At 47.0% G+C, this 138556-nt stretch overlaps 1 protein-coding gene across 1 annotated transcript; it reads right to left on the reverse strand.

Moving 5' to 3' along the window:
- Positions 1–10052: 10052 nt before the first annotated feature.
- Positions 10053–58250, reverse strand: LOC146192190 (vitamin D 25-hydroxylase-like). Its single transcript, XM_084600420.1, has 9 exons — positions 58170–58250; positions 38633–38889; positions 34492–34613; positions 33874–33980; positions 26600–26898; positions 21571–21686; positions 17008–17266; positions 13428–13618; positions 10053–10231 (listed from the first exon to the last, which is right to left on the reverse strand). Exons 1-9 carry the CDS (start codon positions 58248–58250, stop codon positions 10053–10055), a joined length of 1611 nt encoding a protein of 536 aa, XP_084456546.1.
- Between the last annotated feature and the right edge of the window lie 80306 nt (positions 58251–138556).

A 138556-nucleotide genomic window follows, 5' to 3' on the forward strand; every position in this document is an offset into this window, starting at 1 on the left:
GCAGGCAGGCAGGCAGGCAGGCAGGCAGGCAGGCAGGCAGGCAGGCAGGCAGGCAGGCAGGCAGGCAGGCAGGCAGGCAGGCAGGCAGGCAGGCAGGCAGGCAGGCAGGCAGGCAGGCAGGCAGGCAGGCAGGCAGGCAGGCAGGCAGGCAGGCAGGCAGGCAGGCAGGCAGGCAGGCAGGCAGGCAGGCAGGCAGGCAGGCAGGCAGGCAGGCAGGCAGGCAGGCAGGCAGGCAGGCAGGCAGGCAGGCAGGCAGGCAGGCAGGCAGGCAGGCAGGCAGGCAGGCAGGCAGGCAGGCAGGCAGGCAGGCAGGCAGGCAGGCAGGCAGGCAGGCAGGCAGGCAGGCAGGCAGGCAGGCAGGCAGGCAGGCAGGCAGGCAGGCAGGCAGGCAGGCAGGCAGGCAGGCAGGCAGGCAGGCAGGCAGGCAGGCAGGCAGGCAGGCAGGCAGGCAGGCAGGCAGGCAGGCAGGCAGGCAGGCAGGCAGGCAGGCAGGCAGGCAGGCAGGCAGGCAGGCAGGCAGGCAGGCAGGCAGGCAGGCAGGCAGGCAGGCAGGCAGGCAGGCAGGCAGGCAGGCAGGCAGGCAGGCAGGCAGGCAGGCAGGCAGGCAGGCAGGCAGGCAGGCAGGCAGGCAGGCAGGCAGGCAGGCAGGCAGGCAGGCAGGCAGGCAGGCAGGCAGGCAGGCAGGCAGGCAGGCAGGCAGGCAGGCAGGCAGGCAGGCAGGCAGGCAGGCAGGCAGGCAGGCAGGCAGGCAGGCAGGCAGGCAGGCAGGCAGGCAGGCAGGCAGGCAGGCAGGCAGGCAGGCAGGCAGGCAGGCAGGCAGGCAGGCAGGCAGGCAGGCAGGCAGGCAGGCAGGCAGGCAGGCAGGCAGGCAGGCAGGCAGGCAGGCAGGCAGGCAGGCAGGCAGGCAGGCAGGCAGGCAGGCAGGCAGGCAGGCAGGCAGGCAGGCAGGCAGGCAGGCAGGCAGGCAGGCAGGCAGGCAGGCAGGCAGGCAGGCAGGCAGGCAGGCAGGCAGGCAGGCAGGCAGGCAGGCAGGCAGGCAGGCAGGCAGGCAGGCAGGCAGGCAGGCAGGCAGGCAGGCAGGCAGGCAGGCAGGCAGGCAGGCAGGCAGGCAGGCAGGCAGGCAGGCAGGCAGGCAGGCAGGCAGGCAGGCAGGCAGGCAGGCAGGCAGGCAGGCAGGCAGGCAGGCAGGCAGGCAGGCAGGCAGGCAGGCAGGCAGGCAGGCAGGCAGGCAGGCAGGCAGGCAGGCAGGCAGGCAGGCAGGCAGGCAGGCAGGCAGGCAGGCAGGCAGGCAGGCAGGCAGGCAGGCAGGCAGGCAGGCAGGCAGGCAGGCAGGCAGGCAGGCAGGCAGGCAGGCAGGCAGGCAGGCAGGCAGGCAGGCAGGCAGGCAGGCAGGCAGGCAGGCAGGCAGGCAGGCAGGCAGGCAGGCAGGCAGGCAGGCAGGCAGGCAGGCAGGCAGGCAGGCAGGCAGGCAGGCAGGCAGGCAGGCAGGCAGGCAGGCAGGCAGGCAGGCAGGCAGGCAGGCAGGCAGGCAGGCAGGCAGGCAGGCAGGCAGGCAGGCAGGCAGGCAGGCAGGCAGGCAGGCAGGCAGGCAGGCAGGCAGGCAGGCAGGCAGGCAGGCAGGCAGGCAGGCAGGCAGGCAGGCAGGCAGGCAGGCAGGCAGGCAGGCAGGCAGGCAGGCAGGCAGGCAGGCAGGCAGGCAGGCAGGCAGGCAGGCAGGCAGGCAGGCAGGCAGGCAGGCAGGCAGGCAGGCAGGCAGGCAGGCAGGCAGGCAGGCAGGCAGGCAGGCAGGCAGGCAGGCAGGCAGGCAGGCAGGCAGGCAGGCAGGCAGGCAGGCAGGCAGGCAGGCAGGCAGGCAGGCAGGCAGGCAGGCAGGCAGGCAGGCAGGCAGGCAGGCAGGCAGGCAGGCAGGCAGGCAGGCAGGCAGGCAGGCAGGCAGGCAGGCAGGCAGGCAGGCAGGCAGGCAGGCAGGCAGGCAGGCAGGCAGGCAGGCAGGCAGGCAGGCAGGCAGGCAGGCAGGCAGGCAGGCAGGCAGGCAGGCAGGCAGGCAGGCAGGCAGGCAGGCAGGCAGGCAGGCAGGCAGGCAGGCAGGCAGGCAGGCAGGCAGGCAGGCAGGCAGGCAGGCAGGCAGGCAGGCAGGCAGGCAGGCAGGCAGGCAGGCAGGCAGGCAGGCAGGCAGGCAGGCAGGCAGGCAGGCAGGCAGGCAGGCAGGCAGGCAGGCAGGCAGGCAGGCAGGCAGGCAGGCAGGCAGGCAGGCAGGCAGGCAGGCAGGCAGGCAGGCAGGCAGGCAGGCAGGCAGGCAGGCAGGCAGGCAGGCAGGCAGGCAGGCAGGCAGGCAGGCAGGCAGGCAGGCAGGCAGGCAGGCAGGCAGGCAGGCAGGCAGGCAGGCAGGCAGGCAGGCAGGCAGGCAGGCAGGCAGGCAGGCAGGCAGGCAGGCAGGCAGGCAGGCAGGCAGGCAGGCAGGCAGGCAGGCAGGCAGGCAGGCAGGCAGGCAGGCAGGCAGGCAGGCAGGCAGGCAGGCAGGCAGGCAGGCAGGCAGGCAGGCAGGCAGGCAGGCAGGCAGGCAGGCAGGCAGGCAGGCAGGCAGGCAGGCAGGCAGGCAGGCAGGCAGGCAGGCAGGCAGGCAGGCAGGCAGGCAGGCAGGCAGGCAGGCAGGCAGGCAGGCAGGCAGGCAGGCAGGCAGGCAGGCAGGCAGGCAGGCAGGCAGGCAGGCAGGCAGGCAGGCAGGCAGGCAGGCAGGCAGGCAGGCAGGCAGGCAGGCAGGCAGGCAGGCAGGCAGGCAGGCAGGCAGGCAGGCAGGCAGGCAGGCAGGCAGGCAGGCAGGCAGGCAGGCAGGCAGGCAGGCAGGCAGGCAGGCAGGCAGGCAGGCAGGCAGGCAAAGGCAGGCAAAGGCAGGCAAAGGCAGGCAGGCAGGCAAGGCAGGCAGGCAGGCAGGACCGGACCGGACCGGACCGGACGGACGGATGGATGGAAGGAAGGAAAGACAGACAGACAGACAGACAGACAGACAGACAGACAGACAGATAGACCTACAGGCAGATAGGCAGATGAATAGACGGATAGATAGATGATTGATAAATCGATACATAGATAAATCGATCGATAGATCAATCGATAGACAGATATATAAGGGATGGCAGGAATGTTAAGCAGAAAGGCCTTTGTGACTCCTGCATCTTTGATGGTTCAGCGGACGCCCGGATTTACCTTGAGTAATGCATGCCGAAGCGCAGCTTTCACTTTATAATGACCACGTAGAAGCCAAGCTGTCTCAGAAAATTAACTTTACTTTGAACATCGCTCTGCAGGATGAAAACACGCACTCCCTAATATGAAAAAAAAATTAAGCCTCTCTTAATCACAACATTAAGGTTAGCGTCACGTGAAATTAAACTTTACGGGAGGCGCACAAGCTGTGCCCTAGGTATAGACTGAAAGCCGCTTTGACAACCTGCGCGCGTGAAGAGAAGTAGCAATAACAGTGATAAACTGCGGGACAAATACTAGAAGACAGGAATATGCTACGAGCGTACAACCGGCTTTAGAAAGTGGAAGAATGGCAGATTGCGCGAGTGAAAAGTTTGTGGGCGGGTGGTTGGTGATTCAGGAAGATAAGTCGATTCTCATGATATATCCGCCGGAACCTTTATTACTTTAGGTTCGTTTTTCGTGAAATGAAGGCGCAGTATCTGTCTCAGCACCAGAAGCAAAGCATTTAAATTTTAAAATGTGCAGCAATGTTAGTACAATAATGAATAAATAGACTGTTTAATACAAAAGGAAAGCCGCAGTGCGCCAACGTTTTCCGTGAGCACCTGCACCATGCCGTAAATGAAGACAGGGAAAGCAGCTGGCGGTGGTAGGAGCATTCAGGAATCGTAATAGTTACTATATAGGCTTGACAAAACCTGTTTACCACCACTTCAAGCCACTCTAAACACTTTTGTTTGTGGTTGAAATGACATGCTATGCGAAGCGTACACAACAGGCTCGGTCAGAGAGCTATCACCATAGCCGAAATCAAGAAAAACGGAGCGGCAGAAAATAGGTGCGTGATTGTGTTTGAACTTATAGCACAACCATCCATTGTTCACATTTCAGGGGTGGTGTTATAGCATTGCGCTTCCAATTTAATATGCATCCGCTTGTAACGTTGGGACGAGTTTGCGATAGAAGTTCGAACTGCCTTCATGTGCACATCTGACTTTCCCCAGAGACCAACACACTTGCTGGGCTCGGATAAGGGCAAAACGGAGAGGCGTCCATGTGCTGTGTGACGTCAGCACACGTTAAAGATACTGGGGGGGGGGGGGATACTCTAGAGCTCTCCACTGCGGCACCTCTTTCCCTTTTTCCGCTTTCATTTCCTCCCTCCTACCGTCCCTTATGACATTAGGTGTCCATAAGAAAATTGTAACAGATATTGCGCCTTTAATTTCTTACAAATCAGGGTATTTATTTACGGATCTTCGGCTAATTGCTTACGAGCGCCATAGAGCACTTTGAAACGGTTGGTTGTGTTCGGCCGGTCGAAAAAGAGCGTTCGCAGTAACTTTGAATGGTTATTTTCGTGCGCTTTTGGTTTGGAGCGCTTTTTCATACGGAGCTCCTAGTTACTCTCACTTTCCTGACATAGGAACTTTCAAAGTCTCGCTTGGAGATCTCATCACGTGACAGGTACACTCTGGTGTACATGTTTACGCCAAGCCAAGCCAAGCCAAGGCGAGCTGCGACTATCGGCAGCGGCGAAATGCAGTGCGAATTGATCTTGCTGCCTCCGCAACGAAGTGTGCTAGTGATTTATTTAGGTCTTCCGAGTTGCAGTTTCGACTCATAATGCAGAATCAGAACCGCCTAGTGGTGTTAGCAAAACTATAGGTAATTATGTTAGCTGCCAACACCAGCACCGGTAACAGTACCGACAAGGAGGACATTCGTATGTTTACAGCAAAGTTCACTTAACTGATCACTGTGCCGGTCAAAATACCCAAAGTGACAAGTTCTGTGAACGCGACGGTGCGATAATATTCGGAATCTGAGGTAAGAGCCAAAGTTCGGAAATGATATTTCACCCGAATTTACAACTTCATAAGTTCGCAGGAATTTTAACCTACCGCGCAAGGCATGCTACGAACTTGTCAAAAGGTTCGCAAACTCCAGGTTTTATCCTTGATGCAGATATCGTGATTGCTAACCCGCCAAAGTGGCAGAGGAGCATTTTCATCTTTTGTTCGGTAAGTTTTCTGAATTATGTCCAGCATGAGAAGACATGGAATAGCGCTCTTGTTTCCAGCATTTTGAATGCACAGCTAGGCATTCAAATTGGGTTTGAGCTGTATTGCCGTCTGAAATCGTTATAGCATTATTTGCCTATAGCTGAATTCCATGGCTGCATTATAGTTTTGTTTGGTTATGTAGCAAATTAATCCTGGGGTTAGCATTTTATGTCATTGGTACTGCGTTTCTTAATCGGGCTCAGTTTAACAGTCCACACTGTTGTCTTTAGTGATTAAATTTTTGCTGATAAATCATAAAACATGAAATATACAAGTCCCATTCTTTATGTTTGCAATCACGCCGACGTCATCTTAATTCTATGCAGCACTTGGAGTGCTTAAGGTTACTCCAAAAAGTGGTAAAATAATGGCCTAATTTTTGCTTTTGAAGTATGCAGCTAACAAACCATCCATGAGAGCGGTTTCTGTACTGTTTAACGTGGCAGAATCGACACAGATGGTAGTGATAGATTTCTTCAAATTTTGCGTCATATAGTACCAGGCGCCATCTACTTTGCAACTCAGTAGGCTGCTATCGGTAAGATTTTTTAAGTATGTACACCGTTCTATGGCGTTCCATGCAAACTGCACAGCAGCAGAGACTTCTCAGCGTGACGAAGGTCGAAGCAGCTAACTATCTCGCGTAGTTTTGTTAGCTGAACTGTTTAATCTTCTCTAACCTGATTAAACACGTAACTCTCTGCTCTACACAGGCATTCTTTAGATCAACACTGATATGCGAGCACTACAATTCAATGCTTCATTCTGCGATTCCTTTATGCATGATAAATATTGCATACGCATTTGCAGAAGGTACTGATTTTATTTCAATATGTTCTTCAGGCTTCCACGATGTGATATGACGAGGGTATGTCATCTACATACTCATGCACTGCCCAAAAAATCTGCGAGTGACATCGACAAGATACCGCATCTCTCTCACTATGCAGGACATTGGGAGGTGAATGCATAATTCTACTATGTCTTCACTGGGACATCTCGCAAAATTTATGCCGGCATGGTGTTCAGTTTACCCTCAATCAATATTGATCTTCCAAATCTGTGAAGCAAACAAATATCATCTGCTAGGTAATGCGGGTTACCTGTCAGAGAGCATCTGCTCACCCAATAAGGACTATGTTAACGAGACTTCGGCAAACACTGCTTATAACAACCGCCACGCTGCTTTCAGATAAAAAATAAAAAAATGCATTTGGGCCGCCGTAGCAGTGGTTTCGGCAACTCAGATACATCCAGCGAAACTCAACTGAGAATACAATGCAACCTCTTATAAGATGCTGCGTCCTTCAGAATGTTGGCATTAGTGCTTAAGATATCTGTAGATGACGTGTTTACAGATGAGGTGGTGGTAGAAAGAGCATCAGATTTTTCCCAGCATTCAACGCTAAACAAAGTTGCGCCTAGCGATGTATAGCTGGTCAGACTACACGCGAAAGCATGCGATGTCATCTGGGGAAAGTAAAACGAGATTAACTGGCCGACCTCTTCTTAAGTAGTTATAGAATGAAGGTACATCACTACAACGTTAACTGGGCAATTTTTCTATTGTTTACAACTGCACTACAAACTTTACAATTTACTTTGTAATAATGTACTTTTCGTTTGCAATCATTCAGACATTACTTTATCGCTTTCATTTCTTGTGTTTAAAAGAGTCGTTTGTACAAGCTGTCATGATGCGCTTTTTAAATCTACCTTCACAATGTGTATTTTACTTTTAAACTTCCACTCAATAAATTGCACCTGGGCGTTTCATTCTAAGCACTGCAATTATAGTGTGCATTATTTGTGGCTGCTCTCGAACAACTCAAATTGTGCTGTGAAATACTGCATGGCACAGAAATGAAAGAGTGGAACATCATCAGTAAGGTTCAAGCCATTGGCAATATTACATCTGCTGCAGGCACAAATGAAACAAGCTGCAAAATTAACTAAAAATAGTAACACGGGAACATGGGTATTCAATAAAAAATACAATACAACTCTGAAGTGCGCCACAAGTATTAAAGGGATGTTGCACGAAAACACTCTGACAAAAACACAGCTGTAACTTTGCATGAATACATAAAATAGTAATAAATATGAAGGCAGTAAACACGTAGTGCAAACTGCGAAGATATTCGTCAAAGCTTTCGTGCGCTCTGCATGCGCCCTAAGCAGTTTCTGACGTAATTCTTCTTGCTTCTTTTTGCTTCCATTTTGGCTTCTATATAATTATTGGCGAAAAAGCCTAAATGAACTGCGGAGTGCTTCATAGCTCTCAGTGGAAAAATGCACGAAAACATGTTAATATAACACCGCTGCCACTTTCCATCAGTAAATATTGTTAAATATCACAAGCGTAAAATAGTGTGCAGACACTGCCAAGATGTAACGTATTCGCAGTCTTCATTATGCAAAATTTTTCTGAGTTTCCATTTGACCCATACGTCCGTGTCCGTGCCGCTCTCTTGCGGCTCACTTTTCAGTAGTACAAAGTCAAATAGTCCAAGAAGCTAATCCACTACCCCTGCCACTTTTGCTTGCTTTCGTCCCCTTCAACAACGGATCCACCCAACATTTCCCTCCAGAATCGTCGCCTGCCAGTAGCCTACTTATTCTATAGCCGTCGACAAGACATAAACTCGCTTGAATCCTATGGGGCAAGGAACAAAAATATTGATAAGTTTATTTACAGAGATGATTCCACTTTAGCTGTTGCGTTCACCGGATGTTGGCGAGCTTCCTTTTCCTCACTCGTCCTTCTTGTGAGCTTCTTTTTTAGGCTTCCTTGTTCTCTCGCCTGCGCTGCATGAGATTTCCCCCTTCGCAGGCGAAGCCTCCTGGGCTGTTCGAATAAAGAGATGGGCTGGGAGCAGTAATGAGTGACGAGGGGTCATTTAGGGTGTTAGCTGTGATGGGCAGTGTGGTGATTGTGGATTGTGAAGGAGAGGCACTTATCTGGGCTTCCAACTTTGTAATCCGTTGGCGAAGCAGGACGTTTTCTCTGCTGAGGTTATGTTGGCGCGGCGGGACTGTAAAAAAGTGGGCGGACGGTGGCGGAGAGCGTACTTTGGACAGAAAATCTGCATGGACCCAGGTTTGTGAATGGGCGTGAGGGCCTTGTTTTAAACTACGATGTGGTTCTGTGCTTCCTCTACACTTCCCGTTGGCTAAATATATACGCAGATCCAGCAATGCATTGTTTGATTACTCTGGTGCCCTATGGCTAAGGTGTGTCAGATTCGGCAACACAGTAAGCTTTTAAGGGCACGGAAACAAAAATTGAATATGGCAGCAGCGCGTCAGACACGACACCTAGAGATGCAGAAGAAGAATAATGCAATGACGGTTCTTATTTTGCAGTAGCAAGAAGGTCTTTAAAATGCAGTTGTAGCTTCCGTTCCGAGTCTGCACTGACTCATACGTGTCACTAAGTTTACTGCTCCTTGACTTCCACTTAGGGATCCTTCCTGTGCATTACATCGCAGAGAGCGGAGAGGACTTTGGGTTTCGCTTCCATCAAACCTCAGCCGATAAACTTCATTTAGGTTCGCCTTAGCAATGGGTGTGAGATTATGGCGCACACCGTGAAATGAGATACGTATACCCGCCGCAACACGGATTAAACCCTGATTATTAATCGTTTTGCTTGACGACGCACTAGGTACCAATCGCGAGCGGCAAAAGCAAGAAAAGCTTTAACTGCTGCTCGTCGTGGTCGGCATCTGGGAGTGCCTGTGAAAGATAAGTGCTGTGGTGACTGAAGTAAAGACTGGTAGTTTCATGACATGGAGTGTAAATAAGAAATGAAAAACTTTAACAAAGCTTCCTACCTGGCTTTTCTCTTCACATTGGTAAAAGTTCCTAGCATCCTCTGTAATTGTTCAGACTAGTGTTACGTTTCGCCACCGACAAGTGGGACAGCTGACGCGGCCACCGCATAGCAACAGGCAGAACCGCGAGCGGATCGGCCATTTTGGCGCTGTTCATTGGCCGCCCAATACTTCCTCCCGCGGGCAAGTCTCGACGTGATCCTGCCACGCGCCAAATGTGTGTGCGTGCGTGTGTGTGCAAACGCCGGCCAAGCCCGGAGCTCGAGGGAGAGTGCGTCGCCCTCGCCCGTCTGCAGGAGGTGGAGAAGATGCGGTCGGGCCACCTGCGATTGAGTCATCCCGTCTTGTCCAAACGTGTTGGGCTCTCTCCTCCCTGTGAGGGCTCCCCCTTTCCCTGTGAACTGGCAAACCTATAAAAAGCAGCGGCCGACTCCGCTGAGACAGACTACTTTGACGCGCCGTTGACACGACGCTAGACACCAGCTGTGTGAGAGCGTCTGTATTCTCTCCGGGTCAGCTTCTCTGCCCGTTCCTTCACGATGTTGTAGTAAAGGTTCTTTCGTTAGAAGACGCCTCGTCTTTGCTGGGACCGTTGCTGCCGTCCGCCGAGCCACGAAGCCGCCAGGCCAACGCTACCGAGCGGCGCGCGACCGAGAACGTAATACTAGATCATTTTCCAAACCATTCAGCATTCTTATAAATCCACACAGACACAGTAGGGTCAGTACCTGGTTGTAAGACAATATGACATCTTGAAAACTACATGTATAATGCGTACAATTCCACGAGAGACTCCAAATGTAATGGGTATTCCTCTGTGATTTTTATTTTCTCAATACTCGCTTGGTTTTAACGAACCTACAAAACATATTATATATGAGCCGTGTATCTTGACACTTCGGTGTGCTGTGTGGTACACCATACGCCGACAGTATGCACACAGTCACCTCTTCAAAAAGCGCAGCTTAACATTGGCCAGATCATTGGAGCTGCAGCTGAAGGATTCTATTTGTGAGAAGCTCTGGACTTCTTTGGGAAGTATGCGGAATTCATGAAGCAGGTGAGTCAGGTACAGGAACATCTCCGTGATTGCCAGTGCCTCGCCAGGGCAATGCCTCTTTCCTGTAAGAAGGTAGAACATACATCTAGCAATTGGGGCTTTTGTAGGGAAAAGATTTGGACGTGAGTTTCTTTACATACACGGTGCATGTCAAAGCAATAATAAATTTCGCTAATCTTGCAACGTTAGGCTTCTAGTTTCGTATATTATACTTAAAGAACGTGCCCCATTGGTTTCATACGAGAGTTGTACAAACTCTTTGTGACCGCAGAACAAAATTCAAAAGCAAACTTGTAATCTGCAAGGAACGCGCAGGGCGTTTATATCGATTTCTTTATAAAATGTATCTGACAGTATTGCAGAGATGCCTCATAGTTTAAAGAGCCCAGCTTATATATGTTCCATGTTTTGCTCTAGGTTCCCCACATATTATCTGATAGCACTTCAGAATCGTGCTCTTGAGGGCCGGCATATCAATAGAACGGCTCGGCAGATGCTCCCGTTTAAAATAAGTAAACGACTCAGGAGTTGTGGAACACCACATATATTTTTAAAGAAGGACCAGACAGTTGGAATATCGTGCTCCGGGAAGCGATCTTGAGGTCTTGCATCTTCGCTGTTTACATAAACGCGGACAAGACTCAAAGCTTAAAGAAAGTAGACCACTAAAGTACAATACTAGAAATAACTCGAAGAATATGCCGGTTTCATATTTTTTGCGGTTTTGTTTCCTCACGGGCTTCTTTAGTTTCTTTGCACTTTCGAGTTACATGAGGATGTTACATAGTTGAGGCGTGGGGTTCGATACCGCAACCAGTGGAGGTACAGCGGGAATAAAGATCTGCCCGGTATAACTTTTGGTTTAGCTGGAGTGAAATGTTTACGGTGATGGTCTCGGACTAAGCAGTTGCGTTCCGTCATTCCGCCGTCACGTACCTTAAATACTTTTACAGCGGTGGAGGCCGCTTGTGTTTTTTTTTACCGAAGCGATCGAGTTGCTGTTCAGCATCCTCATCCAATTCGGAAGTTTCGCAATTCGATCTCCTACGCAGCCAAGTTTCCATGGGTTTCCTAATGGCGTCAGGACTGGTGCTCCACTTTTTGCGGGTGCAAAGCTTGGCAATGGGCTTCTGTCAAAGCTCATCCCTCCTACAATGGATTATTTGTCCTCCATGAACTGAACTTGTTATTGCTCAGTAAAGCCCATTTTTCATATGGCTACACTAGTCCGCCTCGCTAGCGCAGTATCTTAAAACACCGAGCCTCATGTTAGAAAGAATCAAAATTGTATACCGCACACGCTCGCTGCATATATGCGAAAGGCACTGCTATTATGCTTTTGTGAAACGAGAAGTTTTGACCACCTAGCGGCTTTTTTTGACTTGGCGTAGTTTAAGGGAGCGTACCTCTTTTCACTTCCGTTGAAACTTGGCCAAATCGATGTGGTGGTGGTGGTGAAAACATTTACTCGGTAAGGAAGGACAGTAATCCCCGTGAGCATAACTAAACTAGGTTTCATCTAGATTTCGAGTCGTCACTGGTGGATGCCGCCGCTCTAACCCGTTCGATCAGAGCTCGTTGTTCCTCTTGTCTGGAGCTGCTCAGCAGGGCTACCTCCCATTCCTCTCGAGTGGGTTAGGAAATAGAGGGTAGATTGAAACCTTTTTGCCGGGCCTATACCAAGTGACGTCATCACGCTGTAACTTATTGTTTGAGAGGCGCCGTATAATGCGCTCTTCTGTTTTTGATATGCCTTTGAAGGAAGTGAGATAAAATTGGCCCTCCTTGCAACAACAGCCTCGAATCGCTCTTTATACTCATGTATATTATTTTATACCCATCTCGGATCGTCCTGTCAGGGTGGCGAAGTGGTTACGGCGCTCGACTACTGTTCCGAAGAATGCGGAATTGAATCCCGGCCTCGGTGGACGCTTTGGAGCAAGGCGCCTGTGTGCTGTCTGATGTCAGTGCACGTTAAGGAACCCAAGGTAGTCGAAAGTTCTGGAGTCCTGCACTATGGCGTCTAGCATAGCCTAAGTCACTTTGGGGCGTTAAACCCCACAATCCAAACCAGCATCTAGAATTGCTTTTACTACCCATGTTATTTTTGCATAAGATAGTGCTACATCTGTTGGAAATGAGCTTGGTTCTAACTTAACATTTGACGCACAAGTTAGGTATATAACTTCTGAAACTGCATTTGTAATTTGCGTATCAATTAGAAGAGGTCATTATTTTCAGCAGCATTTTCTTCGCTCTCTTTATTATTCCTTCATATATAGCCATCTCCCTTCCTGCTTGTCATCGTGTGGAAATACAGCACTCACCTTTCGTGCCTTCATCCTTTGCAAATGTCAAGCCATCCGTATAATCCCTTTTGCCTCCTTCAAATCGAATACTTTAAACGGATACGTCAGCCTAAACATTCTTCCCCTAGACCTTCACCTTAAGGCTAATTTATCCCTGCTTATACATCTCGTTTGTAATAAGGAACTCAAACTAGATGGCTTGGACCCCCTTCTCCTGTCGAATACAAACATAACAAGATTTTCAGGACATAACAACCTACTTCTTCGGAAAATTCGTACTAATTACGGTGTTTTTAGAGTTTTTTCAGCGATACACATCTGGAATTCGTTACCCACCCAATTGAAACTACTACGCACATCATGCTCATTTCATCAATCGCAGAAGAGCTACTTACTAACTCCATTAGCACTGTGAACATTTTCGTTTTTCTTTTTCTTCTTATCTTTTTTCATCGCTGGCGACATTCCTTGTCAATGGTATTGGTTACTCATTTATTATCGTCTTGTATAATTTCTATAGGTATATTCTTAAACTGACTTTTGTTCAAACATTCCTTACATTTTTATTTTTATTTTACTTTCACGATTTCGGTCATCTCTGTGCACTTATCTTATTTTGATGCCTTATATTTGAGCCTTAACTATTGCACTTAAGCACAAGAAGCTCCCTGACGGTTTTTACCTTGAGACCTTCTTCTGTAGAAATTCATTCACATATGTGTACCTGATCAAGATAAATAAAAATGAAATCAAATCAGACCGGAGTATTCGGTTCGACATTTCGGTTGCTTAGCGGAACCGGACGGAGCTGGAACCTTGCCGAGCTAACTCGCGCCGACGACTGCCATGGTTTTTTGGCGCCCGTGCGTATATGTGTGTGTGTGCGTGTGTTTTTAGTGACCCTATAGGTCTCTGAACCAACAACGCGTATAGGCACCTCGGAGCTTACCCACTGTAAATGGAATCACGTTCTCAGGCTTTGAAGTGAGCACCGATCCATCAGCCTGAACAAAGCGGTAAGGGTCAAACTTGGCTGGATCCTTCCAGGTTTTTGGGTCCATGTTGACGGCCCACAAGTTTGCTACTACTGTGGTACCCTTGGGAATAAAAACACCTTCGATGGTCACGTCCTCGGAAGCACTGCAACAAATTGGGTACAAGTGTTCTGAGTAGCATTGAAGACGGTAAAGCGAAATTTTTCTAGCGTGTTTTCGAAACTCTACTTTGTATTAGCCGTCTTCAATTCAGACATATTTATATTTTAATCATGTTACTGCGACGCGACCAATTTGTTCACTACACCAGTCGAGAATGTTTGCATAAAAAACTGTGCGACGCGAGCGAGAGCTTCCGGCCCGCAGAGGGAGAAAACCATGAAGGCCAAATACGGGAACTGAAAATTCCCCTAAAATTCGAATTCTAACATTTTCATTAGTGCGGCTATTTCGTAGTGCACCCAGTAAAGAGTGAAGAGGAATCGTTTTCTGGAAAACACGCCAATGAAAGCGACACAGAGCAATTCACCTCTGTTTGCAGCCTTAACAGCATATATTATTATATACATGTCCAACCTATCAGACATTTAAAACCTATCTCACCAAGCGATCTACGGATGCACGTGCATTCCGGATGTCCTCTACCGCCATATTAGCTGCCGCTGCACAATCCTCGTCAAAGAAGACATTTTGCCCTGATACCACTTTCTAAAAGGTTGTACATTGTCCCGTGAAGCCGTCCCGCTCTTTGCAGCTCCGGCCACAGCGACCAACTCTAGGTCGTAAAGCAGGCCCCATAGGCAGCGGAGGGACAAGATCTTGACCTTATCCCGTGGGAGACCTAGGCCCGGTAGCGGTAAAGCCTGCTGAATGCTAAGTAAATCGTTACTCTCGCACCCGTGAAGCCAAGAGACCTCGGCTGATGATGCTTAACCATGTGCGCGAAGGAATAACGGTGAGCGGGCACTATCAAGCGCGATGGCGATAATTCGAAACGAACGAGACGAACGACCTAACACTGTCAACATTTTAATATTCTATGGTAAAGTTCAAGTGAGGACTTTTATTACATCGCGAACACTTCCAGTGCATGTTTTTTATTACAGTTTGGGTTGGAACCAAAATTATACTGTTGAAATGTGTTACTGTCAGTGTTCCAGAAGTTTATTGAAGCAGCTTTTAATTAATCATACTAAATAAAGGAGTCGCTTGATTATTACCACAAAAACAGTTACAGTGCGAGCAATAAACGCAGGCTATAATGAGAGGTCACAAGGCTGCAAGGTAGAGATCATGCAGTGTTCGCAGGGCGACAGTTTGAAACATTTTCTCGTAGCCAGAGTGCAGTGTATGCTACAAGTGTAGTTCTTTTTGAGTATTATTGTTCTGAAGCTTCACAGTGTACTTGCTTCTTTTGCATTGTGCATCAAGGTAGGAAAGATTATCTAGTCGCAAGAAACCTTTCCGGTGAGTCAGCAGCAGAAGTCTTTCTCTCATGCATTTTTGTTTGTTCAAAAAATCCTCGACCAGAAAGACATGATTGTTCAGCAAGTTCAGCGACCAGAGACCTGTTTTTGCGTATAGTCTTAGAAGTGCGCCTTAAACATGCTTTGTCATAGTTGGTTGTGTTCTGTTCTAATGTTCTACCTGGAGCATTGTAAGGGTATTTGTGAGTAGTTGTAATCGCATTCTGCATATTTAAGTTATGTTTCATTTTAAAATATTTAAGTGGTGTGAAACCAACAGAAGTATACACGTATTTAGATTTTAGCTGGATGCCAATCGCTTTGTACAGGCTGGAGTACAACCATGGTTCATGACAAGATGTCATTAAAAGGGGGAAAAGTGCTAGTAAATTCCTTCGTAAAGACATTTTTCTTTCAACCTCATTAAAAACTTCACTTCATGCAAATGATATCTCTGTCCCTTCATCAACCAACTGCTTGCTTTGTAACAGACTGGAAACAATAGAGCTCGTTTTTGTTGAATGTTGGGACGCTATTTTACTAGTCACGTCTGATGGCAGACATTTAGCAGCCACGCCTCATGGCTTTTGACAACTGCCAATCAAAACGGTGGTGTGGTATTATACAACACGATAATGATCTTTAACCTCCGCAGCCTTTCAAGTACAGGATTGCAGGTCACGCACGCCGAAATTTTTGTCTTTATTCGTGAAAGCTGCATTGACAGTGTGACATATATGCGGAAGGTTTTCAAAGCTCTGCCCTAGCGACTCGAATGGCTTCAACTCTCTGAAACATTGACTGCATTGCAGACATTTTAGTGTTACACGAAATTAGAGGCTTAACAGCTCCTTGTGTTCTTTGCTGGTTGTACTGCAGGCGATAAATCAACGAATTGAGGCGATCATTATGCTTGATGCGGGTGAAAAGGTGAAAACACAAGCCTTTTCGACTTGGCTTGCGTACAACCGAGGAGTATATTACAAACATCGTTATATGCGAATATTTCACCATATCGAGTCTTTCTTCACCTTGCAGCTGTCAACGGCGGCCAACAAAAGCAGAAACGTGTCACCAAGTGATTAAACAGACATCAGGGCCCGTATTCCAATTTTGCGTCGTTATCGGTTTGTCGCTACCTGACGTGACCTCGAGTCACCTGATTAGCCGAAACACAAGAACCGGGTATTGTCACTACGGAACCAGAAGACATGGCAACATCATATTCCGGCGTTTCAACCAACCAGATTACTGGAGGTCAGTGAGATACGGAGACTTTCGATGACGACGCAAACTCGGAATACGCGCCCAGGTCGTGTTGCCGAACAGCATTCGTGCGCGTCGTTCTTATAACCTAGCGTGAATGCAAAGCGTGGGCCTGGAATCTTATCCGCGGTGTTAGTGTTTTCCTGTTGACAGGGATTATAAGGCGCTGCCCGCATTATTACAACAGAGAGTATGTCCTACTCGCTTCTCTAAAGAGGACAATAGCGCCACAAACTGTACTTCGCGACAATATTTAGCCGTGCGGAAAACAACCATTTAGAAACATTGCTTCACGACTTTTTAAAACTTCTTTCCCCACTCTGATCTTGACTCCAGACAGTACATTTCAGCAGCCACCAACTGCCACTGTAAGGAAATATTTCCATTGGTGCTCAACTGATGTATGCCACCATTCTCTTATCTTATTATATATGTATCGCTGCGGTTCAGCGCTTAACAGCAGAATAATTGCAATGCAAAATCCCCATAACCTTACAACCTCATTGTGTTCATAAAAATAATGCGCAGGGGATAGGCACGTGATCATTCGTGAGGGTTCGGCCGCCCCAGAAGATGAAGTTTGAACGATGCATAGTGTTCTTAGATCGCACTTATAGTTCTTAGTTCTTTAAACAATTTCACTTTCAATTCTATCTTCAGCGCCTTAATTCTGCTCTACGTGCTTAGAATATTTCGCATGTGTGAACATCTTCTGAAACACAAATCCATAAAAAAGTGGGCCTGAGAAGCAGAGAGAAAGGAGAGAAAAGGCACCTCAACAATTAATAACGTGCACCCTCACCATCTGGGTACGCTAAGGGGCGGGACTGTCTTCCAGCGAAACATCTCCCAAATGGTTGCCATAGTAAGCGGCAGGTAAGTGTGGTCCTCCCAGGCTGGTTTGCGACCGCGGCCCACAATGGCGTCGATCTCCTTCTGCAGGTCGGCCTGGAGCGTGTCCGGGTGGGCCGCCAGGTTGATTAGGTGCCAGTGTAGGTACACGGTTCCGGAAGCCGTGCCCCCGATCAGGATGTCGGTTACATTACCTATCAGCCGTGACACTGGGCACCAGTCACAGAGGTGTGAGCATTTCGGAATTAAACAGCGCTGAATGCAGAAAACATAAAGATAAAAAGCACCGACCATAATTTTAACCTCACTTGCTTTTTCTTTTTATGTCGGGTTAATTGTTCTACAGTGCCACGTAGCCCGTCAACGAACTAAGATTTCCATCCTGATTCGGGTGAATGAGTGCATGAGCGTTGCAAATTGCACACTCCTAACTGAAACAAGACGCCGGCACATTTGCGTTTTTGCCTTTAAAAATAAGATATCAAAGCACTAATAGTTGCCGTCGGCTGTTCTATTTCGCCACGTAGGTATTGACACTATTCCGGGCTTTCACAATCATTATGCGAAAGGCCTGACGACAAAAGTATACAATACTATAGCGTCTCAATGTGACTGTTACTGGGTGAGAGTTTCCTACTGGGCGCCTCTGCTCAGCTCCATGTAGAGCTGCGTACCCAAGGATCAGAGAGACTCCCCCGTGCGCACATGGCCAATCCAAGCTATTAAAATTGCCTCGACACCGTAGAGTCATGAAATATATGAACAGTTTCACAAGTATTACGTGGGAAACTGCTCTCGAATCAGCAAAATTTCTTAGCATTTAGAGAGAGAGAGCGAAGAAGAAAGAGAAAAGAACGAAGTGAGAAGCGAGATGAGGCTTTAAAGCTAAGGTTCAGAAACATGGATGACAGTGAGGTAGCCTATGTTGATACGGCGGCGACCAAATCGGGGCTGCGGCAGCTTCGGTCGTAAACGGGCGAGGAGTGCCAGTTTCAGCTGCGGCTATCCGGGGACGCAATATAGAGGCTACGGAGGAAGTGGCGATCGCTTTAGCTTGCGCCGGAAGAAAAGCAAAACTGATCATAAACGACAGTAGGACTGCCGTTCAAAAGTTTGGAAAATGCAGCTTCTCGCCAAAGTCGGCAAATATCATAAGCCAACAACCACCGAACAGGAAAATTCAGATAATATGGGCAACCGTGCACGCTGCCGTCCCTGGCAATGAGGGGGCTCATGAGCTAGCTCGAGCACTCTACTTCCGGGCAGACTTCGCACCCCACTTTGGTTAACGAGGAGCGGCTGCTACATTATGGGGAAATAATCAACTATTACCGATTGGCACGTAGGCTGGTACCCAACAAAGTTAAAAATTGAATAACAAAGAAGCTGCTGCAAGGAGGCGCTTGCAAAATAATACGCTCATGGATCCGGTCTTGACGTAACATGCGTACCCCGAGACGAGAGACTATGACAGATGTAGTGATTGGGGGGCGAGAGGGACACTCGACCACATAATATCGGAATACCCACACTCTCCCGAGGTTGGGAAAAATATAGTTAGTGGAGAGAACTGGGAGATCCTGCTGCAAAGCTCGGACCCTGAGCTCCAGCGATGGTGGTGGTAAGAATATTTATTACCTATACAAGGGCCTGGAGGTATGCTCGGATCGGCCCGTATGGGACTGGTCCTTACAAGCACTAGGTGGAGGTCCTTAGTTTGGGACCCCAGTGGCGGTTGCCGCCACCCGGGCGCGCCCGACTAAGGCTTGTTGGGCCTGTAGGTGGTGGCAGTCGAGCAAGATCGCCTCCCAGTCCTTCCGGATTGGGTTGGGGATGGGGGGAACAGCCGGATTAGAGGGGCAGGCCCACACCATGTGATAGATGTCAGAAGACACCGCTCCATGGTGTGGGCAGCTGCCACTAAAGGAGGGGTAAAAATGTTGTAGTGCTGCCGGGCACAGCAATGTATTGGTGAAAAGGCGGAGAAGGAGCCGCTAAACCGCCTTTTTGAGGCCTTTACATGGGCTGGGGTAAAGGCGATGACCTCCCAACCTGCCTATAATAAGCGACCCCCTTCTTACAGGCCTACGTGCGGGGCCGGGGGGGGGGGGGATCGTCTTCCTCCAGTGAAATATAGTTTTCCAACAAAAATGCTGTTGATGTGGCTGTAGGAAGATGGAAAAGAAAAGGCACGGGCCTGCTACTGGCTGTGTAGCTGAGCCACCTGATTTATTTATAGGAAGGGAAAGGCGCGATAACTGTCTCACTTAATTTCTGTGGACACCTCAACCGCGCCGTAAGGGAAAGAAGAAGGTGGTAGTGAAAGTGAAAAGAGAGCAAGAGGAGCCGTAGTGGAGGGATACGGAGTAATTTGGACCACCTGGGGATCTTTCACGTGCGCTGACATCGCACAGCACACGGACGCCTCTTCGCTTCGCCTCCATGGAAACGCTGCCGCCGAGGTCGGGTTCGAACCCGGGTACTCTGGCACAGTAGTCGGGCGTCTTACCACTGCACCACCCCGGCGGGGCAGCTGAGCCACCTCTGCTGCTTCGTGCAGACAGAAGACAAAATAAAGAAGAAAGCAAAAAGAAGAGGGGGAGAAAGACGCGCGCCACAACAACAGTCGTCGTCCACCACCGAAGCAGTGGCAGGTGTAATGACGGCCTACAACAGACAAAATTCGGTGATTGGCTAGCAACCGCCGCACAGTTAAGCAACACTCGTTGATCTTCCAATCATTGATTCACACTTACATGCAGTAGCGCTTTTTCTACTGCACTGAAGAGAAGTGGGGCTGGGACAGGTGGGTCATTTTTTTTAAACTTTCTTCTTTCTCCCTTTCACTTTTGGCCTGCGCACCAGTTTTGGTACCGACCCGTTTCAAAGGGTATGGCCCTGAGCATCATCATCAGCCCCGTAGGGCCAGGAACTGCCACCCTTCACTCCCAGTCTGATTTATAGGAAGGGAAAGGCACGGTAACTGTCTCACTTGTTTACTGTGGACACCACAACAGCGCCTTAAGGGAAGGGAGGAAGGTGGGAGTGAAAGTGGAAAGAGAGAAAGGGGAGCCGTAGTGGAGGGCTGCGGAGTAATGTCGACCACCTAGGGATCTTTACCGTGCGCTGACATCGCACAGCACACGAACGCCTCTTCGTTTAGCCTCCATCAAAACGCAGCCGCCGAGGTCGGGTTCGAGCCCGGGTACTCCGGCACAATAGACGGGCGTCTTACCACTGCACCACTCCGGCGGGGCGAGACAGAAGAGAAAATAGAGAAGCAAGAAAAGGAAGAAGGAAAGAAAGACGCGCGCCGCAACAACAGCCATCGTCCACCACCGAAGCTGTGGCGGGTGCAATGACGGCCTACAACAGATAAAAATTCGGTGGCGGGCTAGCCCCTGCCGCAAGCAATGTTGACCTACCGTCCCAGCCCTGTAGAGCCAGGAACTGCCACTCTTCGTCCAAAGTGCCCTCTAGAATTTTTAATATTACTTACAGAGTGCCCCGCCGGGGTGGTGCAGTGGTAAGACGCCCGACTACTGTGCCGGAGTTCCCGGGATCGAATCCCGGCCTCGGCGGCTGCGTTTCGATGGAGGCGAAACGAAGTGGCGTCCGTGTGCTGTGCGATGTCAGCGCACGTTAAAGATCCCCTGGTGGTCGAAATTACTCCGTAGTCCTCCACTACGGCCCCCCTTTCTCTCTATCCACTTTCACTCCCACCTTCATCCCTTCCCTTACGGTGCGGTTCAGGTGTCCACAGAGCAAGTGTGACAGATACTGCGCCTTTCCCTTCCTATGAACCAACCAACCAACTTACAGAGCTGTTAAGTGGCCACAGAACAAGTATGACAGATACTGCCCCGTTCCTTTCCTGCGAACCTATTATTATTACTAGAACGCCAGTTATAATTGATGCGCTGAACGGAACGTTGGTCATGTGATATGCAATGCACGGCCACCCTGAACCAAAGTTTTCGACCCACATTCGATTCAGTTGTGCTAGACGCCTGTAATTGTTTCTTTCAAAATGCCATAATAGTTTCTCTCAAAATGATATTTCTTTTACCTGCTCGCAACGTTACGTTTACTACGTTATTGCGTTATAGGCCACAACGGTAAAAGAAGAGGTAAAGGTTATTGCGACGATAGACTTAGCTTTAAACAATTCACGCAATGAACTTTGTCTCACTTTGGTTGGTTGGTTCATAGGAAGGGAAAGGCGCGGTATCTGTCACACTTGCTCTGTGGACACCTGAACCGCGCCGTAAGGGAAGGGATGAAGGTGGGAGTGAAAGTGGATAGAGAGAAAGGGGGGCCGTAGTGGAGGGCTACGGAGTAATTTCGACCACCTGGGGATCTTTAACGTGCGCTGACATCGCACAGCACACGGACGCCACTTCGTTTCGCCTCCATCGAAACGCAGCCGCCGAGGCCGGGATTCGATCCCGGGAACTCCGGCACAGTAGTCGGGCGTCTTACCACTGCACCACCCCGGCGGGGCTTGTCTCACTTGTGAGAGTGCTGTTTTCATCAGGTGCCTGCTTATGCATCTCGCTGAGGTATACATCGATGAGCGACCGGTGGCGGCTCTCATTCTTGGTCTCCTGGGCGATTTTGATCAGCTCTCTGCAATACATAGCGACAAAAAAGTGATGGAAGTGGGTCATTTCCCTTTTATTGTTATGACCACACCATTACGTGGCACAAGTGAGCATCTATTCGCCTCAGTTTCACAGATTCAGAACGCTGTAATGCGTAGGCATTCTTGCACGCACAAGGCAGTGAAGCACGAGCATATTACGCTTAACTGAGTAAGTTCCTTCTTGTCAAATTAGATAATCATCAAAGCATGCTTCTCTAGCGTTACTAGCAGTCATCCACGAGAATCATTCGCCAATGCATGACTTGCACCAGATGTCAAAGATAGGGTCAAAACTAAGGTCTTTTTTCGTGTATAGTATCCTACACTATAGCGCCAAGTGTTCGCATTAAGCCACCGCAATGAGCTCTAGCAAATTGCAAAGTTTTTCTGATGCACAAAAGCCAAAAACATCACCGAATCAAGAGCTGACTTCTGAACAAGGACTGAAATTGTCTTGATGGAAATACTGCCCTATCTTTCGGTTTGTGGGATTTAATGTCCCAAAGCGACTCAGGCTATGACAGACGCTCTTTAGACTCTGGAGGGCTCCGGAAATATCGACTACCTGGGGTTCTTTAACGCGCCCTGACACCGCCCAGTACACGTGCGTCTTGCTTTCCGCCTTCATCAAAAAGAAGCCGCCGCGCATTGGATTCGATCCCGCATCCTTGGAAAGATTAGTAGAATGCCTAACCACTTTACTATTACGTCGGTATATATTGCCCAATTTCCCACCCCTTATGTTGAATGCTCATATTTCGATTAATTAAATTGCCTGTCTTCCGGAGACGCGCCTCCGTCGGAAGAAATAGGAAGAAACACCGGCCACCGAAAATATCCAAGGAAGTCTCTAAAAATTAGGTAGCCAGCCCACGTGGCTACTTTGGAGAAATTAGGAACAATAAAGGAAGCATTGGGCAAAAAAAGGTGAGCTCTAACTTTGTAAGAGAACACATCCGACAACCGAACATTCCGAAATCACGTACTATAAAATCAACTTCAAAACAAATTCCATCGACGCAGCCTATTAAGCGAAAACGACTATAATATATTATAATTCAGGCTTTCCGAGTTATCCCAAACATTTCAAACGTGCATATGACGATCCCCTCCCCTTCTGGTGCGTATCTGTTTAGTCTTCCCCGTGACGATAAGAGGTAGCAATATAAGAAAAGTGCCCGTGCCCGCCAGACGCCATGAATCCACAATCTCGTCAACTCTATTTGCCATTCAGTTTTGATTTCGGCATCCTTCACAACGCTCCAATCCTTCCCTTCCATGCTCATACGTGTTTAAATTATAAATGTAACCGCATTCCTCTCATACCGGAAGAAGAGCCGCGCGAGCTCCTAAGCATCGGCTACTTTAAAAACTTAGAACATTGGCTTGGCTTGGCTTAGCTTTTGGGGATTAACGTCCCAACGTGATTCAGGCTATGAGAGACGGCTTAGTGGAGGACTCCAGAAATTTCGACCAGCTAGGGTTCTTTAAAGTGCACTGACATCGCACAGCACACGGGTGCCTTGCTTTACGCCTTCAGCGAAAAGCGGCTGCCGAGACCGAGATTCAATCCCTCAACCTTGGTGACAGTAGTCGAGCGCCGTAACCACTGCACCACACCGGTGGAGATACCTCAATTAATAACCATTTTGAGTAACCTAGATTTAATGTTGTTTTAATGCCGTCAGCTGTGACCATACCAATGCAGCGGCTATTATTATTTCTTCTGAAAAGATTGTTGTTGTTGTCATATTAGTGTTGCGCTATGTTTCACTCGTATAGTGAGGACATGCAATCAAGAAGCGTTTGCCTAATGGTCGCGATCTCTTTCAGCAGAAATGCGTACAGAGGGAGCACTAAAATGTTTACGCTGATTTCTCTCCAGATTTTGTTGGTTATATCTATGGTTCGGACCCAAAGAAAGAAGGTGGTTGGTGAAAGCCTACAATCGGCAGACAGTTTCATTTGTGCCTATGACGCAAAAGTGCCGGTTCCTGCTCTAGACAGCGGTGCCCGGATGCTCTTTAACAGCCGTTTGCGTATCCAGCACGTTAGTGCTCCTCCTCTATTTCTCTGCAGTCAGTATAAAGAAAAACAGTAGGCATCTTCCCGTTAACGTCTGCCTGAAATATGGTTTCTTTCTTTGTCGTGAATGATAAAAAGCTTTCCCTACACCCGACGTAACAATTGAACCAAATCCAAAACATCCAAGTTAACTAAAAGTAATGCCATTAAGTAAGCTTTATCCCCCAACTCCTCCTCCCCTGCGCGTTTTCACGGCGTTCGACCCAGCCACTCACAGAACGCCATCGCGTGCTTTCGCGAGCTTTTGCTTTCTCTTTAAGTTGTTGCTTCCTCTGGTGCTCTGCCAAACAGCGCGCGCACACGAAGTTTCGCTAAGTTTCCGCTTCGGATGCAGTTTCTATCATATCCTTTTATTCGCGATATTTCGTTTCGGCACTTTCAGGTGCAATGTCAAAATGGCGTCAATAGGCTATTCAAGGTATCGTTATCCAGTCGTGATGCGCTACGAAAGCAATGCAGCGTTTCAAACAATGTGCTGCTTTTTGTGTCAGTGCTAATTTATTTGCACACCATCGCTCTGTGAGGAAGGCGAGCGATGCCTATCCTCAGCAACCTCCTTTTCATCATGTTTTACTGTAATGTTCACCCGCAAAACATGCACGTATTTTCCCCTCGGGACAGACACCTGATGCCAGGATGTAGAGCGTTGCGCGTATTTTGTTCGGTCTCTTGTTCAAACGGCAGCCATCTTTCTCCCAATGTACAGATTCGTTTTGCTTTGTTTGTTTCAGCGCTTACCCGCATCGGTTTCGAAGCACAGATTTAAGTTTATATTTCCTTGCATTTTTGTTGGCTTGAACGCCAACCTCTATCTCGGTTCGACTTATTACCGATAGTATAATAAAAGGAAAATAAAGTGAACTAGATAAAATAAAAATGCTATCCGGCAAGGCTCAAATAATATGGAAATTACATTTTGCATCTGTCGAGGTTCCTTTAAGCAGCTTGCAGGTTTCTAAGAAAAGTCCAGAGTGAATAGTTCTCTTCCCCGTCTCCGAACTGTTTTTCGCTGCAGACACTGCCCATCGTTCATATTCGACTTTGCAGTAACCTGAGCACTTCGGAGTTACTCCTCTTACTTCATTGCCAAAATACTTAGTGCGTCGTCTTGTGTCCGTGGTTGAGAAAATGCGTTCGTGGGTTCTAACATTTGCTCATAAAGCAGGCAGACGCATCTGAAGAACACCGACATTGAAAATGAGCTGCTTCATTTTTCAAAAAAGAAAACCGCTTTGTCAGGGGCAAAGAACCGCCTGCAAATATGCGCGCTTGCGGCCCTAATGTACTTTCTAAATGTAATTCGTATGCTGTTGCGCATATGCTCCCCATGCGCGTTTCTCAACATCGTTGATTAGGTAGGAGCATCGGCAAAGCTTCATTATAGAGCGGACAAGAGTGACTTCCTATACCGTCTGGACGCGACGGAGCACCGTTTCCATTCATCCCACGCTTCATATTCTGCGTGGTGGATGGCTTGCCAGATTGAGTCGTAAAGTTTATGAGTGTGAACAAGCAAAACGTGCCACGACGTACATTCAGCGTAGCGTATAGAGCGCTGGCAGGGAATTCGCGTACGGGATACGCGCGGGTAAGGCTGTTAGATGAGCGGGTGCACTCCCTGCCATATCAATTCGGTTTGTTGCCACGTCTAGCCGAGCAGTCTGCTGCGTCAACTATCTAGAACACGTGACTATAAGCAGCTCAAGAAAGGCGCACGCATATGAATGCTTCATGCCAAGTATGCAGCGTCTGAAAATCTGATGGGCCTTACAACTGTCAAGTTTCCGCGTTTTGGTTTCGAGCGCAGCTCTCATATAATCGTTCATCATGTGATCCGCATTGCGACTGGAATTGCTATGTAACCGAGCGAAACAAAATGTAGAGAATGGATAAAAGAAACGCCATTAGCTCTGCCCCCGCCTTTGTTATCAGTTACCGCTATGCGTTGCAAATAGACAGCGGGAGCTGACCAGGAATGCATGCCTTCGTATAAAAGGCTTGGCTGTGCCCAGATCGCACGTACATTGACTATCCCCGCACGACGGACTGCGATGATTGAACAGCGCGGCCCGATTTGCCTTGTTCACGCTCAGAAAGTTTATGACTGAGCTTGCCACTGGTGCCATTCGGTCGCAAGCTTAATATCACCCAACAGCACAGTTATCTGACCCTGGAGAGATTTTTTATAAACGTCACCTACACAAATATATTCATGTGAATAGGCACAATTTTGCGTGACGTCTTATATATGCCACGTGTGCCCCAGAGAAGTGCTTCCACAAATGCTCTCTGAATTGCTCTCTTGAAGTAGGTAATGTGGCGCGCCGCGCATCTGCCGCTCTGGTCCGTACTCCTGATGGCAATCACCTTTAGATACAGTCTTTGTGAAATTGTAGAGCCCAAGGCTCTGGTTGTGAGCCACTTCGAGTGGCTTGTAATACATTTACCAGCGTTCCGAAACTCCTGACAGTAAGAGCTTTGTCCTGCCCTCTCCAATGGGGAGCATCTACACTGATGGTAAATCAAAGCCACTACGGGACTTGAAAGCAGACTCCCCGGGCTCAACATTTTTGACAGAGGCTGTACATGCGCAACGCATCACCGCGGTTTATCGACGATATCCTTTCCATGCCTTAGCGTCAAGTGCGCAGAGACATGGCTACTTTTATACACTGCGGAGGTCGATTTTACAGTATTAACAAGCACAACTGTAACAACTATAAATAATGCAGAGGTTACTGATGGTTAGCTGACCCTGCAGGACTACCCATCGTGGAAGCAGTGCTGGACAATCCAAATGGGGTGGCCTTACCTGGAGAATTTGGCGAGTTCCTCAGCGAAGTGCTTGCCCCTCAAACTGGCAGGCGTGAAGTTCCGGGCCAGGCGCTTAAGCCACGTGGGCAGGAAATCGACAGGCATGGATGCCGCAGCCACGAAGACGGCGTCAATCTGGCGGTCTATGGCCATGCGCCGTGGGTCGTCCAGGTCGAAGCGATATCCAAACAAGTAGAACGCCACGCAGTTGGCTATGCTGGCCGCCAGCAGGGGTCGAACGGCCACCGGCGCACTCCCGCACTCGGTCAGCTTTTCTACGAGGTGCCGCACTTCGGACTGTGAGAAGTAAAGACAGGGATCTCTGCAACATCGCTGCTGCGTTATAGGTGGTCTGGCGAGCAACTGCACGTTCGGCATGATTTCATTTGCAAGGTAATGCAGTGTCGACGCAGTCTAGCGGGCATTTTCGTGGACGAGCAGAAACGCTTTAAATGCGCATTTAAATGTTTACAGTGGAGCGAAAGCTACGCAGAAGTTGTATTATGACTTCCTCTGAAATGACACCTCAATTACTGGAATGCATATAACAGCATTTGTTTAAAGTCAACATCGCTTAGACGTCCATTGGCAGCACACGAACATTTATCTCCCAAAGAGCCCTATCCGTCAATCGTTGCCAACGATCATACAATTCACTGAAGTTCGGAATGATCTCCTACTTTGCACCAATACCTGCAGCCATACCAATGTAGGATTATTACTTTGCCTTTAAATTCTTTTCATATCGTGTGAAACAGTAATGGAATATATAAATATGAGCCTTCATTATAAGTGCAGAAACTTGACTGCTTTAAAGATTTTGTGTGAAGCGGACAAACTTCCTACTCGATAGCCACATAAAGGTTGCACTGCTGCTTTTCACTGCAGGCATAATTTCGCGTCAGGGCCACATGTACATTTAATTGCCACTAATTATATTATTTACAATATTCATTCTAACTGAAATCTCTCTTTGTGTTTCTGCAACATTTCTGCGACAAACTGAACGTATGGTACGAAAAGTGCCAAATTAGGATGAATAAGCTTGCATTAAGAAAGGAAGCTTTTGATTGTCTGTCTTATATTTATTTAGGTACACCGACGAAATTTTAAGTGTGAGTACCTGGGTGTCACAATAAATTCACACCTGAAGACGTCCAAGCGCCTCGCTTCTGTAAAGGCGACAGCGTTACGCAAAACGATTCTCTTCAAAATAGGTAAATCTGAGCCTCACATCCACGTCAAATATGCTCCACACTTATGCTTCTTTCATTCCACCAGTATTATAGTGCTCTAAATGGTTGGCTCCTCCACCACTCCTTCAAAGGTCAGCGGTCACCTGTGGAGGTCCCTGTGTACGGTAGAGCCATATGCACCGCCATGATTATCAGGGAAGACAACGAAACACATCTTCATTGCTGCCGTCCACTTCGGCACAGAACAAGCTCCATGAACACGCATTCAGCATCACCGCTGGATGCAAGAATCCGCACTCATGTGGTACCATTCTGTGGGCTCTATATCTCTACAGGGATGGCACGCAATCTGATGTCATTCAGTTTTGGTGCACATGTAGGTAGTTGTGATGCACTATTTATTAGGAACACCAGCGATTGTTTCATATCGCAGTGCACCTAGTACAGCTGCGGAACTCACAGTGATATGATGCTCTGTAATGGCTGGAGTATTGATTTCATTGAGTTATTACTGATCCGTCTGACGATTTTAAGAAAATGCCGTAGCTGAAAACACCAACCTAACTCGGCTGTACAAACACTTTTGCTAGTATAGAGGGAGGTCACGACGTAGCTGTATCCATGCTCATATCGATCAGCAATTGGGCATCAACAGGGCAAAAAAATGAATAAATTCGCAACTCCCACTAAGCAAACAGATATATGTTTTTTTTTCTTTTTCCTAAAAATCAAAGCAACGTCGCCCGTTGCTATCTTCAATTGCTAAAACAACCAAAGGTCTCATGATGTTATTGATAGCCTAGATGACGCTGAAGGCAGGACGCATCGGAAAAATGTTTTTTGTTTTATCGCATTGACCTGGGGGAATACGAGACATGTGAAGGCAGCGCAAAAGCTAGAATAATCTTTTATATTACTGCGCTGATGATCAAAATCAATCGATTAGTTGATGAGAGAAAGTGAATGCTATTGGTAGGGGGTCCTCGAACAAAACCGGCATCATTCTGCTGTCTTAGAGCAAAAACAGTTATACGGACGCCTGAGCCCAGCGAAAATCTTGCCTTCTTTTAGCTAGCTTTCATAGCAACAATGACGCAAATGCTAAGCCTAAGCAAAGCTTTGTATGCTGCGATGGTCAGTTACGAATAATCGATGGTTGTGATCTTAGAATTTTTGATCCCGTTGGCACTCGCCCTAAGTGCCGGTGATTGAACTGAGATGACGTTAATGGTTTCCATGGTACCAGACAATGACGTCAGCAGTTGTGTTATTGGGCAAAGCATAAGAATAGTGTTGTCCTCCTCGCATTCTTATACCCGTGTCCCTCGAGCAAGAAAAAGCTCTTTCACCTAAGCGGTCTTTTAGCGAGATGAAATACGTGTATTCAAAAGGAGTGTCACAGCTGCAGACGCGGCGTTGGCGATCTCCTTTTAGCGTTTCCTACCGAGGACGCTGTCGAAATCGTGTCGCTAGATCTTGAAACAAAACCACTCAGAATAAACCGACATATCGAATATATAAATCAAATGGACTTGTTATTTCACGTTGTTTACAGTGAATTTAGCTACAATATGTACACAAAAATTAATTGATTGAAGATGGCTCGGATCCGCATCGGCAGTTAGCATCATGACGTGATATCTTCAAACTGCTTACGAGAGTGCTGTAGAAAAAGTGAATTATAGCACCTAGTTAACCTTTTTCAGAAAGTTTAAACGTGACACAAAATGCACTTTTGCTCCATTTATCCATTAGATAACAATAACTGCTGTTTACTGGGCTGGAGGCTACGCCTTTCCAGCCGTAAAAAAGATCGGCAAGGTCCGCTTTCGAAAACACCGCTTCTAGAAAGGCTATTGAACTTTAATCATTAAGAAAAAGACTAGCACATATAACACAACCACAGTCTTTATTTTTATTTTGGATTCATTAGTGATGACACACAAACTAGCCCAGATTTCTGCCTTGACTGTATTGAACTCTGTCGTGTTTGTGCGGATGAAGCTCATTATGGGAAGGTGTTTTTTATTCAAATGCCCTTAGAGTACCCGTGTGACATGGCTATTAGTTGGAGCCGAAGTGAAGCACGTGCAGATAAGTCCGGATCTTCTACCGTGGTCGGGACTAACAAATACAGGAGGTGCGCAGAAACTTTATAGTGAACCCAAATTTGCTGTTGAAGCTTGCCTAGAAACAAAGAAGGTGCCTAGAAACTTTGGTCAGTGGCTCAGCATGCAAGAGGCCACACAAGATAGCAGAGATATTTTGCCGAGAAAATTACCCTGTATAGCTTCGACTTTAGTGCAGGACGCGCGCGACGACGTTGACGTCGCAGCGGTGATGTGAGTTGGCTGAAAGACTGGCGGTTGTATGATCCCTTCGTAGCTCTCAGATTGCCTCTATGCCCTCGCCTGCATACTAGCTCAGAAGAACCTTTTCATTTTCTTTAAAGACAATATTTAGGTCTTGAATGAAAAGCCAAAAAAGGGGCGTGGTCTTCCCCCGAGTGCCGAAAACGGAAAAAACAGAAGCTAACAAATAGAAGAGACCAAGAAAACTTCTCAGAAGGGTTGGGGGAGGCTATGTGAAGAAGCAGGTGCCTGCGGAAGTTGCGGGTGAGGAGGGGGGGGGGGGGTCGAATGGTGGTTGGTTATGGCACTCCAGGACTGGGAACATAGGGCGGTCGCCCTTTGCGGCAGAAGCCCCCTGGCATCTGTGGATTGTTTCCCTTTTTTGTTCTTCCATTTCTCTCAATTCTACCCTGTCCTCGCGGGGCAGCGGTGGTGGCTCAGCTAGAGCCGCGGTTGGCAGGCTCGTGTCTTTTCTTTATCTTATTGATATAGTCGCAAAAAGACAATAACAGTTGCTGCGCTGCCCTCATATGTGTTGCTCCCTTCAGTGTTTCTTCCACACGCGACACGTCGCATCTGCGTGTTCAGAATCTCTGACGGCGTCATGTATAACTTTAATTTCTTCCTTAATTTCACTTCACAGTATCTGATGTATATTATATCATTTCCCAAAGCATATATACATCTTAGCAGGGCTCTAGTTTTTGTTGTCTGCATATTTGTGATAGAGCTGTGAAATGTCGCCGGTGTACGGAGTACAACAAAGGAGGAAAAGCCATTGCCGTTGTCAGACTCATCAACGACTCTATACCAAAGGACGTCAGTGACGAAGTGAACGTAGTCGTCTTAGACCATGAACATATATTCTTACTGAATGCCTTTGTTTCATAGGTGGTTCGATAAAATATTTCACTACTAGTATAATATTCTACGACTAGATGCACTCTCACCGTGTCCTAAAGCGGATGGTCGAAATAACTGTCATCATGCGCGATTTAAAGGTCAAGGTTGATTTCACCACGAACACGTACAAATGAGTGCTCGTAATAATTTGCTGGCTGGGTGGTGGACAACTACAACTACTCCGAAAATTCAGCAGCCATGTGCAACAGCTCTGTGTGCTACCAACATGCGGCCGAACACCGTAAAATAATTTGCACGTTCTCTTTCATTCTTCCTGTTGCGTGGTACTCTAGTCGTGTTTGACAACGTTGCTAGAGATTAGTCAAACGACATTTGGAAATTGAGAGCAGCGCCTGTGAGTGGCGTAAGGCCAAGCAGAAAACAAATAAGCAAAATTATGCGCCCTCTTCCCTTTTTGCGAAACTCGATGCCCCATGAAAAGCGATTACAGTGGCTGGTGCAAACGCTCAACTTAGTGTGCCGCGGTGCGCAAATGCTCGAAGCGGCACCTGATAATAGTTTCGATTTATGAGCGTACGAGTGGAGTGAGGGTACTGAGTTGCTTGCGAGGCAGGCGATAGCTGGCGTGTGTCATCAGGTGTTGAGGAACGCAGGAGTGCCGCTCGCCTAGGTCCCGCACTATTGTAATCGCGATGGTACACGTACCCATTAACAGGCTTCTTTATAGCACTGCAGTGATGTGCTGTGACACATATATCATAGCGTGCAACTGCTGTGTTTGGGGCAATGCGCTACTTTCTGTGCAGCTGCGCTTCAGCGCGAACACTGACCGTAAAGTTGAGTGCCTTCCCTAAAACTTGCTTTGCCTTCTCTGTACACGTTCGCTCAAGCTGTTACAAACCTACACATTCATTAATCGTTGCTTGAAATAGATACCAACGGGTCGGGGACCGTAGTGTCAGCATGACAGTGCGAGCGAAGTCAAGCTCCAGTTTTTGCTTTAACTCGCCGGTAATCAAATGTCTGCGAGAAAACCGCTTGGACTGCAATTCACCGATGGTGTCTAGTGTGTAAACCTGACCCTTACCATTTCTGGGAATTTAGGCTTGACCAGTCTCACCACTTTGCTTTTTCTTACCCAGCGGCCCGAATGTTTTATAAAAGGAAGGTATTTCTCGCTGCTCCGATTTGTTCACTTTCACGGTTTATATTAAAAATCGTGAAACACGGTGTGTAAAGTTAACGAGCCCTTTTGAAAATGTATAACGCAACGGGGAAACATAAAACAGCCGTCTTTTATTTCAGGGCCGGTTTCAACAAACAAAATACTGCTGTCGTTAGTGTCGCATCGCGATCGCAATTAGAACGACCAGCCGCTGTTTTATAAGGCTATCGGTGTCGTACCTAACAGTATTTTTCAGAGGGCGCAATATGCCCTCGGTTCTATAAAATTGCGGAGGTTTACCCAGGGGAAGCTAGTTATCTGAGTGTAAACTCTGTTAAACACGGCTATACAGTCACACTGGCGCTTCTCTTCGATGCGAGCTCCTCGCTCTTCCTCGATAACTGCTTTAAGCCGTCCACGCTTTGTCTTCGCTGCTGCTTCCCAGCGAGACAATCGGCTGGATGATGAAACTCCGCATAACGTCTGTTTTGGCGCACTCGGAAAGGCATGCACCTCTTCATTGCGAGACTGAGTAACCAAGTGCCGGCGAAGCACTTGATATGCCCCCCGACTATTCACGCGATATCACAGTGAATAGTTTCCACGTCTGTGATCAGGACGTTTGTTCGGTGGCCCCAGACAGTACTAAGGACGAGGAAGACGAAGAAACGGGCATTGGCTGAGCATTAGGAGCCTCAAGGTTAATCGTCGAAATGTATAACCTTGGGAGTATCAGCGCAAAGAGTTGAGCTACGCTCTAAATTGGGCGTGAAGACCTCGAACGCATATTGAAGGTGGAACTTTGGCATTCAGAAAAATTTGATATATTGACACAGAGTACAGTAAAAATTATGCGAGCAAGACATATTTTTGTTGTGTGGTGGGCTGCCAAACCACAGTTCGCGCGTCCAAAGCGGCCTTATCTTCTTGCAGGCGCGAAGTCGAAAGCTACCTGCCGGCATTTCTATGTCATGACGCACAAAGAAGCACGCAGGTGTGCTACCGAGCTATCAGTTGAACACAAGGTACCAGAAACAATATTCGTAGAATGCCGCAAAGCAGCTAGCACCAGCTGTCATTTTTGCAAATCTGACTTAAAAGCTCTCCGTCGAAGAGCATGTGGCACGGCGGCTGTGTGGCTTCCATGGATGTCGATCGCCCCTATTTTGTCAGGAAAGTAACCACAAGAACGAATGACTACGTCGAAGGAGCAGTCGTGAAGGAACAAAGAATGCCGCGGCTGCCGGTTGACTTTAGTATAGTACACAGCATCGCCGGAAAGTGCCGTTTGGTGAATATTTTAGTTAAGCTTTTCAGACTACGCGCCGGCAGCGGGTTCTGAGGAGTTACGAAACCACATGTTTGCGCTAAATGTATTGGTGTTGGCGGTTCTACTTACCGTCGTAACCAAAATAAATTGTTACTTTGTATTATGTATAACCATATCTTACCTGAAGCCACACAAAGGCTGCCTAGTGAAGTGTTCTCACGACCTGAAACAATGTGGTGCAGTTAACAGCTTTAGGAGTATTATTTTTCTCTGTTGAAGTTTACTAGAGAAAGGTCGCTATGGAAGCCTTTTCAGAAGTCCATGACTGAAATACTTAAAATGCATTTACTTGACGCCTCGCCAGACAAATAGCTTAGAGAAATGGCTAAGTCGAAGATTGTGTTCCTTTGAACCAGAGTTTTGTACCTGTACTAGAGTCCGCATCTCGTCCTTCCCATATCCCAGCTCGACCATTGCCTGCATGCAGAGCCGCCGGTTTTCCCTCCACGCCTGGCCATTCAGCCCGGATAAACCTGAAAGCGAGCATTATAAAAAATAAAAAAAAGCTGTCACCCCACTGAAGGGATTTACTTAACAGGGGATAAACGAAGCTCTAAATGGTACCGAGAAAATATATAATATTACATATGCATACTCTGCATCCCATTTAGTACGCGCATAAATCATAACACCATTCATAAAATGCTCGATTAAGCGACCACCCCCACAGCACGACGAACCAGTAATACCGAAGCCAAGAACTCTTAGTTCAGTTTATCGGCTTTAGCTTCAATTCGATTCTTACTGGCCATTTGCATTGTTCGAGAGGTGCATTACTCGGCTCATTTGCCAGCCGGCAAATATATATTTGACATTAATTCGCCAGGTTTGTGTGCTACCATGAGCAAGGAGAGCTAATAGAAATTTGGACGGATTGTATAAAATTCAGGTTTATTTTAGCGGCTGCTAATGCTCCTGCGAGTGTATCGCGTCCCCTTTTTTGTTTGTGTATAACCGGCAGCGAAGCTTTGGTAGGTGGCTTACCCGCAGTCTCACTCCTGAGCCTCCAGTTCCAGGAGCGATCCTGAAGCTCTCTCCTAGTAAGAAACTTCTTGACGGACTCGTAATCGTTGAGGACAACCACTCTGACACCGACCAGTTTGATCCTGCATGGGCAGAGCGAGCAAACGGGGAGATTTTAAGAAAACGCTGCATAGCCTTTCTTCACTTTACTGTTCTCATTAAGTAAATAGTGCTCTTCTCGCAGGACATATTGCCCACAAGTGAAGCAAGTAACTTGTGTGTGCAAGCTATAAAAATTTTACTGATGAGTCAAAGAGTGATGTCGAGTGGTCCCAATGGCAAGTATGAAGTTATGCGCCACTCTGGGAGGATGTAGCGTGCGGAAGTTGGGGGGATTCAACATTCCCCTCACCCCACAACACGGCGAATGTATTCTTCCTCTGCTTCACGAGGATCTGTCCCTTCTTTCTCCGTGGGAGCTGCTGCAAAGAGGGAGATGTGAGAGGCACCAGCGTAGCACGCCGGGCTGTCCCTCTCCCCTTCCCTTCATCTCGAAGGTCAGCATCACGAAAGACGACGGCACGACGCTGGAGCCCGCGGATGCTGCTACGACCGATAAAGCACATTGGGAGCTCCTAATAAACAGCTTGGCCCGCTGGTTGTGCCTCGGTGTGTTATGCATCGCGGTCACGGACGTCGCCCGAGCGAGCGGCGCGGCGTTTGGCTTTGAGAGCAGAGCCTGGGGCCTGTAGAACCTCCACAAAAATATGCGCAATTTTATGAGCTGTTATATATATATATATCCAAAATTGTTTTTGTTGTAGTGGTTATTTTATTATATATACATAAGGAAGGAAAAGATGTTTGCCAGCACTGGTATCTGCTGTCTGATATATATATATATATATATCTGAAGCACCTGAACTGGGACGGCGGAAATAAAAGGATAGCGAGGCAGGGGTAGAGGAATCAAAGACGTGAGCTATAGGCAGAAAAGACAGGGTAGGTAAAAATAAAAATAAATATATACACTATGGCACAATATTCAGTAGTTTGCTGAGGGCCACCTGCAAATGTTTTTCATCACTGAGTACTCGGCACATCGGGCGGGCCTCAGCAATAGCTCTGCGTCCATGTAAGTGTTTACGACGCACGCACGCGCACACTGCACAAAACACTGACCATGTCGAGATTTCTCACTTATGGTCTAGAATGTCACTGGACGTTAATATAGCTCAGGTGATACGAACAATTCATATTGGCACCGCCAAAAGCAGTGTAAAGGTCAGCGAGCATCAGGTACTCAAGCGAAGTAATGGACCACAAGAACCGAATGCGTATATGCCTTGCACTCAGCCTACTAGAATTTTCAAGTGAGTGGACAATTTAAAGTAGCAACTTGATCGCCATCTGCGCATGCATAGTGCTGGACTTTGGTCTTATTCGAAAAGCCATCCATGCATTATTAATGGCCATACTCTTTTGTAGTCATTCTTTCATCTTTATTCGTCTTTGACTATCGTTTTTCCTTTAAGGAAATGTAAGTACGGCTACCAGGACTCCCAGTGGTTATTTACTTATTTCATTGAGAACTCGGCATGCAAAACGTTTCTGATTAGTAACTTTTAGTTGTTAGTACCTACCTCAGACGAAACAAACACGATTTCACTATGACCTGGCCCAAACAGCTAAAATGCCTTCACACGCACCGATAGCACTAAATGCTTTATACTCATCTTGTCGCTGCAAACTCGCGAGAGTTGGCTGCTTTGCTAATATTTGTTCAAGACTTAATATAAATTGCGAAACGCGATTGTGCCCTCCAGCAGTGGCTCTGTGGTTAGGGCTCTTGACTACTGAGCCCGAGAACATAGGTTCGATCACAGAAGCGACGGCGCGCTTCGATGAAGACGAAGCTGAACCGCCTGTGTAGAGTGCAATGTCAGCGCACGCTAAAGAACCCCAGGCAGTCGATAAATTTCCGGAGCACTCCACTATGACTTATCTCATGGCCGATGCCATATTTGGACGCTACATTCCATGTACCATAAGAAAACTGAGTTTTATGTTCCAGCTAATATATCCTTGCTGCTGTTTTTTGGCGTGTACGAGTATGTACATGCAGGGTATAAAAAAAAATTCATTGCTTGGCATGCAGGAGCAACACTTTAATAGGCGTTTACAGTTCTAGGGATAACAAAAACGATCCTTATGCGGTGGTGTTCATTAATAAAGCGCATCAAAATTTGCATGCCGTCATCTTGCCACTTAAATGAATACAAAGCGATAATTTATTAATGTGACAGGCATACAACACGCAAACGACAGCACAGCCTAATTGACGAGGTTCAATCACTGAAGGGAAGGAAGAAGGGCGCATTGGAAGTGAAAGTATTGGAGAATCTTACGCAAGAGTAATGTTTCCCATTGTATCATCACTAAGGGAACAAAACGACATTATTAGCGCAGCTGCGTGATGACCAACACAGCTAACGTGAACGCCAAACAAAACCTTATAAATAACAGCTCGATTTTAAATCCTAGAAAATGCAAACAAACTTGCTCTAATGCAATCGTGCGGCGAAAATATTTTGGTGATGTTCTCTAGCGCCCGAATGCTAGCTAAACGTGGCTACCATGCAGGCGATGCCGCGGCAATACCGCTTACCCACAGTCCCCAAGGAAGCGCCCGCACGGAGGCACGCTGTTCGGCTGAAAATGGCCGCGCCCAGGAGCAGCTAAATACTTCGGTCTATAGTCACAGAGGGTGGCAGAAAGTTGAGGTCGTAGGAATTATCGTATGGATTATGCGGATGCAGCTGAAGAAGGGCATGTTACTTGGAAGGATATGAAAGAGACGAGCAGCAATATAACAGCGCAACCAAAAGGTGCCAAAGGGACAACATCGTTGAACTTACAACTGATTTGATGAAAGAAAGGAAGCCCACATATATACATAGACATACACATCCGCATAGTCAAATTTAATGTTGTGAAAAATAAAATATAAAAACATATAAAAATGCTGCCCAATCACACGCACGTGTTGAACCCACCGGCACACTGTCATTATGAAGCATGAACATCTCTTTTATTGTCAACGGTACAGACGTTTTACTTACACAAATATTTTGCTTCCTGTTAATATGGAAGGCCTCGGTGATTTCTCTAGTAGTCTGATCATTGCGACTAAATAGTATATCAGCGTCTACAAATAAAGGTTATATTACTGTTCTTCATTGTTCACCAACTCGCCAAATCAGCTGGTCTTCTACATGAAAGTGACCTTTGCTTTGCAACGTGTGTACTCAGGCTTATGATGGTGACTTCGAAAGCCCAATTTGTACACCGTCGCAAGTTACCCTGTTACGGGAGGACAGTCACAGAGATAGCGAGGCCGACTCACCGTAAGAGGGCCGGGCGCTCGCGAATTTTCTCCTAAAACGTCGACGAGCACGAAGCCATGTCAATTTTATTCACAACAAAACTGTTCATGCTACCGAGTTATAATTATCAGAAGGGTGTATCGTTACGAAATTAAGTTTGCTGCCGGTTATAACTTGAAAGGGTTAGGAATAGGGCTAGGAGGTAATCAGCTTGACGTTCCATTGCGCACACCAAAAGTGAGATAAAACACGAGCGCTAAGTATCAATAACAAAGTTTTATTTGACGCTGAAAGGTTTATAAGTAACAGGGTTACATTCGAAGCCAATGTGTGTGCAAGAACCCATCTGCCACGCGAGCACTTTTTATATTTGCCTACTGGACGGAATCCAAAAACAAGTGTATTTTTTATATTGAAACAGACGGAGCGCTAACAAGGTTTCTCCTTTCCCATCCTTCTTTTCTATTACAACAGCTTCAATTATCTCTAGATTTTGATCGCCATGTTTGCCTATCACCAATTATTCATTAGTGGGGGTTAGCGTTCATGTTGTGTACCTTTTCTGTTCTGCGCTAGGAAAACTCATGTCAGTATAGTGCATGCACTGCAGTTATATTATTCTGCTACAACTTGTGGCATTCCAAAAGTATCGTGATAGGTGCACAGCAGCTACCACAGAATCTCCTGCATGTAATAGCTGTTTTAAAGGCGGCGGGGGCGCGCAGGGATTTCACACACACGTAATGCCCGTATGCGCACAATGGCATTATGCTCACATAAAGACGGGCCCGTACTGCGCCGCCCACCGCAGAAACTGGTCGCGGTGGAAATTTCTCCTCATGGCGAGCAGGTTTCCTAGCAGAGGCAGTCCTCGAGGACCTGAGGGAAGCATCGGATGGGCCTTGCCGGACCACAACTTGAGTGCCAGCATCGATGCCAGAAGCAGTGCGGCCAACGACCACAGCAGCGTGCTCCAGGAGACCTCCACGACGTCCGAGAAATATCTCGCCGCTAATATGCATATAATCACCGCCTGCAAAACGTTCCACATTATTAAAATGACATAAAACAGCGCAAGGAACGGGACGAAACATGAAGGAAAGGAAACAAAGACACGGGCACTGACTAACAACTGAAATTTTTATTCCATGCAGGAATGTGTTTTGTCCTGTTCCTTGCGCTGTTTTATTTCATTGTGCAGTACCAACTAGCCCGGCATCTTGCACTTCTGAGTTTCACATTACAGTAGCAAAAAGCCCTGGAAGAATATTATCCTATCTCTGCTGAGCACAGTGGCACCACAGCGAAATGAAAGTTTTGGGCTGGTGAAGCAAAATTCTCTGCTTGTGGCTGCATCTGCGCCCGGCCGTGGAAGTTTGCAGTGCTCTGTTTCGCTTTCTGAGGATACATCCTTCTGCGGCTGCTCGTTATACTTGTGGGGATTCACAATCCCCTTCCTCCATTATAACGCCCGCGCGTAATTAACACGCGTGATTACGCGCGCTGGCAGAGAGGTTGGCGGAGGAGAGGGCACGCTGGCCACCCCCCGCCGCCTCCCGGGACTGCGGCGACGCTGCCGCGGGCTTCCCTCTTTCCTGCCGGCGTAACCGGGAGACCTCCTCTCCCGTTCCGTGTCGAGGAGCGCGACTGCAGCAACTCGCTGGGCTTCTTCGGCGAATGGGCGCGCACGCGCGCGGTTCATGATTTCCGCCGAGGAGACCACCGCCGTCACCGAGAATCGCGCACTGACCGTAGGCACCGCAACGGGATGTGAGCGAGAAGCTGTGTCAGGTGAGCAGACACTTCCTCTCACCTACTTGACGCGCTTCCCTATTAGGTGGTTGTTATTTCACCCCCGTACGCGGCGTTCGCTCGCTACACGGTGGTTGTTCTTAATTGCTGTTCCTTTGCCGTGTACTCGAGCAGTGCAATAAACTCTTGTTCGAGTACGCAACTCGGTGTTTGTCCCCTCTGGCCCGAACCCGCCGCAGTGGCGATTTCTCGCACCGCGGGTTGGGGGTCACAGCTCTGTCTGCTAGGGCTGGCACGTCGGGGCTAGAAGGCGACTGTAGCGTCTAGCCCCCCCGTGGCGCATTATTCTTGCGGGAGTAATACCCCCATATTTTGGCGCCCAACGTGGGGCCAGAGGTGCGATAAACCGAGTGTCTGTGTATCGGGTTTTCGACACATAGACTAGCCATGGCAGTGAGCAGGGCTGACTTCTCAGTCTCTTCTAATACTGCAGTGGTGAGTGCACAACGGCAAGCAAGCAAAACCACCTTAACTGTTCTTATTGCGAGAGATCAGGAGCTGACGCTAGCCACTGTGATCTTGTAATTTTCTGCGAGAGCAGGATGTCATACACGACTCCATCGCTCTGTAGCAGGGTGATGCGCGGACGCTGGTGTGATGGGCATTCTCTCGTAGTGTTTTGACTTACCATGCTCTACGTGAGGACTGTCAACGTTGTAGCGTATGTATTTTTGCACGCGCACGTTGATGGCATGAGAAGTGTTATTACTATCCTTTCTGCCGCGCCCGTTAGCCAGTTCGTCGCGATAGCTCGCAGCCTCAGAGAAGGGCCGGCCTACCCGGCTTCTCCGAGTTTAAGTGCTGACCGTTTTAATTCCATCAGAGCAGTGGGGAGCCTAGTCAGCCTTAAGGGAGCTTTAGGAAAGCGGTAGGATCCTGTTTTTTTTTCTTTTATTTTGTCGACCAGTGTTCGACGGGCTCCGGGAGCCGAGCGGCGCGGCCGCGGCGCACAAAGGGCACGCTGGTATTGCTGCCTGCGCGGGCGCTACACAGCTTGTATTGCTGTGAGCGCGTTGGATCCCTGCCGTCAGTACTACAGCACCTTGCGCAATCCTTTCCCCACGCGAAGGATACACATGAGTCCTTCGAGGTTGGTCACGCCACGCTGATACGAGCTATATCGCACGATGTGTGCATCGCTGAGCATGCGAACGGCCCTAAGACTTTTCTTCAAGTTGTGTCATTTCGCTGCCTAGTGATGTGCATGGTGACGTTGTCGAATGGGTAGAACTTCCTCTATAAGTTCGCAACAACGCCACGGTTGCTGCGTTGGGCACACGCCGACGCGCGACAGAGCTGCAAGCAAAGATGGCGGAGCTAGACTTTCACAAAGCGCACCGCAATCCGAGCCCCGCTGCGTGGCCCGAGGAGGACGCACTCCCCCACCAGCAGGCAGCTGCAGCGAGAGGCAAGGCTTGGGATTTCGAGCATCGCGCCTCGTTACGACTTGCGCCCACGGCAGACGTAACTCTGACCAATGCGCAGGGAGTAATTTCTTGTTCTGAATATAGATGGGACGCTCTGTTAATATTCAGCACATTTTGCTTCCAGAGCAAGCACGCGCTTTCTCTTGGAAAAGATCGAGCGGGGGTAGATTTGAAAAAAAGAAAAAAAAATGTAACTAGGGAAAAGACAGCATTGCAGCCAGCAAGGAGGGGAGCCGGCGGAGGCCACGTCGACCGTTGCAGCATCGAGGAGCAGGCCGTCAAAGGAGTGGCGTTCCCGCACCCAGAGCCTGCTGTCACCGTCAACCGGGCCAAGACGGACGGTTTCCGGTCGGCTACGGAGCGAGCCAGTCGGAGTTCGTGGAACGGGCCCCTGCGTCTAGCACGACGAAAGCTGCAGCAAAGAGCCCGCCTTGGCGCCGTTCGGTGCTCGCGGCCGTGACTTCACCAGCGGGAGCAGCTTGGCGCCCCGCTGCCCTCGCCACCGGCGGCGTCAACGACGGAGGGAAAAGAGGCCGGCCGGGAGCGAGCGGACGACCCGCTGAGGGGGGCCTGCAGCATGCTACGCAACGCGAAGACGCAGTTCCTAACCGTTCCCCGGCAGGCTGCCCTGGCTGACCGACGATGAATGCAGTAGCAGGCCTGCAGCCATCGACACTTCCAAGCCTGGCCGAGTGACGGTGAAGAAGCGGGACCTGCGGCCGCCGCACGTGTGCCCCCAGCTCCAAGGTCGTCTCCTGTCGTCGTCGGCCTTGCCTCCCCCTCCGACACCCGTGGCTGTGAGCTGTCTGCAACTTTTTATATATTGGCACTTTTCTTTGGGTTTAAACGGTTTTCTTTTTGTTTAAAAGTTAAACGGCGTTTAGCCGGCCCCCTCGATATATCCCTCGGTGAACGTGACTACTTTTAGCCGTACGGCGGTTTTAAGGAGGGGGGGATGTGGGGATTCACAATCCCCTTCCTCCATTATAACGCCCGCGCGTAATTAACACGCGGGATTACGCGCGCTGGCAGAGAGGTTGGCGGAGGAGAGGGCACGCTGGCCACCCCCCGCCGCCTCCCGGGACTGCGGCGACGCTGCCGCGGGCTTCCCTCTTTCCTGCCGGCGTAACCGGGAGACCTCCTCTCCCGTTCCGTGTCGAGGAGCGCGACTGCAGCAACTCGCTGGGCTTCTTCGGCGAATGGGCGCGCACGCGCGCGGTTCATGATTTCCGCCGAGGAGACCACCGCCGTCACCGAGAATCGCGCACTGACCGTAGGCACCGCAACGGGATGTGAGCGAGAAGCTGTGTCAGGTGAGCAGACACTTCCTCTCACCTACTTGACGCGCTTCCCTATTAGGTGGTTGTTATTTCACCCCCGTACGCGGCGTTCGCTCGCTACACGGTGGTTGTTCTTAATTGCTGTTCCTTTGCCGTGTACTCGAGCAGTGCAATAAACTCTTGTTCGAGTACGCAACTCGGTGTTTGTCCCCTCTGGCCCGAACCCGCCGCAGTGGCGATTTCTCGCACCGCGGGTTGGGGGTCACAGCTCTGTCTGCTAGGGCTGGCACGTCGGGGCTAGAAGGCGACTGTAGCGTCTAGCCCCCCCGTGGCGCATTATTCTTGCGGGAGTAATACCCCCATATACTCTACATGCCTATTCCTAAACAGTCGCTTGATCTCTGTCCTTTCGTATCACTCTTTCTATACCCGCTCTCTATTTCTTTTCGTCTGAGTTGGATCTTGTGCTATTACGAGGCTATGAGGTGGCAGACTTTGTTCATGTGCGCAGAGACGGTGATATGGGCGAACAGTATGACGGCATCGACGACAGTCTGATAATTTGCCCAGTATGAATATAAAGAATGCTTCTCATTAAACATTCTCTTTCCAGGCATCACGTTTCAGTGTAATCAGAATCAATTTCGCAAGTGTCTACCATAGGGCTGAATCCACACCACGAATCCACTATGGTAGGTGGTAAAAAGAGAAATAAAACAGATATTTAAAACAAGGTGATCGAGTTGCAATTATATATAATTTTAGAAGCATCGCCAGTAGGTAATGTGAGTGCCCGGAAATAGTTAAAACATTAGAACGGTTCAATACTGCTGAACCAAATATTGAGCGTAAGCATTAGCTGCGGGTGACCGAGCGTTCTTCTTCTTCTTCTCCCTTTCTTCTTTCTCAGCCAACATATAAAGCTCCGCTTTAACCAAGCCGTATGTACCTGCCTTAGTGGCCTATAGGGGTAACGTGATTGATAGGGTCCTAGCGGGCTAATTCTGACATAACCGTCCTATGTGAAACCAGAGACCCAAGTTGGCAGCTTCTGCCGACTGCTTCAGTTGGTAGCCCAGCTCTCACCCTAGTGTCACGTGGAGTGTGACGTCACAGCGTCACGTGGATGCGGCCGCGCCACGCTGAAGGCTCGAAACCTAGAGCAGTATTGCTTTCGCAATAGAAGTAAGACCAACCTAATATCGCAAGGTTGATTCCACATCCTAGCTAACGTCTTTAAATCGTCGGTAGGGTAGTACATGCTACTTTCTAAGAAGAGCTCTAGGTGAGTTCTACATTAAGGTAACTTCACAAAAGCAACTTGAAACCTCATTATCAGTAGATGCTGGAAGTGACCAGCACAGAGCCATAGCGGTTGCGTACACCACGCATGCCCCTCCAATTACAAAAGAAATACCCCGGGGAACTAACCCAGAGAAGCAGAAAAAAAATTTGGAGGACGCTTAAGCTTCGCCTTCAAGAGTGGAACGCGATAGCGTTATTGCACTTCGTCGAGAAAACTTATTAAACGCAAGGGTATTGGGGCATCCTCGCACCGGTACCCGCGCGGCCCGAAGGGGAGAAGCGGGTGAGCGAAGATAGTGATCTAAAGAAAGGAAAGACGCTTGATTCTACAACCCGTGGGGGTGCACGGCGAAACGTCAGGGGCGAGTGGCGCGCCACGTGTCGGGGCAGCGCCGCACATTGCGAGGAGGGATTCTTCTGTGTTTGCCGCAAGATGGCTCTGCATGTGCGCAGAGCGCAGAAGAAATGTAGCGGAAACGTACTTCGCTACTCGTGTAACTGCGACTTCTGTAAGTAACATGCTCATAATTACCGATATACACCGCAGTATAACGTTCTACGGCACGTTTATAAGGCAACACCGAATTCACTAGAAGCGCTTTTGTACCGCTTTCACGCATCGAAATCCCGGTAGCGACGTTTTAAAGCGCGTAAAGAGAATGCATGTGGCTCCAGGCGCAAAGTCCTTTTTCTTTAGGCTGCACATCGGAACCTTAGAGGTAAAAACCTGGATGGAGGAAAAGGGACTGTACGTTCCCTGGGGTGTGCATTGTTTTTTATGCAGAAAGCCCGAAAGCGTCGAGCACGTCTTCTTGGAGTGTTTGAGTGGCGTGTTCATTTGGGACATACTGCAAAGAACACTGAAAAAAGAACTGCCACTAGACCCCCGAGGAGTTCGTTTCCTAGCTGTGGAAAATGATGAAGGCGTCCCTTGCGACGCAGTAATGCTGGTGGGATTGCACTGTATATGGAAAGCCTGCATGGCAGCGCGACACGCCGACATTGATGCAAGGCCGGCACGCCAGTACTTCTGAGAATCCGTTGCGGCGTTCGTGGCAACCCACAAGAATGTGTACCCGGTGCCCGAATGGGTATCGCGAATTGAGCCCCTTATGCACATGAAGAGTTTTTAGCCCCTTTACATCAGTCAAGGTTTGGCTGGAAGTTTTAGCCCATACCGACGCTATGTACATTCTTCTCAAGTGTTCTTTCACTTTTGTTGTGTAGCGATGTATGTCTAAGCAGGCGATAAAAAAAAAAACTCGTGGCTGAGTGGTAGCGTCTCCGTCTCACACTCCGGAAACCCTGGTTCGATTCCCACCCAGCCCATCTTGGAAGTTGTTTTTTTATTTATGAAGTGCATGCCGGGATTTATCGCTCAGGGCCAACGCCGCCGACGCCGACGACACTGGCTTTTCTGCGACACGAGCTCCTTAACTCTACCGCGTTAAAATAGACATAGCGAGAGCGCTTTGCAGCAGCAGTGCCACTTATAAACTCAGTGATTAAAAAAAGCAGTGCTAAATGCATCTAGGGGCAGAGTCTACCATACCACCAACCAATTACTATCCCAGAATCGTGCTCTTTCTGCAGCACTGAGCTCATCTGTGTGCCCCGCACTCTGGAAACCCCGGAAATGAGGACGCCAATTCTTTAGCCTGAGGGTCTAAAAATTGAGCACAGATGGATCGCATGGAGAGATTCTCAAAGGCGCGTGCGTGTACCTTCGCCGAACTCATTATTAATATATGTGCTGAAAAGCAAACATACCCGCAACCCGACTCTTCCCTTACTAACAGGGAGCAGTACGTATGGCAGCCTCTGTAAATGTACTCCATACCTACCCTCTCGCTTCTTTCTCGCTACCTTCTCATTCCGCCTTCCTGCCATCTGTGCAATGCCCATAAGGAAAACGCGACTCATGCCCTCCTGGCCTGTCCGGCTTTCTTGAGAGTACTTTCTTAAAATAGGCGAAATTCAGCTGCCTTCAGTTATCAGTACTTATTCTCGAGCTTAACATAAGTCGGCACACAGAGGAAGTGAATTTTATTTTTCTAACAGTAATATGTGAACTATAGTATCTTGTGTTCCGAAGAACAAAAATAAAGCCATGAGAATAGGGTTATTTTCTACTGACTATGAACGACACAAAAAAAAAATCTTCCAGAAGAGTCTTATTTCTGTTATTTTAAATCCATATTGCGCAACTTTTGCATGGCCTATATCTAGAAAACAGTTTGGAGGCGAGCGATACCTTTTGATATATGTATTGGCGAATCGACATTGTACTTTCGCAATAGGTCGTTTGTTTCAGCTTTCTTCTTTTTACTCTTATTTGTGCACGGGCCTGATAAAGGATGTATAAATGTCTGCATTATTATAAGCTGTACACAGTACGACCGATATATCGCTAAATTCCTAAAAGAAACGGGTTTTAGGAGGACAATGTTAATGTGTTAATTGTGAACACGAATGTCATCATATCTAAGAGGTTTCAACTATTTCATTCTGTCCATAACATTCCGTTGATCATATGCTAATGTAATTGTGCGCATAGTGTATGTACAGCCGTGAGCAAAAGTGGCGTACAACACTCAGCCGGTGGCAGAGGTCGAGAAAACTGCATGCCAACTTCATCTTGCAACAGCTACCTAAGATCGAGACAATAGCGGCAGTGCCCTGTTTTTTCCACATGCATGTGTCACTGTCGCTAGATGGCACTTTGATGCTATTTTTTCGAGCTCTGTTGCTAGCTGAGTGTTGTATAGCACTTTTGCTCACGACTGTACATGCATGCTGCAGTTTTATGGCTCAGTTTCTCTTAGTGCTTTGTCTAAAGAAACGTCGTCAAAGTGATTACACGCTGCCTTCACCTTTCTGACTGAAAACCTCCTTAACTCATATTCATCCAAGAAGTTTTCTTACCAATAATTTAATCCACAACTTGCCATGTTTCTTTCCATCATGCTTCTCGAGGAACAAACTATGTTTTGCAGTGCACCATATTCATTGTTCAATGTTGTGACCTCCGGATATTCCTTGAACTTTTACCATGCTTCATACCTCACATAGCACAACTCTTCCTTCTCTTGTGTCACCCACTTCTTGTCTCAATTTCAGCTTTATATTTTGAGCATTTATTTGATTTTGGTTTTTACCATTTCGTTTGATTACTCTTATATACAACACAAGATTTTCATAGTCGTTTATGAAGCAATATCACCTAAATCAAAAAGCATGTTCGAATTAACATTCTGATCAATCAGTCCATTTCTTTTCATGTAGAAGAGCACCGCTGATGTACTTTCTTAGTTACTTCTACATTTCTCGGACACGACTTCAATCATTACGATGTAAATATCTGTTAGATTTGTCTCAATAACTCCAGAAAATTTAGATGCTTGTTTTTCAAACGGACTCTAATAAAATCCATAAAGAATTCTGTGGTAGCAGGACTCGAATATTAATCTCAGAATTTTACCTATTTCCATTATCAAGTCCGATTTCAACAACCAAGTTGAAGGAAATTAACTCCTCGATCATTTATATCTCATCTCTTTTTGCATCATCATTGCGAGTGCAATAATATTCCAAATTGAATAAAGTTTATTCTCTTTCTCGCCCCGAACAAGTCACAATGCACACGCTTATGTGTTAGTTGTTTTCGGTAGTAGCAACGTGCGTCGCGTTGTTCACCCTTAAATGCGATATTATGAAAAGTATTTTTGCGCACTTCTTGGGGATGCCGGTGTACATATTCTGTATGTGCTCTAGTCGCTTCGGGCAAAAATGCATCTGGTATAATGTGACGCTTCTAAAATGAAAGTTCAATTTTAAGTTTAGCATTACTGATCGTCATTTCTAATATTGCTTATATATGTTCTGAACACACTGACAAGATACATTAACCTAACTTAAGTGGCACTATAGGAGACAGTAGTGAAGTGCCTCTCTAAAGTTCGGCTGGTGACTGGTGGTACTGCATAGTCAGAAACAGACACGAGAGATAACACTGAAAGACGTTCACACCTATGAAGCGCACGCTACTAACTGGTGGTTGATTTCTATTTTTTTTTTTGGCCCGATGTTATTTCCTGTTTCTTAATTTTCTCACATTTTTCGCTTTCCTTTCCTCCATGCGTATTGTTGTCCTGCGAACTTTTTTTTCGTGTGGATGTATTCTTGAACAATCCCAGAATTTCTCACGTTTACTCCTTTTTATTAGCCTTGGAACACCATCTTGTCTTCCTTCAAACCGGAATCGAAACCATTGTGCGCGCAAAACAGGTTGGAACGTCTCTCAGCGTTATCTTTTGTGTGTGTGACGTACGGCATCTCTCGTGTCGATGACGGCGCCAGAAGTCAGCCATAAGTTAGCTAACCCATACATGAGTTTTATTAGTATTATTTCAATGTTTTGAACAGGCATACACCATTACGTACTTTCCGCTATCGTCCCCTGCCTCCACCTATTTCCTGTAGAAGCCTTTTCGTGCTGGAGGCCAGCGCCATCCTTTTACTACTGTCTTTTAGCAAGCGTGTCGGTGGATTGTTCGTCACCCAAGGAATACATGTATGATTTCCGTCGTGCTAATAGTAAGGAAGGTTGCAGGGTCAGCAATGCGACGGCATCGAGTGCAAAATAAAAACTGCTGCATGCGCTCGTTCGCCAAAGCCGCAACAATACACCGCCTCCACAGGAAGCATGGCTCTGGTGTTGTGTGAAAGAAATATGTCTAGTTTGGGTCCGTATTATCAAACATGTCTAGAATATCAATCTGGCAGAAGATCCTTCGTTGGTGCGAGTTGAAAATTCTCATTGGTCGATAGGGATCGCAGCATATTCCTGACGTTACAAACTGCAGCATTGCGGAGAAAAATTACCGGACGTCCAGAGAAGAGTAAGAGGGGATGCGATCGCACTATGTGCATTAAACGGTGGTAAGTAAATATCTCAACCAGTAGCGCTGCTTGCAAACCAGCGGGGTTATGATTTCAGCACTCACCGGCAACATATTGTCTTGCGACTACGCTACAATCAATTCTCCTGTGCGTCAACAAATATTTTCTTTTTTTGTGCATAGACACAAAAAATACAAAAACAATCCCCTATACCTTTATCTGTTTTGCTGGCTGTTCTATATCTTTAGGTGTACTTCGTAACTGTCCCGTCGTTTCCCTTTTGTTGCCTAGCCATTTTTCTTTCTTTCGAGTTGCGCAGAGTTCGCCTATCCTGAACTGGTTTAAAACAAGCAGTAGTAAAATAGGAACAAAGTTCATTTCTATAAATATGCATGGTCTTCTCTATTCGTAATTTATTACTGCACTATAGTGTCTCATATTTGAAGCGTATTGCTTCTTTGTAACAATTGTTATCCTCCTCCAGGAAGCTTGGATGATAGAGGAGAAATGAAAGACACATGTTTACCCTAGGCAAGTATCATTAAAGTCGTTTCAGCCAGTCTTTCCGCTTAAGCCCTATATTCCTGCAGCCCCGGTTACTGGCAGATGGGACGGCCTGGTAATGAAGTCTAAGGTATGTATAGCAGGTTCCCGGTGTCGATGTTGTTTGCCCTGATAAACAGTTAGACATGAATTGCTTAGAAATGCACAATATTTCGAATGTAATGCATTGATGAACGTTGAAACTTGTGCAACAGCCTGACATCTATAACTTATAATGTGAGCAAATCACTTTTAGACCCGAAGTTAATGATCCCTTTTGTTGATTTTCTGCAATCCGAATTTCATCTTCCATACAGATATTCTTTCATTTTGCAGCTCATGCTCATCATCAAAAAACCCTGCTTTGTCCTTGAGCACCTGGGCTATACATTTATGTAGTTTGGATTGCGGCTGGGGCGGTAACGCTAAATATAAGCTAAACGCAAAGAGCTCGTGTACCGTGTGAAGGCAGTAGAGGTTAGTGCAGCCCAGGTGGTTCGAATCTCTCCTAAGCCTTCCACTACTGTCTCTCTGATAACCTACGTCACTTTGTGGCGTAATATTCCATCTAATAGCGCCATGTGCTACGACACTCGCCTGTAAGGAAGAAACGTGGAGAGTGCCGAACAATGATTAAATAACGCTGTGAATAGCGCAGAGAACTATACTGAGAAAAGAAAGACAGGTTTACGTTACGAAATAGGAAGCCTGCAGTGTGGTTAAGGCGGAACATGCTACGGTAATTTTTCAGTCAAAATAGGAAAGCGTAAATATATACGAACAGGCATGTAAATTCCAAAGGAAGGAAACGAGCGATTACTATTAATTATGAACAGGATTCCAAGAGAACAAAGGTGCAGCATGGGGAAGCAAGAAGTCAGGGGAGTGGTTTATGCCAGAACGTTTTCGGGACAACTTGCATACAGATAGCAAAGGAACTGTTTAATTGGAGGAATATAAGAGAGGCATCTGCCCTGACCCTGGAATATAGGACTGATGGTGGTTGCTATTATAGTGGGACATCATCTCGCTCTTGTTAAAGAAAGTGAGATGCCGCAATAGATGACGGAATAAAAAAGCACCATTCCGCCCAATATTTAAGGTGCCCTAATTTTTTTTTGCCCCTCCTCGTGTGAAACCTATAAGGAATAAATATTCCTTATCCCGGCAGTTACCACAATAACCACCCTGCAGCTCAAATGAATAAATCCTACCGAATTAGTTCGGTTAGGTGCAGGTCCACTGAATACCCTCAACCTTACCATTTTTTTGCGGCAACTTCCACGCCGACGCGTTTTCTGTCGGGGCTCGTGTGGAATCAAACGCCGAAGGGATGACGGATGAACACTGCAGATTTCAACTGAAGGCCCAAGAAAGAATTACCCTTTCGCAGCGGAGCTCTCAAAACGATTAAACGCTGCCGTTGCACCCAAGTACGGATGCGACAGCACAAACTTAAATAGCGTTCGCCAGAGAGTTTCACTACAGGTGGCCAGGCCAACAACCTTCTCGTAGAAAGAAAAAAAAAAATACTACAGCAAACCGGTGAAAACTTCCAGCAGTTACATGACCGCGTGGCAGACGCTGGTGACGGCGAATCCTCAAGTGACAATTTTAATATAGCAACTGTTCAGGCAGGGTTCCTCCTTTGAGAATAAATAAATATTTTCGCCACCGACGGAATGTCTCGGGTGCATAACTGAACGTGCAAGCTAAAGCACACCAAAGCATGTAAGAAAGACAATGTGTCTTAGTTAAATAGAACCATCTGGTGCTAACTGACAGTCTAGCGGTCCAGTGTTCACTACTCGTTTCGTTTTACATACTCAAATGTTTAGGAAAGAGTAATCTGAAAAAAAAAAAAACGCAAATGCTGAAATATTAGGCCATCTTGGAAAGCAGCTTACACGTTGCCATTAAGATACCGATTACACAAAGTATTATTACAAGCTTAAAAAACGACAAGAAATAAAAAGCTTCCATGTGAACCTGTGTACCTGTGCTCCCCTTTGGGGCAGAAACGGGGGTGCTAACGAAAAGGGTTCTACTAAGATGAGAATAACGCAAAGGACTATGGAACGGAAAATGATAGATGTAACCTTAAGAAGGAGCCAATCTGCAGAGTGAGTCAGATAAATAGCTCTAGTTACTGACATTCTAGTAGAAATAAAGCAGTAATAGGCACGGAAGGGCGAATGTAGTGCGAATAGAGGAAAAGCGATGGTCGCAAAGGGTACGAACTTCGATTCCAATTGTAGGAGACCATAGCAGGGGGAAATAAAAAGTTTATTGGACACGTGTGATTAAGAAGTTCGCAAGGGTCAAGTGCATGCAGCAGCACAGGAGCGGGCTAGTTACAGCAATATGGGAGATGGCATTGCCCCGCAACAGCTCTAATCCGGCTGATGATGATGATAATTGCGGGCTGCTTCAGTTATCCAAGGTGCGTTCGATGCAAAAAGATCTTATCTCTGGGGCACTTTAATCGATAAAGTTTTGCGTTTGTAGTAAACGAGAGATATATGGCTGTAGCTGGCTGTGCGATAATTTTCATTTAATGCCAGCGTATGAAGGTACGCAAGTGGTTCCTTTTTTCAAGCACTTGATCCAGTTGTTTTTAAGGCGCTCTGTATGTTCTGAATTTTCCCATTTGGGCCTGGAGCAAGAAACGGAACAAGATTATAACCAGCGACCGCTAATTGATTATCTCCGAGAACAAGGTTAGTTTTGTATACTAAGCCATACAACTCTAAACCCTCATGTGGTTAAACAGAACTCGGATTCTGCGTCTATTTTTGAAAGCACGATTCCATTCAACTGGGAAAGCTGGCATATGCGCCGGCAGGATATGACTGTCTGTGGCATGCGTGTGCTCATGCTTTATGTAGGGCCCAACGCACGGGCAATGAGGCGCAAAGGGGAACCGAGTGATGATATACGCGTAAAAACGGAGAAAGAAATAAAATTGGCGAAACATGGCAATGGCCTAGTTAACAATGCGCGTGGAGCCGCAGCTGCTGCTTCACTCTAGCGCTCCCTATGCTCAAATGCCACCCTTCACACGAGGTTTTTGACTGAGACCGTAGGTCAGGAAGTTTCGCCCGTAATTCAATATCATCGGGGACGGTCTAGCTGCCACGGATTCTTTCAACAGATGTTTGGTTTGGGCTAGTTGGTAGCAGTTTCTTGAAGATATAGCGCAAAAAATACGGGGACAACAGAGATGTAGACAGGATAGGCGCTAACCTACCACTTTATTTTCGGTTTTCCTCGAAAATAAAGTTGTCAGTTAGCGCCTTTCCTGTCTACATCTCTGTTGTCCCCGTCTTTTTTGCGCTATGTCTTCAAGAAACGGATTCTTTGTGGTGCGCCTAAATCTCGCTACTCCACCGATTGTCGTCTCGAACGGCGCCAAGCTCTAATCGGCTTTATCTACACGGACGCTGAGCCCAGCGTGCGCTACGATCGTGCGCCGCATGACCCACTACACAAAGACGCCAATCGCGCGCTTGGTTTTCGGCTTCTTAATTTCAGTCCTCGGCTTCCTCGTGAATCAATGGATTATATGTGCATCTCCTTAAAACTTGCATGGAGGCAGAAGCCACCATGATCAGATAATTTAATTATATCTGTTTATTGGATGCCTTAAACAGACCAAAATATATCAATTTTTGTTACATACATTTTCATTCCTGCACATTCCTGACCTATTCTGGCCTCTCCTTTACAGCCAGCAATTTTACACTTACTTTTTGATCATTTTAACGCAGGTTCATTCGCATCGTCATTGTTAGGTGCGAGCTCTACGCACTCAAAGAGAATGTCTGTGCCACCACCAGCACCAGGATGGATCCCATTCGACTAATTCCGACGTTCAAACGTGTCTCAAACGTGTACTTATTGCATATTCTTTATTAAGTTTCTTTTTTTTTCTTGCCGCAGTGTTTTAAGACAATTTGATTGAACTTCGAATTGTAGAGCATTCCCAATCGCCACTATATAGTCAGCCAAAAGGCGCCTGTGTGAAGTTTCTATTTGTTGGCCCCCTGAAATATGATATGAATTCACTAAGCCCGGCTCGTTGGTCGTAAATAGATACCATGCTGAAAAAACATTCAGTAATTTAAACCCTGAATTAGCACTGCCGTCATATGAAGTACAAATTTTAGCACAGGCTGACGATATAGCTTTACTCCGCAAAGACGAGAGCATTATTCTGGCAGTGGGTATGATCAAGGATGTTTTGCAGGCTTACTGGGAGCGCTGCCAATTTGCTTGAATGTTTGCGGTTTGGCATAGGTAATGCGAAACAAAGCATCACATATTCGAGAATATTACGTGGTTGTCGACACGAAAAAGTATTTCGGAGCCCAAACTGGCGATTCCAAACTAATGATTTGATGAAGAAGGCTGAAAAAGGAGGCTGAAACAATTGTTCATGTTTGCTCCTGCGACAACAAGCAATTTATTTATTTTTTTGAAAAAAGGGTGGTATGTGATGCAGGTTTGTCACTGGTCAATGGTAAATAAAAAAAGATACACATGGTCTTTATAGCTTTCATCTGGACTTCAACATATGAGAAAACAAGTCGAACGAACCCTTTGCTTCGAGTAGGCGATGGTGAATTGTCTTTGCCACATTTAGTTTGGCGTCAAGTTGTTAATCGTTTCTTATTATAATGAGATGCAAAGGATCCGTTTTTAAGTACCATTTGGTAATTTCGCTTGGCAAGAGCTTTGCCAATCTTAGGGGTGTCGACTGCCTGTCACTTCGATGGAGGAACGCTTGCTTACTTTCTTGATATTGTTGAAGCAACATGGTTGTTATGTATCCGATGTTAGTGGAATATTTAGGAAATGTCATCAGAAAAAGTGTCTACAAAAATCCTATTGAAATAGATTTGCCTGTCCTGTGTACCGGCCCTTATACTCTTCTGGGCCGGGGCGAAGCGGATTGAAAACTGTTAACAAAAAGCCTCTACAGCCTGCCGTAGAAATGTCTTCTCTTTAAGTTCATGTAGGGGTTCAGCCTACGAACACATGGCTGGCAAAAAAAGGAAATATTTATGTCATGTGATGTGAACTGTATTTTGCATAGAAAGCCGGATACTGTTGAGCATGTGTATATAAACTGTTGGGATGGGGGTTTCTTTTGGCATGTCCTACAGTGAACTTTACACAAAGATTTCCGTTTAAACCCACATGAAATTCAGCTCTTGGCTGTAGAAAATGGCAACAATGTTCCGTATGATATGGCAATATTATTAGGCTTACATAGTTGCGGAAACAGTGATTGGCTACTCGTCATGCTGATCTCAATGTCAGACCAGTCGAAGAGAATTTTGGGAATTGTATTTGCCAGATAATTGAGGCTCTGCAAACGCATTCTTGCGTACCTGAGTTTAATAACGTATTTGAAAAAGTTAGTAATTTGAAAGTTTTTTAATTAGGAGCATTGCATATAAACCAGGAAAATTTTGCAATACAGACCAGTACGAGTTAATTGTGAAATAAAAGACACAAAACATACTGCCGGTCTGAGCTTTGTGCATTTGTTTTGGTACAGATTGTATCGAATTTTGTTTATTTTTCAGAACCAGAATGATGAGTTCTTGAACAGTGCAAGTTAGACTCTGCGAATATATACCTTAATTTGTCGTTACATTGGGAGAGGTAAAATGACAAGGCTTAAGGGTATATATATATATATATATACGTATATATATATATATATATATATATATATATATATATATATATATATATATATATATATATATATATATATATATATATATATATATATATATATATATATATATATATATATATATATATATATATATATATATATATATATAAATATATATATATATATATAGGGGAAATGAGGGTACTCGTTATAATACATGAAGGAAAGAAGCCGACAGTCGGCGAGGCCAAGGAAAGCATTGGGAATTGTACTTTGTCTTTCTTTTTTAATTTTTACTTCATAATCACGTAAATTAGGAATGTAATGTGTTTAGGGGAAAGATAAATAAACACGAAGTAGAAAGAAAAACAACGTGCCGATGGTGGGAACCAAACCCACGACCTCCGAATAACGCGTCCGGTGCTCTTCCAACTGAGCTACATCGGCCGCTGTCCCCCCTGCTACTTTCTTGGGTATTAATGTTGTCTGTATACGAACCTTGAGAGTGTGCACCAGCGCCACCCTCAACTATAGCGGTGGACGTGGAACGTCCTGTGTTACCGCCAGCGTCACGTAGAACGTGATCACGAGTGAGGGCGAAAGCTGTGCTAGAACCCTCGTACGCTATATATGGTTTCAAGACTGCCAGAACCGAGACCCCCGTAAGCTACAAGCAGATAAATGAAGGGGAAATGAGGGTACTAGTTATATATATATATATATATATATATATATATATATATATATATATATATATATATATATATATATATATATATATATATATATATAAACGTAAAGGAGATGACGCACGGGTGGAATACAAAACTGTAAAACTTTAATCCGACATTTCGGCCGGGGTCCGGCCTTTGTTAAGGAACGTACATTCCTTGACAAAGGTCGGACACCGGCCGAAACGTCGGATAAAAGTTTTGCTGTTTTGCTACCGTGTGTCATCTCCTTCACGTTTATGCCCTACCGGACCGACACCACCGAAATCTTGACAAGGCCTGCGCACCCCAGCAGCCTACGTCACGACAGGCGGATGGCGATAAAGTACCAGCAAATGAAGGTGCGAGCGCAAATCTGAGTCTAGTCACATGATGTCATCTCGCCCCTTTACTCAAGCCTGTACGCGCCGATTCAGTGGCTGACACCTTATCGCTCATGCGCTTGTCGTGACGTTCGCTGATGGGAGAGAAGGTGATGCAAAGGCCTTGTTAGAATCTCGGTGGTGACGACCGGATCATTCAAGCTTCAACCCTCCACCTATATATATATATGCTAAGGGTGCGCGTTTAGTGGGAATATCTGAGCACTGTTTCATGAAAGAAGTTCTATAGGGATCTTGTCGATAGCATGTTGCCAATAACGCCACAAATTACGTTTTGAAAACACTCAAAATGATGGATTTTCCAGCCTCTTTCAAAACATTTTATTTTTCAACTTCATAGTGACACGATCGCTGTAAAACACTGGCTCCAGATTAAAGCAATTTTTGTTCCTAGGGCGGTAAACTGCCTTCTTTGTCGGAAGCCAGAAAAAGCTGATCATATTTTTCTCGATTTTTCGAAGGCCGTTTTTCACTGGGAGATCCTAAAGCCAGTTAAAAAAGAACTGCCCATAATCCCATACGGTATCCATTTCCCGCCCGTGGATGACTATAGGAGCGTGCCCTATGACATGTTTATGGTCTTCATTTTTCATGCCATGAGGAAACTACTTTGTGCACCGCACTGATATTAACATTCGATCTGTAAGAGTTAACTTAATTGTGAGTGTCATATATGTTCGAGAAGCCTTTAAGGCTGAAAAGAAGCCACCATCATAGTGTTTTGTGTTAGATGAGTTAGTATACTCTCAAGCGGTTTCAGTAATGTAACCACAACCAAAGTGTGGTTGTTATTTTTAGAATGTCTCTTTATACGTTTCTTTTGGGCTGTGGAATTGAATCTGCAAAAAATGAAAAACGTCGCTGGTCAAGGGGTTTGACACCAAATTGGGTTGGAGAGCTCCATGGTTCCAATCTCGGACGAACAATTGTTTTCTCTTTCCACGCGATAGTGGCAGGCATGCTTCACCTACATCAAATCATATTTTACGTGGCGGGTCCTTGTAGAAAGCGTTGCCCCTGCACACATTTACTATTCACACGCATTTCTATTTAAATGCCTTTAAGATATTAGTAAAAAAAGATGTATCATTGCCGAAAACTGAGAGATACATTAAACCAAGGGTGTTCACTAACTATGGAAATAAAGCCAGACATTATTATTATCCGGGAAAGTTTAATGAACTAAGAGAAACACTGTATGGGGCAAAATCACGAAAGAAAATGCTGAAAAATGTAAGGAAGTGGTGTTTATCTTTGTATTGTGATGTGTGAGTTTTCACATCATTTTTTCTTTTTTTTTGCCTAGTGATAAACTTGGTGTTATGATTCTGCTTATGTGTGCGTGATTTTTTTGTTTTTTTTCCCTCGATGGTGCATTGTTTCTGGGTTTGTAATGATTTATTTCCTCTAAAACATGCAGCACTGGCTGCCTGGTCATCTCACAAGCACTGCGTGCGTAGATTGACCAGCACACCTTCATGTGTATTTCTGGTTGGAAATAAAGCTGATTGATTGATTAACTGACATTGATGCACCCTTATATATTCAACCAAAAGGCGCCTTTGGTACTGTTCCTCCTTTTTGGCTGCCAGCAAATGTGATTGAAATTCACTAATCGATGAGTGCCTTTCCAGCTCGGCTCGTTGGACCAGGGGTATGTCGGCCACGAAGCGTGTTTGACGAGTTAGTACGGGCTCCGGTACAGCCGTTGAGAGAGGTGTTTTGACTCGGGTGACTATTTCCAGTTCATTTTTCTAAGTCTATAAGAAGGGTGTTTCGTTTTAAACATGGTTTTTTGCATGCTGGTATTACGTCCCGCTCATATCGAATAGGAGATTTTATAGACGCTTTGGCTCAGCTATCACTTCTTCCCGTGTATTGCATGATCCACGTCTAAGCTGCTACTTTCAAGGATGCTTTTGCTGCCAAGAAGATCGTGAGCGAAGATGGAATACCTAACAGTAAAGAAAGCCGCTGCGTTGTTATTCAGCCTGCCAATAAAGATGACGTGTGGAAATACATTTGCTGCTGCACAATGTCCTGGATGAAGATACGCGCCTCGCTTTCGCGGATTTCGGTAAAGTAATCGACGTTTCGAGGAAGCGGTGATGCGGTCACGGTGTATCGAAGAAATATTCAACGACTAGGCTCACGACCCTCTGACTAAAGGATTGTGCGACGCTTGATGAACTTGCGCACTTAGTGAACGTCGCGGTGAGTTTGCCTTTGTTGTTGTACCTGGCAGGCCTCCGCTTTGACTGCATGGTCGCAGACCAGGTCAATCTCGCGGTTAGTGTAGCATATCACGTTGCGAGTCATGCCGCCGGTTTGGCCACAAAGAATGTCAGTGCCCTCGAGCCTACCAAGTGTCTCCGGACCCGTAGCCAGGGAGGACGCCCATAGCTGCCTATGGTAGAGTCGGATGCTGAGCAGGCTACCACTGCAAGAAGTAGTGGCCGGTATAGAGCTCAGGGAAATCCGTTGTAGTGGCTACAGCTGACTCAGATTCCAGCTTCAACGGCAACGCCCTAAGCAACTAGTCAACTGCCGTTTGAGATAACACGGTTTCCAGGAGCACCACATAGATGGTGGCCTTGTCGAGCTCTGCGTACAACGCGATGATACCATGGACCATACTCAGTGTGCTCCCGCTGTCATTCCCGGAGAGCGTCTTATGAGGACGGAGTGGTCGAGACGCAAAAACTCGACTGGGAGAGGAGTTGAGAGTTACCGCCAAAAATGGCCGAGATGAGACGACCAACCATCAAGTTATACCCCAATGACCCGACCGAGCCGAGTCAGCCGGGGGAGCCGCTTTTTTAATGGTGAGGGGCCGAATCGCTGCGACGTTTTTGCACTTTTCAGAGAGCCAGTGAAGGGAGATGGCAATGACCGTGCATGTTTGCGGCAGCGTAATTGTAGCCGAAAGTGTCTTGAGCGTCTACGAGAATGTGTAACGGATACGTGAACGGGTTCTTGCTTACCTGCACACTGCAGGCACCGTGAGTGAACTGCAGTTCTAGGCCCCTAAAAACATGATTCGTCAGGGGCACAATTCAGCAAATCATGGCAACGAAACCTGAAGACGCAATACGTCCTACAACTTTCAATGCAAGAGGTCGGGAGCAAGAAGACAGAAATGCCAACTCAGTCGTCTTTCTGTTGAGAACGATTTAGGCGCTATAGCGAGAAAAGAAAAAAATTGAGAGCAAAGACCTAACTGGCAGTATGATAATGCAATTTTGAGCGCTCTATGATGTCTCTTCTTCAGTTGGTGCGTCAGGTGGTTGGGCTGTCTGTGCTCTTTTTCTTTGCAATAATTGAGGTTTTCATATCTTATGTGTGCATGCTTGCAAAGTGGTCGTCTGCTTCCTGTAGACTTTTTGTTTTTCGGATTTAAGTTTCCGTGTTATTTGGGTTCCGGATTTCAATGCTCAGACTAGGGGAAAGCTTTTTTGAAGAACTGCAGTCATATATCTTGACTGCGATAAAGTTCTGATATTGCTGGGCTGCTTTACTTGTGGTTGTTTCGCTGATGATTGCCTGAAAGAGTTGCTGGTGAGAGATAAAAGTGCCAAAGTGCTGAGCACGCTTGTTCATGGATCACGTAAGAAGACATCGGTAGCGTTCTTGGGATATAAGCATTTTCAGCGTGGCAGTCACGCATGGCTCTATCCACTGGTTGCGTCAGGCGAACTGCTTTCACTTTGTCGGGTGCTCAAGTGGAATGGTCAAAGCTGAATGCGGAAGTTTGGCCGGAGAAAGAATGATCAAAATTCCCCCCCTCCCCAATGTATTCGATGGTTTCCTTGAAGCTGAGATATTGTATAATATATATATATATATATACTCTAGGTGGTAAGTGGAATCACCCAAAAATTTCAGATTTTGCTATTTTTACGTGGGTGTCAGGGAAAAAATTAGACAAACAACTTGTTCTTTCCTCTTAAAGCTGTTGGCTTGGGACTTCCTGACTTGGTCTTGAGGTAGGTTCTATCTAAGTTGTTTTTCTTTTGCGACCAAAGCGATACCTTCCTGCTAACTGCTATGCAGGTTCGATTGCAAAAAACGCTTCCTCAATTCATTGTATCCACCTATTAAAGCATGAACGGAACTTTTACCGGATATATGCGAGAAATAAAAGTTGCGTACAGAATGCTATATGCCCGGTTTCGGGTGGAACTCTTGAGCAGAGTGCCTTATAGAACATTTTTATGAATATTTTGGTTGTGCGGCTTCCTATGCCTATATATCGTTTAGTTCATCGTTGAGTCATTGAGCAGAAAGTACTAGAGCAAGCTAAAGGATGCCAATAAGATAATTGACAAAAACATTCTTCTTGAAGTTGCATTCAAATAGATAACCTCTAAAAACCTGCTTATAGACAAGTGTATATCCATTCCATCAAGGACAAATTGTTTACTCCGCAAGAAACCTAAACCTATAGAGCATTTTTTTTTGGGGGGGCAGGTAAACCCTCTGCCACGGACAACGCTTTCAATTTTTCAAAGACCACTTAAATAATCTTCTATATTGGACCCTTATCGGATTTATTTTTGCCATTTAGGAGTGAAAGCTTACCTTTGTATCTTATTATGATCCTTGTCCTCCACAGCCTGTGGAAAACGAGGATGCTAGTAAGAATTGCAGATCTTGAATCGCCCTGTACACGATAAATTTATTGTAAGTATTGTGCTTCCTGAAAAATCTAGGGGCTGTCCGAGCCACCTGAATGGATTTCTTTTTTTTTTTCGATAAACAGGCTGTTTTGAAACGATTTTAACAGCTGCATAAGTCTAAGCTCGGCTGACTCGTTTTTCAATTATTATTTGTGTAGCATGTTTACAGTGTCCAAACCGGCAATATAAAAAGGCCTGTTTGTCAAAGGTTATGATTCTAGCTTAGGTTACGAGAGGTCTAATGTTGAAATACTGGACAAGCCCATTTTTCCTTTTCTTGCTCTAGTGGTGGTCGCGGCTTTTCGTACTTCGAAGCGCATTTTGTTGCTTGCCTTGTTTTCTACTTCGTTGCATCTGCACACACTTATGTCCCATTATATATTCATAAAAAAACGCTACCGTTAGTTTTCTTTTTTTCGATGGCCTTAATAAATATGACACAAATTCACTGAGGTATAGGAGCCTCTCAACTCTTTGCTCGTTGGTCCGGGGCTATGACTCTCGCTTAGTTTGCGAGAGGCCTCGGGTTCTAATTCTGGACGAGCCCGTTCCTCTTTTTCGTAACCATAGTTGCGGTATCTGCTTTTCGTAATTTGACACGCATTTTGAAGCCTGCATCGCTGTAGGCTTCTTTGCCGCCGCATTCACTCATGCGCCTTTATATATTCAGCTAAAAAGCGCCCCTGTTTGTTTTCCTTTTGTCGTTGGCTTTAATAAATCTGAGAAAACATTCATTGAACGATGGGAGCCTGTCAAGCGCGGCTCTTAGAGATTATGCTTACGCCATGCCAGTGAGCGGACGCAGGACGCAGGGGCTGCTCCGGGGCGGCTTCAGCGGCCATACAAGACTCCGGTAACGGGGCTAGTGAACAAGAAAGTGTGTATCAGGTTGTTTTACCAGCACTGACAACAAGGCGTCTCGTTACGAATACGGTTTTTTGCAATCCGATATCAGGGCCCACCCGTACCGGCTAGACGATTTCCTGGATTCGTTAGCACAGCACTACTCCCTGATGTTATCGCCTTGGAGACTATCGGATGAGCCATGTCTGGGCAGCCACTCTCAAGGATTCGGACGCGAGTACGAAGATTGCGGTGATTGGTGAGCTCTTAATTTAAGGATGGCTGCGGCCTGGTTATTGACCCGCCGAACAAACATGTTCGACTTAAGCTCCACATGTGTTATATAATTGCCGGAAGACAACGTACGTGCCGTTTTTGCGTCCTACGGAAAGGTATCGGATGTTACCTCGGATGTTAATGGTGCGTGCGTGCATGCATGCTTTATTTGACAAGGGGCCGATTAAAAAGCCGTCACGTTCAAGTTGAAGGCGGGCGTCAAGCTCGACGACCTGTCGTACCAATTGGACGTTGTATAGCTTCATTTATCTGCTTGTAGTTTACGGGGGTCTGAATTCTGGCAGTTTTGAAGCCATAGGTAGCGTAAGAGGGTTCTAGCACAGCTTTCGCTCTCGCTCTTGATCACGTTCTACGTTACGCTGGCGGTAACACAGGACGTTCCACGTCCACCTCTATGATTGAGGGTGGCGCTGGGGAACACTCTCAAGGTTCGTATACAGGCAACAATAATACCCGAGAAAGTAGCAGGAGGGACAGCGACCGATGCAGCTCAGTTGGAAGAGCACCGGACGCGATATTCGGAGGTCGTGGGTCCGGTCCCCACCATCGGCACGTTGTTTTTCCTTCTACTTTGTGTTTAATTATCTTTCCCTAAACAGATAGCGTTACTAATATATGTTAAAACCGAAGAAAAAATAAAAAAAAAGGAGAAAGTACAAATGCTAATGCTTTCTTTGGCCTCGCCGACTGTTGGCTTCTTTCCTTCATATATTCCACGACAGATTACTCGAAAAAAATACTTCCAAGTACTTATACGTTGAAACAGAAGATATGTCCGTTCTACCAAGAAAGTAATTTGATTAGAGGAATTGTTTCTTTTTAGTAAAGTTGACGAGATTGCATTTGGAGAGATTTAGTGATTTATTCCATTCTTCACACCAAGAAAACACAGAGCTGAAGTCACGTTGCAAATTAGCTGCATCTTCTTCCCAAGAAATTTTGCGATAGATACAGCAGTCGTCTGCAGAAAGTCTGATTTTGCTTGAAATATTGCTAGTGATATCATTTAAACACAAAAAAAAAGAAGAGGACCTAAAACTGAGCCCTACGAAACACTTCAGGTCACACCCACACTTGCTGAACTGATTACGTCATAAACTACACACTGTTTCAATCCTCCAATATATGATTCTGTCCAGGTCAGAAGTGTAGCAGGGGTATTTGAGAGTGAAAGCTTCTGTAATTATAGGCTGTGGGCAACTAAATCAAACGGTTTTCGAAAGTCTAGAAAAATACAGTCGACCTGGCCAGCGGACTTTAGGGAAGCAGAAATGTCCTTAATGAATTCTACAAGCTGTGTTTCACACGAGAAACCAGACCTAAATCAATGTTGTGTCGAACAGAAAAGTAATTGTCTTGTAGATGGGGCCGATTTTGGTTTTGGCTTCGGACTCTGAGCCCTCGGTGTATATGTAGAGATCTGATTCTGGGGGGATTTTTTTTTTTTTTTGTTGTAGTCTATGGTAATTAATTTGGCGGGGCGTATTTGTCGGAGGTCGGTTCTGGTGGTACTGTTATCTGAGTTGAGGTTACGTCATTTGTGTTGTACGAGGTTTTGTTGTGTAGTAGGTTGAATAGTGTATTTACCCGTTTGATGGTTAGGTGTACAGGAGGAATGTTTGCTAGCATTGGAAGAGCGATGTTGGGTGATGTGTCTGATGTTTTTGTTATTTTAAGGGGTTGAATTCATTGGATGGATTGGAGTTTCTTTGAAATTACCGAGCTAGCTGTATACCAAATTAGAGAGGTGTAAACAATTATTATTTTGATTGCGTTGATGTAAATGTTTCGAAGGTGTGTAGGTGTCATGCCCCATGAGGGCCCTGTGAACCTTGACAAATTTGTTCTGATAGTATATACACTTCCTTGTGTGTCCTTCAAGTGAGGGCGGAAAGGTAGTTTTGAACGAAATGATATAACTAGTATTTTTAAATAGGCTTATGACTTGGAGTTTGATTTCAGAATGTAATTCTAAGAGGCCTTGATTGGTATTTGTTGCGCGGTTATTGGAAGTTTACTTTTTTGAGGACTGGATTCTGTTTTTTGGGGGAAGGCCCATTGTTAGATAGTGTTTAGAATGGAAGCAAAGCGTTCTTCGGGTAGTTTTCGTGAATATCCGTGTAAAGCGATTTTTATGTCGTCAGCAAAAGCTTCGATGTGTGTGTTCTGGGAGAGTAATGTTGAGCAGATCAGGGATTATGATGTTCCAGAGTAATGGGCTTAAGGGTGATCTTTGTGGTGAGCCTTGTGGAAGGTTGTGCGTGACTGTCACTTTCGGATCCCTGTATGGTGTGAGATAGTTCTGTTTGTTAATGTGTCGGCAGTTAGTTGGGTGAGGGTTTGAAGGCAGTTCTGTCGGTTCAGAAATTTAGTTATGTTGTTTTGTTGGATTAAATTGAAGGTGTTTTTGATGTCTAGTGAAATAATTAGAGTGGTGTTGTTTGATTTATTTTCTTTCATTCGTTTAAGAAATAGGTGTAGCGCAATCGTGGCTGATCTGTTGTGAGTGAAACCAAATTGGTCAGGAAGAAAGAGGTTGTGCGTTATAAGAAGAAATAAACACGCGGCGTACGTTTCGAGAATGTTTCCGAATATAGAGTTAAGTGCTATAGGTCGAAATTGTTGGGTGAGGGATTAGGGGGAATTCTGTTTTAATTCGAATTACTTTAGATTGCTTCTATGGAGATGGGAAATGTACCAGAGAAAGACAGGTATTGATGATGTTTATGAAGAGCTGTTTGTGTTGACTGTATAGTGTTTGAATGAATGGCATAGTTAGGTTGTGTGGACCTGGAGCTATGTGTTTTTTAATTGCATGTACTACTGCGTCAACGTGTTCCGTGAAGAGGATGTCATTGGTTATGACAGGGGTGTGTTGGCTGGTATTTGGTTCAGTTTCGAAGGGTTTTGGGCCTAATTGACTTTGTACTAGGCTGGACGGGGTAGAGGAGGTAAAGAGGGTTTCTAGGATAACTTCTATTGATTGTTTTAGATTTGTTTGCTCGCCATTTGGTTTGAGAATTGACGGGATATTGATCCAGGTTTTTATTTTCTTACACACTATTTTGTAGGGTAATGTGAATGTATTATTTGATGTTCGGCTGCAATATTCTTTCGATGATTTGTTTCTTGTGTTTGAAATGTTCTGCTGGTATGTTGTAGGTGATTGCATAAATGCTTTCTTGTATTGTTTGTTTAGTGAGTCAGTGGCTTTCTGGTAACGTCTTCTTGCAGCCTTAACCACTTTCTCTCCATTTCCATCTCTATTTCCACCACGGATTGGGTGAAATGCTATTTCTCTCAATTTTTACAACTTTTTGCTGAAAGGTTTTATTTTTTGTATAAATGCTTTATTACGTGTTTTAACTAGGGTATGTTTGGGATGGATGTGTTTGAGGCTCCTTTCAGCCAGCGATCGTGTTTGAGGTTTTGTAGGAGTTGTGTGTGTGCCGTTCTGTGAGTCTTTTTTGTTGAGAGTGGGTACTATCAAATACTTTAGTTAGGATGTATTTGTGGTCGCTAGCATTTTCGTAATCAAAGACTCCCAATTATGTATGCGAGGTAGTGTACTGAGTGTTGTTGCTGTGATGTCGATACAACTGCGTCCATTTGATGATTCGAAAGTTGGCGGGGAATTGGGTGTGTTGATAATTGCCAAATTAGTTGTGTTCAACAGTTCAATTATTACCTCCCCTTTTTCATCTGTGATCGTTCCCCCCAGCCGGGTTTCTTTAGTTAAAGTATCCTGGTAATAAAGTGCGCCCGCTGATTTGTTGTAGCATTAATTCTTATTCAGATATTGGAAATTCAGTGTTTTCGTTTGGGGGTGCATATACGTTTATTATTAGAAGTTGTTGGTGCCATGTGTTTCGTGGTGCTATGAGTGTTTGTGTGACTTTGAGTGGAAAAATTTGTATAATTTTGTTGTGTACTACGATTTCAATTTTAAGGGTCTGCTTGTATTCTAGAATTTTTTTCTCTTAGTTTAAGTGATGTAATTTTGTTGTTGTGATAGTTCGGTTCTTGGAGCAGTGATAGGTGTGAAAATATCGTTTCTGGAAGACGTGGAGAAGTCCATTTGCTTTAGATGCGTGGTTCACATTAGCTTTGAATATTTTAAGTGTGTGGGGTGCACTGTGTTTGGATGTTTCGTGTGTGTGTGTGTGTGTGTGTGTGTGTGTGTGTGTGTGTGTGTGTGTGTGTGTGTGTGTGTGTGTGTGTGTGTGTGTGTGTGTGTGTGTGTGTGTGTGTGTGTGTGTGTGTGTGTGTGTGTGTGTGTGTGTGTGTGTGTGTGTGTGTGTGTGTGTGTGTGTGTGTGTGTGTGTGTGTGTGTGTGTGTGTGTGTGTGTGTGTGTGTGTGTGTGTGTGTGTGTGTGTGTGTGTGTGTGTGTGTGTGTGTGTGTGTGTGTGTGTGTGTGTGTGTGTGTGTGTGTGTGTGTGTGTGTGTGTGTGTGTGTGTGTGTGTGTGTGTGTGTGTGTGTGTGTGTGTGTGTGTGTGTGTGTGTGTGTGTGTGTGTGTGTGTGTGTGTGTGTGTGTGTGTGTGTGTGTGTGTGTGTGTGTGTGTGTGTGTGTGTGTGTGTGTGTGTGTGTGTGTGTGTGTGTGTGTGTGTGTGTGTGTGTGTGTGTGTGTGTGTGTGTGTGTGTGTGTGTGTGTGTGTGTGTGTGTGTGTGTGTGTGTGTGTGTGTGTGTGTGTGTGTGTGTGTGTGTGTGTGTGTGTGTGTGTGTGTGTGTGTGTGTGTGTGTGTGTGTGTGTGTGTGTGTGTGTGTGTGTGTGTGTGTGTGTGTGTGTGTGTGTGTGTGTGTGTGTGTGTGTGTGTGTGTGTGTGTGTGTGTGTGTGTGTGTGTGTGTGTGTGTGTGTGTGTGTGTGTGTGTGTGTGTGTGTGTGTGTGTGTGTGTGTGTGTGTGTGTGTGTGTGTGTGTGTGTGTGTGTGTGTGTGTGTGTGTGTGTGTGTGTGTGTGTGTGTGTGTGTGTGTGTGTGTGTGTGTGTGTGTGTGTGTGTGTGTGTGTGTGTGTGTGTGTGTGTGTGTGTGTGTGTGTGTGTGTGTGTGTGTGTGTGTGTGTGTGTGTGTGTGTGTGTGTGTGTGTGTGTGTGTGTGTGTGTGTGTGTGTGTGTGTGTGTGTGTGTGTGTGTGTGTGTGTGTGTGTGTGTGTGTGTGTGTGTGTGTGTGTGTGTGTGTGTGTGTGTGTGTGTGTGTGTGTGTGTGTGTGTGTGTGTGTGTGTGTGTGTGTGTGTGTGTGTGTGTGTGTGTGTGTGTGTGTGTGTGTGTGTGTGTGTGTGTGTGTGTGTGTGTGTGTGTGTGTGTGTGTGTGTGTGTGTGTGTGTGTGTGTGTGTGTGTGTGTGTGTGTGTGTGTGTGTGTGTGTGTGTGTGTGTGTGTGTGTGTGTGTGTGTGTGTGTGTGTGTGTGTGTGTGTGTGTAGCGGTCTAGTGTTTGAGAAAGTGACTTGGGAGGTCTTCCGTTGATGGTTAGCCATTTTCCGTGCTCCGGGTTCTCTAGTTTATTGCCAACGGGCTTCTTGTTGGCTCTGAAGCAGTTGGGGAGGGGGACAGCATCGTGAACCCACTGGGTGCTCAACCACGTGCTGTCGAGCTAGTGTGCAGACGTTGTATCTCGCTGTGTCTGCCCTACACTCGTCCAGGTGGTGAGCCTCAACGCAGTTGGTGCAATTTCGTGCTTTGCTCTGACAATGTTTTGCAACATATCTATATGCAGCGCATTGATTGCAGTGGGGGATATTGACATTTAAATATGCTGGATATGATGTCCAGACTATCCTTATGCATTGTTGGCATTTGTGGAGCCGGTATGTTGGGCTATCTGGGTTTATTGTCCCCACCATTCTGTTTCAAGGATTGATATAATCGCTCATGGTGGTGATCCTAGCCTCAGGGATGATGGCTAGATTTTTTGTTTTTTCAGGGGGGGGGGGGTTATGATCTCCTCTCTTCCATTTCTTTTGGGAGCCTTACAACTTTTAATGTCGGCTTTTTGGGGCTCGGGGAGACCTCGTGAGCTCTGGAGTTCTCTTTTATTGTCCTTTGAAGCCTGCTTAGGCCTTGGTCGCTGGCAGATTGTGCGACCACCTTGTCTGAGGAGATTCTCGTTTCCACCTCGATGTGGCCAGATTCCGCCGGATCGTAAGTTCTCTGGGTGAAAGTGGCAATAGCGTTTGTGTTGGCACCACTACGGAACTTGGGTTTGATGATAAGTGTTTTAGTGGAGGCAGGAGGAGGCCTTTGGTGCTTATTCGGTGTCCTCTCGCTAGTCGGAGAGGATGAGGGAGCAGTCTGTTGCTCCAAGTGTGCCCTGAGCGCTCCTTGAAATTAAGCACTCTTCAGCGAGGGAGTAATGAGGTCCAATTTAATGTTATTAAAGACTGTTAGTAGCTTGGTTGCGATCGTTTTGTCCATCTGTCCCCAGTCGGAAAAAACTACAGAAAATTTTCTGATGTTACGATAGAATTTCTGTGCGGTTTTTGACGGGAAACCTGTTGTGACAACAGAACATTCTGTAGTAACATCAGAAATTTCTGTAGTTACAACAGAAAAGTACTGCAGAACTACAGACAATAGAAATATACTACAGAAAAACTACAGAACTACAGAAAAGTACTACAGAACTACAGAAAAATCTGATGGTTACGACAGAACTACAGGATATTTTGTCGTATTTTTGACACAGTTCTGTAGTTTTTTTCGACTGGGTCTAGTCCGTGTGCTCAAGCCGAGGCCAATTCCTTACTGAAATGTGTGTAATTGACTATAAGGAGGTTTGTGGTGTGGTCATGTTCAATTGGAGAAGGCCCACTCTCCTTGATCTGGGCTGTTTGAGTATACTCTTTAGCGGGAGATGGCTGCTGTGGTCTGACGAATTCCTTTCTTGATGCGATTCTACTGATGGTTGCTGGAATCTAATCTGTTTTCTTGGTGGATTGAGTTGAAATGAGGAAGGTTGAAGTGTGTGAGGATGTGTGTCCACAGTGCCGACGGTCTGTGAGTATTCATGTGCCTCTTCCTCTGCCCTTTTTCTCTCTGGTGTGTCAAGCAGGGGCTTCTCAATTTTGTACCTCGCTTGTTTAGGATGGTTTAATGTGAAGTCGCTTTCAGTGGTGGCGGAATGGTTGGAGGTGCGCTTCTCAAGTGGGCGGCAACAAGAGAACACACACACTCTCGCGATGGAAAACAGGAGCAGAGAAGAAAAAAGGAAAAAGCACGTTCACAGCAAATAGTCGATTAGTAAAAACTAAGTATGAAAAGGGACTATTGGATAGTGGTGTGAGAGAAAAAAAAAATGTGCAAGGAAAAATGAAAACAAAAAGAAAGAAAAGAAAAAAAATACGAAAAAGAGGGTTAATTAGAGAGGTGGGGAGTGGAAGAGAGAGGATGAGAATGCCTATTTATAAGTGAGAAAGGAAGAATTGAGAATAAAGCAGTGCTGGAAAAAACTAAGTCGCGCGTGGGGTGAAAATAATTGTCCTGTAACTAGGTGAAGAGTTGAAATTTTTGATTAAAATAGGTATTTCTGGGCTGCGTGGCCGGATATCCGTGTACGAGGGCTCGTTTTTATAAGAGTGATGTTAGATGGTTATGTGGGTTTTTGATACCTAGCGAACGTGTCGAGGTAAAAAGGTGACTACGTGTGAGGTCGGCATGTTCAGATGACGAAAATGAAAATTTTGAGAAAAATAGTGTATTTTTTGATTGGGTGGGCGGATTTCTGTGAAATAAGGGTTCTTATTTTCGGTAAGTTATGGAGAGTCTAGTTTTATAAATGTGGCTGTTCAACTGTGTTTTGATCAAAAGTTATCTGAACACATGTGCGGAAAAGACAAAGAAATCGGAGTTTATTAGCTAACGTTTTACATGAATAAGTTAGGAAGGTGGTAATAGTATGGGAAGAAAAAAATGGGAGGAGGTGGTGGTGGTGAAAACATTTATTCTAATACATGGAGGTATATACACTAGGTGGGATGCCTAGACAGGCACTCCATTGGCGTTTGCCCCAGCCCGGGCGTGCTGCGTTAAGACCTTTTGGGCCTCTAGGGTGCAGCAGCCGGACAGGGTCGCCTCCCAGTTCTCTCGGGTGGGGTTGAGGATAAGGGGCAAAGATGGGTTTTTCTGGCAGGCTCACACCATGTGGTAGGTGTCAGACACCTCCTTACAGTGCGAGCACAGCCCATCGAATTGCGGATCAAAAAGTTTTAGAGTAGCCGGGCACAACATTGTATTGGTGAGCAGGCGCAGGAGCACCCGCTCGTTAGCGAAAAAAGGGGAGGAATCGAGTGGTACTATATGTAAGCTTTAGAGATAATTGAGAGGAGAGTTATTTGTAACTGAATTTAAGATTATGCTAGGATGCTCCGATGACCAAGTCAGAAAATGAAACTTTTTAGAAAATAGTGTATTGATTGGGCGGGCAAATTTGAGCGAAGTGCTGTTATTCTCGGCAAGCTATAAAGAGTCTAATTTTAGAGTTCTATGGCATTATATATGTTCTATTCGAGATGTTCTATATCACTTAGATCAAGACTTAGGTCACCACGTGGCCGGAAAAGACAAGGAAATGAGGTGTTTTAGTTAACGTTTTAGGTAAATAAGTTCGGAATATGATAATAGTATGGTTGGAAAGAGAAAAGGAAGACGAATGGAATGGTGCTATTGGTAATATTGAGAGATAAAAGGGAAGAGAGTTATTTGTAAATAAATTTTAGATTGGGGACATTTAATAACTAGCAAAATGGAAAGCATATCTTTAGTTAAGGTTAAAAGTTCTGAGAAATATTCGGCATGTACGCCTCAGAGTTTGTGGTGACTTGTTTTTTGACTACTTTGACTGGATACTACCTTCCTATACTTTAAAGATACCTGTAAAATATAATTCTCTGTCCTTCCTGTATCAGACCATTTGAAAGCCTTAGCGAAAACAAAAACCTTTGATTGTAAAATGTTTGACTGGTACGCTCTAGGTGGGCACGTAATACAGTATTCCGTGTAACCTGAAATAAAAAATCTAAGGAAACAAGCAGCACAGTGTATCATTACCTTATCTTCCCTGCAAAAGTTAATTGAAAGATTAAAACTTCCACGCTTTTTAATCTGGCAGTGTCTGCACATACCTGTGTGGCTTCAAATGTGGATGTGTTTGATATGCGCCCTAAACCTCTGCGGGTATCAGATGGCATTGTTCGTTTGATGAATACAGCAAACTCCAGCCGACGCATCAACACTTGACAAAAGCCACCGTAGCAATTCATTTAGAGCTTATAGACCGCCACAAAACCACTTCGAATAATTTGGGTGGCAGCAATTCAGGCGAAAATTAAGTGGCGTGGTGATCAGTAATTGATTTGCATTGCATTTTAGGGCAGAACAAAAATTAGCATATGCTTGAAATAAAGTCCTTTTTCTATATCCCGTGACGCAGCTGTAGCTGGTCAAAAACAGACAGGGGGAGAGCCGTAAGAAACAGAAGGGCTTGTGTCGTGCTAACAAGAGTAACGAGAAATATAGGATCCCATTGTGGGAAAACTTTAGCATAAGCATTATTCTTTAAAATTTGCAGCTCCGCGTCGCGATAATGCTCTCGTAATCGAAGTACCTACACCAGCGTGAATGCTTAAAGATTCAGCGGGTGTCAAAGCCATATCTTAGCCCGCATGACACGAGCACTCTCATAGAAGTAGACGACGACGAAAGGCAGCCAATCCGAAAGAGCTTCCTGTTTGACCAATTTCCCTATCGTGGGCATGTGCAAAAGCCAAGGAAGAAGACGTACGCAGCCATGGGCAACGCGGTCAGTAAGGACCCCGTCGACAATACCACCGGTATGTCAAAGCATGACGTCAAGTTGGTGCGGGACAGTTGGCGCCGATTCTGCCAAAAGAACTCAGACTACGGCATGGCACTTTTCATGGCCATGTTCTCCAGCCACCCCGAGTACCTGGCGCTCTTTCCCAGCTTCAAGAACGTGCCCTTACGTGACCTGCCTGACCATGCCAAATTTCGTGCGCACACCCTCAAGGTGGGACAACACTTGGCGGCCTTCATTGATTCGCTCGACGACACCGACGCACTCTTGGAGCTAGTGCGTACGAATGCCGTCAACCACCTGAGCCGACCGGGTGTGTATCCTCGGCACTTCGAGGGCTTCTTCTCGGCGACTATGCAGGAGATGATAGCCACCAACAAATCCGCCATGACACCAACCACCATAATCGCTTGGGAGAAGCTCTTCGAGGTAGGTGGCGATGGAAAACTTCCTCGTTTAGGCTGATGGACGATATATGCTGTGCTCATAAGCCGACGCTTTGAGCAGCGGAGTGTTGGTGTTCGTTTACAATTGCTGGAAGTATTACAGAAACCGAAGTGAGGCGGTTCTAGCGCAGAAGCACAAGGTAGATCAGTTTGTGCGCTGCTATATCCCTGGGGTAGTGAAGGTAATCCTTTGCAACAAATGTGATTATAAGGCTGAAACATGGCTCAAACGTGCATAGGACAAGTGGGTATAAAAGTAAATTAACTTTTCCGATAATAAAATTTGTCACGAAGGAAATGAAATCGGTGAACTTTAGATTCAGTTTAAGACTCGCTACCCCTAAGCCGCAGACACACGTTCACATGGCGTTCTCCAACCTTGGCTCTAGAAACGCCTAGATGCGGCAGCGTGGCTCGTACGCCACTGTTTTATTGGGGTAAAGATGCTGTAGTTCTGCTTCTGTGGCTTCTTGGAAGAGGAGATGGAAAAAGAACTTAGGGTTCCAGAACCAAGGCACAATAAGCATACGGCGACTGCTTTGCATAGATTTAAGCCGAGACCTTCTATTAGAGTTCTCTGTAGGCTTGGTTTTAGCAGTCAGCGTTGTATGTTGCCAGTCGCTTTATTTGAGTCTGCTGATGGGGGGGGGGGGAGGTGTTTTGTGGTACGTAACATAGTTTTTGTATGCCACATATTGTCACGTGCTGGTGACGGTGCCAAGACCAGTAAACAACGAGATTGGCGTTCAACTGAATGAATCCTTATTGGGCTGACTTGCGCCCTGAAAAGAACTTAGCGATTCGGCGGCGACCATAAAGTAGAGAAAGGATTTGATAAAGAGCGGAAACTCTAATAGGGCCCCGCGATTTAACTGATTGCAGCGCACCAAGCGGGGGCTATCACACTTCCCCTCTTGATCTAAGGCGCGTGGTCTGAATGCCGGTGTGCGCTGTGCCCTAGCGAGCAGTTTCAATGCTACCAAGCGCTGCCATCCTGCCATGCCCTATAGGCGCATTATTTGTTCTCCATACGCTCTGTATTTTGTCTATTTGTATCAGCATTGGAAATGAATCCCGTTGTTGTTCACCGGGCATCAACGCCACTGCGTCACAGCCTTTATCAAACAGCAGTATTGCAAAAACGACGCCAGGTGTTTGGGATATGGAGATATGGTATGGGTCATGCAAAAAACAAATCTGATACAATTGTGTCATCATTGGGTGCATAATAAACAAAAGTGAAGACAAAATGAAGCATATAAGAGACCACCCATACATTACAAAAAAAGTGACAAAAAGATTACACAGGCAAGAAACAATGCATAAGTAGACAAATATAGCATGACGGATGTGATGATTATAGCAAATGATGCGTAAGAAAAGAGAAACTATACATTAAGATTCTCACAATGCCCTCTAGGATCCTTGAAAATGAGTAAGCTATGTTTAATTTTAAACACACATTTCAAGCATATAAACTGCAAGTTGTCTTGGATATTATTCTGCAGGGCAAAACTGCTTTGAGCTTAAATGCACACACCGTCCCTACATCGTCACGTGCCTTTTGGCACGACATTTGCTACAAACTTCTACCAGAGGTCACGTCTTTCATCCTCATAACTGCCTTCATCAGAAGTTTTGAAAAGTTTCTGAACAAAAATATGCTGCTAGCCCGAACTAAATTCGAAATCATCCATTCTCATGTTAAAATATGCCTCGCAATCCTTTCTTGGTGAATTGTACTAGCATTCGTTCAATATTTTATAGCCACCATGCACATTTCGTATATAACAGCGATTCCTTTTTTATGTTCGTTCTTATAGCCTCGGTATGCTTAGGCGATAAAACAATACAAACAAACCAAGCTAAGCCTGGAATTATCGTAAGGCCATTTTGTTGGAACGTGGAAATATGCGTGGAAACATCAGGGACATTTATTTCCAGCCTATAACATAACACACTTTTCAGGTTAATTAACAGTTATATCGGTGTTTAAGTACTTGATCTGCACATTAAGTCGCGTGAAATGGCATGCGAAAAGTGAAAGCTGAACAAAAATAGTGACTCGTGGGATGCGGCATATTGCTACGGGTCTCTTGCGCGTATGCTGCAATTATTTCACCAGGACACACAGCAGACTGTTGGGTCCTGGTATCAGCTGGAAAGTTCGCAGTAGAAGTATTTGTCACTATAATGCACATTTTTGCCGATACTGGGTAAACAGGCGAAACGTGGCAAAGCTTTAGAGGAATGAAATTATGAACAGGGTCAATATGATTTACCGAACCTCGCACGCGAACTCGCGCAAAACACTATCAAACTACACGACGAAGGTCCCTGCCAGTGATTTCCAAACATTGTTTCGTTTCCCAATATAAATCTTTTATTTCAAGAAGCGACATTGACAGCCGATTGCGCGTTTTACTCGATAAAAATATTTTATAGAGGGGCGGCAACAACACATGGACTGCCAGCCAGACGTTCATGGTGTGTGTTAGAAGCATTGAAAAATGCGTGGGTGGAAACGATGCTTTGAGGAACGGAGAGGACGGAATTATCGACGCGCCACTTCTTTGGTATCAAGCTTTATAGGAAGACCTCAACGTTTCCTTTTCTATGAAAATTTTTTAAAGGGCATTCCCTTGTGGCGCGTGCGCAATGCGGAGTTTTCGTCCCAGTTTGTATTTTATGTTACTTTTTTTTCGGCCGTGTTAACAATAACGGTCCAATGCAATAGCGTCCTCGCGTAGTATACTACGCGAGGACGCTCACCTTTAAAAGATAAACCTATTCTTTCGATATTCAAACTTGACCCGGCCAACACATAGAACCCGAAAGGAATGATGCATTCGTGACGCTCATATAAGAACACCTCAACACGTAAGACTCAGCGTGAAACCACAAAAAACTAACCACTAGGCAAAACAAGCAAAGAGCGTCAGACGTGGGTCCAGTCGTATCTATTAGGCCGTCGCTTCACAATCACGCCACTCAGAGTGCTAAGCTAAACTTGTTGAAACAGAGCGGAATATGTCGAGTAATCACGAACTGACAAGCCCACCACTTGCGCAAGGACGACTTTTCAAGAGCTGCGCAATTCAAGAGACCGGCCAGCGCGGCCAGTCTAAACAGCTTGAAATGTAGCGTTGTTCGGAAAAATAACATTCCTCGTCTTGCCGTCTTGAGAAAACCTGCAGTAGTTTTGTTTCTATGGCCAAGAGAGCCCTTAAAAATACGCGGTATGTGCTCAGGAGCAAACACGCCACCTGCGTAGACAGCGGGCCCTTCCGCGGTGTACTTTGCAAGTCTGCGCCGGCGATACCCGCGCGCGCACAGCGACTGGTGCTTCTGGCGCCATCCATTTTGAGAGCCTGTAACTATCGTTATCAGTCATACGTCATTTTCCAGTGACAGATTTCGCGAGTGTTCAATTTCTCCAAATAGCTTCTGTATGACTATGAAAGAAACCGGGCTCGTCATTCATCGATCAGAAAATGCCCATTGCCTTCATCATCGCTCAATTTAAAATCTCTGTAGAATCATGTAGATAACAGATTGTAGCGACCCACGTGGCATGCGTCCGGCACGTGCCGAAGAGAAGGAAGCAGCGCCGGCACGAGAGCTGAAGAACGCTCGCAACCTTCACCTCGGCCGGACGCTGCCGTCGTCCCCTCTTAAGCTTCTCCTCAAATAAATGTGGCCGCGGTCGCCCCTGCCTGGCGATCAAAAGAACCTACAAACGATTAGTATGATATAAAATCACCTGTACTTCGCAGCGATCACTCGGGAAATATTTCGGCTCATCTATCGCTACAAAGTGATAAAGCCGCATTTCGTGACAAAGAGCATGAACAACATCGTTCTTCGCGCTTAATCACGATGATAAGGCTGATGGCTTTTGATGACAGCAAAGAAAGCTTTGAGTCGTTCGCGGCAACATTTTCGTATGACTTTCTCTGAGGTAGATATCTTGTGATGGATGCAAAATGCCCTGATATGCGAGTGGTGTGTTCAGTCTGTCCGGATGCGTAAGCTGTACGCATGCCTTTCCTGACGTCTCAATGCGTGTCGTCCGTGCATGTCAATAAACATATCCGGAAGTTTTGATGATGCCTTCATTGGGTACATTCCCTTATCAGTGCCGAAATTTCCGGGACTACTTGCTTACAGCTGTCCGGCGTTACATTTTCCTCGGGCAGCCCCAAAGCCCCGCCCACCAATAAAACCCCTGGGCCAGCCTGCATCTTGAGTTACTCCGAGCGCATTCTGAGTACTTTTCGTGTTCGTGCAGACGATACCGTGCGCTAAATAATAACACGAGCTCCAGCTTTGCATCTTCGCTTTCATTTCTGAATTTCTTTACAGACTGAAGCGTCCAGAGCCGCGAACACAAATTGTTTGTTCGTGCTGTCAAGTTGATGTTCACCTTTACCGCAATATATTAAGCGAGCAGGTATAGGAAAGCTTCACAAGCGAACCGTTGTGCACTCAAGCAGCTAACGCTTATTGTAAGCACCTTTTCAAACGCTTTCGTTAAGTTTCGAATGCAGTGAAGTGTTTCCTTGGAGAAACGTAGCTAGCAGCAACGGCAAAACAACCCTACAATGAGTTTTTCAAAATTCTTCGCATTCAGGCATGTCACGCTCCGTTTGCAAAAAGCACCGACTAACTGGCGCCTCTGTTATCTACCTTTAGTGTTACACGCATGCCAATAGATAGACGTGCGTATGGCATCACTGCGAAAGAACTGAGCGGTGGTGACATGATGGTTGGCACCATCTGCTGAAAGCAAACGATGGAAGGAGCTTGCAAGGTCATGTGACCATAACGCTGCTTCCTCTCAGAGCGGAAGCCGAGACCTGTGAGCAAGTAATCCGAGCCTGGAAATTCCAATGCACCCATTGTGGATGACGTGAACCCTCGCAAAGTTGCGCTGGGAACTCTTTGGTATACTTCGAAATACAATGTTGCCAGGTGGCTGAAGGTTCTGAATAAATGCTAGTTAGCTAGATTCGCGGATTGCCTCTCGTTTTAGGGTGCCCGGTCTTTGCTCTGCGCAAGAAAGCCACGCTATTTTCCTGTGTCTTTGGTCGCCCTAGCTAGGCAAAAATCGTGGAGATTCTTGTGCACTGAAGGCGATTATTTGAAGTTCGTATTTAGAGCACAACGTTCATTTGAACTAGTTTTTACTGATTAATATTTGTAAACGTCGGACAAGAACAAGGACACGGGACGACCACGGACTCTCAACCCTGAGCGTCACGCGCTTCTCTGGCTTTTGCGTTATCAATTTTAGTACGACTTAGGATGTACTTTGTGTTTTTTCCTTTATAAGAACCAAACCTTAGTTGAGAGACAACACTCGTCCCGTGTCTTCTATGTTCATGTTCGACCTTGTTTACGCCGATTTAGAAATATGTATATTGGGAGACCAAGATGAAGCCTTGTGAGGTTTCAGGGAAAATTCATCCTTGAACTTTCGGTTTGGTACGATGCGATATGCAAGAAACTGTATAGTCATGCGCAGAGTGAAGAGCTTCTTTGTTTCCGTGAAGGCATGGCTTTCACTTAGAATTCGTGAGATTACGTGAATGAAGTTTCGTTCTCTAGATACTGTTGGCCATTGTCTCCTGTCTAAATTGAAGTTATTGTGGCAGCCAACAGGGCTAGACGCAACTAAACGACAGCCACCTAAGAACATCAGGAATACCAGGTGGCATTATTACGCTATAATAGCTCTAGGTGATCCTTACCAAAAAGCCGGTGTTTCAGACTTTATTGTGGTAAATAAAAGCTCGAGACCACATTAAAAGCTATAATTATGATGCACCTAACTTTTTTTGCTATCGTAAAACCCATAACACAGGTTTTGTGTACCGTTCAGCGGAGTGATAACGTCGGCCGTGCCATAGAAAATATTAGCCACTACTGTTCGCCCTTTCATCGCGCTGTAGCGCACCTAGGTTGCGTTTAGGTGAGCCAGATGAGCCAGGTAAATCGGGAGCCACTTTTTACGCGAGATATGTTCTTCACCGCATGCTGAAAAGATATTCAAGAAATTAATCTGCTTTGAGTTTGATTTAAACAAATGCATTTTATCGTAATGTTCGGCAAGTAATATCAGTGACAGGAAACTGCTTTATAGCTTATGTCGCGCAGTAATATCAGTGACAGGAAACTACTTTATAGCTTATTTCGCCCTGCGCTACCCAAGTTTATTGGCGCAATTATCAATCCAATATTGCGCGTGTTTCTTAGTGAAATTAGAGCGCATTACCTTGGAGTGCCTGGAAATTAGAGCGCCCGGAAATCTGCTTTCGCTCTTGTGTTATTTTTGATGAAATTGGTTTATTTTGTGTACCTTCTCTTTTCTACTTTCTTTGAATGTGCGTATTGTATGTTTACAATGGGGGCAAGATATTTTTTCTGGATAAACCTGCACTGTGCGCAAATTAAAACCCCTAAAATTGTGGGCAGACCGGATATATAAATGTGTGCTCGCCTTTCTGCAACAGTGATTTCAGACTGAAGGACGTTCAACGTAAGGAAAAGTAAGTCGCCGTAACTATAAGGTGGCTTCTTATCCACACTCCGAAGAAAAGAATGGCAATGACGGAAATGAAGACAAATATTTACCTTTGCAGCGAAGTGAATTTCAGAGATGGCTGTTGCAAAATGGTGATGAAAATAGGAGTCTGTTAATATGGAATAGTCTTGTAGGATGTCTGTGGTTTTACGACACCTCTGATAAGCTGCTATTAGCAACTGTTTTTGAATGAATAACATAACCGACAATACCTAGGAGTGATGTGATATCATTGCGGTGATTCGCGTCAGTTTCTCTCTCCTGTCCTCAAATTGTCTAGTGGGGTGATACCACTGAAAACGCGTCGTTGAACGCTTACCGCAAAGTAATGGCGGCAGAGGATAGCAGCAGATTATTATTGGCCAGCCAATGTTCTTTAAAGTGCGCTTACGTTGCACAGTAGGTACTTTATGAAACGTACCCGAGCAGCCGAGCCGGCCGACGGACCGGCCCTTGGGCCGATTAGCTGCGTGGCGGTCGCCGTCGGTGGCCGCTGCTCCCAGGCTGGGAGTGTACGGCTGACGTAAGGCTGCTCCCTGGCTTTGTTTCTTGGGATGATAAACTGTAAGCGGGTAGCATGTGCAATGTCTGATTTCGTGCATTCCGAGCACTGTGCTAGTCATGGGGGCACAGCAAAACTAGCTCAACTCTCATTTTTCGCTGGCACGGTGAAGCCGCGCTGTTTGTCAAGATACCTTGTACGTTGTATTCCGGCACAAAATTCCTGTAGATGTAATAATTTAGAAAATACTTGCTTTACTCTCTTTTGTCACGTTAGGGCAGTGAGATAAGGTACTGATATCGCAAACCCGGTCTGGTTTTCTCGCAACTATTAGCCATCAATTGTGGCGCGCGTTTTTGAAGAAGAGAGTGACTAAAACAAGATAATCATTGCCGCTGTTTCAAATGCGGATATTCCTGCCTATGTAATGAGAAAAAAAAGCCTGTAATGTCGAATTTAAAGTGCGTGACGGCTTTCGCGATTGTAACTCCAAGCTGAATGTCAAGCATTTGAGCGCAGATTCAAAGACCTCAAAATATTAGGCAATAACGAACGATTTACGAAAATGCTCCCTAACATATGATCCCCCAAGAAAGATTTACTATTGCGAATGCGCGCCTACGAAGAAATATTTCTTTTACTTGCATTGAACCTTCCGCTGTAGCTTCGTCTTGTTGCGGTCAGGATCCTCAAGAAGGGCTAGGATTCTCAGTTTTGCGAACATAATCATGAGTTGAACTCGGAGGTTTCATTCCACCATCTTATTTACCGACTTTCTAAAGGCACCACTCTGCCAACGGGCAATAAACTGCAAATATAAATGGCTAGGCAATAGCCAGTAACCTAAAAAAATGTTCTCAGTACAAATACCGCATGTCCGGTTTCGTCTTCAGTTCTGGAACATATAGCTTTTAGGTTGGCCACATGGTGCCCCCATAAAGAAAAACGGCCGTAGTTACTAATAACATGATTCACATAAGTTAGAGGTGTGAGAAGGACAGTCTTTCATGCAATTCGCTCATCAAATGAATAGATGGCCGCAGGTGATTGCATGAACGTAATTACCGACGCGAAAAGCATTACGCAATTTTTCGACGTCATCACATGGCGCGAGATACTGTATCTAGCAAGAGGGACACATGAGGCGGCTGGAAATGTTTCCTTATTTTTCTCACCTCCAGCTTAACGATGCGCCACGACAAAGCCTGTCGTGGTTACAACACACGATGGGAATCGCAGAAAATGGTCACCGAGTTTTCGAAGTCCATTCCTCGCGTTACTTTTTCGACACTCCGAACGAGCAGAAAACACACTATTTCACCAGTCATTGCCACTACGGGAGCATTGTACTGATATTAAACGCGCAGGCATTCTAAAGAAGAGCGTAGGATCACTGCACAAGTCAAAACATTCGCCGACCATTTGCCGAAGGGATAAATCCAGTCTCCATATTAGCACACATTTGCAATTTTATTTTCAAGAATATTTTACTCTTTGTCCTCTGAACCTAGTCAAGTGGCTGGCAACGCTAAAGCTAATAGAACCCTTGATGTGAGTCTATTTAACACTGCTGTTAGATGAACCAGAGGAGATGACAACAGAGTCGAACGCTGAGCGTTCGACTCTTTTATCATGTGTGTGTGTGTGTGTGTGTGTGTGTGTGTGTGTGTGTGTGTGTGTGTGTGTGTGTGTGTGCGTGTGCGTGCGTGCGTGTGTGTGTGTGTGTGTGTGCGTGCGTGCGTGCGTGCGTGCGTGTGTGCGTGCGTGCGTGCGTGCGTGCGTGCGTGCGTGTGTGTGTGTGTGTGTGTGTGTGTGTGTGTGTGTGTGTGTGTGTGTGTGTGTGTGTGTGTGTGTGTGTGTGTGTGTGTGTGTGTGTGTGTGTGTGTGTGTGTGTGTGTGTGTGTGTGTGTGTGTGTGTGTGTGTGCGCTTCTTATGCTTTGTGTTGTTACCTGCTCTGCTGCCTTCTTCCTAAAGGGCATGAAATGGGATATTACAGGGCTTTGTGAGGTCAGGAGGCGATATGAGGCATATAATACTGTATTAAAGTGCTGGTATGTACTAGGTTACCGAGGTTTACCGGAAAGACAAGAACTAGGAGCAGGTTTCTTTCGCATTAAGGATATAGCTGGTAAAATAGATGAATTCTATAGCATTATAGAGAGGGTGGCAAGCATCGTAATTAAACTTAATAAGTTGTATACACTTAGCGTTGTACAAGCATACGCGCCTACATGCAGTCAGGATTATCAGGCAGTTGAAAGATTCTACGAAGACGTAGAATCGGCAATAGGGAAAGTAAAAAATTATGGGAGCACTGCAGAATCTACAGTGGAGCCTGAGTATTGCAGCTGCACACGGTGCATCGCGCAATCCTCACCGAACATAACCAGCGTTCCCTTGAACGCATCAATGTTCACCAGTGTTCTATAATAGGTTTACAGGAAAAGAAAGTCGTGGTAACTATTACTCGCGGAATCCCGCTACCACCTCAATAACGGTAGAAAGGAGAATCATGATGAGCGTTTCACAATCCGGGGCGTGACGCAGTTGGTTAAAGCGCTACGCTGGGGATCCAAGGGATGGAGGTTCGATTCCCGACGGAGAAAGGTTGGTTGGTTGGTTTGTGGGGTTTAACGTCCCAAAGCGACTCAGGCTATGAGAGACGCCGTAGTGGAGGACTCCGGAAATTTCGACCACCTGGGGTTCTTTAACGTGCACTGTATCGCACAGCACACGGGCGCCTTGCTTTTCGCCTCCATCGAAAAGCGGCCGCCAAGGCCGGGTTTCGATCCCGCGTCTTTGGGAGCAGTAGTCATTTGTACATTTTTGCTATCTTCGTCACGGTAGACTGACCGATGACGTATCCAAGTGATAACGTATCAATCTCGTGGTACACCTGGGTGCTCGCGAAGATGTGCGACACTTCTCGTGGCTGGAGGGACAGGGTCATTGCCGACAGTATAGCTATTAAAAGCTTTCGCCTTCAAACACAGTGTAACTGTACTGATGGGCAACTTCAATGGCAAGATAAGCAGAATGGAGACCAAGTAGCGTGCAACTATGGTCTTGGGTTAAGGAAGAGTAGGAGAGAAATATTAGTTGAGTCTGCTGAACGCAACAACTTGTGAATCATGAACACGTCTTCTGCAACACGAAGAACCGGTAGTGGGAATCGAAAAGGCCTAACGGGTCGACTAAGAACGAAATCGACTTCATGTTGTGTTCTAAACTTGGAATTGTGCAGGAAGTTGAGGTAAGTGGAAAGGTTCGATGCAGTGACCACAGGGTGGTAAGGTATCAAGTTAAACTGGGTGTGCAGACAGGAAAAGAACACATTAGTGGGGAACAAGACAATTAACGATTTATCTGTAAGGGGAAAATCGAATTGAGGCTTTCGCTCAAGAATAGGTATTGAATACCAACCGAGGAATCCGATCATAGTTTAGAAGCAACGAAAAATAATTTCAGAGCTATCATTCATGAGTGCCCGGTAGAAGTGGGCGGAAATATTGTTATAGAGGATACCGGTAAACTATCAAAAGAAGATAAAAACAATTTGATTAAAAAACGCCAAAGTAAGAAAGCCTCCACCCAACAGGGAGGGTAAAATGGCCGAGATATCAAAGCTAATCAATATGCGCAAGCTTGCAGATATGATAAAGTACAACATGAGGAAAATTGATGAAGCTCCTAAGGACGGCCGGAGCCTGACAGTGTATGAGAAAATTAGGCGTAGGAAAAAAACAGATTTGTGCATTGAGGGACGACACGGGCAATGTCATTACTAACATGGACAAGAAAATCAAGGAAGCTGAGTCGTTGTATACGGACCTGTACAGTAGCCAAAGTAGTCAGGACAAAAATGAGACTGGCTGTAGCGCAGAGCAATCATACGTTCGGGCAGTACGTAAGGCTAGGTTAAAGTCCTAAAAGCTATGAAAAGGGGGAAAGCAGCTGGAGAGGATAGCTTAACTACAGATTTGTTGAAGGACGGAGGGGATAATAAGCTAGAAAAACTGGCCACCCCGTATACGCAATTCCTGATGACATCTAAAGTACCGGAATCACGGAATAACTCTAGCATCTGTATTCATAAAAAAGGGGGCACTAGACTTGAAATAAAGAACCAATAAGCTTACTTTTCGTTACGTACAAACTATTTACAGAGGTAATCGCTATAGGAATAGGATAACATTACGCTTTAATCAACCAAAGTATCAAGCAAGATTTCGGAAAGGGTACTCAACCATCGATCATATGCATACTATCAATCAGGTGAGAAAAAAGGGCTTGGAATATAGCCACCCGCTATACATAGCATTAATTGACTACGAGAAAGCATTCGATTCTGTAGCCCCAGTCATGCAGGCGTTGCGAGAAAGGGGCATCTGTCAGCCATATGTTAAAGTACTGGAAGATGGCTGCACAGCAACCATAATTCTGCAGAGAGAATGCGATAAACATCTAAATAAGAGAGGTGTTAGGCAAGCAGACGTGATGTCCTCGGCGCTTTTTGAGCCTTGTCTAGAGGATGCATTCAAAGACATTGAATGGGAACCCTTAGCATCAGGGTCGATGGATAATATCTCAGTAATCTGCGATACACTGATGACATTGCCTCGTTTAGTAACTCTGGTACCAACTGCAACAAATGATTCATGATGTAGACAGGATAAGTAGAAAGGTAGGCATAAAGATTAATGTGGAGAAGACTAAGGTAATGCTGAACAGCCTTGGAAGGGAAAAGCAGTTTAAAATAGGTAGCGAAGCACTTGGAGGGGTGGGCGAATATGTCTATTTATTGTAGATAACACCTGCAGATGCGGACCACAGAAGGGAAATAACTAGGAGAAAGGATTGGAATGGAGCGCATTTGGAAAATACTGACACATTTTAAAACAGTTGTATCCTAACATACTCACATATGGTTCTGAAGCATGGAAGTTAACGAAAATTGTTCTGCTTAAGTTGAGGACGACGCAGGGGTCTATGGAACTGAACATGGTAGATGTAACATTATGAGATAGGAAGCGTGCAGTGTGGGTCAGAGAAATAACTCAGCTTACTGCCATCAAGTAATGGACGCGGGCAGGACTTGTAGTGCGAAGAGAGGATAACCGATGTGCCATGTTCAATGGATGCAGCTAGCACAGGACCGGGTTAATTGGAGAGTCAAGGAGTCCTTCACCCTGCAGTGGGTATGGCCTGGCTGTTAATGATGATGCCTTGTTCAGCAAAACGTTTGCAATACTGCTGGAGGGTGTATCTTCTTGCAGTGTAATTCTGTTAGGTATTTCGCAGAGCGTGCAATGCTTTTCAACGCCATTCTCTGTCTGCAGTAAGTGGTAAGGGATATTTTTTGTTTTTTCCTAGGCATTGAACATGATCACGAGAAGCGTCTACGACGAAGCTGCGACACTGTCACCGGCAGGGAAGAAAGAGTCCCACGACAACCGCAAGTCGTCTGCCAAAGAGCCTGCCTCCTCTGGAAATTCTCCCAAAGGACACAGATCTTTGTCCCCTCCGAATACAAGGCACAAGGATTCCGTCAGCCCGCTTGCCATACAGAGCACCATCAGGGGGTCACGTTCGGATCGCAAGTCATTCAAGCCTGACACCAAGCTCAAGGACTGCTCTCCGAATAGGATCGGAAGGCCCTAATATAGCGTACAGTCGTCTGCAGTGGGTGGAAAGCGCTCTTGCGTTTAAACGACATGACTTTCGTAGGCCGGTGTGCGTTGACGCACTCACTCGCATTTATACGAGTGGTAAAAAACGAGATGCATCACTGTATCAATAGAACCGTTTGCCTAAAATTAAATGGTCAGCATAAAAACGTTTTTCACCACAGGTGCCCTGAAGTCTACAGAAATATGCCATTTAGTTCCCAAAGATTAAACTGCTTAGACAGTTCTTCATTTCAAATTTCAACATAAGCTCACATCTTATAGCCGAGCCGCAAATATCCTACCTTACGGAACAACTGCTCAAATATGCTTCGCCTATGCTTTTACTTAGGACGTACTAGGACAGCGACCACTCACAGCGAAGTGAAACTGAAAAAGCAACCAAATGTGATAGCGAGAACTAAGGCAGCCTATTTTAAAACATATATTCAAAGGTAGAGTGGTGTTCTTTGTAAATGTGAAGTAAGGTCTATAAGGCTACTGACATTAATAATGAAAACTTTCTTGGAGCATTGATTGTGCCCTAAATTCCGTGTACAAAAAGCGCCTAATCATTGTTCCTTTGTGATTATAGCAGCAAAAATGTAAGAGAATTCAGCCAGGCCATTTCGTTTAATGTGCATATTTCTTGTGCCCTGAAAACTTAGTTAAGACGCCGCACTTGTTTCCTTGCAAGGCAGTACAGTAAAACATTTTAATTTCTAAATATACCCGTACCTCAAATTTCCGGCATGTGCAATAGAAGCTGCTACCATCAGGAATATCAAAGTTCTGGGAGCCACGCTGATGCATCACACGAATTCTTATGTTACCCAGAAGGATGACAGAGTGGAGTCCAAGCAACGGCAAGCGCAGCAGCGGCGGCAGGAGGTAAGGTGAACGGATGAGATGAAAAATCTTCCGGGAAAAATGTTGATGCAGCTGCCATTGGGTAAGATTATTTGTAATGATGCTGGGGATTCCTTGGGCTGCAGTGGTTACAATCCGGCCAATAAAACGTCATTGAATGCAAAATATTGAGTTCACAAAATCTCTAATGCGAAAGGCAAGGGTGCATTAAGAATGTAATATTTATTAACGAAATAATAAATGAAAATGATGAAAAGAAAAGGTGAATTAAGAATGTAATATTTATTAACGAATTATTAAATGAAAATGAACGAAATAAAGATGCTGCAAGCCTTTGCGCAAATATTGCAAGCTATTCCGGCATAAGACTCGGTGAGCAAAGATGCACCACAGAGGGGTCATAAAAAGACAGGTCTCGGTTCACGCAAGCATGCATGGTACCGAAGCGAAGCTACACTGGTAAGCAAAAGTGACCGATATGCATTATGAAATCGTTTGTTCATAGACACTAGGATCAGCGGAGAAAGAAAGGACGTGCGCTAACTTATAACTGAAGTTTATTCGACACATATTCTGAAGTAAATAGGAAATACAAACCAAAACAGATTAGGACTGACCGCATGACAATATGTATTACCCTGTGTATCCCGGAAGTGGCCAAGAACCTAAATTGCCTACCAGAGAAGCGGACAAAAGTATGACGTACGTACCTCCACTGATACGCATATGAAAAGCTTTCATAAGCTAACACGCGAGTTGTTCTCTGTGCTGAATATAATTGTTTTATCGAAGACAGGCCTGCATTGGCTCTTCCTTTTCTTGTCATTCGTGCTCTATGTGCGGCATTGTTTAGGGAGGTCATCAAGAGGCTCTATCCAGAGTAACCTCCGATGTTCATCCAATCCATTGATGCATCGTTCATTTTGGCCGACGTACAATGTATCACAGGATAACGACAACTTAAAGACAATTCTCCTTCCATAAGCAGTAACTGGGCTATGTGCCTAATACTGGACTCTTTTTTTGCGTTCTTTTCTGGCTCTGCTTATGCTAATATATTGCTGTCAAATTTCTAGGCGGGGAAAAGTACCACCGGAATGCTGTAACGCCCTGCTGCAGTAAACCCATGAGCCAATATTCAAGCATGGTATAACGGCAGAACTGTGACGTTTCCTTTTCTGGTGTTTAGATCGCAGCCCTGTCATCAATCTTTCTCGCCAGCCTCATACAAGCTACCAAGACTACACGCTGAAAGTACCCACTACCTTTAGCCTTTCCAAATGGTACGCAAGACTTTCATTGATTGCATGTGGGCAGGACTTGGAGATGGCCAGTTTAAGACTGATAGTAACTATCCCATTCTTTATAATTTTGGAATGGAAGACCCATGTTTCAAAAATGTAACAGCAAATAAAGAAATTGGAACTTTCATCTCTATATATTTCTATTATTAAACGAAAACCAAGGGCACATTCTTTAAATCGTTTGAGGACGTTGACGACTATTCGTTGCTAGTTCAATTCTAGAGAGAACACTTAATAGGACATCTGGATATCTACATACCTTTAAAATGAGCCAACCAGTTTTCTGCTCTGGATCTGTCTAGCTTGGCCTGAAAAATGTCGGTAAGGACGGGGGCTACGAGTGACAACATACAAAAGTGACTCACTTTCCCCTCCACCCTATGACCACAGCTTTAACATAAAGCACAAGTATTTCTAAAAATAACCAAACAGATAACCCACACCGGGACGCAAATGTAGCCACGTCATTCTGCTCCGAAACGCAATCCTGGACGCTTTTCATTAGGTCAATATTTTGCATTGACCCAAACAAGTCCTCAATTTTTACGCTGAAGGCGATACACTGCTCTGGGTTGCTGTTGCTAAGTATCAGAATTATCAGTATCAGAATTAGAGGTGTCGATTATGTCCTTCAAAATCAGACTCTCCACCTGGTCCAGATGCATGTTCATCAAAGATTGCCGGGAAATTCCACTCGGATATGTTTTCTAGAAACGCGACGCCTTCCTTGCGGGTTTTCGCGTGGAATAAAGCTGCTAGGCGAGCTTCTCAAGTCTTCTAGATGCCACTCGCTAGTTTCTCCAAGTTGTGGTGGCCCAGCAATACAACTGGATCTTCCTTCACCTTCTTGCCCTTCAAGTCAACTTTTCTGAAGTTTTTCGCGATGAATGCCACGGCTTTCTCCGTGAACAGTCCTTCAGTAATGAATACAAGCCTTCCTCGTTTGTACGCGCGTACGACTGTCAGCTTGGCAGATATCAAAAGTCGGCGAGCCACGCAGTGCCTCCACTTTTTTTTGCTCCTATTTCCTCTCTCTTTTTATCATCTCTCCACTTGGCAGATATCAAGAAGCCGGCAACCCACGAAATACTTCAAATTATTTTTCTCTGTTTCTATTTCCATTAGTGGGACCTTTCTACATCATCGAGCCCGTGTCTTCAACAAAGTAATCAAACAATCTGCTCTCTTAAGCGTGACCGGCTTCCGCATCGCTGTCACGGGCGCCTCCAGACGAGCAGAGAGGGTGCATATTCCTAAAGCACTCAAGCGCACTACAAAATCACGGAGCCCTATCCTGTGCTGAGCATGGTAGGGGCTCTGCAGGACACTAAAGACACTCTAGCTACCACCAGTCACAGTCACGAACGTTCAAGCAGAGGATCAAATTCTCTGATGCTTGCAACAGCAAATGTATGAATGATGGCAGCATCCGTGACCGCGCAAAGTCGAAAAGCATGTCAGAAATTCACCCAGCCAAAAGACTGCTAGAAAAAAAAAAGAGAAAATGAAGACAATGGATTACAAGGACGAAGAGACAGGGGAATCACAGGACATCACATTACGGAGTAACGCAAAGGAAATCAACTGTAAATTGTTACATTCCTGTATAGCGAGCTTATTCCGAGGAGTAATAACGGATATAGGAAAGAAAAAAAATCAAGGAACGCTTAAGATGAAAGACAGCGAGATAAATAAAACATTTTGCATGTGAGCTTACAATAAATGCGAAAAAAATATAAAAAATTAGCCATTAGAGTAGGTATAGTGCTGTGTTGGATCATTTACATCAAAATAGTACAAGCGCAGGGTTTCTCAGAAAGGTCGTGTAACGAGAGGTTGTAACATCTGATGAGAAAAGATTTCATACTAGAAACAAACGTAGCAGTAATGAAACATTCCCGGATGTAGTGACTAACGTCTTTCCATACCTTTTTACAGAGACGAAGTAACAAGGAGCACAGACGAAGTTATTTAAAACAGAAAGATCTACCACACTTAGTGATTACAGTTATAAACGTATTACGGGGCTGAAAACTTTATAGAATATTAGGAGTGTCACAAATTAAATAATTTTGTAATACCATTATTTTTGCGCCATGCTTCACAATAGAAAAGAACAACGATTTTAGCATGAACGTTAACAGCGACGCGAAAGTGTAGAAGTGCGTAAGCAGTCATACAGGCCTCATCTATCAGCCATCAGGTCGACTACCACATCATAATTTTCACAGTTACTCCCGATATAGAATAACATGAATAGAGCAAGAAAACACAGAAGATCAATAAGCATCAACTACATCGCATCAGGCTATGCTTAGTAGTATAAGTACAAAACCTTTATTTGTGTCACGTGAGGTATAGTTTAGGGCGAGGTTGGTCGGGTGCTCTGTCCTGGACTCAGTTGGCTGATTCCGCTGACCGAGCTCCCGCTAGCAATGTCATTTCTGCCTCAAGGTCGTAGCTGCACAGGGCCACCTCCAAATCTGCCCATGTTGGGTTTTCTTTGTGAGCTATGACTTGGTTTTCTTGGGAAGCCCATACCATATGGTAAAGGTCTGCTTCTTGGCCGCAAAATGGGCATTTGGATGAGAAAGTACCCGGACTAATTTTATGTAGTCTATCTGGGCTGTTTAGGACTATGTTTGTAAACGCCTGGGGTGACACTAATCTGAATTATTGAGTCCTTTACTAGGTGCTGGGAATGTTCGTCTCGCTAAGAGAACGTGTTGCAGTATCTCGTGATATGTAATTGTGATTACATATCACGAGTAACGAGTGAGTAACATTACATATCCCCTCACATGACCACTGATAGTGGTCATGTGAGGGGAGTGATTAGGGATCCCGGGAGAGGAATGGTCAGGATGCGGCGTGTGCGCACTCGTTTCGCTCTACTTCTTGATGACCAAGTACCTATATCAGTTCTTAGTCTGAGGCCTCGTGTCTGGCTAGGGATATGGGTTTTGCAGTCCAAAGGGGAAACCCTGCCTCGCATGTAGCTTCTGTAGTCTCGGAGTGGGTGACGATGTTTATGGAATCGGTATGTGTTGCGGCTAAAGCGATCGCTGCCTCCTCCATTTGTGTGACGTCTGAATTTCTAGCCGTCAGCCCCGCTACTGTATGGGCAGACGAGTGACGGTTGCGGTTGTGATGCCTTCGCAAGAACCCGCAGCATCCACAAAGAAGGCTGCTTTGTCCTTGGAGTAGTTCTTATCTATCATCCTTGGTCTTGTTTGTCGTTCTGCCTCGTGATATTATGGATGCATATTGCGCAGTAGGGGCGTGTTGTGGAGTTTCCCCTCCATTCATGGTATGTCCTGTTTCTGCTTCGTGAAGCTGCGAAGGCTATTGCCGAGCTGTTAAAGAATATGGTGTCCAATGGCGGTACCAGGGAGGCGGAAAGTTTGCGTTACAAGATCAGCCTCTATGAGTTCGTCGATGGTATTGTGGGCGCTAAGTTTAAGGAGCCGGTAGGAACGCGGTGAGGGGTAGACCACCTCACCGCGTCTACGCGTAATTGAGGTTTGAGGTTACGTAGGTTATGCGGCTCACAATAAATGCCTGGATTAGTCTCAGCGTGTCGCTCTCTTAAACCATTCGCCTTGTTCGCAATACGTGAGATTATTCTGCTTTTTTAATACATCTTCTGAAGCTTAGCGATAGCTGTCGCGCTGACCCCTTTGTTGCAAATGTACAGGCCGAGGACGCGAATGGTGTCTTTTCGGGAATGTGTGTGTCGTGGATCCTAATTTGGATCTGTTCTGTGCTACCACGGGAACGCATGACTAGTGCTGACTTAGAAAAGTTGGATCAGCTGTCGGCGACGTAGTACTGCACAGATTTAGCGACATCCTGGAGTGCATCCTCAATCTGTCCTGCGTTACCAAATGTTGCCCAGATGGTGATGTCAAATGCATACAGAGCATGGGCGTCTGCATTCTATGACGTTGAGGCGGTCCGGTAGGTGGAAAAGTTCCAGGTTTAAAAAGAAGTGGGGAACACCACGGTTCCTTTTGGTGTGCTCCTTGTGCCCATGTGTATGGGTTTGGATTTTGTATTGTCCACTCTGATGTGTACTTGACGATTTTACAGTAATTGCTTGACGTAGTGATAGGTGCCAACACCGCAGTCCGTGCTTTGTTGATTATCTCAATATTTTGGAGTGCCTGACATTAACAATTCATCTCCTTGACCCGAGTTTCGATATAACGCGTAGGGCTCGTTTCCAGGCTGATTTGATGACCTCATGTTTGAGTTGCAGGCGGAAACCTTGGATTGACAATTGGCTTCGAGACTGAAACATACAGTGGAGCAGCAGGTTGCTGTCTTCAAGGTAGCGAGAGAGGCAGATCTGTGCTGCTTTCTCCATAAGCTTGCCCGTACAGGGTGCGAGGGACATCAGGTGGAGAATAACGGTGCTAAATGCCTGCTCTGGTTTGAGTATGAAGCTCACGTCCTCCATTCTTGTGGTGGCCTCCCGGAGCACCAGCACTCGTTGATAAATGCGTGCGAAAGTGCTTCACTATAAAGGTTAGCAAGGAGGCCAACCGTGATCATGCCGTGGCCTGGGGCTGTCCCACGGCGCATTGCCATAAATGGGGCTCGCATTTCGCTCACGTCGAAGTCGCAGTCGATTTCTGGATTATCATTGCCTCCGTATTCAGTTGGGGGGCCAGACTCTTGTAGTAGAAGTAGGTATCGACAAGGACGACAGTTCATGATCATCTGTCCCCTTGAACCTGTGCAGTGCCTTTCTGAGGTTATGATCTTGCTCTCTTCAAGATTTAGGAGGCATTAGAGGAGGTTCTGGTTGATTTAGTGCCAGGGCTACCATTGAGTGAGCCGCATTGGATGAGCCAGTTGCTTTCAGCTAGAGCGGAAGCATTGTCTTGGGATTTCCGTGTGAGACGTTCTATTTTAGTTCAAGCTTGCGGTTGTGGCATTGCATTTATCATTACCGTGTGAGAATTCATCTGGCCTCTCAGATATGGAGGGGGTGATTAGCAATCGCGGGGTTATCTTTAGAGGTTTTTGGTGTACGTGTGAGGTGGTCGTTGGTGTTGGTGAGGGTTGAGTTCCACGTTTCGTAGTCGTCAATTTTTGTGGTGCGGATGTGTCTCCGCGGCACGGAACCGCATCCAATGCGTGATGCGAGCATGTCCCCGGCGTGTGCGGTGTTGTTGATACAAAGCTTATTCGGAGTATGCAGGGATTGCTGCTTAGTGTTTCCTGCGTATTGGGCTATTCGCATTGTTAGAAATTATTTAGTAACGAAAGTTCAGGGCAGGTATCTCTGAATGTGCTGTTTCCGATTCGCTTGGGATGCTGCGGGTCAATTAGTAACGTTAGGGCGACGTCAGAAATGGTTGTTGGTAATTTACGGCGTTTTGCTGTTTCTTTACTGTACCCCCACATGTAGCCCGTTATACCCAGTGGCACGGGCACCGGCATATTATTTTATATCACTTTTAGGCCGCCTCGCAACAATAATGTTCCCCCACATGAAATCCACGACTAGAACAAGACGATTTGCTTTCGCCATTATGGCAGCCTTTTGAAAGATCTCGTCAAAGGTCGCCATTCGGTGCAGCGGCCAACTTTAGACATTTAGCACATAGGCGTTTTAACTCGTGCGCGTACTTGGTGATAGTTGAATAAAGGTGCATTCTTATGGGTACTAAATCGATTGCAAGTGCTGAGCAGTACATGTGAACGGAAATACACTTAGAAAGGTTAGTTTGCCGTGTGCTATAGGAGGTACGTTTTGCGTCGGAGACAATGTCCTGAAGGGCTTCAATTTCCTGTTTGAGGTTCAAGGCATTAAGTATTTGTAATGCTCTTTTCTTTTTTGAGCCCTCGAAGTCCCAGTACAGGATATGAACCGTAGGTTGAGGTGTCATGGAGGGTGCAGGCTACCCTATTGCAAAAACCAGTGCCAATGTTTTCCAGCGCCCCAGCGCCATACCTGATTATCGGCCCAGTATAACGCTGTAGACTAGGCGCACTGACTCGCGGCATACTGGCACGCTCTGCATTGGCGGCACTGGTCGCCAGGAGAAAATAAGGACTAGGATAGAAATTAAAAGCTAAAAAGTAACGAAGCACTTTAAGCAGATTAAAACAAAAGCTAAAAAAAGTAAAACAAAAAAAAAAAACAAAAAGAAAAAAGGCGGCATTTAGCGCGCTTCGAACTCGGTACATCAGTACCCCTTTAATCTCTAGCTCTCTACGCTAACCTCGGCCACGCCGAGCACTGAAAATCTTTGAAGTATTTTTGAATTTTATGTCATGGCCGCATTTATAAGTTTGGGACTTCATGTTTCGCAGTCTACAGCTAGGCCCCATTACTGTCGCTCTAACAATTACAACTTCTTCATCATTGGAGCTTGCTGTCTGCTCTCACAACTTGTAACTAATGTTCTGGATGCCTATGCGCGCTATTTTGGACACTGGAATCACTTTAACATGTTGAGTTTGACATCGCTGGCAAATTTACCAACGCCGACTCTGCAGTGGTGCTCTGCTATCATGGGCGCAATTTTCACTGAACACGGAGCTTTAGTACAAACCTTCAAGGAAAAAAGTGCGACGAAGCTTCAATACCAGAAAGCGCAGCGGCGAAGACACTAGTTTGCATGTAACTAAACTTATTTGTATGTAAACACTTCGGAAAGCGTTGCGACGACCGAGGGCTCAGTTGCTTTATACGCAGAGCAAGAAGGAGCGCAAAAGCTTGAGAAACACGCAAAATATTATACACTACAAGCGCTGTATGTCGTTATCTTTTTCTCTCATGGGCCCATCGCTCGGTGAACTACTCTATTCCTCGTTTTATTTTTTTCTTTATGCTGTTCATACTGGGCCGCGGTGCTGACGACACTCGCCTGCGATTGAGCCCGCATTGAACATTTATGTTGAGTGCCCTTAAGATCACCTGTGAAGTTTGTTATGCATGGTAGCCCACATTATTCAATTCCAGTTTTAGTTGCACGTTAATCGTCAGTTTTTCATGAGATATCAGAGGCGCGGCGGTCTTGGTCTCTCTCGAAACGCTCCGAAACGACCTATCGAAACATGAAAACTCTACAAAAAAGATACTGCCTTTGTTTTCTTACAGCTGCGCAACGACTTCGCTGGAAAAAGCGCTTACTTGAACCATATATATTATATGCGCACCGATGGTCGATTGCGAGTACGCTGTAGCCATGTTGGCCCCTGAGGGATGCTAACTGGTCGACGCTGCGAGCAGCACCGGCTATACTGGTACCAGTGGGGCTCCAGCGCACATATAGCGCTTCTTCCAGTGTATCGCGGATGCCAACGACACACCCTGCGTCAAAAAGCTAATCCCAGCGTATTTCTCCCATCGTAACAGCGCAACCAGTGTCTTCCCTTTAGTGATCCAGTGAATATCGCAGAACTCCAGCGTACCCAGCAGATCCATTGCAAATCCAGCGCGAAAATCCTACTGGTTTTTGCACTGGAAGATGCTGGGACACGCTGGTGTTTGCAATAGGGTAGTGACGAGGACCCAAGTGTTGATACCCCATTCAAAGTTTTTGTGTAACCGACCTGCTGTTTGTATGGCTTATTATTTTGAGCAGTGTTGTGCGACTCCGAATCTTGATTTCTGAAAGTTTACTGTTGCTGCTCATTTCATGGTGTTAAGCTTTGAAAGAAGAAATAGTTTTCTACTCACCTTCTATGGCGCAAATAGATTCCAGAAATTGTTTTTGCTATCTCTCCACCAGGGGACCGAGGTAGTTGTTTAAGGTTTTGTGAAAGATCGCTTTCACCCATTTTTGAACGTCCTTGGTGTAAATGTTCTATACATATTGAACTGAAAGGGGGCTGCGTTGTACTGAGCGACGACTGGTGTGGTTGGCGATGTAGTTTTTTCTGATCACTGAGAGGCATCATGCTGGGCATCGTTTGGGGGTGGTGCATTGGCTTTAAAATTCCGTTTTTGGTTTACCTACATGGGTTTAGGGGCTTCCAGGAGTAGGAGAGACTCTGCTCTGGGGCTCGAGGTTATGGCGGTAGTGGTACCAGGTGTGTCTATTATCGGCATCATAGCACATGTCTCGACGGGGTATTGGGTATACATCGCTAATTATGCTTTAGGTCGTGCATTCAACCAAAGTGGGAAGTACTAAAGCGACAATATCTGCCCAGCTTGCCGCGTTTCCATTATCTCCGGCAGCTCCTCGGTTGACACTGTGGTGCAGTGGATGACTGCATTTTGGTGTTCTGTGCCTCGCAGCGGGTGCGTATTGTGCGGGGTGGCTAACCGGCGACTTGGTTTAGATTTGGGGTCCGCAGCTCCTCATCCTCCTCTAGGTCGGTGTTAGTTGAAAACTCGCGGCCCTCTTGATTTTTGCTTGTTTTTCGTTCTGTAGGGGTATTTCCACGTGCAGTCGTCTTGGAGCCCGTCAAGTGTCTTTTCCACATACGAGGCACTGGGGTTGTCACTCTTGTTCTGTCGTAGTTATTCCGCACGCTTGGCAGCTGTTGGCCTGTGCTTAAGAATCGAGTAAAACAGCGCTAGGTAAGACGGGAGACGTGAACGACATTGTCCGTCGTTCACGTATCCCGTCTTACCTAGCGCTGTTTTACTCGATTCTTAATCATGTACCAAGCAGTCCTTATTTGCCCTCTTTTGGCCTGTGACTGAAGCTATATATCTGCGTGGTGGCCCACGGTTCCGCATCACGCGAGGACTAGTGCAGTTTTGCGGTAGAGGCGAACTTGAACTTCTCCAACCCAATAAAAAACTGTAAATGGTACCACACGGCCTTCAAACGTGTTTGCCGCCATGTTTGACCCGCCAAGGGTCCGTACGGCCACCACGGGAGCATCGGGTTCTACAGAGGTTTGATGATGTTGGCTTCGGGGTTGTAAGGTAGACTGGAATGTAGAAATAACGTTAGCTTTCGTAAAGACCCGAGTGCGGAACAGTGGGAGAGCCGGCTCTCCAGCGGCGATCTGAGCTGCCAACTAGGTCTGATCCAGCACGTCCAGCAAGCAGCGAAGCTCAGCGGGGGCCTGGAATAGGGGCATCGACCCGGTGCGAAGACGGAAGATTGACCTCTTCTGCTACTAGCCAAGACCTTCCTAGAGAAATTAACGTATTTCATATATTATCCTATCCGCGTCACGCGTCATCGTTTGGCCAATTTGAACTTGAAGGTTATGCTCAGCGATGCGTAGGTTAGTGAATAAAAGGACTTGACTGATTAGTTGAGCATTTCGGATTTTGATGAGAATAATATTTTGATCGCACACCGGGCAAATAAGTGCCTGAGACGAGCGTGGAATGCCAGCAGCAGCATAACGAGCTTCCCCAATGTGATGTCTCCCTTCAAGTTTGAAAGCTTGAGTGGGCCTTTGGGTTTCACCAAGTCGTCGGCTTCTTCGGTGCTGAATTTTGGTAAACCCGGAGGTTTGCAGGGTTTCGGTTGGTGCTGCTTGCACAGCGCCGATTTGGTGGTGTGGCCGTTCCTGTCACTAACCGCGGCGCAATGCCGCCGGTTTGCGCTGAATGACCGGTTTGCGCTGAATGGTCGAAAGATGTGTTCGCAGTCAAAATCTCCAAAATATGCATGCTGTCCGGGTCGTACTCTCGCGCGTGAGGCATGCCGTCTGTGACGAACGCCGCATTGGTGGCTCTGCACTGGTGCTAAGCCTTACGCTTGAGCCCGGCGCCCATGTTCTGAAACAGAGAAAGCGCCGTACATTAGCCAAACTTGGCCCAACTGGTCTTCTGTGGTATCTACGGGTTCTTGGTGGCTTGCTGGACTTGAATCAAAAGGTATTTAGAACATGCGAAGTGACCGACGGGCGAGTGGACATCGATTGAACGCAGCAGGCGTGGAACGCGCCTGCTCTCCGCAATCTTCTTTTCCAAGCCTATGCTTAAGCAAATGTAATGAATAAATGGCAGATAGGAAAGACATAGAATAAGTATAGAAAACAATAGGCATTGCGGAAGGGTTTTTAAGAGCATAAGCAGCATCAGAATGGAAAGCTTCAAGGTCAACGTACTGCATGGGATTTTCAAATTAAGGCAACCGACATATAAGACATATTATGTACATATTATGTACAAACAATCTGCGCCTGCGTTGTGATGTGTGCAGTTGCCATCAGTATAAATATTTAATGCCTATAGACAAACATAGAACATGGCTTTTTGATAGGTGACTTAAAAAATTAAAACGAAAGAGAGTGAATTTCGAAAGGGTTATAGCTTATGTTGTCTTATATCATAGGTTGCTGTAGTGTGTTTTGAACACTACTGGACGCATGAACTCGGCGCATAACTGACCTAGATAAAAGGGCAATGGACGATCATTTACATAACGATGAAGAGCAGCAATAGGCTTGGTGGCCTAGACGCCAGTAAGAGCAAGGAGTGTTATTCGTTGCATAAAGACACGTACTCTGAATCTGGACAGAGGACAAGAAATCTACTATGCCGGGGCGGCAAAGGTAATTGAGGAATGAATTACTCGATAATAAATTTGACTGAAATGAGAAGGTGAAATGCGACAACGTAAATAAAACCATTTAAGGCGCTTAGTAGTAGTGGCTAGACTTTTAGTTTGTGATTCATATCGAGAATAGATGTAGGCAACCAATAATATATACATAAAATAATAATAATTATATGCTGGAATAACGTTAGGAGACTGGTTGCTCTTGTTTATGTTTCGCAACTCGTCTAACTAGATTCAATATTAAAGGAGTCACGAAAGCTAACTTTTGAGCATAAACTGATTATTGCACTCCACTACACACACGTTAAATTACAAAGACTCTAAATTCGGTCTCACTTGGTGCAGTAGATAGTTTTAAACTTAATTTATATTACCAAAAACGTTTTCTGGGCTGGCAATTATTAGTCGCTGACGTCACAACGAGATTTCATCCACATGTCTGCTATTTTCGGTGTCGGCTGCGCTCTTGCATGCGCTCTGTGGACGGTGGTTACTGAGAGCTTGTTTTTTTTTTTTTGGAGTGAAAATATTTTATTCCCACACATTCTTTTTCTTTGACAAGACTTCACTAAAATATGCTACCAGAGTTATCCTCTGACTTGTTTTGGGCTTAGTCTTGAGATTCTCAAGGAGGCCGAAATCGATGGCCTGATGGTGTACTATTTAAGCATACAATCATAAGCATATTATTCTTGAGTTATAAGAGAGAGTTTGTTTAGCAACAACACGCTCCCGCGTAAAAAAGGCGCATCTCCAACGTTTTCTTTTGCCGTGTGCGCAGCGAAGGAGGGGGGGTTAGCGTTGTGTTGCTGATTGCTGAGCTATTGCCCGTCGTTCTTTCCATCCAAAATTAAGAGGAAATCCCAGAAAAGCATACGTTATCGCGAGGCCATATATTGCGATAATAAACAAACAGTCAAAACGTTTGAACGAAACGGTACCCCTTGACTCGCTTTTATATGCGCGTGTTAATCAAACTTAATTAGTTTCGGCTGGTAAACCTTTTTTTTATTTGCAAATTATGTTCACCCTGGCCACGGTGAGCGCACAAAAATGCGTCGCCACTGCCCTTTAAATCCCGTCATCGCAAAACACAACGCGATTCGAATGCGGGCTTCACTGCCCGCACTGAACAAGAGCCTCCCATCTGCCGCCGTCTTTGCGTCTCGCCTCTCCGCGGCAGTGCACGTGACTGCGACCGACTCCCAATTCAAATGATGTCTCGTGAGTGCTTCAACGTAAACGCAGTAAACATCCACCAATTAGTCCGAAAGTCTTGCAGGATTGCGCCGATGAACGAAATCCTCAGCAAGTTTGTTTAACACAAGCGGCACCGACAGTGCCGGTTGCGCTCGCCAGACGGCGACATCGACCCTTCAAGCTCAACGTGCACGCACTTTGTGATGTAAGCAGTCGTCGATTAGTAGAAAGATAGCTTGATTAAAGGCAACGAGATCACGGAACATTATAAGCTAAGCAGGAGGGTCTATCTGCTGCTTGACCGTTCCCTCGGAAACGAGGAGGCAATTGCGTGGAGAAAATTGCAAGGGGGGAATCATATAAGCCCCTTCTGGGTATACGTGACAATTTCTAAACAGGAGAAAGACCAGTATTGCATAACATGCGGGAAGAAGGGCACTTTCATCATCATCATCATCATCATCATCAGCCTGATTATACCCACTGCAGGGCGAAGGCCTCTCCCATATTTCTCCACTTAACCCGGTTCTGTGCTAGCTGCATCCACTTGACCCCTGCGAACTTCTTAATCTCATCCGCCCACCTAACTTTCTGCCGCCCCCTGCTACGCTTTCCTTCCCTTGGAATCCAGTTTGTTACCCTCAGCGACCATCGGTTATCCTCTCTTCGCACTACATGTCCTGCCCATGTCCATTTCTTCTTCTTCATTTCCACTAGAATGTCGGTAACTTGAGTTATTTCTCGGACCCACTCTGCACGCTTTCTATCTCTTAATGTTACCCCTACCATTTTTCGTTCCATAGCCCTCTGGGTTGTCCTCAACTGAAGTAGAACTCTCTTGGTTAGCCTCCACGTTTCAGCCCCATAGGTGAGTACAGGCAAGATGCAACTGTTGTATACTTTCCTCTTGAGCGATACCGGTAAGCTGTTAGTCATAATCTGCGAGTGCTTGCTAAATGCGCTCCATCCCAATCTTATTCTTCTTATTATTTCCTTTTCATGGTTCGGATCTGCGGTTACTACCTGTCCTAAGTAGACATCTTCGCCTACTACTTCCAGTATTTTGCTACCTAATGTAACCTGCTGTTCCTTCCCGAGGCTGTTGAACATTACCTTAGTCTTCTGCATATTGATTTTCAAGCCTACCTTTCTACTTTTTCTGTCTAGGTCATCAATTATTATTTGCAGTTCATCCCCCGAGTTGCTCAGCAAGGCAATGTCACTTTAGACAAGGGGCACTTTAGACCACATAATTTGGGAATGTGCTGGCAGCCCGGGCGCCGAGCAAGATATAGAGAAGCCTGGTAGACCTTGCTGCGGAGCGAGAACCGCGCTCGGCGGCTGAGGCCGTGAAGCAACAATGTCTCTACACCTGACCTTAGTTTGCGAGGCTGCTGAGCAGGGCTCCCTTAGGCCTGCGTGCCGGGGGGGGGGGGGGGGGGGGGTCCAAAAAGGAGTCCCATTTCGGTGGAAATACGTTTTGATGATGATGATGATGATGATGATGATGACGGGGTCACTACTGTCATAACTACACTCGATGGCCACATGCAACCGCTAAAGCTCGTGAATGCGCGTTTCGTAATCGCCGAAACTCTACACCCGGAACCTGCCTACTCGGGCTAGGCCTACTCGTCGCGGAACGGGTCGATAGTTTGGCACTAACATTTGTGGCCAAGGCCATTGCTGAGGAGAAGGGGGAACATATAAATTGTAGCCACTTGTTTGCCTTTTTCAACACAGTTAAGCTACAGAAAAGCGCAGCCGCGGAAGCCGTTAACTCATCAGGTCAATTTCTCGTTCGGCCGATCGCGATCCGACCAAAGCAGATCGGGCGGCCTTTCGTTGATCAGTGCCGGCGGCGTCGCGGGGCCGGAAACCCCACACTATGGTGATAGGTGACCGTTAGTCATGCTGGCGTCGTTACTGGTGTAATGCGACAGATCAGAGCATCGATAGCCTATGGAACCTATATTCGTGCAGGTCCCTGACTGCGATCGTGCCTTACGCCGAAGAAAACATGCCTTTTTACGCTACACCGCTTTCGTGCAGTAACATCTTCAACGAGCACACCTGTATGAGGAACGGCCACTGTGTCAATCGTCCACAAGAGAGAGATAGAGAGACGTGTCATTTGATAGTGCAGCCTGCATATTACAGATGACCCTACATCGCGTATCCTCTGTGATGTCACACGAGCATTTCAAAATGGCGGTCGCTCTCAGGTATGGAGCTTCTCGATTCCGATGATCCATAACTACAGCGCAAACGACAGGACAGAGATAAATCATCAAATTAGTTATGGATCATCAAAACACCAACTAGCGTGGTGTTCCTCGTTTATCTCTGTCCTGTCGTTTGCGCTGTAGTTATGGATGATCAAAACACCAACTAGCCCAACAAATGTTTTTCTTGATTCCGATTTCAATCGCGTATTGTTGCAATATGCGTCGCTCGCTAGGCGTTAGAACTTTGCGTGTAGAATCACAGACCTGTATATTACCGAAGAAAATACAAAACAGCCATACATCGACCGCCCCAGTAATCGCGCCATTAAGGTCTCGACTGCATGTACCTGCATGAGATTTGGTCAAGGGACAGGCACACTAATTAGGTCGTAAAGAACACTGTTTCAAAAATAATGGGGAAAAAAGCGAACCTTACGAATTGCCGAAGAATTTTGAGGCATTCCCTTAACGCACAGTTTACGTACAACGAGAATTTTGCACACTATTCACTTCTTACGTCTCGTTCCTTAGTTTCGCGCCTTTGATGGCTACGGCAGCATCGTCCCTCAGTGCGCATTGTAAGGAAGACGATCAATACGGAGCGCAAGCCACGCTTTCTCCTCGTGGCTGAACGCCCGTGCACGAGCCTTTTTCTTGAGTGGTCCAGTGACCATATACGCCCGTATTGCCTCAGCTGTCCTATGTTCTAGTAAATCGCGTCTGTAACCTCAAATATAGTCACATGAACAGCACTGTCAAAAATGACGTCATGAGATTAGCTACAAATACGCGAGAAAGAAATGGAGAGAAACAGCTATTACTACGCTCAGTTGCGGGTCACTGAATATAGTATGCGAGTCTGAGCCTATGCCACCCAACGCTTGAGTAATGTGGAAAACAAGCAGTGGGCGCAATATTGTACGGAGAGCAGTAATGGGACAACGCAGCTTTTAACGAATAAGCTCAAGGGTTCGTCTGGTTTGGTGATGTAGCCAGTAGGGCGACTATGCGCACGTGGCCAGATCCCAAGTATACTAACGCGCTGTCGAAGCAGGCGCCACATATCTAACATCAGAGGCATGTACGTAGTGCTTTTACAAGCCTTATGGAAAAGTTTGCGTGTGCTTTTCTAATGGAGGTAGTGCCATGGCGAGTAGCATGTCAAGAAGGAACGAAATGGCGGGTGTACCGTAGTTCGTTCACTCTTTACCTTCGTAGTTTTTGGTGCATACCCCGTTTATCTTTTGGGCTGTAATCGCTAGCCGCTGAGAAGGGTTATTCAGAGATATTTCAAGGACGGCTTGCGCCCAGTTGTTCTTTTTTATTAACTGGTAACTGCAACCTCTACAGAAATACGTGCACTGCCATGACATTTTGCATTGTTGATCTAATATATCGGTGACATTCTACTAGATGTTCATTGCAGGCATATAGGATATAAAACACAATAATTTCTTCACAAGGTATATATCCTCTTTTCTTCTGTAGAGGGCAAATGTCTTCAGTCCGCACTCATAAAACAAGTTCTCTAAGCGGTATTTGTTATATGCTGTTAACTGCACAAGAATTACAAAGCAGTCATCTAGTGGCGGCAGCCAGCAGCATTAACGTGCATTGAATTGCAACTGACGCATCTGAAAACTCCCTAAATATAGTGAACGTTTTGACAGAGAATACTTGTTCAGTTAAACGTCATTCTCTTTATAAATAGCCCTAAGGTAGAACACACCAAGCCGTGCAGGATGGGGGCTTACTTACAGACAGCTATTAAGTGACTACTAACGTCACTTTATTTGGCTGCGTAGGAGTTGATTAAGGTATGGCCACATTTTCATTATAGTTTGAACGAGACATGGATTTGCCTACACACGATTTGTTGGATTGTAATAATAATAATATTATCAATAGATTGGTTCTAAACAAAGGGAAGGAGCAGTATTTGTCACACGCTCTATGCACACTTGAACCGCGCTGAATGGAAGGGAGGAAGTTGGGCTAAAGGTGGAAAGAGAGAAAGAGGAGCGGTAGTAGAGGGGTACGGAGTAATTTCGACCACTTGCGCAGGCGGTGGTAGTGGTAAAATTTTATTTGCGCCAGCTCGGCGATGGTGGAGAAGGGGAGGAGCAGCATGACGACAGGCCCTCGGGCTGCTATAGATCACCGGGTACGTTTAGGCCGTGGTAAACTTCAAGGCCCAGTCCAAGATGCGGAGCTGTGGCTCCAGTTGTGACATGAGCAAAGCGGTCGCGCATCGCTCCTCTGTTTCTACTCTAAAAAGGTTTTGAGGATTAATAGGGCAAATTTGATGAGTGTGCCTGAAATCATCGCTAGTACTTGGGCATAATAAACAGTCAGGAGATTATACCCCCAATGTATGGGTGACAGCAGGAAAGGAGAAGGCATTGTGAAGATTTGAAGACGACGCCAAACTACTTGTCCTGGTTTGGTGAGAGAATGGTTTGGAGGGGGGTAGAATTTGCGGAAGTTTTTATAATGCATAGTTATGTTGTGATAGATGAGGAGGTGGTCCCTCGATCTGCGGAATGAGGGCAGGCCGTCCACTTCCCTGTTGACATGATCTCGGGCTTGTTCGATGGCGGCTCTGTTGCCCGATTGTCCGCAGTGAGCTGGAACCCAGAGGAGGATGCGTCGATAGGGAGGGGAGAAACATTGGAGATGGCTATTTTTTATTAAGTTAAGTTAAGTTAAATTGGTTCACAGGAAGGGAAAGGCGCGGTAACTGTCACACTTGCTCTGTGGACACCCGAACCGCGCCGTAGGGGAAGGGAGGAGGGTGGGAATGAAAGTGTAAAGAGAGAAAGAGGAGTCGTAGTGGAGGGCTACGGAGTAATTTCGACCACCTGGGGATCTTTAACGTGCGCTGACATCGCACAGCACACGACGCCTCTTCGTTTCGCCTCCATCGAAACGCAGCCGCCGCGGTCGGGTTCGAACCCGGGAACTCCGGCACAGTAGTCGGGCGTCTTACCACTGCACCACCCCGGCGGGGCTATTTTTTATTCGGAGATAATAAATTTTGCGGAGGAGTGAGTAATCGCAAAAGATATTGCTGCCTATTCCGCTTCAATGAGCTGGGCCAAATTCCGAAACGGCACAGGTAATGTACAGGCTGTGGGCATTTTCCGTCATCTAAAATATGCACTACATTGTACAGCATACGGACGTCTCTTCATTTCGTTTCCAGTGCAGCGCAGCTGCCGGCAAAGCTTAAAAAGCGGCGCATAGCAGCAGCAAAAAGAGAATCGGCGCAAGAAGGCGAAGAGAGCAGCGGAGGCGCCTGAACAGATAGAGGAACGGGTTGCCAAACGTTGGTGCCAGACTTCCGAGCGTAATAGACGCATACCCGCCGAGATGGGGCCTATGGAAGAGTTCAGTCAACCGGAACCAACAGATAAGGATCTGAAGGCACATCGTGTCACTGAGCACTCCATGTAGGTGTCCGAAAATGCGTCTACTACACGGACATTTGAAGCAAACTTCGAGAACATGCCGTTTGGACCCCTGTGTTGGATGTTCGAGACTTTGACACCAAATGGACTTGAGGACGGTGAGTAATCGTTGTCGTTTCTCTTTTGCATTGTATTATATATTATTGTTAGTACTATAATTTGTTATCTGCACGCCTGTATATTAATTTTTAAATAACTGTCTAGTCAGTTACCCGCTAATTTTATTCATTTTATCATAGAAGTTCCACTGGACAGTTCATACTTCGGGACCTCCTTCGGTAATACTAATAATCATGTACATTTATCTAACAGTAATACTAATAATCATGTACATTTATCTAACAGTAATACTAATAATCATGTACATTTATCTAACAGTAATACTAATAATCATGTACATTTATTTAACAGGAATACTAATAATCATGTACATTTATCTAACAGTAATACTAATAATCATGTACATTTATCTAACAGTAATACTAATAATCATGTACATTTATCTAACAGTAATACTAATAATCATGTACATTTATCTAACAGTAATACTAATAATCATGTACATTTATCTAACAATGAAAATGAAAGTGATGATCATGATGAAAATTCAGTTTATGAAATTTTGAGTTTCGAGACTTTGCCAAATCGAAATACTACATGCACAAAATTGAGACCGCTGCAAGCTTCTTCTCAATTCATCGGGCAGCAATTCAAATGTCAAGCAAAATGAATCAAATATGTGTATACCCAGTGTCTCTCATTGTAAACATATATAACCACAACAAGCTTAGTTAAGAAAACGTACCTCTCGCTACATATATCCTGGTACAGCCTAGCTAAGCCAGTGGCATTTTTGCTGTTTTTTTAATTAAAAACTTATTACGAAGCTGGGTTGGCTTTTCTGCAAAGAATTGGCAAAACTGTGTCAGTGAGCACAACATCATCGCCAAAATGAGATATTCTTCTGCAGCAGTTAATCAAATGTATTGTCATTTGAGCCACATGAAGCTCGATGGACAGTGATTTATATATATACGCTGGGGGTAAACTAACTCAATACCATTTGACGGACATATTGCTACGCGTTATGCCATTGCCCGCGCAATCCCGACTAGCTGCGCTAGAGATGTCGCTGATTTCCTCCTCTACGACGTGATGCTACAACACGGTACCCCCCATGAACTACTCACGGGTCGTTGTCACTGCTTCCTCTCCAGAGTGGTTGACGAGCTACTTCATGTGTGTTCCGTCCGCCACAAATTTACCGCCGCCTATCATCATCAGACCAACGGCCTGACGCAACGCCTCAACCGTACTCTCAAAGATATGTTATCAATGTATGTATCCGGCGACAATCGTGATTGGGACATTATTCTACCCTTTGTAACATTTGCCTATAACTCTTTTCGTCATGATACCGCTGGCTACATTCCCTTTTATCTGCTCTGTGGACGACACCCATTACTCTCCTTTGATATATCGCTACCCACTACCGAAGCCGCAAATAGTACTTACGCTCGTGATGCCATATCCCGCGCTAAAGATGCTCGCCATATTGCTCGCGATAGGCTCTTTACCTCCCAAGGCTCCCAGCAATCCTGTTATAACAGTCGCCATCGCGATGTGCACTACTCCCCAGGCTCTCTCGTTCTGCTCTAGCTCCCATCACGCCGGGTGGGCTTGTGCGAAAAACCTACCACGCTACACAGGCCCCTACCGTATTGTGCGCCGAGTCACCGACGTGCCATACGAAATCGAACCTTTGAACCCGACGCCTTCTGCATCACAAGCTTTCGACATTTTGCACGTGACACGGCTTAAGCCTTATTATTCACGCCCTGCTTCGTTTACCTAGAACGCACCGGGACTGTGCTTCTGCGGCGCGGGTAATGTTATGTGGTGTATCATGCTGGCATTCAGCAAGTGAAGAAAGAAGTGTCTAGGGTGTGGACGAAGACGACGCTCAGTGTTGAGTTGTGCGGCTAGACTGGCCTTTTTCTGTCCGGCTTCCGGACTTCACCCCTATTTTTGAAGCGACGTTTCTGGCGGTGGTACTCGCTTTACGGAAATTAGACTCCTTTTTTTCTAAAGTGGCTGTAATTTCCGACTCTCTATCCTTGTGTTCCGCCCTCTCTTCGTCGGTGGATTCTGCAATAGTAAAAACCTTTGTCTCCCTGATCCCTAGACATTTGAAAATTGTACATATGGTATGGGTACTAGGCCACAGCAATGTGACTTTAAATGAATATGCTGACAGTTTGGCAAAAGAGTCCCTCAATGGCCCCGTATTATCTATCCTTCCGGCGACAGCGTACATCACCGCAACGAGGTTTCGGAGAAACATTCTATTAAATATGAAAAGTGGACATCTTTTAAGATCTGATGACTACCTGCATCTAAAGTATTCTTAGAATAGAAAATTATGTCATTCACGGCAACTTGAGATTTCTCTAACAAGGCTGCGATGCCGTATCCCACCTTTAAATTTCTATCTTTACAGGTCTGGTTTGGCACTGTCTCCCGTCTGCGCATTTTGCGATGAACAAGAAACATTAGATCACTTTTTATTGTTTTGCCGCCGCTTCACTACGTTGAGAATACAGTTGATGGAAAGGCCATTGCAACAGCTTGGCCTTAGTTTAAGCAGCCCGGCATTGTCATCATTTGGCGCCACCATCCTTGGGCGCAGTCACAGGTCTGTTTTTACCGCCATGCAAAATTTTTTACTGGAATGAAATCGTTTGCCTTGCTAAATATTTAAACATCACTTGTTCTACAATTGTAGTGTCAATCTCCCGTGAGTTTTACCACTTTTCATTTTATATTTCACTTATTTTCCGTTTTGTTTCCTTTCCTCTACCCCTCAAATCATTTTTTTTATTTTTTATGCAAGTATACTTAAAACCTTTTCTTTGCTATCCAATTCTTGGCCGATCCCCCTTTGTGGGTGTGTGCCATAAGTTATTTGGACAACAACAACAACAGCGGTGCCCATCGATCTCAGAATGGTGCTACGCATATTGGCGTGATTTCCACTCATAACAATACGATTGGATTTCCGTATTGCAAACGAGAGTATCATTCAGGAAATTTCAAAAACGGCACACCGTCGATGTTGCCAGATTCTCTTTTTGGTGTCGCAGTACTTGATGAACTGAAATAATAAAAAGTTGAGCGATTTAGTCTTGTCACGAATATAGCTCTGTTACGTACGTAGTGCCCATTTCCTAGAAACAAGGAATTGGCACTATTCTTGGAGTATTTATAAGTGAAATATGTGAAAGTAAAAATATCCACATTTTTATTATCTCGTGCAGATAGAATTGTAGTTGCATTATACCTGTTTTGACCGCTAGCTTAATTTAAGAGCTAAGCATAAACTCTTAGAAACTGGTGAAGGAAGCCGATCGGACATTGCTGGCGGCAATTTAGCATAGCACTGTCAATTGTTTTTTGTATGGAGTGAATTAAGGTGATTTGCTGGAAATGGCGATTTTAGCTAGTGGGTAAAATGTGATCATGAAAGTAGCAGGGAGAAAAAACGAGGACCTGAAGGGAGCAATACAGACGCTTACTCGCAGTTGAAATATATTGAAAAAAAAAATGAAATATTTAAAGAAGACAAGCAACAACGCAAACCATTCAATCATCAATAGGCAGACAACAAAACATGATTCACTAAAATTCCCAAGTTCCCTGACCTTGATAACTCAAATCAATGCATGTTACCGCGATGGACGGCTACTACCACATCAGTCACCCAATCTTAAGGCAGTGACTAAAGTGACGGGGCCCAGAACTTTGACAAGGTATTGTCCCTGGTTTTACGGAATACCTTTTGGCGAGCAGCAAAAATTGCAGAAACAAACATACACTTGCGAAAATGTTTTGAAATACGAAAACATAACGTTTCGGAGCCCGTACGGGTCCCTTGATGACACAGAGCGCTGCATGATTGACGGCTCCTTAAATACGGTTAAATTTCGTAGCGTCCAATTGTAGATCTCTGGAAGATTTCCACGTCTCCTGTTAAGAGCATGCTTAGTATTATGAGTATGAAAAGATTCTAAAAGAAGGGGCGATACGTTTCTCTCTGTTGTATTGACTGATGCTTCGTCCCAATCTATGCTGTGTCCCTTTGATTCGCTGTGTTCCACCAAAGCATTAGCCGTTCGTGACATCATTCTGATGATCTCTGAGCCTGCGTTTGAAGTTTTCGGTTTCGCCAATGTAGGCAGCGTCATAGATTCCACACGGTATTTTGTACACCACGCCCGGGTATCTTGACATATCTAGACGGTCTTTTAACCGGACCAGCTGTTGCTGCAACGTGCTGGTTGGCATATGAGAAATGTGAACGTCCTATCTTTTGAATATGCGGGACCGCGCTTCACTCACCCCGGAAGCATACGATATTCCTCGCTAGTTTGGATTCAGCGTTTTTTTTTTTTTCGCCATTGGCCACATCGGGGGGTATGAGCTGAGCGCTCTTTGCTTTTCATTAGCTGCTGCGGAAATCTGTTATTTTTTAAGTCTTGCTTCACCTTGTCGATTTCCGAGCGGCGTTCTTCGTAGCTCGAAGATAAGGCGAAAGCGCGAATAAATAGAGATTTGGCAATTGGCCGCTTGTGTCCAATTGGGTGTGCGGACTGAAGGTTCAGATATTTCCCGGTGTGCGTCGGCTTTCGATGTACTGAGGTTCCAAACATGGCTGTCTTTCTCTGTGCAAGGGGATCAAGGAAATGAATTTTCCGTAGGCATATTCTTCTAACGGTAAATTGCACTGGTCGCTGGACTGAATATACATGACGTAGAAAAGGTTGCAGATCTTAGCGGCGCGTAATACTGAAATAGCCGTCCACATCGAACAGGAATAGCTCCGGTGCCGGTCGGAACGTGGAAATGGCTGCTTTCTCAATGGTTTCTAATGCGAGGTTGGCGCAGACAACAGAGATCGAAGCTCCCATTACTGTGCCGAAGCGCTGCCCCTAGAAGGTTCCGCTGAATACAAAATACGTGTTGAGGTAAGATCTCAAGAAGCAGCATAGGTCGTCCACGTCGAACGGAGTCCATGAAGGCAAAGAGTGACGTACAGAAAGCGCTTCCTTGCCGCACTGCACTGCGACGTCCACCGGGACGCACGTGACCATAGATTTCACGTCAAATGAAACCATGACGTCCTTGTCTTCAATTGATGTCTTTTTTAGCTTTTCCACAAAGTGGCAAGAATTCTTAACGTGCGCCGTCGTTTTTTCATCTAGTAGGTGAAGGGCTTCAAGCAGATGACGGGATAATTTGTATAGTGGCTAATGCCTGCCTGAAAAGTAGCAGGGATATTGTTAAGAGATGGGAAACGTGCAGAGTGGGTCAGAGAAATTATTCAAATCACTGACATTCTAGTTGAAGTCAAGAAGAAGAAATGGGCATGGGCAGGTCATATAGTACGAAAAAAGGGTAACCGGTGGTCGCTTAGGGTATAAAACTGGATTCCAAGGGAAGGAAAGCGTAGCAGGGAGCGGCAGAAAGTTAGATGGGTGGATGAGGTTAAGAAGTTCGCAGGGGTTAAATAGATGAAGCAAGCACAGGGCTGGTTTAATTGGAGGAATACAGAAGAGGCCTTCGCCCTGCACTGGGTATAGTGAGGTGAACGCCTGCAATCTACGATTGGTCGCAGTGCTACACCTGGCATGTGCATTTTTGGAGCTCAGTAGATCGCGGAGCCGAGCCGTTGTGGCAAGGAAGCTTGCTGTACAAGTGTTTCCTCTCAGGAGGTACGCAATTGAACACTTCAGTACAGCTTCTACCGTTCCAATTCCATTTTCTTTGTTGGATTGCGTTTGAGCTTCATATAGATGTCTGCATCCTCAAGAAGTGCAGACATCTTCGCGATGTAATCGAAACGCTACAAAATGATGGTGGTGTTTTCTTTGTCGGCGGGTAAGATTGTGATTTTTCCGTTTGTCTGCAACTATTTGATGGCTTTCTTTTCCGGCAGCGTTAGGGAACCAGCTTTCGTTTTTGACAGTTTTTCAAGGGCTTCAATGGCATGCGAACGTGCCTCATCTGGACTGGGCTCAACCTGTCGAACCGCTTGCTCGACCGTATAGGTCATTCTTGCAGGACTAGCGGCACCCGCGGCATTAATGTTCAGTCCACGACTAAGGAGGGAATGCTCAGCGGAATCTAGCTTGTGCGAGAAAACATTGTCGATGCCAGGAGATCCCCGAGTACGGACGCACCTCTGTAGAAGTAATGACAACTTGCCTTCCTGAGTAGCCATTCTCTTGCCTCTCGTCCTGGCGGTGACACTGTTAGCGTGCAGCATAACCTCTGGGGATGCTTCGGTCAGGTCCCGTTGGAGTGAACTTTGCGAAGAGAATACATATCTTGCGCCACCATCCGAAGCAGAAACATAGACACGGCTGAAGAGGTCGCAATAGCGCTCGCTTGCGTCGGAACGAAGGCTAGATTGATCTTTAGCGACAGTAAAACTGCTCTCTGGAATATCGGAAAAAGCAGGGTCCCGCAAGAAGCCGGCAGATTTTTACCAGCTGCAGCTAAAATCGATCGTAAAATCACCCTAATTTGAGTCCCAGCACACACGTCCGTCCCTGGCAAGGAGGCGGCCCATGATTTAGCCCGAGATCTTTACTCCTGGGTAAACGCGGAGCCGCCCGACTGCCAGGCGATGGACGAACGTTTGCAAACCTATAAAAAATAATCGAAAATTAGATTAGGAACACGTCTGATGCCACCACCGGATCCTAGCTTAAATAATAAAGAGGCCATAGCCTGGCGGCGATTACAAGCCGGAAATTTCCCGAACCCTAACTGGTTATTTCACACTCAGATAGATGAAAGAAAAAATGATAAATGTGAAGCCTGCGAAGCGAGGGGGCCCTCGACCGTATACTTTGGGAATGGCCTAAGCGTCCGGGCGCTAGGGACAACTGCTGCAAGTAACCCTGCTGCGAAGTGAAGTCCCCGCTGACCAGCAAAAGCCGTCCGCCTGGTAGCTGAGGCCGCGAATAACCAATGTATATTCAAAAGTCCTTAGTCGCGGAGGTTCCAGCCCCCGTTCCTCAAGCCTGTGTGCCAGGAGGGGGGGTAGGGGGCCTCCTAAATCGGTGTAAATTAAAGTTTCAATCAATCAATCACATACCCTTCCAACCGTTTGGTGGTGGCTTTCGTTTCAGCGATTCGTGTTTGCAGCAAATGTGTTTCGGCTTTGGCGATGACTTAGCGGTGACACATTAACAAGGGCTTTACTGTGAGGGGACCCGTCACTTTAACGGCAACGGACTACGGTGACGGGGCCAGGTAATTTAACAATGGCGTTACAGTGAGGGGCGCCGTATCAGCAGCGCACTACAGTGGCGGGGCCGTTCGCGTGTCCAGTGAACTATATCGCACTGTTTTCTTTGTAGTCTGCCCTAAAATTTCTCGTTTTTTATTTATTTATTTATTTTTCCGGTGCTTATCACGGCCATGCCCCATCAAAGCATTACACTACTCCGAGGTGCTAGTAACTCGGTTCGATACACACGTCCAATCAACTTATTACTTTTTATGCCTTTTTTATTTCCTCACATTTCTTTTTTTTTTTTTGCAACAACACTATATAGTGAGGGGGCCCATTAGTTCCTCTTACGCTTCTTTCAATAATAAAATAGTGCTGCCTGCCTTCCTACCCCCTTTTTTCATACAAGTTATGGATCTTTGCGTCTTTTTCATTTGTCGTGACATAATGCTTCAAATACACCCCTTATATAGGCACACGAAGGCTTCATGTCATGCAGAGTCCAACAGAGAGAAAGCCATTTAATTTATTTAAAACAGGTTATATTGCACATAACAGCAACTGTACAAGTTACTACTTTGGAAAGTTTACAATTAATATCTGCACATTTTGATTAAAACATTCACGCATAACAATTTCGATAAAACCACGCCTAATTTCTTGGCACACAATGCACATTTAAAGTGTGGCTACTCCATGCATGCATCACACCCATTAGGGTTGTCAATACGATCTTGCCGACATGCACTACATGTCCATAAGTTGAGATTACGCTTGTGACCAAATGCTGCCGTAAGCGCAGCCCAGCCATCATTGGTGACATATTTGCGGATTTCATCCATTAAAATTTTGTATCCATAACTGCATTTATTTTAATGAATTTGATTAATTAAACATTGTTTTTTATTATCGTTAGCAGCTACATTTTTGAGCCTCTTCACTTGTCAGAGAATTTTAACTAAAATAATGAGGAAAAACCTGGAAAATCAGGATTTTGAAAGTGGTCTGCTATACTCCCTCCTCCATTCTGGCTGACACAAAGAAGCTAGGGGAGTTCGTTAAGCGGAAGTCCTTTCACCTGCTTTTTTCGTCACACTACTCAGCTCAGTTCCAATTAATCATGAAGCCCGCAGTTACGGATATGCAGATAATATCGCTTTTTTTTGCGGCTGCGTCAGATAAATAATCCCTTTATATCCGCTTGCTACTGAACTCTATTAGGAATTGGCTTCATAGCTTGCAACTCACGTTAAATGTGAGCAAGAGCGCAGTCTTTGCTTTAAATAAAAAAAATCTCTTGCATCTGTCTTTAATATATCAGCGACAAATATTTGCTCAGGTTAGTCTTTAAAATGTCTAGGTGTGATTTATGATAATAATTGTACATGACGATTGAGAATTAACCATGTTGCCATGAAAGGGGCTCGTGCCAGAGACATGTTATGCCGAATCAGTCGTCTCTGCCGGTCTGTAAAAAGATGTGCTTTTAATGGTTTATGTTATGTATGTACGTCCAATAATAGTGTTATTGTCAGTGCTGTTCTACAGTCTGTCAGCAATGAAATCCCCCCCCCCCCCCCCCGCTTTTCCTCTTAGAATGAGAAGCGCCTCGTTTCGTGCTTGGGAGCCCGCCGGGGTGGTGCAATGGTAAGACGCCCGACTACTGTGCCGAAGTACCCGGGTTCGAACCCGACCTCGGCGACTGCGTTCCGATGGAGGCGAAACGAAGAGGCGTCCGTGTGCTGTGCGATGTCAGCGCACCTTAAAGATCACCAGGTGGTCGAAATTGCGCCGTAGCCCTCCACTACGGCTCCTCTTATCTCTCTTTCTACTTTCACTTTCACCTTCCTCCTTTCCCTTACGGTGCGGTTGCGGTGTCCACAGAAAACAAGTGAGACAGTTACCGCGCCTTTCCCTTCCTATAAATAAATCAGTTTTTTTTTCTTGCATTGGATAAAAAATTTTCTGTCAAAAAACGTGCTTTAAGCATTGTTATGTAGAGTACAATTTCTAACAGTTCAGATGTACCTGAGGATATATTAGTCATATTTTCACCGATCTATGTCCGTTTCGGCTCCCAATCGACCTTCTTGTTCATTGCCCGTTGGTCTTAATTTGACACCCCGCAGGTTTTTCTGGTCCAAACTTTGCTACATACTTTAAACTTTAGCCTTCCTAGTATTCTTCCCATACAAACCAACGGGTGCGCCGATGAAATCGTCTTTGACATTTGACCTAATAATACTAAATACTGTCACACAGCGGTGACAAGGCCAGCGACAACAAACTAAAAGTCTGGTAGTGCACTAAAGAAACTCTTTAATGGACTGACTTGCGCCGCAAAAGAACTAACTTATTTGGCGGCAGCGATAACAGCTAACTTCATTAAAGCTTCCTGTTTGGCAAGTTGGTAGTTCATTTTGAAGTTGGGATTTTAAGCGCAAGCAAATACAAGAACAAGAGAGGCGACGCACACACACATAGCAGTTGTGTGTGTGCGTCGCCTATTTTTGTCCTGGTATTTGTTAGCGTTCAAAATCTCTACATTAGGGCAACAGCAAACGTCATCGAATAAAAAATGCCTCTCACGCACATCAGCGCTCAACTTCAAGACTGCGAAGAGCCATCTAGATAAAGTCGCAAACGATGACTTGCATACCTTGGAAGCCCCGTCGGGGTGGTGCAATGGTAAGACGCCCGACTACTGTGCCGGAGCACCCCGGCTTGATCTCGACCTCGGCTGCTACGTTTCGATGGAGGCGAAGGAAGGAAGGAAAAACTTTAGCCCTATATTACTTCGCGGTTTTTGGGACGTCTTTAGAGATGTCAGCTTGTTGAATCCACAAGAGTCTTCTCCGTCGACCTCGTCCACTTCTGCACTATGGTCGGTCGCCCTCAGTCCAGGGCTCCGCTGGCTACTGTTGCCCGTGGGGCTCGCTGTACCAGACCTTGCTGGTCTTCGCAGCGGTCACTGGACAGCAGTCTCACATTGCTCCGCACTCGAGTTTCAAATTTTGGGGATCACATCTATGTTTTGACAGGCCCATGTCAAAACGAGGAGGTGGTGGTGGTACAAACTTTACTCAGTGAACGCCAAAAAAAATTAAATAAGTAAAATTATGTTGCCGCCGTTCCGTGGGTGGCCTTAAGGCTGCTGGTCGTGGCCTCCAGGTCGCCTCGCGGCGACTTCCGCTGCCCAGGTCGTAAGCCGCTGTTGCATATGCGGCTCCGAGCTGGCCAAAGCAGCCTCCCACAGCTGCGGGCTGTTTATTTGCCAGGAGGCGGGGGGAAAGTGCGCCGGACAAGAGTAAAGAATGTGAGCTCGAGGAGAGCTGCAAAGCGTGCATTGGGGCGAGAAGGCACTGGGGTGAATAAGGGCAAGGCATGCAGGAGAGAGGAAAGTGTGGGCCTGTAAATGGCGCCACGTATTCTGTTCGATTTTAGATAGGGACTTGCGAGGGGGAGGGAGGGATAATCGGGAGTTGCGGTAGTGGAGGGTGATGTCATGGAAGGTGAGGAGGGAGTCACGCGTGTCCATCCCGGGGTGGAGGGGGCCAGCTCGGTCGGTCATTTCGCGAGCGATAGAATTTGCCGCCTCATTTCCTGGGTGCCCCGCGTGAGCCGGAACCCAAAATAGTTGGATAGATCGGGAAGGGAGGGAGGAGTGCTTAAGGATATTGAGCGCAGAGGAAGAGATTCTACCCTTTGCAAAGTTGCGGACTGCGGTCTTAGAGTCGCTAAATATGAAAAGGGCTTGTGTGCTGGCAATGGCGCGGGTGATGGCTACTTCCTCTGCGGCAGTGGAAGTGAGTGCATGGATAGTGGCGACGGAGAGGGCGTGCGTGTGCTGTGCGATGTCGGCGCACGTTAAGATTCCCAGGTGGTCGAAATTACTATGCAGCCCTCCACTACCGGCTCCTCTCTCTCTTTCGACTTTCACTCCCACCTTCCTCCCTTCCAGTACGGCGAGGTTCATGTGTCCACAGAAGCAAGTGTGACAGATACTGCGCCCTTTCCCTTCCTGTGAAGCAATTATTAATACCTGGGAACATTGTAGAAACACACGCAAGTGGCTAGGATCAATGAGATACATCTTGAGGGTGAAGGGTAGCAGTTCCTGACCCTCCGGAGCTGGGACGGTAGGTCAACGCCGTTTGCGTCAGAGGCTAGCCAGCCACCGAATTTTATCTGTTTTAAGCCGACATTGCACCTGCCACTGCTTCGGTGGTAGACGGCGGCTGTTGTTGCGGCACGCGTCTTTCTCTCCCTTTTCTTTTATTGCGGAGCACTACTACTTTAGCTGCCACATCAGCCTTTGCCATGCCGTGGCTGCATAGCCACGCTTGACCTTTCGTGTGACCTCGCTGCGTGACGTCGTACCATCTGTGTAAAAACGGGGACCTGGCAACTGCACAGGTTCCTGATAGACCCAAGTAAGTCAAAAACGGCCGCCAACATAAAACAGGTCAAGGCGAGGTATAACTTTAAAGGTACGGACAAGCAGCTCATTGACAAGCTAAAGTCCACGTACGTAGCTCTCCCCGCCACAGCACATTACAGATATTACAACAAACCGGCGAACAGCGAGCTTGACGCATCCATAACAGTGGCAGAAGTTAGAGCGGAGCTGCACGGCCCCCGGGCCGGACCTCGTAAATAACAAGATGCTCGCAAATCTGGACGACGAATCGATCAATGCCCTAACCAGATATTTAAATCAGGTGTGGGAGAGTGGTCAAGTACCCCAAGAGTGGTAGAGGGCTAAGATCACCCTAATCCACAAGCAGGGACAACCACCGGGCTTGGAGAATCTCCGCCCGATGTCACTAACATCCTGCGTAGGCAAACTACTTGAGAAAGTCATTCAGAGGAGGCTAACAAATACACCGAAGAGAAGGATGCGTGACCGACTGAATTGGTCGGATTCAGGCCCGGTATCTGTACGCAAGATACCTTGCTCAGACTACATAACGATGTAGTCAGAGACTTCAGGAAAAAAATACGAAAGCTATTCTAGGCTTAGATCTTAAGAAAGCTTTCAACAACGTCAGCCCCGACGCCATTCTCGACGGGCTCGCTGACCTAAGAGTAGGCGAAAGAATCTACACCTACATTAGATCATTCCTGCGAGACAAGACGGCGATCATCAGCTTTCAGGGCTTAATTTCGGAGGAGTTCCCGCTGGATAACAGAGGCACTCCGCAGGGGGTTGTACTCTCACCTTTCCTTTTTAACATCGTAATGAGGAAGCTCCCTTGTAAGCTTGGCCATCTCGATGACTTAAAACTAAGCATCTACGCGGACGATGTGACCGTCTGGATGTGCGAAGGGAACGACTCTTATATCCCATCCAGGCTCCAAGAGACAGCAGATATAATCAGCAAACACGCAGAGGACGTAGGTCTATGCTGTTAGCCAGAAAAATTGAAGCTCCTGGTAATGACCAGCAGTAGCGGGAAGCTAACTGCAGATATCAAAATTAAAGTCAACGGGAACGAAGTCCCGAAAGTAGATGAAATTAGAATATTAGGTATGATTATCAACCGCAGAGGTAGTAACAAAAGCCTGATTAAGAAATTAAAAGATCAGGCAAAGCTCGTAGTCAGAGTATTTAAGACGTCTAACAGAAGGAGTGGTCTCACGGAGGCTAGTAGACTCAGACTCGTACAAGCTTTTGTCACGAGCCTGCGCGCGACTCCATTCCTAAATATCAACAAGACCGAAGAACGCGAATTAAACACCATAATTAAGAGATGCACGAAGTGCGCTCTAGGACTCCCCGTAACTACTTCTAACGACATTCTAGAGAAAATGGGGTTGCATAATCAGTGGAAAGAGCTAGCTGCGGCGATTGGGCTGTCCCAGAGAGAGCGCCTCGCAGGAACGGCGGCAGGTAGGGAAATCATCGAGTGGGTAAACTTACCAGCGCCCAGGGAAGGCGAAAGTGTCAGAGAAAGCACATATCGAGAAATCAGAAAGCATCTATAAGTCTCGCCCATACCAAAGAACATGCACCCCGTGAACGACGAGGGGGGGAGGAAAAGCAGAGCTAAGCACCTCGCTAACAAATTGGACAGACTCCCACCGGGATCGGTCGCCTACACCGATACAGCGATCGGGAAAGAAGGCGACGTAACCTCGGTCGCCCTATTGGACACCGGGATCGCCATAAGAACCGAAATAAACCGAGATCTACCGCCGGTAGAGGCGGAGGAGATTGCAATAGCCATTGCCATTACACAACCAGGCGTGAAAAACGTGATCAGCGATAGCAAAGCGGCGGTTAGGAATTTTAGCAAGGGTAGAGTCAGCAATCGTGCTGCCAAAACTCTGAATCAGTCGTCTCTCGCCAAAGCGTGACCATAATCTGGACCCCAGCACACGCCGGTCTCGCCGGCAACGAGGCTGCCCACATGCTCGCCCGCTCCTCGCTACCTCGGGGTGCTGCGGACGCCTCCACAACAACATCTAAGAGCAAAGAATGTATTGGTATGTTTAGGGATGTAACCGACAATCTGAAGAAAGACCGGAGGATATATCCGCCACTGGATAGATCCCTGAGTAAAAAGGAATCGTACGACTGGAGAAGACTCCAAGCTCGAAATTTCTTTTGGCCCCTGTGGAGGAGTTGGACGGGTGCCAGAGGGCGGAAGAGGGACGGTGCAGAAACCGAAATGTGTAAATTTTGCCGCCACGTGGCAACATTAGATCACATAATATGGAGATGCGTTCGTGCCCTAGGGCGTAACGCGGTTAAAACTAGCGATGAATGGTAGACCACGCTAAGAAGCTTCGACGAAAAAACTCAGCGGTTCGCTGTCCGCCTGGCGGCCGAGGCTGAAGACCTCTTCTCCTAGACGGGGCCGGGTGTCCTCTGGCCGCGGTACGACAGACTGCCTCCCTGGACGCCTGCGTGCAAACCCGGAGGTGGCTACCGCGCCATATTAGGTGGAAATAAATGTTCCTCCTCCTCCTCCCTTCTCACGCCATCGCCTTGCGCGGCGAATAGCCACGGCCGCGGCCTGACTCCCGCTCTTCTCACCAGGGGCGCTGCGCGCTATGTGACGTCATACCAGTCATACCATCTGTGTAAAAACGGGGCCGCATCACACGCCGTCGCCTTGCACGGCGCATAGCCCCGGCCGCGGCCTGACTCTCGCTCCTCTCACCAGGGGCGCTGCGCGCTATGTGACGTCATACCATCTGCTTAAAAACGGTGCCCCATCTCATATACTCCCCTGATGGGGCTGGGACAGGTCGGTCACCGGCGCTTGCGGCGTGGGCTAGTCTGCCACAGAATGTTTATCTGTTGTAGGCCGTCATTGCACCCGCCACCGTTGCGGTGGTGGACGACGGCTGTGGTTGCGGCGCGCGTCTTTCTCTCCCTCTTCCGTTTCTTTCTTGTCTATTTACTCTTCTGTCTACCACTTGGGGATCTTTAACGTGGTAGACCACCTGGGGATCTAACGTGCGCTAACATCGCACAGCACACGGACGCCTCTTCGTTTCGCCTCCATCGAAACGCAGCCGCCGAGGTTCGAACCAGACCTCAGCGGCTGCGCTTTGATGGAGGAGAAACGAAGAGGCGTCCGTGTGCTGTGCGATGTCAGCGCACGTTAAACATCCCCAGGTGGTCGAAATTACTCCGTAGCCCTCCACTACGGCTGCTCTTTCCACTTTCACTACCACCTTCCTCCCTTCGCTTACGGCGCGGTTGCGGTGTCCACAGAAAACAAGTGAGACAGTTACCGCGCTTTTCCCTTCCTATAAATAAATCAGTTTTTTACTCTTGTCTGCACGAGGCAGCGGAGGCTGCTCAGCTACTGAGTTAGTAGCAGGCCCGTGCATTGTCTTTTCCTTCTTCCTACAGCCACAACAACAACATGTCAAACACCATAGACAATATGGACCGAACGTGAATCGCGCATTGCAGCAGACGACGGCGCAGCAGCCGATACCAGCCGGCTGCAGCTCCGGAGCGTCTGCTAGCGACGGCGCTGGTGGTTAATCGTCGTCTGCAACTGTGCGCGGTCTGTTTATCGTGTTGTGAACTTTCCCGTAGATCGTCAGACTTGCAGTACATGCAGGGGAATGTATTGTGTGCTGCAGAAATGTCGGACTGCATACTAGCATAAGCATAACCAGAGCATCACCACAGGCGGTACAATAGCAGAACTCACGTATTGCTTCGCAATTACCAGGCGTAACCAAGCTAAGCCACAGCCAATTGTTTCCTTTCATCTCTATTTTTTTCTTTTGTCCGCACGAGGCAGCGGAGGTGCCCCGCCGGGGTGGTGCCGTGGTAAGACACCTGTAAGGCCGCGGTGGCCCTTTCTTTAATGTTTCGGCGCGCCAGCCGCAGAAAACAGCGATGGAATGTTCTCCAAGCTACGAGAAAGCGACGCGACCGATTACGTCATCTCGGCCACCGCGCTGCGCCTCCTCGCTCTCGTCGTCATGCGCGGAGTCAAGCATGCATTCCCCCGCAGGGTCCCAGCCCTCCTCCTCGCTTCGCGCGGGAGGGCCATGCGTGCTGGCCATGTTCGAGAAAATTCGAGGCCTCTCCAGAAGGCCAAAGGGGGGAGGCATAGCTTTGGCAGCGCTAAGCTGTTTTTCCGTTCCTCCTCCGCGTCTAGAAGCTTCTGCGCTGGCTATTTAAGAGCTCGCCGCGCAGACATCGACTGTTCTGGTTCTGATTCGATTCTCGCTCGGAGAAGACAGCATAGCAGGCAGGCCCCGACTGAGAAGTCGTAAAAAGAGCAATACGCTCGTTTTGCAGTTAGTTATTCGCTCAGTCTCTTTTGTAAAGTGTGTCGCCTCTCTGTCTCGTGTAAGTTTTCTGTACCCTGTGCTTCGTGTTCTTGTTAAATAAAGTTAATTTTTGTTTTGTTATGGCAAGTTCGTCGGCCTTCGTCTCAGTGTGTTTGCGTGTGAACTACACGTCGCCTGCCGAATCGGAGGAGCACCTTGAAGAGGTGTGGAAGATTCGAAGAAGAAGAAGAAGAACCTTCGAAGTTTTACTACGCCCGACTACTGTGCGGGAGTACCCGGGTTCGAACCCGACCTCGGCGGCTGCGTTTCGATGGAGGTGAAACGAAGAGGAGTCCATGTGCTGTGCGGTGTCAGCGTCGTTGTTGTTGTTGTGGCGGTAGGAAGAAAGAAAAGAACATGCACGGGCCTGCTACTGGCTCTGTAGCTGAGCCACCCCTGCTGCCTCGTGCGGACAGGAGAGAAAGACGCGCGCCGCAACAACAGCCGTCGTCCGCCACCACCGAAGCTGTGACGGGTGCAATGACGGCCTACAACAGATAAAAATCAGTGGCTGGCTAGCCCCGGCCGCAAGCGGCGCTGACCTACCGTCCCAGCCCCGTAGGGCCAGGAACTGCCACCCTTCACCACCTGCCGATGTCAGCGCACGTTAAAGATCCCCAGGTGGTCTAAAAACTACACAGCCCTCCACTATGGCTCCTCTTTCTCTCTTTCCACTTTTAGTCCAACTACATTCCTTCCCCTATGGCGCAGTTGGGGTGTCCACAGAAAACAAGTCAGACACTTACTGCGCCTTTCCCTTCCTATAAATCATTTATCTACAGGCAGGTGGTAGTGGTGGTAAGAACATTTATTTACACAAGGGCCAGGAGGTATGTTTGGATTTGCCCATAAGGAACCTGTCCTTACAAGCACTAGGTGGAGGTCCCTAGTTGGGGACCCCAGTGGCGGTTGCCGCGGCTAGGGCGCGTCCGACTAAGGCTTGTTGGGCCTGTATTTCGTGGCAGCAGAGCAGGACCGCCTCCCAGTTCTCCTGGGTTGGGTTGGGGATTGGGGGAATAGCCGGGTTGGAGGGGCAGGCCCACACCATGTGATAGATGTCAGAAGATACCGCTCCACAGTGTGGGCAGCTGCCACTAAAGGAGGGGTCAAAATGTTTTAGGGCTGCCGGGCACAGCAATGCATTGGTGAAAAGGCGGAGAAGGAGCCGCTCATCCGCCTTTTTGAGACCTTTACACGGGCTGGGGTAAAGGCGATGACAATTTGGATAGTACGTCGTGATAACTGTGAAGGTGTAGGCTGGATTAAAATCGGGTTCCTGATCGGGTAGGGAGGAGAAAGCCCGGTGAGAGATCGCGTGAGCGGCTGCGTCTGCTGCCTCCTTTCCTGCCAAACCCAGATGAACAGGGGCCCATATAAGGTAGCGGTGTGCGGGGTCCGTATCCCGTATGCAATTTAAGTAAATTTTATAGGCTAGTAAGGGAGTCCAGCCTTGTCTGACGTTCCGACAGGCTCCTCGCGAGTCGGTAATTATGTATTTTGAATCGGAATGAGAGGCTGCGAGAGCAATCGGCAGCTCTTCTGCGTGTGCTGTACTGTTGGCTCTGAAGGTGAGACCGTTAACCGTTATGTTGTTATGAACTACGGCGGCCGTGTACCAACCCCGTGGTGAGGGCCGTAGGCGTCCACTTAGTATACACCTGTTTTGTTGCCATAATGTCGGGCTAGGGCTTCCGCTCGTGCCAGGCGCCGACCATTATGATCTTCATGTGACATATTCGCTGGCAGAGGTCGCACGCAGAGGGCGCGTCTCCACAATTCTGGGATGCGAAACCTGTCTTCCATGAGTGTGGTGCGTTGGATATGGAGTCGAGCAAGAAGGCGGCGATCCGACTCCGTTTGCGACAAACGCGTGTACTGATTTGTAAAGTGCGCCTGCCGGAGCTCCCGGAAAGTATTCACCACCCCAAGGGCCATAAGACGGCTGTTTGAAGTAGTGATGGGGAGGTCCAGGGCACGCTTGACAATTTTGCGAAGGATAACCTGGAAGGCATCCTCTTATTGTTTCCGTAGGTGGAGATAATAATAATAATAATAATAATAATAATAATAATAATAATAATAATAATAATAATAATAATAATAATAATAATAATAATAATAATAATAATAAGGGGTTCATAGGAAGGGAAAGGCGCAGTATCTGTCACACTTGCAGCTGTGGACACCTGAACCGCGCTGTAAGGGAAGGGAGGAAGGTGGGAGTGAAAGTGGATAGAGAGAAAGAGGAGCCGCAGTGGAGGGCTGCGGAGTAATTTCGACCACCTGGGGATCTTTAACGTGCGCTGACATCGCACAGCACACGGACGCCTCTTCGTTAGGTGTCGAATATAGAATCCGACTGGTCACGAAGGCGTTTGCCAGCCGCAAGGCATCCTTACTTCGCAACCCCCCGCGTTTGTTTGAAACCCGGCGGACCATGCGGCCCACTTGGTCCCCCACCTTAAGGCGTTTGGCCAATGTAGTGTCTGACCGTCTGTGTTTGTGTATGTAGAGTCCGAGTATCCGTATCTCATCAGCTTCGTGTATGGGACCACTGTCTAAAGAAATAGTGATTTGAGTTGTGCACTTTGGCGAGGGGCGGAGGTGCACAAATTCTGATTTTTGTGGGGAGCACTGAAGACCAGAGCGGCGGGCGTAGCGGTCTACTATCGTCGCCGCTGTTTGCAGGCTGGTTTCAAAGCCCCCGATACTGCCATGCGTGGCCCACAGCGTGATGTCATCGGCATACAGGGTGTGGTGCACACCAGTGACACCATCGAGCTGGGCAGGCAGGTGCATCATAGCCAAATTGAAGAGCAGCGGGAAAAGTACTGCGCCTTGGGGGGTTCCCCGAGTGCCGAGTAGGTAAGGACCATGCTCATTATCTTGGATGCAAATGTAGGATTGACGATCCGTGAGAAATTGCTTGATGTATTGGAATGTGTTGAGACCACAGTCGGTCTGGCTTAGGTGGGTGAGTATAATCTCGTGTGTTACATTATCAAATGCCCTTTTGAGATCTAAGGCGAGTACTACCCGGTCTTTATGGGGGCATTCGAGTGGGTCAAGGACTTCCCGATTGAGTTGCAGGAGGACATCTTGAGCGGATCTGTGTGGGCAGAATCCGAACTTGGTGCCTGCGAATACATGGTTTTGTTCAAGATATTCAGATAGCCGGTCCCGCACCATCGTCTCCATTAGTTTGCCCACACAGGCGGTGAGAGAGATGGGACGGAGGTTACCTGTGTCAATTGGTTTCCCTGATTTAGGAATAAAGGTTACCAGAGCCGTTTTCCAGTCGCTTGGAAGGGGGGTGTCCCCGCGCCAAATCGCATTGATGTAGTCGAGGAGGGACTGGTATGCCGAGTTGGGCTGGTTCGTCAAAAGCTTGACGGTGAACTTATCCCTTCCCGGGGCAGTGCCCCGTTTCATTTTGGCAAGAGCCGCCCGCAGATCACGTAGCTGGAAAAGTTGATCCAGCTCTGTGTTCTCTCTGCCTGCATAAGAGTATGATGATCCACGGGGGTCTTGGGCTGTACACAGGTAATGGTCCCGGAGTTTCTGTGCCAGTTGAGTCGCGTTGCCAGAGAAAACATGCATGGCTCTCTGCAAATGTTTCTGTGTTTCGGTTCGTGTTTGGGTTGGGTCGATGAGGGCTCAAAAGAGGCGCCATGTGTTGCGGCTAGACATTTGTCGCGCGGCCGTGTTGCATCTATCCACCCAGTTGGAGTCGGCGAGATGGACCGCGTACTCAGCCGCTTTCTGGATGAGCTCGGCGATTCGATCTTTAAGCTTTCTGTTGTGTTTCTGGCGTCGCCAAAATCGGACAAGGCTACGAAGGGCTTCCCAGAGGTGTAGGAGGTGGTTATCCACGTCCGTAACCGCCTCTGAGAGCTGGATTTGTGTTTAGTGCGAGCGAAGGTGTGTCAGCAGCTGTTGGGAGCATGCCGAGTAGCCCTGCTCGGAAATGGGTGTGTTATCAAGTGAGTCAAAATTTTGCCTGAATTTCGTCCAATCTGGGATACGGGCTTGTGTTGTGGGACGTTTGAGCGGGCGTGTGTGTATTGTAATGTTAAGGATGCAGTGGTCACTACCGAGTTTCCTCGGTGTTGAGCCAGTCTGCGTGTCTTATGTTGCGAGTGAAGGTTACGTCCGGACACGTATCCCGTGTCACGGAGTTTCCTAACCGTGTTGGCCAGAACGGGTCAGTGTGGAGGGTGAGGCCCAACGTGGACGCAAGTTCCGGCAACTTACATCCGCGCGACTTCTCCTTGCGATACCCCCACAGCTGGCTGGCAGCATTAAAGTCGCCCACGATCAGGAGGGGATCGCGACCCGCTACTCTTAACGCGCGGCTTAAGAGGTCCGCGAACGTCACTCGCTTGAGTATGGGAGGGCAGTACACGTTGAGTACATGCAATGGCGGGTCCCTGCGGCGGAGTGGTATGATTGTCATCATTACATAGGAATAATCTAGTTGGAGATCGAGATGTTACATTTGGGTGTCGCGAGTGCCGGGGTAGCGTACCGCTGCGGCGCGCGGCCTCTCGGTAGCGTTGGCCTGGCGGCTCCGTGGACGGCGGACGGCATCAAATGTGCCAGCAAAGACGAGGCGTCTTTTAACGAAACAACCTTTACTGTAACATCAGGAAGAAACGGGCAGTGAAGCTGACCCGGAGAGATTACAGACACTCTCACACAGCTGGTGTCTAGCGTCGTGCCAACGGCGTGTCAAAGTAGTCTCTATCTCAGCGGAGTCGGCCGCTGCTTTTTATAGTTTTTCCAGTTCACGGGGAAAGGGTAAACCCTCACAGGAAAGGGAGAGCCAAACATGTTGGTTCACGACGAATGACTCAATCGCAGGTGTTCCGACCTCATCTCCTCCACCTCCTGCAGACAGGAGAGGGCGATGCACTTTCCCTCGATCTCCAGGCTTGGCCAGCTTTTGCACACACACGCACGCACACACATTTGGCGCGTGGCAGGAACACGCTGAGACTTGTCGACGGGAGGAAGCGTTGTGCGGCCGATGAACGGCGTCGAAATGGCCGATCCGCTCGCGGTTCTGCCTGTTGCTATGCGGTGGCCGCGCCAGCTGTCCCACTTCTCGGTGGAGAAGCGTAACAGACTGCCCCGCCGGGGAAGGGAGATCCCGAAGGGCAGGGGACTGCATCCGCTGTCCGGAGGGATCGGGATGTTGCTGCTAGCCGGGGTCGTCCCACTCAGCTTCTCTTGAGCTCAAACAGCCTGAAGAAGTCCTTGGCAAGTCCGGGTTTCCAAGGCACTCTGCAACTTGCCTTCAGGAGAGATTTCTGACAACCTACAGCATCACAACCACGTTAAGAACTCAACCGCTCAGCCAGCAAGCACGGCACAAACTTCACTAAGTTTTGCCAGACTATTTCCCTCTTATGCCCCCATCTATATTAAAGGGCAGCTTAGCAGCACTTGGAACGCGTCCACAAATTTGAAAATCGCATTTTCAAAACAGCACTTCAAACAAAGATAATACAATACAATATGTTCAAAATCCTATGCCAGGAAGAAAAACACCAACTAGTGAATACAGGCTTCTTCTCACGTTATGAGCTTCGACTTAAGCCATCAGCGTTACCGTTGAGATCACCCTTTTCACTAAAGCTTCGGCTGTCCGTTTCACGGAACAACCGTACCTTCCTGTTTCTGTGCGAATAAACACATGAGCATGAATCACTCACATTTCGGAACAACCTATCCCTCTCCTTACGTGTTGCGCACCAGTCACGCATTTTCTGGGCACGGGCGCATTTGTGCCTTTGGGATAGTCGCTTTCTTTTTCGCGATAGCTTACACTTTCTCCATTCTTTCTCTCGCCTGCCTTTCCGTTTTTTTCTACGGCAGCACTGAAACACATGCTTTGTGGTTTCTTTTCGCAATCTTTGGAGTTTGCTCTCCTTACGATGGCAGCATTCTTTCTCGCGCCTGCCCTTTCGCGTTTTTCGTCGGCAGCGCTGGAATACTAGCCTTCTGCTTTCTTTTTGCAACCGTTTGAGCTTGCTCTCCTTACGACGGCAGCAATCTTTCTCGCACCTGCCCTTCCGCGTTTTTCGTCGACAGCACTCGAATACTAGCCTTCTACTTTCTTTCTGGGCTCTCTCTGACAAGCTAGCGGTCAACGTTCTAGCGGTAACCGGAGCTAGTAGGGTACCGGTGTCGTCAAAGTGGTCAAAGTGCGGCGCCGCGTCTGCATCGCGGCCAGCAGCGCATGACTCACTTTCCGTCAAGTCCGAACGACAACTGCTCACGCCAGCCCTCAAGCTAGGCATTTCCTCTGGCGGCGCCGCGGCTGCATCGCATGACTCACTTTCAGTCAAATCCGAACAACCGCTTATGCAGCCCTCAAGCTAGGCATTTCCTCTGGCTCGCCACTCACGTTACACGGGTCCTCCGATGAGCCGCATCGCTCAGCGTTAACCGGCGCACGATCAAGCTCCTTCGACAGCTGGGGCGCTTCGGATTGCGTGAGGGTCATGTGTGCCACGTCCGCGTTCGCACTGGGGTTGCTTTCGCGAATACAACCTAGCGTGGTATCAGGGCACGAACGATTCTGACTCTGCTCTGGTCGCTCGCTGTCGCCTTCGCAAGTCTCGCTCTCTACAGCGAACGCGCACTCCTCGTCGGTCTGCCCTGGCTGATCACAACTCGCGGGCTGCGCAGTTTCCCTGATCGGCACTTCGTTTTTCTGCGTGCCCTGCTCTACGACACAGCTGATTTTCTCATTTCCTAGCTCATTTCCATCTCCGTCGAGCTCTACACAAGCTTCTGCTTTCGACTCGAGAGACGGTTCAGTTACTACCAGTTCCCCACTCTCATTTGATGGAACTGTATCTCCTACAGCTACTTGGGTCGGCGTGCAGTTCACCTCGCTTAACGGCGTCACTTCGGACTTCTGCCGATTAAGCATGTGCTAACCGTCTCAGCTAGTGGCTCGACCAAGGTAACAGGATACTCTTCTGTTCGAGGCTCGGTCGGCTCGCTACTGCGGTCACATTGCTCGGCCGCTTCCCCAAGCTGTTTCTCACACTCCGGTGCAAGTTCGATTTGCTCCCGAACTTCCGCACTGTCTAGCCATTCGCTTACAGCGGCTTTCAACTGATAGGCCAAATCAAAGTATGCCTCGTTGCAATGTTTCTCGCTCTCATATCTCTTCCGAAGATCCTGAGGCGTTATCTGATATCGTATCAGCAATGACTCTTTTAGTTCATCGTAATTTTTCAAGCGGTCGCCAACCAATCGCTTGATTTCTTCCGACGCTTCAGCGGAGAGAAGAGCTACCAACTTCTGCGCCCAACTATCTCGCTCGAAACGTTTACTTCTGCAGACATTCTCGAAGTCTGCCAAATACTCGGCCACATCCTCGGCATTGAGGAACGGTGGCGGACCATCTCGCGGTATTGAACCGTTACACTGAATGGCATTGCAAGCTTTAATCCTTTCCACGCTCATTCTATGTGCTGATATCTCCAGCTGCATCAGTTTCCTTACGCGGGCGTCCTCTTTCTCGAAACGTTCCCTACGTTCACGCATCTCTTTCTCGTGACGTTCTCTACGTTCACGTTCCTCTTTCTCTTGACGTTCCTCTTTCTCGTGACGTTTTCTACGTTCACGTTCCTCTTGACGTTCGTCAATGATCTCAAGGCATTCCAAAAGCTCGTCATCTTCAGCTTCCAACTCAAGAATAGCCTTTAACACTTCTAGTTTTCTGAGTTTGTCTGACAAATTCAGACCCAACTCCTCCGCAAGCTCCAGCAATTTCGGTTTGCGCAACGACTTCAAATCCAAACCCATGGCTGTTCCGAGTGCTGCCTTCTCTACTGCCCACTATTGCCTTGCTGCAATTAACCCAGCAACAACGACAACACAATTACCAGCTCTGTTCTCTACTTAACAAAAGCCTGGCAAAACTCAGTAGAAGAAAGTCCCGCACTCACCAAACCTCGCAGCCAAGAATCCAACGCAGTCGTTCCGCTGCAGGCAACCAGTCATCACACAGGGCTCGTTGCACTGCTCCCGCCTTTCCGCTGAGCTGCTTTGATTCACGAGTCACGCCTCGGACATCTCCGCTCTTCCCACCAGATGTTGCACCTCGGTCAGGCCTGGCTCGTTTCACCGACCACGGTCACTGCTTGGTCGTCCTCGTCTCTCCGCTTTCCGCTGTTCACCAGTTGTTGGACGACGGTATCGCCTGGCTCGTCCCTCCAACCACGGTTACGGCTTGGTCGTCGTCATCCCACCGACCACGGTTACGGCTTGGTCGTCGTCGTCCCACCGCTGTTCACCAGTTGTTGGACGACGGTATCGCCTGGCTCGTCCCTCCAACCACGGTTACGGCTTGGTCGTCGTCATCCCACCGCTGTTCACCAATTGTTAGGTTTGGGGGTTTGCGCGCCCCTCGGTGGCGTTGGCCTGGCGGCTCCGTGGACGGCGGACGGCATCAAATGTGCCAGCAAAGACGAGGCGTCTTTTAACGAAACAACCTTTACTGTAACATCAGGAAGAAACGGGCAGTGAAGCTGACCCGGAGAGATTACAGACACTCTCACACAGCTGGTGTCTAGCGTCGTGCCAACGGCGCGTCAAAGTAGTCTCTATCTCAGCGGAGTCGGCCGCTGCTTTTTATAGTTTTTCCAGTTCACGGGGAAAGGGTAAACCCTCACAGGAAAGGGAGAGCCAAACATGTTGGTTCACGACGAATGACTCAATCGCAGGTGTTCCGACCTCATCTCCTCCACCTCCTGCAGACAGGAGAGGGCGACGCACTTTCCCTCGATCTCCAGGCTTGGCCAGCTTTTGCACACACACGCACGCACACACATTTGGCGCGTGGCAGGAACACGCTGAGACTTGTCGACGGGAGGAAGCGTTGCGCGGCCGATGAACGGCGTCGAAATGGCCGATCCGCTCGCGGTTCTGCCTGTTGCTATGCGGTGGCCGCGCCAGCTGTCCCACTTCTCGGTGGGGAAACGTAACAAGATCCACTAAGTTGGCTGTGCATGCTTTATGTACGAGAAGACAAGACGCGGGATCCTGTTGGAGCGTCGTGTAATTTGAAAGTGTGGCGCCCAGGCCTGGCTCCTGGAGGGCAACCACGGCTGGTACAGACTCGAATGTTTCAAGGTAGAGGCGGAAATTGGCCCTCTTAGTGCGGTCCTTAAAGTCTCTACAGTTCCATTCTGTTATTAATGTTGAGATGGCCGAATTGGAGGTAGAAGAGCGCCTTTGACTAAGGTGTCTCGCCATGATTGAACATTTTTGGAGGGGAGGAGGAGGGAGGGGCTGCCCCAGAGCCAACTACCTGCGGCACCAAGGGGGTTGCGGCAGGAGCGGGCAGATGTCCTCATTGTCCGAATCAATGTAAAGTCCCTTGATAAAACGAAAGTAGCGACTTTCTGTGAACTTTGCCGGCGCTCCGCGCCCCCTCGCAAATCCTCCTCTCTCAACTCTCCCATCGGCGCTCGTCTCAACGGTGATTGGCTCCGCGGGCCGTCGCCGGGAAAAGCGCGCGAAAAGTTCGCTCTTTTTGTGTTTTCATTTTTAGCCGGCGCCATTTTTTAGGCAGCCGCTGTTTTGTAGGAGCGAGCTCCCTAGCATTCCGCGCTTGCACTTCGCGCTGTTTTAATGCAGCGCTATACCGAGCTGCGGCATATTTATTTGCACAAGCTGTCGTGAAAAAGGCTTCATTTTTTCGCAATTCCGAGCGGAAAGAAGGCCACCATTCGAATAAAAAAGAGGTTCAACAACATCGGCCGCAAGCACTTCACCCCGACGAAGATTTGTCACCTCTGCTGCTTCTGCGACGTACTGTGCATTTGTTCCAAGCGACATGAAACTGCTTGCAAGCGCATCATAAAGCTGATAATCTCACTTAATTCACTGATCATTTTGCGCCGTTATGCGCGTTATTGTTTTGACTTCATGGTTCTGCTCAACGTGCTATATAATAGCGAAAGCTGATGCATACAATGCGCATACAATAGCCGCTTTAATGTCTAAACTAAAGGTCTCGCTTTTCAGCGCTAACGCGTGCAATGAAGGAGATTCTTAATTCATTAATAGGTTTATGTCGCAGGAGAGTGTAGAGGACTCTTTCGCAGAACTTGTCCACATAGTGTATATATATACGCACATCAAAATTTTGTCTCGTTAGACCCTCGAAATTAGACCTCATCCTAATCTGGCGAAAATTGATGTCCTACCTAATTTGAATATTTGCTTTTTACGTCCAAATTCCGGTGGGCCTCCCTCAGAATGTAGCCCCAGAAACCCCTTAAATTTGCCCACTTCAAAAGGTGGCAAAATTAATGACCAACCTCATTTGCGTAGTGCGAATTCAGGGATTACCTCCAAACTTAGGTGGGCCATTGCCAAAATTTAGCTCTCTGGAGCCCCGAAGTTTGACCTCGTCCGATTTGACCAAAATTGGTGTCCAACCTAATTTGCGTATGACGAATTGAGTGGTGGCCTCCAAACCTAGGTGGCGTATTCCCAAAAGTTAGCTCTCTGGACCCCCGAAATTTGTCCTCGCCTGAATTGGACCAAAATTGGTGTCCGACCTATTTGAGTATGGGAAATTCAGTGGTAATCTACCAATCTAGGAGGGCCACCCCCGAAATGTGGCCCCCTGAATCCCCAAAATTTGACCTGGTCCGAGTCTGACCGGAAATTGGTGTTTATAACCTAATTTGCGTATGGCCAACTCAGTCTTGACTTCCAAATTTAGGTGGGCCTCCTTAATTATTTCCCTAGTTAACGGGCGTCATGTCCATTTTCGTAGCGTAGAGTAGCCGTCGGCCTTGGACCCGAGAGGTCTAGTGTGAACAAAGAAAACAATGCTGTTTGGTCTTGAGTTGACATGGCAGTATTTTGTACGTGCGCACCCTGTCGCAGTTAGCGACATAAGGCCTGTACTTCTTCCACATTTTACCACTAAAGAGTTGAAAGCATTGTGGGTCACGTTTCTTTAGTCTAGTCAAAGCAAAAGAAAAAGAAAATATTGGTCATACTAAAATTAGAGTTGACACCAATGTGGATGAACTTCCGACAAGGTGAAGTATCGGTGGTCGACAGGGCCAAATTTTGGGGTACGGATGACGGGAAATCGGTGCCCTGATCTTGGCTCTCGGTTTCGGCTCGACGTCACTTCAAGGCTGCCGACATCAGGATCTAGATCCGTTTCATTCTTAACAGAAAAAAGTTGATATTCGATCGTTTTCAAGCAGCCGCGAAAATTTTTAACTACGAAAACAGATAAGCAGCTGCATGTGCACTTCGGGGTACCAACCTCAGTCTAAACCTTATTGAAAAATTTTAGGATGACCATCAAAGCATTTGTTCCAGCCTCTTGCTAGCAACTATCGCATTAATGAAACTCCGCTCGTTAACAACTGCATAAACTTTACTTCCGCTAAAATTAGTTTGAGGTGAAAAATACATTTAACTCAGCATCGGTATGCTGAGAATATTCAGGAATGTTCAAATATATAGTAAATATTATGCTTAATATATTATGACGGGTTGAGACACACGGTAATGAAAAGTCAAAAGGAATGTGACGTGTATGCAGCAAGCGGTTTTTGTTCATGCGGCAAGCGCTCGTAATTTGCACTTTCATTGCGCGTACGAGACGCTAATTTATGTGGCTCGCGGTACAGACAAGCAAGTCGCATGTCTTATTCGTGTCTTTATTCGATAACAGAGCGTGGAAAAAGCGCAAACTTAAGAGCGCGCGCGCGTGCCAGCCAATTTCCCGGATGGCGGAGCGCTGCCCAAAAAAGCGTGCCGTGTGCAGCGCGCGCAGGCGGCGGGCGAGGATATTCGAGGAGGAAAGTGCCGGAGTGGAGGAGAGTGTCGCTACTTTCAAATTATCGAGGGACTTTAAATCAATGATCTGACGGTTGAATTTTGCAGGACGGGATACGTCCCTAATGGGCCCCGACCGACGGAGGAGGCGGGGGTTGTCCCAGATGTGTTTTGAGACGACCGCGGGTATGGCAGTTATGACCTTGGTGAAGATCTGGTCCATAGCGGCCTCAATCATAGATTGCATTTTTGAGGATAAGCGCTCCTCCATCGCGGAGATCGCTGTCACGAGGGCTAGCGACAGCTCCGCATCGCTCTCCATCGCGTCCGAGTTCTGCGGGCTCGGAGCGGCGGACACCAATTTCGATTCTAAATTTTGAATTTTGTTCAGTAAAATTTCATTCCGTGCCCGGAGCACGTCAATCTGTTTTTTGTATTCCGCATCGAGCGCGGAGACGGTGAGTGGTGAAGAGGGGGGCTGGGGAGAAGAGGAGGCGATCCCCGCCCACATGGAGGAAGGAAAGCTTTCCTTCCTCCATGCCCGCCCAGTTGCTCACCTGTTTGCCATGTTGGGGCACGGATGCCCGGCCGCCGGCAGCGCCATCCATCTTGAGAGCCGGGAAGTGGTGGTTGTCCGTGCCGCTGGGCGGTGGCGGTGGAGGCGGTGGAGGCGCCTTCTTCTTCCCAGGCGGCGTTTTGATGTCGGTGGCAGGAGCAGCAGGCGGCGTTCCGCCGTTGCCACCTGAAGCTTGTTGCCTTGGCTGCCGCCGTTTTGCTGGGGGCTCACGGCGTTTGGCCTTGGGGCCTGGTACCTTGAGCTGGCGGAATTTTCCTGTGCAGTCACGTGAGTTGGTAGGGTGGGCTTACCCGCAGACTGCACAGGATGGAGTGCATTCATGAGGTGCCTCGACCTCGTCGACGGTCGGCACCGTTTGGCCACACAGGCCGCACGTTTCGTTGTCCGGGCAGGGGCATGTGTCCGCCCGGTAGCCCACAGTACCGCATCGCACGCAGGCCGGGACAGTTCGCTTGTTCGTACGTACAAGGGTCACCTCTGAATTGTAGTGAATAAATCGCGGCACCACTTTGCTCACAAAAGTGAGCGCCGCGACGTTTGATTTTCCAAGCTTGCGGGTATCGGCAAGCTCTCCAGCACGCCACTGGATCTTGTTTTGTAGTGACTCACTGGTCTCGTAGTTGGCTACGGTGATGACGCCGCGACACACATCACCAGTGAGTTTCAATTGGCCGTACATGGGGAGCTGACCTTTGGGTGACTCAATTTCGAAATCACGCAGAAGCTTGTCAGCGATGTGCGGTTGTCGGGTGCCTGCGACGATAAGAATTTGCTCCCACGTGGGGAGGAGGCTGAGCGATGCTGCGGCCTGGGTGTCCAGGTAGGCCGCGAACGCTGCTCCCAGCTCGCCATGTTGGAAAACATCCTTGAGAACGACGGTCACCCGGGGCTTCAGGATGATAATGACTTCAGGGTGAAGCCGCGGAAGCGGGTTTGGTTTCCAAACGGGTCCAGAGTTACGTGGGGGCCCGCCGTGAAGTGCTGCAGCGCGCGCAGCAGCGTTTTGCTGCGTTGAGGGGTCATTCAACATGGTGTCCGCCTTCTTGGCGTTCCGTTTGCGGGAGCGGCGTTCAACCAATTTGAATAGCCTCGCGTTCTCGATGGGCACAAAATCTGGGCTATCAGGCGCAGAAGTTGCCGAAATCTCTGACCAGGTCATGGTGGCCGGGTCGTAGCCACGTTGTAGCTGTTGAGCCATCTTGCCGCTGTTGGGCGACTCACCCACGGCCGGGCTGCGGCACAGCTGTTAGGCCTAGCGTCGCCGCCACGACACGCAAGTGATGATCGGCCCTAAAAATGCCTTAATAGTCCCACCTGTGTGCGGGTGGTGTCCACAGGTAGCTGCCAATTTCAAGCAGAGTCGCAGCTGGCTTGATGGGGTTGAGGTCGAAATTTCCTACAGGCACCGGAGATGTTGTTATTGTTGTTGTTGTCCAAATAGCTTATGGCACATACCCACAGAAGGGGATCGGCCAAGAATTGAGTAGCAAAGAATTTTTTTTTTAATATACTTGCATAAACAAAAATGATTTGAGGGGTAGAGCAAAGGAAACAAAACGGGAAATAAGTGAAATATAAAATGAAAAGTGGTAACACTCACGGGAGATTGACTGCCATGCAAAATTTTTTACTGGACTCAAATCGTTTGCCTTGCTAAATATTTAAACATCACTTGTTCTACAATTGTAGTGTCAATTGTAGCGGAGATGGCTCAGCTACAGAGCCAGTAGCAGGCCCGTGCATTTTCTCTTCCTCCTTCCTACAGCCACAACATCTTGACGCATTTTGCGCGACAAATAAAATGACAAAGCGCATCCTCGGAACAACGAATATGAAAAAAAAAAGAATACAATATCGATTCGTACGCAGCAATAACAGTGATTAGGCCGCATGCCAGCTACTGTCGAAAAAGAGCGAATAAAGATTTAAATAGATCGCACAATATTTATCGTCTTTATTCTAAACGAATTATTAGAACATCATTTAAGAAACCTTCCTACTAGTTTAAAAAAAGTGACCGAAGCATCGTGTGCAGGTGTATGTTGAAGACATCTTTACTTTTTCTGTGCGTCTTCCGGAAGTCAACCGCATTTTGCAACGAAGTTTCTGGCAGTTGTACTTGCTCTACGAAACCTAAACTACTGTTTTGCTGCAGTGGCTGTCATTACCGACTCTATCCTTATGCTCGTCCCGCATTTCTTGGTTTCCTGAGGCTGCCCTGTCATATTACACCGCTAACTCTATCTTCACAGGTCTGGTTTGGCACTTTCTCTAGCCTGCTCATTTTGCGGTGATGAGGAATAATTTGATAACTTTTATAGTTTTGCCACCGCTTCACTAAGTTGAAAAGACGGTTGCTGGAAAAGCCATTGCAACATCTTTACCTCACTTTGGTAGCCCGATATTAATATCAGATAGCGCCACCATCCTTGGTCACAGTCACAAGTCTACTTTTAGTGCTTTGCAAAATTTCATACTTGAATAAAATTGTTTGTCCGGCTAATGTTTTTAGATATCACTTGTTCTACAGCTCTCAGTGTCAGTCTTCCTCACAAGTTATAATTTTTGATTTTTATTATAGTTATTTCACATTTCCTTTTCAATTCCTCTACCCCAGGTGACCGAAATTGCTCCACTACCCTTCTCTATGGCACCTCTTTCTCTTCGTTTTGACTCCCATGTTCCTGCCTTCCTCAATAGTGCGGTCGAAAGGCTTTATACTCAGATGTCCATGGAAAAATGCAGACAGATGCGGCCTCTTTTTGCAGCTATGAATGATTTAGTTTTTTTTTTGAAAGATTACGAATATGTTCACGTGATCGCGAATTTAAAAGGTGATTTGAAATGTCCTTCGACAAAGCTTGGGCGCCCACTAATATTTGTTCGCACGTGATGTTAACTTCGAACTAGAGCCCTTAGGCTACCATTAGAGTCCCTCTAATATTCACCTCGGGACGGACTGCGTTTTCTTGTGCCATAGAGCGTGATGAGAAACAGACCTGGGTTTCTGTGGTTGCGTGCATTATACGTGATTATTTGTTCGGGCGTAAAAGGACGATTACGGCATATTCACATTATCACCTCCGATGTCTCCAGATTTCTTGTCTTTAAATTTCATCAATCTTGAAACATCGAAACAGTTTGAAGGGCATTTTCATTATGGTTCGTTGTTTTTCTCGAGAGTAGATCTTATTCCTCTTTCGCAGACTGCTATCTTTAGATATATGAGAAGAGAAAAACTGGAATTCAGAGCACGAGCTAAGACGAAGTAGAAGAAGCAGCTCAAGAAGAAGCTCTCCTCGCGCGATCAGTCGTCTCTGCACCCCAGGTCCCGTCTTAAGCGACCTCAAATCCTCGGAATCCGCAGCGCAACAAGGTACAAGGCGCTCTTAGCCCTTCTTTGTCCTGCCACCCGCCAACCAGGTGAGCGACACCGAAAATAGCTGTTCAGCAAAGCAGCCCGCACGTATAAATTTGGCCAGTGTCAGGGCGCGATATTTTGCGTAGCTTAGTGGCGCCTACGCCCTCACTAGGATGACGTTCCATTGATTCCCATCTAGCTTTTCACTCTCAGTACCTTGCCTTTTGTTGACGCAATATGCGGTAAACGTGCTTTAATGCCCATAATTCTAGAAAAAAAAATGAGTTATGCATGTTCAACCCGAGGAGAATAGTGTTCGACAGCAGAGCTTTGATATAGGGAGCTTGTTGCATGAAGCGATGCATGCTTGGTAGTCTGCCATGGTGGTGCTGGTGGAAGCACACGACGCAGCACGGCACTGCAGCACAGCCTCGCCTAGGTGGTCAGGTAGTGCACGCAGACGATTCTTGCGCGATCGGAAAGGGCGACTGCGGGGTTGGTTGGTTGGTTGGTTGGTTGGTTTGTTGGTTCACAGGAAGGGAAAGGCGCAGTATGTCACACTTGCTCCGTGGACCCCTGAACCGCGCCGTAAGGGAAGGGAGGAAGGTGGGAGTGAAAGTGGAAAGATAGAAAGGGGAGCCGTAGTGGAGGGCTACGGAGTAATTTCGACCACCTGGGGATCTTTAACGTGCGCTGACATCGCTTTGCACACGCACGCCACTTCGTTTCGCCTCCATCGAAACGCAGCCGCCGAGGTCGGGTTCGAATCCGGGAACTCCGGCACAGTAGTCGGGCGTCTTACCACTGCGCCACCCCGATGGGGCCGACTGCGGGGCTTTTCACGATTCCAGAATTACGTCTGCACGAGAGCTTGGAATAGTTAGGAAGGCGCATTATCTGTCACACTTATTTTTTGTGGACACCTGAAGGAACAGGTGGGTCACCACCGCTTGCGGTGATGGCTGGCCTGCCACCGAAGTTTTTATCTATTGTAGGCCGTCATTGCACCCGCCACCGCTTCGGTGGTGGACGACGGCTGTTGTTGCGGCGCGCGTCTTTCTCTCCCTGTTCTGTTTCTTTCTTCTCTATTTTCTCCTGTACGCACGAGGCAGCGGAGGTGGAAACAGAACAGGGAGAGAAAGACGCGCGCCGCAACAACAGCCGCTACGGCTCCTCTTTCTCTCTTTCCACTTTCACTCCCATCTTCCTCCCTTCCCTTACGGCGCGGTTGCGGTGTCCACAGAAATCAAGTGAGACAGTTACCGCGCCTTTCCCTTCCTATAAAAATAAAATAAATCAGGTGGCTCAGCTACAGAGCCAGTAGCAGGCCCGTGCATTTTCTTTTCCTTCTTCCTACAGCCACAACAACAACGCACCGTAAGGGTAGGGTGAAGGTGGGAGTGAAAGTAGAAAGAGAGAAAGAGGAGCCGTAGTGGAGGGCTACGGAGTAATTTTGACCATCTGCGGAAGCAAACAATCATTCTGGCAACGCCGACGCAAATGACTCTCAAGGCCCAACGCACGCGAGATCGACGTCATTCCGAGCAAGTATGAAAAACTGGTCGCCAGAACTAAAAGTCATGAATGTCGGTGATTGGCCAGGTTCAGACACATATAGTACGGTCCGTTGTTGGCGCTTTATTTAAACATGTCCGCGTTGCACTGCTTTGCAGTGCTTTATAGCGCGCCCGATATTTCAAGCACAACTTCGACGCGTACGTTCCTCAAGAATCTGCTGACAATTACACGCACGTAAGCCAAGCACACGAAAAGCCGCGTGTTTGGTCAGTGGTCCGTCGAAAACGCCAATGCACTTGGTCAGTTCAGCCTGCCCGCCGTCTGCTGCCATCGACATCATCATGGCGGATTACCCAGCATACATCGCTTCATGCAAACTCCCTATTCAATGCGTTCGTAGAAAAAAGGGTTCACAGTTATCTGTGTTCATAACGCTAGTTTTTATTTGTGGCGTAATCCTAACACTGCCTCGTACGTTCGGCTTTAAGCGTAGTTGTTGTTAAGAAAGAAAAATCGAACATTCAAAATATGTCCATTTATTAAAAACTTTTAGACACGATGAAGTTATCTATAAATGACTTCCGTGCAAAAGATTGCTTCAGGAGCGCCAACAGTGTGCGTAATAGGGTAGATGACAAGTGCCTGTCAAGTGCTTCGCAAATATGTATTTTTTGGCGAAACAAAACGTTTTGCTGTATTTACCCCTCATATCACACCTTTGAGCGCGCTCTGGGCATCCTCTGTCTCGTATTGTGCGAGTGGTTGTGTTAACATTTAACATGATAACACAAAGAGCTGGAAATTTTTATTTTTGCGGT

This window comes from Amblyomma maculatum, chromosome 4 (assembly GCF_055883805.1).
Source record: "Amblyomma maculatum isolate TAMU_Amacu chromosome 4, ASM5588380v1, whole genome shotgun sequence".
NCBI classification, from domain to species: Eukaryota; Metazoa; Arthropoda; class Arachnida; order Ixodida; family Ixodidae; genus Amblyomma; species Amblyomma maculatum.

Coding starts and splice junctions, on each gene's coding strand:
- LOC146192190 (XM_084600420.1), bottom strand. CDS start 58,250: ATGACTCGCAACGTGATATGCTACACTAACCGCGAGATTGACCTGGTC. Junction 34,614..38,632: donor CAGTACGGGCCCGTCTTTAT/GTGAGCATAATG, acceptor CTGCCCATGCAG/GATCAAACTGGTCGGTGTCA. Junction 13,619..17,007: donor CCCCTTAGCGTACCCAGATG/GTGAGGGTGCAC, acceptor AATTTGTTGCAG/TGCTTCCGAGGACGTGACCA.